This window comes from Oncorhynchus mykiss, chromosome 13 (genome assembly GCF_013265735.2).
Source record: "Oncorhynchus mykiss isolate Arlee chromosome 13, USDA_OmykA_1.1, whole genome shotgun sequence".
In the NCBI taxonomy this organism is placed as follows: Eukaryota; Metazoa; Chordata; class Actinopteri; order Salmoniformes; family Salmonidae; genus Oncorhynchus; species Oncorhynchus mykiss.
In genome coordinates this window covers 1347926-1452473 of record NC_048577.1, presented here as the reverse complement: position 1 = coordinate 1452473, position 104548 = coordinate 1347926, and the positions used below count along the sequence as shown (strand labels likewise).

The window sequence follows — 104548 nt, the reverse complement described above, 5'->3', positions numbered from 1 at the left end:
TCATTAATATGGTCAAATCCGGAAACTATCATTTCGAAAACAAAACATTTATTCTTTCAGTGAAATACGGAACCGTTCCGTATTTTATCGAACAGGTGGCAAACCTAAGTCTAAATATTGAATTGTTACATTGCACAACCTTCAATGTTATGTCATAGTTATTTAATATTCTGGCAAATTAATTACGGTCTTTGTTAGGAACAAATGGTCTTCACGCAGTTGGCAACGAGCCAGGCGGGCCAAACTGCTGCATAAACCCTGACTCTGCGTGCACTGAACGCAAGAGAAGTTACAATTGAGTTAATATTGCCTGCTAACGTGAATTTCTTTTAACTAAATATGCAGGTTTAAAAATATATACTTCTGAGTATTGCATTTAAAAAAGGCATTGATGTTTATGGTTAGGTACATTTGTGCAACGATTGTGCTTTTTTCACGAATGTGCTTTTGTTAAATCATCACCCGTTTGGCGAAATTGAAGTAGGCTGTGATTCGATTGATTATATGCAATGCAGGACAAGCTAGTCAACCTAGTAATATCATCAACCATGTGTAGTTAACTAGTGATTATGAAGATTGCTAGTTTTTTTTTACAAGATAAGTTTAATGCTAGCTAGCAACTTACCTTGGCTCCTTGCAGCCTCAAGTTCCTTTTGATGCTGCACTCGCGTAACAGGTGGTCAGTCTGCCACACAGTCTCCTCGTGGAGTGCAATGTAATCGGCCATAATCTGCTTCCAAGAAGGCCGATTACCGATTGTTATGAAAACTTGAAATCGGCCCTAATTAATCGGCCGACCTGCAAAACTTAACGAAGAACTGCAGTTACATTCAGATTGAGTAAATTGATCCTAAATATTTAAACAACTAAAAGCTTATTTGGGACAAATCATTCCCTAAATCTTGTAATGAATAATGTGGAAATTGAGCAAGTTGAGGTGACTAAACTGCTTGGAGTAACCCTGGATTGTAAACTGTCATGGTCAAAACATGTTGATACAACAGTGATACCTTCTTAACAAAACTATCAACAAGGCATGTCCAACCGGCCTTAGTTTTGTCGCACCTGGACTACTGTTCAGTTGTGTGGTCAGGTGCCACAAAAAATGACTCAGGAAAATGGCAATTGGCTCAGAACTGGGCGGAACGGATGTACACGGAGAGCTAACATTAATAATATGCATGTCAATCTCTCCTGGCTCAAAGTGGAGGAGAGATCGACTTCATCATTACTTGTATTTATGAGAGGTATTGACATGTGTAACAGTATGATTTTAGACCGTCCCCTCGCCCATACCCGGGCGCGAACCAGGGACCTTCTGCACACATCAACAGTCACCCTCGAAGCATCGTTACCCATCGCTCCACAAAAGCCGCGGCCCTTGCAGAGCTTGGGGAACCACTACTTCAAGGTCTCAGAGCAAGTGACGTCACTGATTGAAACGCTATTTAGCGCCCACGCTAACTAAGCTAGCCGTTTCACATCGGTTACACATGTTTAAAGCACCGAGTTGTCTGTTTGAACTACTGGCACACAGCTCAGACACCCATACATACCCCACAAGACATGCCACCAGAGGTCTCTTCACAGTCACCAAGTCCCGAACAGACTATGGGAGGCGCACAGTACTACATAGAGCCATGACTACATGGAACTACAGTATATTTCACATCAGGTAAGTCATGTAAGCAGTAAAATAAGATGTTTTTTTAAACTGATGAAAATACACCTTATGGAACAGTGGGGACTGTGAAAAGAGACACATGCATACACGATAACATACGCACTATATACACAAACACATGGATTTTGTGTTGTAGTGTAGTAGCCAGAGGGCGCACACTTAGTGTGTTGTGAAATCTGTAATGAATATATTGTTTTTTTTTTTATTGTATAACTGCCTTAATTTTTGCTGGACCCCAAGATAAGAGTCGTTTCTACCTTGGCAGAGCTAATGGGGATCCTTAATAAATACTTATGGACGTGGCGGTGGAGTGGCGGCCTGAGGGAACAACACTGAATGTGTTGCGTAAGGTTTTGTGAAATGGAACTGTCTTATGTTGCTGGAACCCAGGAGCTGTTGCCTTGGTAACAACTAATAGGGTTCCGGAATAAATACAAGATGCTGATATAAGAAGGATTTTATCAAATTAATTTTGACATTGACTGTGTGTGTGTGTGTGTGTATATGCTAATTTATCTTAGCTTAAGGACAATACCAGGTGCAAACTGCCAGCCGTCATATACAGTATGGTGTTCATCTCGTGGGCGTAGGAGTGAACCTATATACAGTAAGTAAATACCTTTGGGAAATGTTAAACGCTGTATTGTGAGCTAGCTAGCTATCTGCAGCAGGCCACTGTGTGTCGACTAATGCGCTGCTTGTTAGCTAGCTATCTGCAGCAGGCCACAGTGTGTAGGCTAATGAGCTGCTTGTTAGCTATAGTATGTAAAGTTGACTAGATAGCTAGCTAAGTGAAATATCATCAACTAGTTAACTTCATATTAGCTTCTTATCTTGATATAGGCCTATTTATCATTGTAAATTAAAAACTCATGCTCCAAATAACAGCAATGGAATCAGGGTGAAAGGATGTTCTGCTCCAGCTGTCAGCAAAGGGAGTATTGGTACTAGTTAGACAGGGTAAAGGGAGTATTGGTACTAGTTAAGACAGGGTAAAGGGAGTATTGGTACTAGTTAGACAGGGTAAAGGGAGTATTGGTACTAGTTAAGACAGGGTAAAGGGAGTATTGGTACTAGTTAGACAGGGTAAAGGGAGTATTGGTACTAGTTAAGACAGGGTAAAGGGAGTATTGGTACTAGTTAGACAGGGTAGAGGGAGTATTGGTACTAGTTAAGACAGGGTAAAGGGAGTATTGGTACTAGTTAGACAGGGTAAAGGGAGTATTGGTACTAGTTAGACAGGGTAAAGGGAGTATTGGTACTAGTTAGACAGGGTAAAGGGAGTATTGGTACTAGTTAAGACAGGGTAAAGGGAGTATTGGTACTAGTTAGACAGGGTAAAGGTAGTATTGGTACGAGTTAAGACAGGGTAAAGGGAGTATTGGTACTAGTTAGACAGGGTAAAGGGAGTATTGGTACTAGTTAGACAGGGTAAAGGGAGTATTGGTACTAGTTAGACAGGGTAAAGGGAGTATTGGTACTAGTTAGACAGGTTAAAGGGAGTATTGGTACTAGTTAGACAGGGTAAAGGGAGTATTGGTACTAGTTAGACAGGGTAAAGGGAGTATTGGTACTAGTTAGACAGGGTAAAGGGAGTATTGGTGCTAGTTAGACAGGGTAAAGGGAGTATTGGTACTAGTTAGACAGGGAAAAGGGAGTATTGGTACTAGTTAGACAGGGTAAAGGGAGTATTGGTACTAGTTAGACAGGGTAAAGGGAGTATTGGTACAAGTTAGACAGAGTAAAGGGAGTATTGGTACTAGTTAGACAGGGTAAAGGGAGTATTGGTACTAGTTAGACAGGGTAAATGGAGTATTGGTACTAGTTAGACAGGGTAAAGGGAGTATTGGTACTAGTTAGACAGGGTAAAGGGAGTATTGGTACTAGTTAGACAGGGTAAAGGGAGTATTGGTGCTAGTTAGACAGGGTAAAGGGAGTATTGGTACTAGTTAGACAGGGTAAAGGGAGTATTGGTACTAGTTAGACAGGGTAAAGGGAGTATTGGTACTAGTTAGACAGGGTAAAGGGAGTATTGGTACTAGTTAGACAGGGTAAAGGGAGTATTGGTACTAGTTAGACAGGGTAAAGGGAGTATTGGTACTAGTTAGACAGGGTAAAGGGAGTATTGGTACTAGTTAGACAGGGTAAAGGGAGTATTGGTGCTAGTTAGACAGGGTAAAGGGAGTATTGATACTAGTTAGACAGGGTAAAGGGAGTATTGGTACTAGTTAGACAGGGTAAAGGGAGTATTGATACTAGTTAGACAGGGTAAAGGGAGTATTGGTACTAGTTAGACAGGGTAAAGGGAGTATTGGTACTAGTTAGACAGGGTAAAGGGAGTATTGGTACTAGTTAGACAGGGTAAAGGGAGTATTGGTACTAGTTAGACAGGGTAAAGGGAGTATTGGTACTAGTTAGACAGGGTAAAGGGAGTATTGGTGCTAGTTAGACAGGGTAAAGGGAGTATTGATACTAGTTAGACAGGGTAAAGGGAGTATTGGTACTAGTTAGACAGGGTAAAGGGAGTATTGATACTAGTTAGACAGAGTAAAGGGAGTATTGGTACTAGTTAGACAGGGTAAAGGGAGTATTGGTACTAGTTAGACAGGGTAAAGGGAGTATTGGTACTAGTTAGACAGGGTAAAGGGAGTATTGGTACTAGTTAGACAGGGTAAAGGGAGTATTGGTACTAGTTAGACAGGGTAAAGGGAGTATTGGTACTAGTTAGACAGGGTAAAGGGAGTATTGGTACTAGTTAGACAGGGTAAAGGGAGTATTGGTACTAGTTAGACAGGGTAAAGGGAGTATTGGTACTAGTTAGACAGGGTAAAGGGAGTATTGGTACTAGTTAGACAGGGTAAAGGGAGTATTGGTACTAGTTAGACAGGGTAAAGGGAGTATTGGTACTAGTTAAGACAGGGTAAAGGGAGTATTGGTACTAGTTAGACAGGTTAAAGGGAGTATTGGTACTAGTTAGACAGGGTAAAGGGAGTATTGGTACTAGTTAGACATGGTAAAGGGAGTATTGATACTAGTTAGACAGGGTAAAGGGAGTATTGGTACTAGTTAGACAGGGTAAAGGGAGTATTGGTACTAGTTAGACAGGGTAAAGGGAGTATTGGTACTAGTTAGACAGGGTAAAGGGAGTATTGGTACTAGTTAGACAGGGTAAAGGGAGTATTGGTACTAGTTAGACAGGGTAAAGGGAGTATTGGTACTAGTTAGACAGGGTAAAGGGAGTATTGGTACTAGTTAGACAGGGTAAAGGGAGTATTGGTACTAGTTAGACAGGGTAAAGGGAGTATTGGTACTAGTTAGACAGGGTAAAGGGAGTATTGGTACTAGTTAGACAGGGTAAAGGGAGTATTGGTACTAGTTAGACAGGGTAAAGGGAGTATTGGTACTAGTTAGACAGGGTAAAGGTAGTATTGGTACTAGTTAAGACAGGGTAAAGGTAGTATTGGTACTAGTTAGACAGGGTAAAGGGAGTATTGGTACTAGTTAGACAGGGTAAAGGGAGTATTGGTACTAGTTAGACAGGGTAAAGGGAGTATTGGTACTAGTTAGACAGGGTAAAGGTAGTATTGGTACTAGTTAGACAGGGTAAAGGGAGTATTGGTACCAGTTAGACAGGGTAAAGGGAGTATTGGTACTAGTTAGACAGGGTAAAGGGAGTATTGGTGCTAGTTAAGACAGGGTAAAGGGAGTATTGGTACTAGTTAGACAGGGTAAAGGGAGTATTGGTACTAGTTAAGACAGGGTAAAGGGAGTATTGGTACTAGTTAGACAGGGTAAAGGGAGTATTGGTACTAGTTAGACAGGGTAAAGGGAGTATTGGTACTAGTTAGACAGGGTAAAGGGAGTATTGGTACTAGTTAGACAGGGTAAAGGGAGTATTGGTACTAGCTAGACAGGGTAAAGGGAGTATTGGTACTAGTTAGACAGGGTAAAGGGAGTATTGGTACTAGTTAGACAGGGTAAAGGGAGTATTGGTGCTAGTTAAGACAGGGTAAAGGGAGTATTGGTACTAGTTAGACAGGGTAAAGGGAGTATTGGTACTAGTTAGACAGGGTAAAGGGAGTATTGGTACTAGTTAGACAGGGTAAAGGGAGTATTGGTACTAGTTAGACAGGGTAAAGGGAGTATTGGTACTAGTTAGACAGGGTAAAGGGAGTATTGGTACTAGTTAGACAGGGTAAAGGGAGTATTGGTACTAGTTAGACAGGGTAAAGGGAGTATTGGTACTAGTTAGACAGGGTAAAGGGAGTATTGGTGCTAGTTAGACAGGGTAAAGGTAGTATTGGTACTAGTTAACAGGGTAAAGGGAGTATTGGTACTAGTTAGACAGGGTAAAGGGAGTATTGGTACTAGTTAGACAGGGTAAAGGGAGTATTGGTACTAGTTAGACAGGGTAAAGGGAGTATTGGTACTAGTTAAGACAGGGTAAAGGGAGTATTGGTACTAGTTAGACAGGTTAAAGGGAGTATTGGTACTAGTTAGACAGGGTAAAGGGAGTATTGGTACTAGTTAGACAGGGTAAAGGGAGTATTGGTACTAGTTAGACAGGGTAACAGGGGTATTGGTACTAGTTAGACAGGGTAAAGGGAGTATTGGTACTAGTTAGACAGGGTAAAGGGAGTATTGGTACTAGTTAGACAGGGTAAAGGGAGTATTGGTACTAGTTAGACAGGGTAACAGGGGTATTGGTACTAGTTAGACAGGGTAAAGGGAGTATTGATACTAGTTAGACAGGGTAAAGGGAGTATTGGTACTAGTTAGACAGGGTAACAGGGGTATTGGTACTAGTTAGACAGGGTAAAGGGAGTATTGGTACTAGTTAGACAGGGTAAAGGGAGTATTGGTACTAGTTAGACAGGGTAAAGGGAGTATTGGTACTAGTTAGACAGGGTAAAGGGAGTATTGGTACTAGTTAGACAGGGTAACAGGGGTATTGGTACTAGTTAGACAGGGTAAAGGGAGTATTGATGCTAGTTAGACAGGGTAAAGGGAGTATTGGTACTAGTTAGACAGGGTAAAGGGAGTATTGGTGCTAGTTAGACAGGGTAAAGGGAGTATTGGTACTAGTTAGACAGGGTAACGGGGGTATTGGTACTAGTTAGACAGGGTAAAGGGAGTATTGGTACTAGTTAGACAGGGTAAAGGGAGTATTGGTACTAGTTAGACAGGGTAAAGGGAGTATTGGTACTAGTTAGACAGGGTAAAGGGAGTATTGGTACTAGTTAGACAGGGGAAAGGGAGTATTGGTACTAGTTAGACAGGGTAAAGGGAGTATTGGTACTAGTTAGACAGGGTAAAGGGAGTATTGGTACTAGTTAGACAGGGTAACGGGAGTATTGGTACTAGTTAGACAGGGTAAAGGGAGTATTGGTACTAGTTAGACAGGGTAAAGGGAGTATTGGTACTAGTTAGACAGGGTAAAGGGAGTATTGGTACTAGTTAGACAGGGTAAAGGGAGTATTGGTACTAGTTAGACAGGGTAAAGGGAGTATTGGTACTAGTTAGACAGGGTAAAGGTAGTATTGGTACTAGTTAAGACAGGGTAAAGGGAGTATTGGTACTAGTTAGACAGGGTAACGGGAGTATTGGTACTAGTTAGACAGGGTAAAGGGAGTATTGGTACTAGTTAGACAGGGTAACAGGGGTATTGGTACTAGTTAGACAGGGTAAAGGGAGTATTGGTACTAGTTAGACAGGGTAAAGGTAGTATTGGTACTAGTTAGACAGGGTAAAGGGAGTATTGGTACAAGTTAGACAGGGTAAAGGGAGTATTGGTACTAGTTAGACAGGGTAAAGGGAGTATTGGTACTAGTTAGACAGGGTAACGGGAGTATTGGTACTAGTTAGACAGGGTAAAGGGTGTATTGGTACTAGTTAGACAGGGTAAAGGGAGTATTGGTACTAGTTAGACAGGGTAAAGGGAGTATTGGTACTAGTTAGACAGGGTAAAGGGAGTATTGGTACTAGTTAGACAGGGTAAAGGGAGTATTGGTACTAGTTAGACAGGGTAAAGGGAGTATTGGTACTAGTTAAGACAGGTTAAAGGGAGTATTGGTACTAGTTAGACAGGGTAAAGGGAGTATTGGTACTAGTTAGACAGGGTAAAGGGAGTATTGGTACTAGTTAGACAGGGTAAAGGGAGTATTGATACTAGTTAAGACAGGGTAAAGGGAGTATTGGTACTAGTTAGACAGGGTAAAGGGAGTATTGGTACTAGTTAGACAGGGTAAAGGGAGTATTGGTACTAGTTAAGACAGGGTAAAGGGAGTATTGGTACCAGTTAGACAGGGTAAAGGGAGTATTGGTACTAGTTAGACAGGGTAAAGGTAGTATTGGTACTAGTTAGACAGGGTAACGGGGGTATTGGTACTAGTTAGACAGGGTAAATGGAGTATTGGTACTAGTTAGACAGGGTAAAGGGAGTATTGGTACTAGTTAGACAGGGTAACGGGGGTATTGGTACTAGTTAGACAGGGTAAAGGGAGTATTGGTACTAGTTAGACAGGGTAAAGGGAGTATTGGTACTAGTTAGACAGGGTAACGGGAGTATTGGTACTAGTTAGACAGGGTAAAGGGAGTATTGGTACTAGTTAGACAGGGTAACGGGAGTATTGGTACTAGTTAGACAGGGTAAAGGGTGTATTGGTACTAGTTAGACAGGGTAAAGGGAGTATTGGTACTAGTTAGACAGGGTAAAGGGAGTATTGGTACTAGTTAGACAGGGTAAAGGGAGTATTGGTACTAGTTAGACAGGGTAAAGGGAGTATTGGTACTAGTTAGACAGGGTAAAGGGAGTATTGGTACTAGTTAAGACAGGTTAAAGGGAGTATTGGTACTAGTTAGACAGGGTAAAGGGAGTATTGGTACTAGTTAGACAGGGTAAAGGGAGTATTGGTACTAGTTAGACAGGGTAAAGGGAGTATTGATACTAGTTAAGACAGGGTAAAGGGAGTATTGGTACTAGTTAGACAGGGTAAAGGGAGTATTGGTACTAGTTAGACAGGGTAAAGGGAGTATTGGTACTAGTTAAGACAGGGTAAAGGGAGTATTGGTACCAGTTAGACAGGGTAAAGGGAGTATTGGTACTAGTTAGACAGGGTAAAGGTAGTATTGGTACTAGTTAGACAGGGTAACGGGGGTATTGGTACTAGTTAGACAGGGTAAATGGAGTATTGGTACTAGTTAGACAGGGTAAAGGGAGTATTGGTACTAGTTAGACAGGGTAACGGGGGTATTGGTACTAGTTAGACAGGGTAAAGGGAGTATTGGTACTAGTTAGACAGGGTAAAGGGAGTATTGGTACTAGTTAGACAGGGTAACGGGAGTATTGGTACTAGTTAGACAGGGTAAAGGGAGTATTGGTACTAGTTAGACAGGGTAAAGGGAGTATTGGTACTAGTTAGACAGGGTAAAGGGAGTATTGGTACTAGTTAGACATGGTAAAGGGAGTATTGGTACTAGTTAGACAGGGTAAAGGGAGTATTGGTACTAGTTAGACAGGGTAACGGGAGTATTGGTACTAGTTAGACAGGGTAAAGGGAGTATTGGTACTAGTTAGACAGGGTAAAGGGAGTATTGGTACTAGTTAGACAGGGTAAAGGGAGTATTGGTACTAGTTAAGACAGGGTAAAGGGAGTATTGGTACTAGTTAAGACAGGGTAAAGGGAGTATTGGTACTAGTTAAGACAGGGTAAAGGGAGTATTGGTACTAGTTAGACAGGGTAAAGGGAGTATTGGTACTAGTTAGACAGGGTAAAGGGAGTATTGGTACTAGTTAGACAGGGTAAAGGGAGTATTGGTACTAGTTAGACAGGGTAAAGGGAGTATTGGTACTAGTTAGACAGGGTAAAGGGAGTATTGGTGCTAGTTAAGACAGGGTAAAGGGAGTATTGGTACTAGTTAGACAGGGTAAAGGGAGTATTGGTACTAGTTAGACAGGGTAAAGGGAGTATTGGTACTAGTTAGACAGGGTAAAGGGAGTATTGGTACTAGTTAGACAGGGTAAAGGGAGTATTGGTACTAGTTAGACAGGGTAAAGGGAGTATTGGTACTAGTTAGACAGGGTAAAGGGAGTATTGGTACTAGTTAGACAGGGTAAAGGGAGTATTGGTGCTAGTTAGACAGGGTAAAGGGAGTATTGGTACTAGTTAGACAGGGTAAAGGGAGTATTGGTACTAGTTAGACAGGGTAAAGGGAGTATTGGTACTAGTTAGACAGGGTAAAGGGAGTATTGGTACTAGTTAGACAGGGTAAAGGGAGTATTGGTGCTAGTTAGACAGGGTAACGGGGGTATTGGTACTAGTTAGACAGGGTTAAGGGAGTATTGGTACTAGTTAGACAGGGTAAAGGGAGTATTGGTACTAGTTAGACAGGGTAAAGGGAATATTGGTACTAGTTAGACAGGGTTAAGGGAGTATTGGTACTAGTTAGACAGGGTAAAGGGAGTATTGGTGCTAGTTAGACAGGGTAAAGGGAGTATTGGTACTAGTTAGACAGGGTAAAGGGAGTATTGGTACTAGTTAGACAGGGTAAAGGGAGTATTGGTACTAGTTAGACAGGGTAAAGGGAGTATTGGTACTAGTTAGACAGGGTAAAGGGAGTATTGGTACTAGTTAGACAGGGTAAAGGGAGTATTGGTGCTAGTTAGACAGGGTAAAGGGAGTATTGGTACTAGTTAGACAGGGTAAAGGTAGTATTGATACTAGTTAAGACAGGGTAAAGGGAGTATTGGTACTAGTTAGACAGGGTAAAGGGAGTATTGGTACTAGTTAGACAGGGTAAAGGGAGTATTGGTGCTAGTTAGACAGGTTAAAGGGCGTATTGGTACTAGTTAGACAGGGTAAAGGGAGTATTGGTACTAGTTAGACAGGGTAAAGGGAGTATTGGTACTAGTTAGACAGGGTAAAGGGAGTATTGGTACTAGTTAGACAGGGTAAAGGGAGTATTGGTACTAGTTAGACAGGGTAAAGGGAGTATTGGTACTAGTTAGACAGGGTAAAGGGAGTATTGGTACTAGTTAAGACAGGTTAAAGGGCGTATTGGTACTAGTTAGACAGGGTAAAGGGAGTATTGGTACTAGTTAGACAGGGTAAAGGGAGTATTGGTACTAGTTAGACAGGGTAAAGGGAGTATTGGTACTAGTTAGACAGGGTAAAGGGAGTATTGGTACTAGTTAGACAGGGTAAAGGGAGTATTGGTACTAGTTAGACAGGGTAAAGGGAGTATTGGTACTAGTTAGACAGGGTAAAGGGAGTATTGGTACTAGTTAGACAGGGTAAAGGGAGTATTGGTACTAGTTAGACAGGGTAAAGGGAGTATTGGTACTAGTTAGACAGGGTAAAGGTAGTATTGGTACTAGTTAGACAGGGTAAAGGGGGTATTGGTACTAGTTAGACAGGGTAAAGGGAGTATTGGTACTAGTTAGACAGGGTAAAGGGAGTATTGGTACTAGTTAGACAGGGTAAAGGTAGTATTGGTACTAGTTAGACAGGGTAAAGGTAGTATTGGTACTAGTTAGACAGGGTAAAGGTAGTATTGGTACTAGTTAGACAGGGTAAAGGGGGTATTGGTACTAGTTAGACAGGGTAAAGGTAGTATTGGTACTAGTTAGACAGGGTAAAGGGAGTATTGGTACTAGTTAGACAGGGTAAAGGGAGTATTGGTACTAGTTAGACAGGGTAAAGGGAGTATTGGTACTAGTTAGACAGGGTAAAGGGAGTATTGGTACTAGTTAGACAGGGTAAAGGGAGTATTGGTACTAGTTAGACAGGGTAAAGGGAGTATTGGTACTAGTTAGACAGGGTAAAGGTAGTATTGGTGCTAGTTAGACAGGGTAAAGGGAGTATTGGTACTAGTTAGACAGGGTAAAGGGAGTATTGGTACTAGTTAGACAGGGTAAAGGTAGTATTGGTACTAGTTAAGACAGGTTAAAGGTAGCATTGGTGCTAGTTAGACAGGGTAAAGGGAGTATTGGTACTAAATAAATTAAGACAAAAAAAAATATTATTTTATTACAAAGAAGCGTCCCGTCCACTAGATTATACGTCACGCTAGAAACATCGCCATCTGTTGTCTGGAGTGGGTAACGCAGTCGAGGAAAATATTTGATTTTCAGACAAAGTTTCTTTCAAAAGTTTAATATTATATTGAGACTTACAAAGAGAAGCTTTGGTTCATCAATTAACTTTTGATGAGTGAGAATTTTAACATAAACTTCACATCTACTTTTTACATCTGTATTCTATGCAAATTCTGATTTATTCAGTCAACAGATATATCAAAATAAACAACTATCTCTATACTGCTTCTACATAGTGGAATAACATTGATGGGAACATTCATATTTTTCATGTCAACAACTTATCAATGTTGTTATAAAAACGCCATCACATTTTCATCGTCCTTTATCTTGACGACTAGTAAACATATTATCTAAATGAAACAAAACGACTAAATTCAAGAGGTTTCAAAGTTCAAAATCAAGAAATGCTCATTCTATTAATCTATTCCATAATGTACATGGTGCAATATCTAAATCGTGTATTCAATCAAATTGATTTAGTGAAAAGCCAGATCACATCACATTCAAGAGGTTTAAGGTTAGAATCAAGTAATCCAAAACTCCATTAATCTATATAATAATATCCCCACATTATAATGAACAACAGAGGGTTTATAGTTGTATCCATTAAAGTTCATAATCAAAACAAAATACAAATTGTGTTTAATCTGATTTTAGATCAGGTCTCCAGATAAAAAAAAAAAAATTTTAAAGTTGGGATATTTTTAATGATTTCATATAAACAATATGATTTCATTTGGCATGAACGAAAACACAAATTCTCAGTCAAAAACACAAGTCAGAACACAGCCTCTCTATTCTCTCATGTGATTTCAGGTCCTCTGACTGGGAAAATGTCTTTCCACAATGAGAGCAGTGGTATGTCTTCTCCTCCTGTGTATGTATTCTTTCATGCTTATTCAGATGTCTTAATCGGTTAAATGTCTTTCCACACAGGGAGCAGTAGTACGTCTTATCCCCTCCTGTGTGTGTCCTGTCATGCCTATTCAGGGCCCCTAACTTGGTAAAACTCTTTCCGCACAGGGAGCATTGGTAGGGCTTTTCTTGTGTGTGTTTTGTCTCATGCTCTTTTAGGTTCCCTAAGCGGGTAAAATTCTTTCCGCACAGGGAGCATTGGAAAGGCTTTCCTCCTGTGTGTATCTTCTCATGCTCCTTCAGGGCCCCTAACTTGGTAAAACTCTTTCCGCACAGGGAGCATTGGAAAGGTTTTTCACCTGTGTGTATCTTCTCATGCTCCTTCAGCCTCCCTAACTGGGTAAAACGCTTTCCACACTGGGAACATTGGAAAGGTTTTTCCCCTGTGTGTGAACTCTCATGGGTTTTCAGGCTCCCTAACCAGGCGAAAGTCAATCCACACTGGGAACAGTGGAACGGTTTCTCTCCAGAGTGTATTCTCTTATGCTCCCTTAGGCTCCCTAACCAGGTAAATCTCTTTCCACACTGGGAACATTGGAAAGGCTTTTCTCCTGTGTGTTTTCTCTCGTGCTGTTTTAGGTACCCTGACCAACTAAAACTCTTTCCACAGTGGGAGCAGTGGTGTCGTCTCGCTGGTTTGGGCGTCTCTGGGTCTGGTTCCCCTGAAGGACTCTTCCTGCTGTCAGAGTGGGAGTCTGGTCTCTCTCCTGCCAAAGACAAACATATTATTTTAGTTAAACAGAAACCTGAATGAAATCTCCAAATGATAAAACTGTCTTCCTATGAGGTTTAATCCAGACTAGACACCTCAATAGAATAGTGTCTGTAGTGGTCTGTAGGCCAATAAAAACACTCTTCAACTTGACTATTGTGAAGCAGTATTAGACCTAATGGATAAATAGACTGGTCAGTATAGGATACATGTAATAGACTAGTCAGTATAGGATACATGTATTAGACTAGTCAGTATAGGATACATGTAACAGACTAGTCAGTATAGGATACATGTATTAGACTAGTCAGTATAGGATACATGTAACAGACTAGTCAGTATAGGATACATGTAATAGACCTAATGGATAAATAGACTAGTCAGTATAGGATACATGTATTAGACTAGTCAGTATAGGAAACATGTAATAGACTAGTCAGTATAGGAAACATGTAACAGACTAGTCAGTATAGGATACATGTATTAGACTAGTCAGTATAGGATACATGTATTAGACTAGTCAGTATAGGATACATGTAATAGACTAGTCAGTATAGGATACATGTAATAGACTAGTCAGTATAGGATACATGTAATAGACTAGTCAGTATAGGATACATGTATTAGACTAGTCAGTATAGGATACATGTATTAGACCTAATGGATAAATAGACTAGTCAGTATAGGATACATGTAATAGACCTAATGGATAAATAGACTAGTCAGTATAGGATACATGTAATAGACTAGTCAGTATAGGATACATGTAATAGACTAGTCAGTATAGGATACATGTAACAGACTAGTCAGTATAGGATACATGTAATAGACTAGTCAGTATAGGAAACATGTAATAGACTAGTCAGTATAGGATACATGTAATAGACTAGTCAGTATAGGATACATGTAATAGACTAGTCAGTATAGGATACATGTAATAGACTAGTCAGTATAGGATACATGTAATAGACTAGTCAGTATAGGATACATGTAATAGACTAGTCAGTATAGGATACATGTAATAGACCTAATGGATAAATAGACTAGTCAGTATAGGATACATGTAATAGACCTAATGGATAAATAGACTAGTCAGTATAGGATACATGTAATAGACTAGTCAGTATAGGATACATGTAATAGACTAGTCAGTATAGGATACATGTAATAGACTAGTCAGTATAGGATACATGTAATAGACTAGTCAGTATAGGATACATGTAATAGACTAGTCAGTATAGGATACATGTAATAGACTAGTCAGTATAGGATACATGTATTAGACTAGTCAGTATAGGATACATGTAATGGACTAGTCAGTATAGGATACATGTATTAGACCTAATGGATAAATAGACTAGTCAGTATAGGATACATGTAATAGACTAGTCAGTATAGGATACATGTAATAGACTAGTCAGTATAGGATACATGTAATAGACTAGTCAGTATAGGATACATGTAATAGACTAGTCAGTATAGGATACATGTAATAGACTAGTCAGTATAGGATACATGTAATAGACTAGTCAGTATAGGATACATGTAATAGACCTAATGGATAAATAGACTAGTCAGTATAGGATACATGTAATAGACTAGTCAGTATAGGATACATGTAATAGACTAGTCAGTATAGGATACATGTAATAGACTAGTCAGTATAGGATACATGTAATAGACTAGTCAGTATAGGATACATGTAATAGACTAGTCAGTATAGGATACATGTAATAGACTAGTCAGTATAGGATACATGTAATAGACTAGTCAGTATAGGATACATGTAATAGACTAGTCAGTATAGGATACATGTAATAGACCTAATGGATAAATAGACTAGTCAGTATAGGATACATGTAATAGACTAGTCAGTATAGGATACATGTAATAGACTAGTCAGTATAGGAAACATGTAATAGACTAGTCAGTATAGGATACATGTAATAGACCTAATGGATAAATAGACTAGTCAGTATAGGATACATGTATTAGACTAGTCAGTATAGGATACATGTAATAGACTAGTCAGTATAGGAAACATGTAATAGACTAGTCAGTATAGGATACATGTAATAGACCTAATGGATAAATAGACTAGTCAGTATAGGATACATGTAATAGACCTAATGGATAAATAGACTAGTCAGTATAGGATACATGTAATAGACTAGTCAGTATAGGATACATGTAACAGACTAGTCAGTATAGGATACATGTAATAGACTAGTCAGTATAGGATACATGTATTAGACTAGTCAGTATAGGATACATGTAATAGACCTAATGGATAAATAGACTAGTCAGTATAGGATACATGTAATAGACCTAATGGATAAATAGACTAGTCAGTATAGGATACATGTAATAGACTAGTCAGTATAGGATACATGTATTAGACTAGTCAGTATAGGATACATGTATTAGACTAGTCAGTATAGGATACATGTAATAGACTAGTCAGTATAGGATACATGTATTAGACTAGTCAGTATAGGATACATGTAATAGACTAGTCAGTATAGGATACATGTAATAGACCTAATGGATAAATAGACTAGTCAGTATAGGATACATGTAATAGACCTAATGGATAAATAGACTAGTCAGTATAGGATACATGTATTAGACCTAATGGATAAATAGACTAGTCAGTATAGGATACATGTAATAGACTAGTCAGTATAGGATACATGTAATAGACCTAATGGATAAATAGACTAGTCAGTATAGGATACATGTAATAGACTAGTCAGTATAGGATACATGTAATAGACTAGTCAGTATAGGAAACATGTAATAGACTAGTCAGTATAGGATACATGTAATAGACCTAATGGATAAATAGACTAGTCAGTATAGGATACATGTATTAGACTAGTCAGTATAGGATACATGTAATAGACTAGTCAGTATAGGAAACATGTAATAGACTAGTCAGTATAGGATACATGTAATAGACCTAATGGATAAATAGACTAGTCAGTATAGGATACATGTAATAGACCTAATGGATAAATAGACTAGTCAGTATAGGATACATGTAATAGACTAGTCAGTATAGGATACATGTAACAGACTAGTCAGTATAGGATACATGTAATAGACTAGTCAGTATAGGATACATGTAACAGACTAGTCAGTATAGGATACATGTAATAGACTAGTCAGTATAGGATACATGTAATAGACTAGTCAGTATAGGATACATGTAATAGACCTAATGGATAAATAGACTAGTCAGTATAGGATACATGTAATAGACCTAATGGATAAATAGACTAGTCAGTATAGGATACATGTAATAGACTAGTCAGTATAGGATACATGTATTAGACTAGTCAGTATAGGATACATGTATTAGACTAGTCAGTATAGGATACATGTAATGGACTAGTCAGTATAGGATACATGTAACAGACTAGTCAGTATAGGATACATATAATAGACTAGTCAGTATAGGATACATGTAATAGACTAGTCAGTATAGGATACATATAATAGACTAGTCAGTATAGGATACATGTAATAGACTAGTCAGTATAGGATACATGTAATAGACTAGTCAGTATAGGATACATGTAATGGACTAGTCAGTATAGGACACATGTAATAGACTAGTCAGTATAGGATACATGTAATAGACTAGTCAGTATAGGATACATGTAATGGACTAGTCAGTATAGGACACATGTAATAGACTAGTCAGTATAGGATACATGTAATAGACTAGTCAGTATAGGATACATGTAATAGACTAGTCAGTATAGGATACATGTAATAGACTAGTCAGTATAGGATACATGTAATAGACTAGTCAGTATAGGATACATGTAATAGACTAGTCAGTATAGGATACATGTAATAGACTAGTCAGTATAGGATACATGTAATAGACCTAATGGATAAATAGACTAGTCAGTATAGGATACATGTAATAGACTAGTCAGTATAGGATACATGTAATAGACTAGTCAGTATAGGAAACATGTAATAGACTAGTCAGTATAGGATACATGTAATAGACCTAATGGATAAATAGACTAGTCAGTATAGGATACATGTATTAGACTAGTCAGTATAGGATACATGTAATAGACTAGTCAGTATAGGATACATGTAATAGACTAGTCAGTATAGGATACATGTATTAGACTAGTCAGTATAGGATACATGTAATAGACTAGTCAGTATAGGATACATGTAATAGACTAGTCAGTATAGGATACATGTAATAGACTAGTCAGTATAGGATACATGTAATAGACTAGTCAGTATAGGATACATGTAATAGACTAGTCAGTATAGGATACATGTATTAGACTAGTCAGTATAGGATACATGTAATAGACTAGTCAGTATAGGATACATGTAATAGACTAGTCAGTATAGGATACATGTAATAGACTAGTCAGTATAGGATACATGTAATAGACTAGTCAGTATAGGATACATGTAATAGACTAGTCAGTATAGGAAACATGTAATAGACTAGTCAGTATAGGATACATGTAATAGACCTAATGGATAAATAGACTAGTCAGTATAGGATACATGTAATAGACCTAATGGATAAATAGACTAGTCAGTATAGGATACATGTAATAGACTAGTCAGTATAGGATACATGTAATAGACTAGTCAGTATAGGATACATGTAATAGACTAGTCAGTATAGGATACATGTAATAGACTAGTCAGTATAGGATACATGTATTAGACTAGTCAGTATAGGATACATGTAATAGACTAGTCAGTATAGGATACATGTAATAGACTAGTCAGTATAGGATACATGTAATAGACTAGTCAGTATAGGATACATGTAATAGACTAGTCAGTATAGGATACATGTAATAGACTAGTCAGTATAGGATACATGTAATAGACCTAATGGATAAATAGACTAGTCAGTATAGGATACATGTAATAGACTAGTCAGTATAGGATACATGTAATAGACTAGTCAGTATAGGATACATGTAATAGACTAGTCAGTATAGGATACATGTAACAGACTAGTCAGTATAGGATACATGTAATAGACTAGTCAGTATAGGATACATGTAATAGACTAGTCAGTATAGGATACATGTAATAGACTAGTCAGTATAGGACACATGTAATAGACTAGTCAGTATAGGATACATGTAATAGACTAGTCAGTATAGGATACATGTAATAGACCTAATGGATAAATAGACTAGTCAGTATAGGATACATGTAATAGACCTAATGGATAAATAGACTAGTCAGTATAGGATACATGTAATAGACTAGTCAGTATAGGATACATGTAATAGACTAGTCAGTATAGGATACATGTAACAGACTAGTCAGTATAGGATACATGTAATGGACTAGTCAGTATAGGATACATGTAATAGACTAGTCAGTATAGGACACATGTAATAGACTAGTCAGTATAGGACACATGTAATAGACTAGTCAGTATAGGATACATGTAATAGACTAGTCAGTATAGGATACATGTAACAGACTAGTCAGTATAGGATACATGTAATAGACTAGTCAGTATAGGATACATGTAATAGACTAGTCAGTATAGGATACATGTAACAGACTAGTCAGTATAGGACACATGTAATAGACTAGTCAGTATAGGACACATGTAATAGACTAGTCAGTATAGGACACATGTAATAGACTAGTCAGTATAGGATACATGTAATAGACTAGTCAGTATAGGATACATGTATTAGACTAGTCAGTATAGGATACATGTAATAGACTAGTCAGTATAGGATACATGTAATAGACTAGTCAGTATAGGATACATGTAATAGACTAGTCAGTATAGGATACATGTAATAGACTAGTCAGTATAGGACACATGTATAAATAAGTATCTACTATTAGTTCCTTTCAGATGAGCATACTAGAGCTTTTCCCATCTATCGGAAGTTGATGTTGTTGCTATGCAACCTCTTGCTAGCTAGTTAGCATAACACATAACTAGTCAGACATTTTACGACTTAAATTATGCTTCTTTGCCGACATTTACTGACAGCGGCCACATTCAATGGGTGTTGAGCATACGAGCTGTATCACCACCTGGTACGGCAGCTGCACCGCCCACAACCGCAGGGCACCGCCCACAACCGCAGGTCACCGCCCACAACCGCAGCTGCACCGCCCACAACCGCAGCTGCACCGCCCACAACCGCAGGGCACCGCCCACAACAGCAGGGCACCGCCCACAACCGCAGGGCACCGCCCACAACCGCAGGGCACCGCCCACAACCGCAGGGCACCGCCCACAACCGCAGGGCACCGCCCACAACCGCAGGGCACCGCCCACAACCGCAGGGCACCGCCCACAACCGCAGGGCACAGCCCACAACCGCAGGGCACAGCCCACAACCGCAGGGCACCGCCCACAACAGCAACAGCAGGGCACCTCCAGAGGGTGGTGCGGTCTGCCCAACACATCATCAGGGGCAAACTACCTGCCCTCCAGGACACCTACAGCACCCGATGTCACTGGAAGGCAAAAAGATCATCAACCACCCGAACCACTGCCTGTTCACTCCGCTTCAATCCAGGTGCATCAAAGCTGGGACCGAGAGACTGAAAAACAGCTTCTATCTCCACGCCATCAGACTGTTAAACAGCCATCACCAGCCGGCTACCACCCGGTTACTCAACCCTGCACCTTAGAGACTGCTGCCTTATATACATAGACCTGGTATCACTGGTCACTTTAATAATGGAACACTGGTCACTTTAATAATGGAACACTGGTCACTTTAATAATGGAACACTGGTCACTTTAATAATGGAACACTGGTCACTTTAATAATGGAACACTGGTCACTTTAATAATGGAACACTGGTCACTTTAATAATGGAACACTGGTCACTATAATAATGGAACACTGGTCCCTTTAATAATGGAACACTGGTCCCTTTAATAATGGAACACTGGTCACTTTAATAATGGAATACTGGTCACTTTAATAATGGAACACTGGTCACTTTAATAATGGAACACTGGTCCCTTTAATAATGGAACACTGGTCACTTTAATAATGGAACACTGGTCACTTTAATAATGGAACACTGGTCACTTTAATAATGGAACACTGGTCACTTTAATAATGGAACACTGGTCACTTTAATAATGGAACACTGGTCACTTTAATAATGGAACACTGGTCACTTTAATAATGGAACACTGGTCACTTTAATAATGGAACACTGGTCACTTTAATAATGGAACACTGGTCACTTTAATAATGGAACACTGGTCACTTTAATAATGGAACACTGGTCACTATAATAATGTTTACATACTGCTTTACTCATTTCATATATATATATATACTGTATTCTATTCTACTGTATTTTAGTCAATGCCACTGATGTCGCTCAACCTAATATTTTATATATTTCTTCATTTATTTCTTCATTATTATACTATAGATTTGTGTGTATTGTTGTGAATTGTTAGATACAACTGCACTGTTGGAGCTGGAAACACAAGCATGTCTCCACACCTGCTAAATATGTGACCAATGAAATTGATTTGAAGTTATTCTACCATCTCTACTGATCTGCGTGACAAGTAATGATTTTCATTGGCACATTTTTTCATGGAACAGTTTCATTTAATTTATAATAAAATATTTAATCTCAAAATCATTGTCATGTGATTAATCAAGATGGTATCTAAATGAAAATGATACAAACCTAAAAAGTAACTTATTTGGCCAAATATGTAAAAAAAAAATTTACCTACGTAAAGACAACAAATAAAAACATTGCAGACTGCAGTTAGAAAATATCCTGATAAAAATAAATCTCCTATAAATCACATTGGCTACACATGGCCTGTCTGCTAGGAACTGGAAACATTGGCTACACATGGCCTGTCTGCTAGGAACTGGAAACACTGGCTACACATGGCCTGTCTGCTAGGAGCTGGAAACATTGGCTACACATGGCCTGTCTGCTAGGAGCTGGAAACATTGGCTACACATGGCCTGTCTGCTAGGAACTGGAAACATTGGCTACACATGGCCTGTCTGCTAGGAACTGGAAACATTGGCTACACATGGCCTGTCTGCTAGGAACTGGAAACATTGGCTACACATGGCCTGTCTGCTAGGAACTGGAAACATTGGCTACACATGGCCTGTCTGCTAGGAACTGGAAACATTGGCTACACATGGCCTGTCTGCTAGGAACTGGAAACATTGGCTACACATGGCCTGTCTGCTAGGAGCTGGAAACATTGGCTACATATGGCCTGTCTGCTAGGAACTGGAAACATTGGCTACACATGGCCTGTCTGCTAGGAGCTGGAAACATTGGATTAACTTGGTCTGGCCCAGAAGATGGTGCTAGTGAACTCACAACATTGTATTAAATATTCTGGGCCCTCAGAGTTTCCTGCCCCAGTGAGCTCTGACAGACAGACAGATACAGCTGAAGGCCAAGGGATAATTAGTAATCAGGTAGGCCTTTAAAAAAAAAATACTTTTCCATTGAATCAGAGGATGAAAAATAACAAATAAATCACCCTGAGTGGTTCTCTAAAGGGAGAGAGCAGGAAAGATGTTTCTAATCTGCTCCATTGAGGAACTATTGTCATTCTCCATGGATGTAAAAACACACTTTGTTTACTTCCTGTTTGAGGAGAAGAAAAAAAGACTTTTTGAAGCTCCACAGTTTATTAGTGGTGGTGGTGAGTTAAAACTATCAGATCCCCAAAATGGGCACATTTATATCCCTACATTTGAGGGCCAGGTAGTCTACAGACCTGCTTCTATCAGGTGAGTGTCCTTACTCAAGATTGACAGGAGAGCGCCAAACTAAATTAATAAAATTGACAAAAACTCATAAACGGAATGAAAATAAACCAACGTTTGCTTCTCACAAGTGTAGCATAGGTTATAAGCTCTGCAAACAACGTGTCCACTCTGACAACGACACGGGTAATAAAATATTGAATGCATTAACAGAAATGACTGTAACCAAACAAACATTGCAGATAATAAATGATGATAAATGTAGAACTGGTGATATATGTATTGGGGAATTGATAGGTAAATATCCTATAGGTGATATATGTATTGGGGAATTGATAGGTAAACATCCTATAGGTGATATATGTATTGGGGAATTGATAGGTAAATATCCTATAGGTGATATATGTATTGGGGAATTGATAGGTAAATATCCTATAGGTGATATATGTATTGGGGAATTGATAGGTAAATAATCTATAGGTGATATACAGTGCCTTGCGAAAGTATTCGGCCCCCTTGAACTTTGCGACCTTTTGCCACATTTCAGGCTTGAAACATAAAGATATAAAACTGTATTTTTTGTGAAGAATCAACAACAAGTGGGACACAATCATGAAGTGGAATGACATTTATTGGATATTTCAAACTTTTTTAACAAATCAAAAACTGAAAAATTGGGCGTGCAAAATTATTCAGCCCCCTTAAGTTAATACTTTGTAGCGCCACCTTTTGCTGCGATTACAGCTGTAAGTCGCTTGGGGTATGTCTCTATCAGTTTTGCACATCGAGAGACTGACATTTTTTCCCATTCCTCCTTGCAAAACAGCTCGAGCTCAGTGAGGTTGGATGGAGAGCATTTGTGAACAGCAGTTTTCAGTTCTTTCCACAGATTCTCGATTGGATTCAGGTCTGGACTTTGACTTGGCCATTCTAACACCTGGATATGTTTATTTTTGAACCATTCCATTGTAGATTTTGCTTTATGTTTTGGATCATTGTCTTGTTGGAAGACAAATCTCCGTCCCAGTCTCAGGTCTTTTGCAGACTCCATCAGGTTTTCTTCCAGAATGGTCCTGTATTTGGCTCCATCCATCTTCCCATCAATTTTAACCATCTTCCCTGTCCCTGCTGAAGAAAAGCAGGCCCAAACCATGATTCTGCCACCACCATGTTTGACAGTGGGGATGGTGTGTTCAGCTGTGTTGCTTTTACGCCAAACATAACGTTTTGCATTGTTGCCAAAAAGTTCAATTTTGGTTTCATCTGACCAGAGCACCTTCTTCCACATGTTTGGTGTGTCTCCCAGGTGGCTTGTGGCAAACTTTAAACGACACTTTTTATGGATATCTTTAAGAAATGGCTTTCTTCTTGCCACTCTTCCATAAAGGCCAGATTTGTGCAATATACGACTGATTGTTGTCCTATGGACAGAGTCTCCCACCTCAGCTGTAGATCTCTGCAGTTCATCCAGAGTGATCATGGGCCTCTTGGCTGCATCTCTGATCAGTCTTCTCCTTGTATGAGCTGAAAGTTTAGAGGGACGGCCAGGTCTTGGTAGATTTGCTGAAAGTAAAGGGGCTGAATAATTTTGCACGCCCAATTTTTCAGTTTTTGATTTGTTAAAAAAGTTTGAAATATCCAATAAATGTTGTTCCACTTCATGATTGTGTCCCACTTGTTGTTGATTCTTCACAAAAAAATACAGTTTTATATCTTTATGTTTGAAGCCTGAAATGTGGCAAAAGGTCGCAAAGCTCAAGGGGGCCGAATACTTTCGCAAGGCACTGTATGTATTGGGGAATTGATAGGTAAATATCCTATAGGTGATATATGTATTGGGGAATTGATAGGTAAATATCCTATAGGTGATATATGTATTGGGGAATCGATAGGTAAATATCCTATAGGTGATATATGTATTGGGGAATCGATAGGTAAATATCCTATAGGTGATATATGTATTGGGGAATCGATAGGTAAATATCCTATAGGTGATATATGTATTGGGGAATCGATAGGTAAATGTCTTATAGATGATACTGGTGTAAATGGACACATTTGTTATCATATATTTGCCACTGCTCAACTAACAAACAAATATATTGGTTGACCAACAGCCTATCGACCAAATCAATGGACCAGGGGACTAAATGGGATCAGCCCTAAAAACAACGGACCAGGGGACTAAATGGGATCAGCCCTAAAAACAACGGACCAGGGGACTAAATGGGATGAGCCCTAAAACAACGGATCAGGGGACTAAATGGGATGAGCCCTAAAAACAATGAACCAGGGGACTAAATGGGATCAGCTCTAAAAACAACGGACCATGGGACTAAATGGGATGAGCCCTAAAACAATGGACCAGGGGACTAAATGGGATGAGCCCTAAAACAATGGACCAGGGGACTAAATGGGATGAGCCCTAAAACAACGGACCAGGGGACTAAATGGGATCAGCCCTAAAACAATGGACCAGGGGACTTAATGGGATCAGCCCTAAAAACAATGGACCAGGGGACTAAATGGGATCAGCCCTAAAAACAATGGACCAGGGGACTAAATGGGATCAGCCCTAAAAACAATGGACCAGGGGTCAAAATGGGATCAATCCTAACACAACAGACCAGGGGACTAAATGGGATCAGCCCTAAAAACAAATACACATAATAAATACCAAATGTAAATCAATAAATGCAGATCAAACAGTTTACATAACATACAATATTACAAGCAATTTAAGAACAAACACATTCCTCAACAATGAGGTGGAACACTGACTGAGGAAACTGCCCAGACAGTCAGGACTACAGAGACAGAGAGAGGATGGTAGAACACTGACTGAGGAAACTGTCCAGACTACAGAGACAGGATGGTAGAACACTGACTGAGGAAACTGTCCAGACTACAGACACAGAGAGAGGATGGTAGAACACTGACTATGAGGAAACTGTCCAGACAGTCAGGACTACAGACACAGAGAGAGGATGGTAGAACACTGACTGAGGAAACTGTCCAGAAAGTCAGGACTACAGACACAGAGAGAGGATGGTAGAACACTGACTGAGGAAACTGTCCAGACTACAGAGACAGAGAGAGGATGGTAGAACACTGACTATGAGGAAACTGTCAGGACTACAGACACAGAGAGAGGATGGTAGAACACCGACTGAGGAAACTGTCCAGACAGTCAGGACTACAGACACAGAGAGAGGATGGTAGAACACCGACTAAGAGGAAACTGTCCAGACAGTCAGGACTACAGACACAGAGAGAGGATGGTAGAACACTGACTGAGGAAACTGTCCAGAAAGTCAGGACTACAGACACAGAGAGAGGATGGTAGAACACTGACTGAGGAAACTGTCCAGACAGTCAGGACTACAGACACAGAGAGAGGATGGTAGAACACTGACTGAGGAAACTGTCCAGACAGTCAGGACTACAGACACAGAGAGAGAATGGTAGAACACTGACTGAGGAAACTGTCAGGACTACAGACACAGAGAGAGAATGGTAGAACACTGACTGAGGAAACTGTCAGGACTACAGACACAGAGAGGATGGTAGAACACCGACTATGAGGAAACTGTCCAGACAGTCAGGACTACAGACACAGAGAGAGGATGGTAGAACACTGACTGAGGAAACTGTCCAGACTACAGAGACAGAGAGAGAATGGTAGAACACTGACTGAGGAAACTGTCAGGACTACAGACACAGAGAGGATGGTAGAACACCGACTATGAGGAAACTGTCCAGACAGTCAGGACTACAGAGACAGAGAGAGAATGGTAGAACACTGACTGAGGAAACTGTCCAGACAGTCAGGACTACACACACAGAGAGAGGATGGTAGAACACTGACTGAGGAAACTGTCCAGACAGTCAGGACTACAGACACAGAGAGAGGATGGTAGAACACTGACTGAAGAAACTGTCCAGACAGTCAGGACTACAGAGACAGAGAGAGGATGGTAGAACACTGACTGAGGAAACTGTCCAGACTACAGACACAGAGAGAGGATGGTAGAACACTGACTATGAGGAAACTGTCCAGACAGTCAGGACTACAGACACAGAGAGAGGATGGTAGAACACTGACTGAGGAAACTGTCCAGACAGTCAGGACTACAGACACAGAGAGAGGATGGTAGAACACTGACTGAGGAAACTGCCCAGACTACAGACACAGAGAGAGGATGGTAGAACACTGACTGAGGAAACTGTCCAGACTACAGACACAGAGAGAGGATGGTAGAACACTGACTGAGGAAACTGTCCAGACAGTCAGGACTACAGACACAGAGAGAGGATGGTAGAACACTGACTGAGGAAACTGCCCAGACTACAGACACAGAGAGAGGATGGTAGAACACTGACTGAGGAAACTGTCCAGACTACAGACACAGAGAGAGGATGGTAGAACACTGACTGAGGAAACTGTCCAGACTACAGAGACAGAGAGAGGATGGTAGAACACTGACTGAGGAAACTGTCCAGACTACAGACACAGAGAGAGGATGGTAGAACACTGACTGAGGAAACTGTCCAGACAGTCAGGACTACAGACACAGAGAGAGGATGGTAGAACACTGACTGAGGAAACTGTCCAGACTACAGACACAGAGAGAGGATGGTAGAACACTGACTGAGGAAACTGTCCAGACAGTCAGGACTACAGACACAGAGAGAGGATGGTAGAACACTGACTGAGGAAACTGTCAGGACTACAGACACAGAGAGAGGATGGTAGAACACTGACTATGAGGAAACTGTCAGGACTACAGACACAGAGAGAGGATGGTAGAACACTGACTGAGGAAACTGTCCAGACAGTCAGGACTTATTGTCTAAGTTGTTTGGCAAAGTGGTCAAAGTAGCCGATTTGTGTTTACAACAATGTTGGAAGTGATGACGTCACAACGGGCCCTTTTAGAATAGTGAGGAAGTGATGACGTCACAACGGGCCCTTTTAGAATAGTGAGGAAGTGATGACGTCACAACGGGCCCGTTTAGAATAGTGAGGAAGTGATGACGTCACAACGGGCCCTTTTAGAATAGTGAGGAAGTGATGACGTCACAACGGGCCCTTTTAGAATAGTGAGGAAGTGATGACGTCACAACGGGCCCTTTTAGAATAGTGAGGAAGTGATGACGTCACAACGTGCCCGTTTAGAATAGTGAGGAAGTGATGACGTCACAACGGGCCCGTTTAGAATAGTGAGGAAGTGATGACGTCACAACGGGCCCTTTTAGAATAGTGAGGAAGTGATGACGTCACAACGGGCCCTTTTAGAATAGTGAGGAAGTGATGACGTCACAACGGGCCCTTTTAGAATAGTGAGGAAGTGATGACGTCACAACGGGCCCTTTTAGAATAGTGAGGAAGTGATGACGTCACAACGGGCCCTTTTAGAATAGTGAGGAAGTGATGACGTCACAGCGGGCCCTTTTAGAATAGTGAGGAATTGATGACGTCACAGCGGGCCCTTTTAGAATAGTGAGGAAGTGATGACGTCACAACGGGCCCTTTTAGAATAGTGAGGAAGTGATGACGTCACAACGGGCCCTTTTGGAATAGTGAGGAAGTGATGACGTCACAACGGGCCCTTTTGGAATAGTGAGGAAGTGATGACGTCACAACGGGCCCTTTTGGAATAGTGAGGAAGTGATGACGTCACAACGGGCCCTTTTGGAATAGTGAGGAAGTGATGACGTCACAACGGGCCCTTTTAGAATAGTGAGGAAGTGCCGTGAAAGTGAACGAAGACAAAAACGTTTAATAGTTTAAGAAGTAAAGATACCAAAGAGTTGTAGACCACCAGCCACACTATTCCAGACCGATCTGCACGTTTTTAAAGTTTATATGACGTTTCCAGCTTAAACGTGAAGGAGTGGCGTTCCTAATTATAATAATAACTAAATGGTCATTTTCCATTACGAAAAATTGTGTGACTTGCTTCAGGTCTTTTAAAAGTGTTTATTAAAAAAAGAAAAAAATTCCCTCAGTGGAAAATGTATATAGTTACACTGTAGTTGATTAAAAAAAAATAAGAATTTAAAGTTAGAATAGCCTGAACATGTGAAAGATGGTTTGGTGTCTCTAGCTTGAAAGGTATCAAGAGTTACATGTATTGTTGGTGGGTATTATAAAAAGGAAGGATAATGTGGACTCTGGATAATGTGGATTTTTTTTTTTAAATTCACAATTTACTTTTGTAAAACATTTAGTGTAAATAAAGTTTGATTTTAGTTGAATAATGATGTAATGATTAGAAAAGCTTTAGGTTATTTGGGGAGAGAAATAGTGATGAGTATTTTTTATGGTCGTTGAAGAACCATGTAGAAAAGGTTCCTATGGAGACCTACTGATAAACTATTTAGGCTAACAGTGATCACTGGAAAGACCTACTGATAAACTATTTAGGCTAACAGTGATCACTGGAAAGACCTACTGATAAACTATTTAGGGCTAACAGTGATCACTGGAAAGACCTACTGATAAACTATTTAGGCTAACAGTGATCACTGGAAAGACCTACTGATAAACTATTTAGGGCTAACAGTGATCACTGGAAAGACCTACTGATAAACTATTTAGGGCTAACAGTGATCACTGGAAAGACCTACTGATAAACTATTTAGGGCTAACAGTGATCACTGGAAAGTACTGTACATTTTTTCCTGAAGACAATGTGTTGTTTTCTAGCTTGTTTTAATGTATGTATGGCTGCGATATACATTATAGTAGTGGTAGTGACTGGTTATAGTAATGGTAGTGAATGGTTATAGTAGTGGTAGTGACTTGTTATAGTAGTGGTAGTGACTGGTTATAGTAGTGGTAGTGACTGGTTATAGTAGTGGTAGTGTCTACAGTAGTAGTGGTAGTGACTGGTTATAGTAATGGTAGTGACTGGTTATAGTAGTGGTAGTGTCTACAGTAGTAGTGGTAGTGACTGGTTATAGTAGTGGTAGTGACTGGTTATAGTAGTGGTAGTGACTGGTTATAGTAGTGGTAGTGACTGGTTATAGTAGTGGTAGTGACTGGTTATAGTAGTGGTAGTGACTGGTTATAGTAGTGGTAGTGTCTACAGTAGTAGTGGTAGTGACTGGTTATAGTAGTGGTAGTGACTGGTTATAGTAGTGGTAGTGTCTGCAGTAGTAGTGGTAGTGACTGGTTATAGTAGTGGTAGTGACTGGTTATAGTAGTGGTAGTGACTGGTTATAGTAGTGGTAGTGACTGGTTATAGTAGTGGTAGTGACTGGTTATAGTAGTGGTAGTGACTGGTTATAGTAGTGGTAGTGACTGGTTATAGTAGTGGTAGTGACTGGTTATAGTAGTGGTAGTGACTGGTTATAGTAGTGGTAGTGACTGGTTATAGTAGTGGTAGTGACTGGTTATAGTAGTGGTAGTGTCTGCAGTAGTAGTGGTAGTGACTGGTTATAGTAGTGGTAGTGTCTACAGTAGTAGTGGTAGTGACTGGTTATAGTAGTGGTAGTGACTGGTTATAGTAGTGGTAGTGACTGGTTATAGTAATGGTAGTGACTGGTTATAGTAGTGGTAGTGACTGGTTATAGTAGTGGTAGTGACTGGTTATAGTAGTGGTAGTGACTGGTTATAGTAGTGGTAGTGTCTACAGTAGTAGTGGTAGTGACTGGTTATAGTAGTGGTAGTGACTGGTTATAGTAGTGGTAGTGACTGGTTATAGTAGTGGTAGTGTCTGCAGTAGTAGTGGTAGTGACTTGTTATAGTAGTGGTAGTGACTGGTTATAGTAGTGGTAGTGACTGGTTATAGTAGTGGTAGTGACTGGTTATAGTAGTGGTAGTGACTGGTTATAGTTGGAAAAGTAGGTGGATGAAAAGGACAGCTGGAACATATGAAAATTGGTTTGGTGTATCTAGCTTGAACGGTTCAATAGTTTACTGGTAGTGGGTTATTTTATGTAAATGTATGCACATTTATATAGGTTAGTCGATAATGGATTGAAGTCAGGATAGCCTAAACATGTGAACATTGGTTTGGTGTATGTAGCTGTACTTGTGGTGGTCAGTAGCTTTGTGGTTGTGGTCAGTATCTGTAGTCAGTAGGTGTGGTCTGTGGTAGTCAGTAGTTGGCGTCAGTAGGTGAGGTCTGTGGTAGTCAGTAGTTGTGGTCAGTATCTTTGTGGTTGTGGTCAGTGTCTCAGGTTCAGCCTAATGGAACTCCCTCCATGTTTTGAGAATATACAGTGTTATTTTACAATTACATTGTTCACAAACAAAGGAGTAAAAAACAAGCTTATATTTTGGGTTCGGAGTTCAGTGGACATTTATAAATTGTATTCTCCAAGAATCAATGGCGAGGCCCAGAGCCAGATATTAAAACGATATATTAATTCAATAAGGGCAGTTTGCGGCCCTGCTTTTAGGACGGTACTCACTGGTGTTAATCAAATCTTCAGTCTTCTCTCCTTCCTCTTCATCTCCCAAAACGTCTTCCTCCTCTTTTCTTAAGATAGCCCCCTCTGCCACTACAAAGGGTTCTTTCTCTTCTTCCACTGTGACAGTCTCTATCCCCTCTTCATCTTTCACTCTAAAATGTTCTCTCTCTTCTTTCACTGTAACATCATCCTCTTCTTTCAATGTGACACTGATCGCCTCCTCTTCCTCCTCTTTCATTCTGAAAGCTTCTTCCTCTCCTTTTACTGAAACATCCTCCTCTTCTTTCATGACAATGTTCATCCCCAGAGCCTCTTTCTCCGTCCAGCAGACCTCCTCTTCTTTAACAGGAGAGTAGCTCAGTGAACTCATGGTCTGGGATGTTAGCTAGCTAGCGGGTTAGCATTAACGACTAGCCTGGAGCTAATCTAATTTATCCAGCCAGCTAGCTACCCGATTTACAACGTAAATATGAAATTAAATGGGGCAACTAGCTATACGAAAGAAGTATGTTTTAAAACACAGAAAAATATACACTGAACGCGTCTAAAGAGCTCCAATGTTTCGGCTATGTTGACTAGCAAGCTACCGAGATAGCTAAACAAGCGGTTGTTAATAAAGAAGCGGCCCGTCCATTAGATTACACGTCACACTCGGCAGCGTCGCCTTAAAGACGAATAACAACATCCAACATGGCGCCTGGTGCGGTTGCTAGGTGATTTGTGGCGCAAACGCAAAGCCCTCTATATGTAGATGTATATAATGACTGTCCAATAATGGTGCATTCTTTCCACATTTTATTTCCATTCAGACAGAAATATGTTCCATTAATTAATTCATTTTTTAACATTTATTTTTTATTTTTACAATCAGCACATTTTACAATCTGACATGGTGGAAAAATACTGATGGTAAGATTCATGAGATGGTGAATGTTTTTTTAAGTCAACAATTTATCAATGTTGTTATCAAAACAACAGCACCCTATTTTCATACAACAACGACCTCTGTCATTGCCAACAAAGGGTATATAACAAAGTATTGAGATAAACTTTTGTTATTGACCAAATACTTAATTTCCACCATAATTTGCAAATAAATTCATAAAAAATCCTACAGTGATTTTCTGGATTTTTTTTCTCCTTTTGTCTGTCATAGTTGAAGTGTACCTATGATGAAAATTACAGGCCTCTCTCATCTTTTTAAGTGGGAGAACTTGCACAATTGGTGGCTGACTAAATACTTTTTTGCCCCACTGTATATTTTTTTAAAACAATTAAATATTGCCTTGGTCATGTGACCTAGTGACTTCAAACAAGGTTCAGAATGTCCCTTCATTGGGCCTACACATTGCACACCCTTTAGTTGGTCAATTCTCATCTCACGCGATTTTACATGAATTTTGTAAACTTTCAAATTTCAATAGCTCCTTGACCCTCAAACTGCTGTCAAACTATCTATCTACCAAAAAGTCTGCATGAACCCTTCTAGTCTGAAGAGGTGATAAATAGGTATACTCACTCTCTCTCTGGGTTGAAGAGGTGATAAATAGGTATACTCTCTCTCTCTCTGGGTTGTAGAGGTGATAAATAGGTATACTCTCTCTCTCTCTCTGGGTTGAAGAGGTGATAAATAGGTATACTCTCTCTCTCTGGGCTGAAGAGGTGATAAATAGGTATAATCTCTCTCTCTCTGGGTTGAAGAGGTGATAAATAGGTATACTCTCTCTCTCTGGGTTGAAGAGGTGATAAATAGGTATACTCTCTCTCTCTCTCTGGGTTGTAGAGGTGATAAATAGGTATACTCTCTCTCTGGGTTAAAGAGGTGATAAATAGGTATACTCTCTCTCTCTCTCTGGGTTGTAGAGGTGATAAATAGGTATACTCTCTCTCTCTCTCTGGGTTGAAGAGGTGATAAATAGGTATACTCTCCTTCTCTCTCTGGGTTGAAGAGGTGATAAATAGGTATACTCTCTCTCTCTCTCTGGGTTGTAGAGGTGATAAATAGGTATACTCTCTCTCTCTCTCTCTGGGTTGAAGAGGTGATAAATAGGTATACTCTCCTTCTCTCTCTGGGTTGAAGAGGTGATAAATAGGTATACTCTCTCTCTCTCTGGGCTGAAGAGGTGATAATTAGGTATACTCTCTCTCTCTCTATGGGCTGAAGAGGTGATAAATAGGTATACTCTCTCTCTCTCTGGGTTGAAGAGGTGATAAATAGGTATACTCTCTCTCTCTCTGGGTTGAAGAGGTGATAAATAGGTATACTCTCTCTCTCTCTGGGTTGAAGAGGTGATAAATAGGTATACTCTCTCTCTCTGGGTTGAAGAGGTGATAAATAGGTATACTCTATAAGGGTGTAAGGTAACAAAATGTGGAAAAATGTCTTGTGAATGAGCTACGAATGAGCTTACGTTTTCTACGTATTCCCCAAGGTGTCTACAGCATTGTGACGTCTTTTTACGCATTTATGTTGAAGAATAGCCGTAAGGGACCACATTTAGCAAGTGGTCACCTGATGTCTCCCGCAGAAAATCTTGCGTGAAATACTGATGTAGCCATTTTTCCAATCGCTTCTTATGAGAAACCAACTGCCTCGACGGATATATTATCGAATATATATGTTAAAAACACCTTGAGGATTGATTCTAAACAACGTTTGCCATGTTTCTGTCGATATTATGGAGCTAATTTGGAAAAAAGTTTGCCGTTGTAGTGATAGCATTTTCCGGTCGATTTCTCAGCCAAGCATGATGAACAACCCATTTCGCCTACAAAAATTATATTTTGGGGAAAAAGGAACATTTGCTATCTACCTGGGAGTCTCCTGAGTGAAAGCATCTGAAGTTCTTCGAAGGTAAATGATTTCATTTGGTTGCTTTTCTTATTTTGGTGAAAATGTTACCTGCTGCCAGCAGAGCCTAGCATAGCATTATGCCATGATAAACTTACACAAATGCTTGTCTAGCGTTGGCTGTAACGCATATTTTGAAAATCTGAGATGACAGTGTGATTAACAAAAGGCTAAGCTGTGTCTCAATATATTTCATTTGTGATTTTCATGAATAGGAAAATTTTCTAGGGGTATTAATGTCCGCTGCGTTATGCTAATTCGTTTGAGGCTATGATTACGCTCCCGGATCCGGGATTGCTAGTCACACAATGAGTTACCGTCTCCCGAATTATCTCAAGAATATATAGATATCATAACAGTAACTAATTTAATAATTTCCTCGTATCAGTATCATTGTGAACGTCGTTGACTTCTTGAAATCGGTACAAACCCAAGTATCACTGATCATTTCCGTTCCACACAAATTGATTTGATTATTTATTTACTAACAAACGAAATGATAACATAGGATACACAAACATGGTATAGGTTATTGATTGGAAACTTAATACGACGACAACAAGTCCCTAGCGGACTAACACAATATGACACTTGTTACACAAGATGGAGAGTTAGAGAAAGAAAGAGACGCAACACTTGAATACATTTGGGAACTACGCCCACAGTATAGCCCTTAATATCTTGCCCCAAACTGACGCTCTTCTGGGTAAGAAGTAACGCATGTATTTACGTGCTGAAGGTCTCTGTCGGGTATCACTGTTGGGCCCTTCGTGGGCCGGGTTCCCGCTTGATGAGGAGGGTTCAGTTGGGCCTTCTCTCTGTTGGGCCCTTCGTGGGCCGGGTTCCCGCTTGATGAGGAGGGTTCAGTTGGGCCTTCTCTCTGTTGGGCCCTTCGTGGGCCGGGTTCTCACTTGATGAGGAGGTTCCTTCTTATTTCGGCTGGCCTTCTCCGGTCGTTCTCAGGTGTAAGGCTCTGATTTGTCCACAAAATGTCACAATGTCCTTCTTCTTAGTTGTCTGATTACTTTGCACTCATTCTGGAAGAGTGGTGTCCTGAGGACGGCTAATCAGCCATGACGGTGATCCCAGAGTGGTGTCCTGAGGACACTAAGAACAGCTAGTTAACCGTAGCATTGATTGTTAAGAGGTTCCGTTGTCTTCCGTTTGTTGCGTTTCGCGGGGGGGGGGGGTCGTTCGTGTAAAACGGAGGCGTTTTTCGTCATTCTGACCCGTTCTCCGGGCTCCCTGGGGCGTGGCTAGTTACGAGGCAAGGTTTTAGAATTACTATCTCGTTAGAGTACTAAAATCACAATCCTATTATCACAAAAGCATTCTCTTTATCCTTGATATTTTCTACACAACGTAAAGAATGTAAACCTGATATACACAGTGTGAAAGCTCTTGAAGTTTTTTATTTTTTATTTTACCCCTTTCTCCCCAATTTCGTGGTATCCAATTGTTGTAGTAGCTACTATCTTGTCTCATCGCTACAACTCCCGTACAGGCTCGGGAGAGACGAAGGTTGAAAGTCATGCGTCCTCCGATACACAACCCAACCAAGCCGCACTGCTTCTTAACACAGCACACATCCAACCCGGAAGCCAGCCGCACCAATGCGCCGGAGGAAACACCGTGCACCTGGCCACCTTGGTTAGCGTACACTGCGCCCAGCCCGCCACAGGAGTCGCTGGTGCGCGATGAGACAAGGACACCCCTACCGACCAAGCCCTCCCTAACCCGGGCGACGCTAGGCCAATTGTGCGTCGCCCCACGGACCTCCCGGTCGCGGCCGGTTACGACAGAGCCTGGGCGCGAACCCAGGGACTCTGATGGCACAGCTGGCGCAGTACAGCGCCCTTAACCACTGCGCCACCCGGGAGGCCAGCTCTTGAAGTTAATGCTTTCATTAAAACCTATTTATAACAATTTTAATGACATCACAAAATAGACATTACATTTTCCATATTCCATCTCTCATCGTTCCCAACATTCGGATGTTGGAATATATTGTCCCAGTGTCCATTGTTTGATGTTGAAGTTTTTTGGGTCGTCTAAGAATCTCTCGGTAACAAAGAGACATTCCAGTCGCCCAAATTAGACCCCAAAAGGAATAGTCTGCTGCCTACAATTTACAATCGATGGTGAGGTGTCATAAAACCCCCATATCCCTCCATCCCTCTATTGGACGCTGATCCACTGTAACCTGATCCTCGGATCCTCACAGGAGTCATGGCAACAGTATATCTGGAGAGAGAGAGAGCCATGATTCTGTGTAACAGAGTATGTTAGACATCGTTGGATCCTCACAGGAGAGTCATGTCAGTCTCCAGATGAAAACTAAGACAAAAAAGTAGGTCTATTTCAATAATGATTTCATTTGGCAGAAAAAAAAGAAAAAAAAATTCTCAGGTCAAAAACACAAGTCGGAACACAGCCTCTCTATTCTCTCATGTGTTTTCAGGTCCTCTGACTGGGAAAATGTCTTTCCACAATGAGAGCAGTGGTATGTCTTCTCCTCCTGTGTATGTATTATTTCATGCTTATTCAGATGCCTTAACCGGTTAAATCTCTGTCCACACAGGGAGCAGCGGTAGGGCTTATCCCCTCCTATGTGTGTCCTGTCATGCACATTCAGGGCCTCTAACTTGGTAAAACTCATTTCACACAGGGAGCAGCGGTAGAGCTTTTCGTGTGTGTGTGTCCTCTCATGGAGTTTCAAAGTCGTTAACCACCTAAAACTCTTTTCACACTGGGAACAGTGGTTGGGCTTTTCTCCTGTATGTATTCTCTCATGTGATTTCAGGTGTAGTAATCGGGTAAAACTTTTTCCACAGTAGGAGCAGTGGTGTCGTCTCGCTGGTTTGGGTGTCACTGGGTCTGGTTCCCCTGAAGGACTCTTCCCGCTGTCAGAGTGAGAGTCTGGTCCCTCTCCTGCCAAAGACAAACAGATTATTTAGTTAAATACTTAATAGAGACCCGAATAAAACTTCTACATGATAAAACTGGCTCCATGTTAGAGGAGGAGCCTGGTGAAGAGCTCCGGTCTGAGTAACTGACTGATGCTGCCCCCTCTGTGACATCGCTGCCCCCTCTGTGACATCGCTGCCCCCTCTGTGACATCGCTGCCCCCTCTGTGACATCGCTGCCCCCTCTGTGACATCGCTGCTCCCTCTGTGACATCGCTGCTCCATCTGTGACGTCTCTGCCCCCTCTGTGACGTCTCTGCCCACTCTGTGACATCGCTGCTCCCTTTGTGACATCGCTGCCCCCTCTGTGACATCGCTGCCCCCTCTGTGACATCGCTGCCCCCTCTGTGACATCGCTGCCCCCTCTGTGACATCGTTGCTCCCTCTGTGACATCGCTGCCCCCTCCTTTTAAACTACTGCCCAGCCTTTCTGAACTGTCTGACTGAACAACACCTTATCATCTGAATCTGTGGTAGACCATCACCAAGAGGGCCCTCCACCAATAAAATGGATTGATCATGCTGTTTAATCAGCTTCTTGATATGCCACACCTGTGGATGGATTATCTTGGCAAAGGAGAAATGCTCACTAACAGAATGACTGCCCATTAACTTCAAGGATGGGCCCATGTGGTTCTGGTGTTAAAAAGACTTGGTGGCTTTAATAACACAGGACAGTAGATCTCCAGGAAGAGGGTTGGACTGAACCTACAGGACAGTAGATCTCCAGGAAGAGGATTGGGCTGAATCTACAGGACAGTAGATCTCCAGGAAGAGGATTGGGCTGAACCTACAGGACGAGAGTTGAACCTACAGGACAGCAGATCTCCAGGAAGAGGGTTGGACTGAACCTACAGGACGAGAGTTGAACCTACAGGACAGCAGATCTCCAGGAAGAGGGTTGGACCGAAAACCTACAGGACAGTAGATCTCCAGGAAGAGGGTTGGACTGAACCTACAGGACAGTAGATCTCCAGGAAGAGGGTTGGGCTGAACCTACAGGACGAGAGTTGAACCTACAGGACAGCAGATCTCCAGGAAGAGGGTTGGACTGAAAACCTGCAGGACAGTAGATCTCCAGGAAGAGGGTTGGACTGAACCTACAGGACAGTAGATCTCTAGGAAGAGGGTTGGGCTGAGAACCCACAGGACAGTAGATCTCCAGGAAGAGGGTTGGGCTGAAAACCCTCAGGACAGTAGATCTCCAGGAAGAGGGTTGGGCTGAAAACCTACAGGACAGTAGATCTCCAGGAAGAGGGTTGGGCTGAAAACCCACAGGACAGTAGATCTCCAGGAAGAGGGTTGGGCTGAAAACCTACAGGACAGTAGATCTCCAGGAAGAGGGTTGGGCTGAAAACCCTCAGGGACAGTAGATCTCCAGGAAGAGGGTTGGGCTGAAAACCCCCAGGGACAGTAGATCTCCAGGAAGAGGGTTGGACTGAAAACCCTCAGGGACAGTAGATCTCCAGGAAGAGGGTTGTGCTGAAAACCCTCAGGGACAGTAGATCTACAGGAAGATGGTTGGACTGAAAACCTACAGGACAGTAGATCTCCAGGAAGAGGGTTGGGCTGAAAACCCACAGGACAGTAGATCTCCAGGAAGAGGGTTGGGCTGAAAACCCACAGGACAGTAGATCTCCAGGAAGAGGGTTGGGCTGAAACCCCACAGGACAGTAGATATCCAGGAAGAGGGTTGGGCTGAAACCCCACAGGACAGTAGATCTCCAGGAAGAGGGTTGGGCAGCACAGGCATAGATTACAGACATCATTGTGCTGCTTTATTTCCAGACCTTTCCAAGGCCTTCAACACTGTTGACCATCACATGGGTTTTCTCTTTGTCATTATGGGGTATTGTGATGTCATTATGGGGTATTGTGATGTTTTTTATTTATTTTTTAGATCTTGCCTCTCCCTAAACAGCAGAAATCAGATTGTACAGTCAACTGTTCCTGACAGTTGTTGATTATGGTGACACCGTTTCCCAGAATGCAGCAGTCACTACCCTTAAACATTTGGATGCCATCTACCATACAGCACCACTTCTCTTATCACTGGTGACAGTTCTGATACTCACCACTGCATCCTGTATCAAAAGGTTGGCTGGTCCCTTGGTATTGGAAAGGCTTTTCCCCTGCGTGTATCCTCTGATGCTTCTTCAGGCTCCTTAACCAGGCAAAACTCTTTTCACACTGGGAACATTGGAAAGGCTTTTCTCCTGAGTGTATCTTCTCATGCCGATTTAGATTCCCTAAACAGGTAAAACTCTTTCCACACTGGGAACATTGGAAAGGCTTTTCTCCTGTGTGTTTTTTCTCATGCCGTTTTAGGTCCCCTGAGAGGGAGAATCTCATTCCACATTGGGAGCAGTGATGTTGTCTCGCTGGTTTGGGTGTCACTGGGTCTGGTCCCCCTGAAGGACTCTTTCCGCTGTCAGAGTGGGAGTCTGGTCTCTCTCCTGCCAAAGACAAACAGATTATTTAGTTAAATACTTAGAGAACTGAAGAAAACTTCTACATAATAAAACTTGCTCCCTCTGTGACATCGCTGCCCCCTTTGTGACATCGCTGCTCCCTCTGTGACATCGCTGCCCCCTCTGTGACATCGCTGCTCCCTCTGTGACATCGCTGCCCCCTTTGTGACATCGCTGCTCCCTCTGTGACATCGCTGCCCCCTCTGTGACATCGCTGCCCCCTCTGTGACATCGCTGCCCCCTCTGTGACATCGCTGCTCCCTCTGTGACATCGCTGCCCCCTCTGTGACATCGCTGCCCCCTCTGTGACATCGCTGCCCCCTCTGTGACATCGCTGCCCCCTCTGTGACATCGCTGCCCCCTCTGTGACATCGCTGATCCCTCCTTTTAAACTACTGCCCATCCTTTCTGAACTGTCTGACTGAACAACACATCATCTGAAGCTGTGGAAGACCATCACCAAGACCTGCCAGATCTCTACATGGGTTTTGTTTAGTTTTTACAGTCTGAGATGGTCTTTGTGATGAAAAGTGTTGTATATAAAACAATAATTACTACTATTGTTATACTATCAGGTTTAGTCCCGCAATCACCTCATGAATTTAAATAATGTATTACTCTGTATTACTCTTTTTCAGTCCTTGATTTTCCCTCAATACGTCTAAATAATGATATATATATATATATAATGGAGTGTCATTGTTACAATCTTAAGTTCACCTAGAGGACTGACATTTACCCACTCTGGGTTTTGCCCACTAGATGCCGCTGTTCCTGCTATTTGACACAAGTTTTTTTTATACATTTTGCTGTGTTTATTAAATGGATAACAACAATTTCTTTCCAACTTTGGGTAGAAAACCAATAGCTTTTTTCTCACGATTAAAATATATTGTCCTCCGATTCAGTCCTCCATGAAAGCAATTTAGTCCTTCTCTGGCGTGTGGATTATTCCCTTCAAAGAAGTGATCTGGATTAGTTAAGACCATTCCTGGTTGGTGGGGTCTGGATTAGTTAAGACCATCCCTGGTTGGTGGGGGGTTGTGGACTGATACTGTATACTGGTTGGTGGGGTGGTGGTGTGGACTGATACTGTATACTGGTTGGTGGGGTGGTGGTGTGGACTGATACTGTATACTGGTTGGTGGGGTGGTGGTGTGGACTGATACTGTATACTGGTTGGTGGGGTGGTGGTGTGGACTGATACTGTATACTGGTTGGTGGGGTGGTGGTGTGGACTGATACTGTATACTGGTTGGTGGGTGGTGGTGTGGACTGATACTGTATACTGGTTGGTGGGGTGGTGGTGTGGACTGATACTGTATACTGGTTGGTGGGGTGGTGGTGTGGACTGATACTGTATACTGGTTGGTGGGGTGGTGGTGTGGACTGATACTGTATACTGGTTGGTGGGGTGGTGGTGTGGACTGATACTGTATACTGGTTGGTGGGGTGGTGGTGTGGACTGATACTGTATACTGGTTGGTGGGGTGGTGGTGTGGACTGATACTGTATACTGGTTGGTGGGGTGGTGGTGTGGACTGATACTGTATACTGGTTGGTGGGGTGGTGGTGTGGACTGATACTGTATACTGGTTGGTGGGGTGGTGGTGTGGACTGATACTGTATACTGGTTGGTGGGGTCTGGATTAGTTAAGACCATTCCTGGTTGGTGGGGTGGTGGTGTGGACTGATACTGTATACTGGTTGGTGGGGTCTGGATTAGTTAAGACCATTCCTGGTTGGTGGGGTGGTGGTGTGGACTGATACTGTATACTGGTTGGTGGGGTGGTGTTGTGGACTGATACTGTATACTGGTTGGTGGGGTCTGGATTAGTTAAGACCATTCCTGGTTGGTGGGGTGGTGGTGTGGACTGATACTGTATACTGGTTGGTGGGGTGGTGGTGTGGACTGATACTGTATACTGGTTGGTGGGGTCTGGATTAGTTAAGACCATTCCTGGTTGGTGGGGTGGTGGTGTGGACTGATACTGTATACTGGTTGGTGGGGTCTGGATTAGTGAAGACCATTCCTGGTTGGTGGGGTCTGGATTAGTTAAGACCATTCCTGGTTGGTGGGGTGGTGTGGACTGATACTGTATACTGGTTGGTGGGGTGGTGGTGTGGACTGATACTGTATACTGGTTGGTGGGGTGGTGGTGTGGACTGATACTGTATACTGGTTGGTGGGGTGGTGGTGTGGACTGATACTGTATACTGGTTGGTGGGGTGGTGGTGTGGACTGATACTGTATACTGGTTGGTGGGGTCTGGATTAGTTAAGACCATTCCTGGTTGGTGGGGTGGTGGTGTGGACTGATACTGTATACTGGTTGGTGGGGTCTGGATTAGTTAAGACCATTCCTGGTTGGTGGGGTGGTGGTGTGGACTGATACTGTATACTGGTTGGTGGGGTGGTGGTGTGGACTGATACTGTATACTGGTTGGTGGGGTCTGGATTAGTTAAGACCATTCCTGGTTGGTGGGGTGGTGGTGTGGACTGATACTGTATACTGGTTGGTGGGGTGGTGGTGTGGACTGATACTGTATACTGGTTGGTGGGGTCTGGATTAGTTAAGACCATTCCTGGTTGGTGGGGTGGTGGTGTGGACTGATACTGTATACTGGTTGGTGGGGTCTGGATTAGTTAAGACCATTCCTGGTTGGTGGGGTCTGGATTAGTTAAAACCATTCCTGGTTGGTGGGGTGGTGTGGACTGATACTGTATACTGGTTGGTGGGGTGGTGGTGTGGACTGATACTGTATACTGGTTGGTGGGGTGGTGGTGTGGACTGATACTGTATACTGGAAACTGCATCTAACGGCTATCTAAGCTCCATTCATGTAGATCAGGTTGTCATTCCTGTGGTATTATTGATCAGGTCGTCATTCCTGTGGTATTATTGATCAGGTCGTCATTCCTGTGGTATTATTGATCAGGTTGTCATACCTGTGGTATTATTGATCAGGTTGTCATACCTGTGGTATTATTGATCAGGTTGTCATACCTGTGGTATTATTGATCAGGTTGTCATACCTGTGGTATTATTGATCAGGTTGTCATTCCTGTGGTATTATTGATCAGGTTGTCATACCTGTGGTATTATTGATCAGGTTGTCATACCTGTGGTATTATTGATCAGGTTGTCATTCCTGTGGTATTATTGATCAGGTTGTCATTCCTGTGGTATTATTGATCAGGTTGTCATTCCTGTGGTATTATTGATCAGGTTGTCATTCCTGTGGTATTATTGATCAGGTTGTCATTCCTGTGGTATACAGGCTTTATTGCTTAAACTATTACCCTACGTATTTATCTAGACAGGGAAGATAACAGTTTAATGTGGCTCTATACTCCACTATGTATTTATCTAGACAGGGAAGATAACAGTTTAATGTGGCTCTGTGTTCCCCTACGTATTTATCTAGACAGGGAAGATAACAGTTTAATGTGGCTCTGTGTTCCCCTACGTATTTATCTAGACAGGGAAGATAACAGTTTAATGTGGCTCTGTACTCCACTATGTATTTATCTAGACAGGGAAGATAACAGTTTAATGTGGCTCTATACTCCACTACGTATTTATCTGGACAGGGAAGATAACAGTTTAATGTGGCTCTATACTCCACTACGTATTTATCTAGACAGGGAAGATAACAGTTTAATGTGGCTCTATACTCCACTATGTATTTATCTAGACAGGGAAGATAACAGTTTAATGTGGCTCTGTGTTCCACTACGTATTTATCTAGACAGGGAAGATAACAGTTTAATGTGGCTCTATACTCCCCTACGTATTTATCTAGACAGGGAAGATAACAGTTTAATGTGGCTCTATACTCCCCTACGTATTTATCTAGACAGGGAAGATAACAGTTTAATGTGGCTCTGTGTTCCACTACGTATTTATCTAGACAGGGAAGATAACAGTTTAATGTGGCTCTATACTCCACTACGTATTTATCTAGACAGGGAAGATAACAGTTTAATGTGGCTCTATACTCCACTACGTATTTATCTAGACAGGGAAGATAACAGTTTAATGTGGCTCTATACTCCACTACGTATTTATCTAGACAGGGAAGATAACAGTTTAATGTGGCTCTGTGTTCCACTACGTATTTATCTAGACAGGGAAGATAACAGTTTAATGTGGCTCTATACTCCCCTATGTATTTATCTAGACAGGGAAGATAACAGTTTAATGTGGCTCTGTGTTCCACTACGTATTTATCTAGACAGGGAAGATAACAGTTTAATGTGGCTCTATACTCCCCTATGTATTTATCTAGACAGGGAAGATAACAGTTTAATGTGGCTCTATACTCCCCTACGTATTTATCTAGACAGGGAAGATAACAGTTTAATGTGGCTCTATACTCCACTACGTATTTATCTAGACAGGGAAGATAACAGTTTAATGTGGCTCTATACTCCCCTACGTATTTATCTAGACAGGGAAGATAACAGTTTAATGTGGCTCTGTGTTCCACTACGTATTTATCTAGACAGGGAAGATAACAGTTTAATGTGGCTCTATACTCCCCTATGTATTTATCTAGACAGGGAAGATAACAGTTTAATGTGGCTCTATACTCCCCTACGTATTTATCTAGACAGGGAAGATAACAGTTTAATGTGGCTCTATACTCCCCTATGTATTTATCTAGACAGGGAAGATAACAGTTTAATGTGGCTCTATACTCCCCTATGTATTTATCTAGACAGGGAAGATAACAGTTTAATGTGGCTCTGTGTTCCACTACGTATTTATCTAGACAGGGAAGATAACAGTTTAATGTGGCTCTGTGTTCCCCTACGTATTTATCTAGACAGGGAAGATAACAGTTTAATGTGGCTCTGTACTCCCCTACGTATTTATCTAGACAGGGAAGATAACAGTTTAATGTGGCTCTATACTCCACTATGTATTTATCTGGACAGGGAAGATAACAGTTTAATGTGGCTCTGTGTTCCCCTACGTATTTATCTAGACAGGGAAGATAACAGTTTAATGTGGCTCTGTGTTCCCCTACGTATTTATCTAGACAGGGAAGATAACAGTTTAATGTGGCTCTGTACTCCCCTACGTATTTATCTAGACAGGGAAGATAACAGTTTAATGTGGCTCTGTGTTCCCCTATGTATTTATCTGGACAGGGAAGATAACAGTTTAATGTGGCTCTGTACTCCCCTATGTATTTATCTAGACAGGGAAGATAACAGTTTAATGTGGCTCTGTACTCCCCTATGTATTTATCTGGACAGGGAAGATAACAGTTTAATGTGGCTCTGTACTCCAGCATTTTAGATTTGAGATCAAATGTTTCATATGAGACAAAGGAACAGAACGTCACCTTTTAGTTGAGGGTATATTCATACATATCAGTTTTACCATTTAGAAATAAAATATCTAGTCCCTACATTTGAATGCCTCATAAGTATTTGGACAAATTCACTTATATGTGTATTAAAGTATTTGGTCCCATATTCCTAGAACACGATGACTACATCCAGCTTGTGACTCTACAAACTTGTTGGATACATTTGCAGTTTGTTTTGGTTGTGTTTCAGATGATGTTGTTCCCAACAGAAATTAATGGTGTTGGGCTCTGAGAATATGAAAGATACTTATTCATGAACATGAGGGGAGAGAGGGTGATGTATAACATTTACATTATATCAGGGATCCTATTGGAAGACTGAGTGCAGGGAGGTGATCACATTGATAAGAGGAGAGAGGGTGATGTATAACGTTTACATTATATCAGGGATCCTATTGGACGACTGAGTGCAGGGAAGTGATCACGTGGCAGACATTGATAAGGGGAGAGAGCCATGGATTAGTGATGAAGGGGGGGGGGTTCGAGGTCAGGCCATGTTAAGGGAGGAAGTCAAGTGTGTGGCCCGTATTATTTAGTGTCCTGTAATGTGCAGTAAAGTGCAGTAAAGTGCAGTAAAGATACAATGTTTGTACAGATGTGCAGGAGGAGGATTTTTGTCTAATCCAGCTGGATTGATCCTCTGGTTCAGTTTTTTCCGTTGAGTTTTAACTCTGAGAATTAGAACCTAACAACGGTAAATAATGTACTGTGTCATACGAGTCACACAAGAATAGAATATGTTTCTGAACACTTGTATATTCATGTGGATGCTAACATGATGGGTTCGGTAGGTAGCCTAGTGGTTAGAGAGTTGGGCCAGTAACTGAAATGTTGATGGTTCGGTAGGTAGCCTAGTGGTTAGAGCGTTGGGCCAGTAACTGAAATGTTGCTGGGTTCGGTAGGTAGCCTAGTGGTTAGAGAGTTGGGCCAGTAACTGAAATGTTGATGGGTTCGGTAGGTAGCCTAGTGGTTAGAGAGTTGGGCCAGTAACTGAAATGTTGATGGGTTCGGTAGGTAGCCTAGTGGTTAGAGAGTTGGGCCAGTAACTGAAATGTTGCTGGGTTCCGTAGGTAGCCTAGTGGTTAGAGAGTTGGGCCAGTAACTGATATGTTGATGGGTTCGGTAGGTAGCCTAGTGGTTAGAGAGTTGGGCCAGTAACTGAAATGTTGCTGGGTTCCGTAGGTAGCCTAGTGGTTAGAGAGTTGGGCCAGTAACTGAAATGTTGATGGGTTCGGTAGGTAGCCTAGTGGTTAGAGAGTTGGGCCAGTAACTGAAATGTTGCTGGGTTCCGTAGGTAGCCTAGTGGTTAGAGAGTTGGGCCAGTAACCAAAATGTTGCTGGGTCGAATCCCCGAGCTGACAAGGTAAAAATCTGTTGTTCTGCCCTTTTGCCCTTGAACAACCCACTGTTCCCCGGTAGGCTGCCATTGTAAATAATCTGTTCTTTACTGACTTGCCTGGTTAAATAAAATCATTTTTGGGGGGGGGGGGGGGGGGGGGTGGATCATGAATAATAATGAGTAAGAAAGGTAGAGCCATAAATATCATACTCCTTATTGGTACTTAAACGTTTTATATCTCTGCTGTCCTAATAAACAGATAGGGGAGAGTAGCTGAGGGTTTGAACAAATGGAACATCTCTAATTCATAGACAGAGCTGTGGATGCAAGGACCCACCATGAGATCAAAATTATTGTTTTAAAACCGTTGAGTCAAATACAGTGTTTGTTTACATTTGCATTGTTTACACACAACGGAGCTTTACACGCTTATATTTGGGTTCTGGTGAGGTGCACATTTCAGTGCAATGTCCCTTTGGCTTTAAAACCACACATTAGTTCAACAACTGCAGAGTTTCTGGCTGTGTTTTTAAGACTGTACTCACTGGTGTTAATCAGATCTTCAGTCTCCTCTTCCTTTCCTTCATCTCCCAAAAGATCATCATCTTCTTTGTTCAATGTTACAGCCTCCTCTTCCTCTTTCACTCTAAAATGTTCTTTCTCTTCTTTCAGGACAATGTTCAGCCCCAGAGCTTCTTTCTCCGTCCAGCAGACCGCCTCTTCTTTAACAGGAGGATAGTCGTTCAGTGAGTTCATGGTCGGGCTAGCTAGCATTAACGATAAGCTTAGTGCTAGACTCAGTATAATCAACACATTTAACAAGCAAATTACTTTAAGTTAAATAGTAGATACGTAAAGTATTGTGTTAAAGTATTGTATTGTGAGTATTTTGTGTTAAAAAATACCGAGATCAATATACAGAAAAATGGTCTAAAGACCTTGTTTTCGGTTGTATGTTGGCTACCAGGCTAAAGAGGTGGTTGAATGAGTCAGTATCCGTGTTGAAACAGCTTCCGGTGTCGTGTGGTCGCATATCGCGGTCAGCTGACTGGAATGGGTAACGCAGTTTAGAAAAATATTCACTACATTGTTTATTCATTTAGAGATGAGCAAATATGTTTTGTCTGACTTCTTACAGCTAAAACATTCTTATATGCAGATCTATAGCTACATGTGAATATGTACATTATGAATATATACTGGTAGAATAGTTTAATGCAGACCTGTAGCTACATATGAATACACGAGGATACATGAGGTGAGAATAGTTTGCTGTAGTTCAGTTGGTAGAGCATGGCGCACACAACGCCAGTCTTGACAATGTAATGCCAGTTGCATGCTATCGAGGTGCTGTTATTGAAGAAGTGTCCTGTCTACTAGATTACATGTCACGCTGGTTTTCTGTACATAAGGTATATTTGGATATACTAGATTAGACTACACCTAGTAGAGAATCGAAGAGGCATTTGAAATTTACTGTATTCTATTATATAATATATATTTCAAAGTCGAAATGCAAAGAACAACCTCTCTACCAACAATCTACATGAACCCTTCTAGTCTGGCTAGATACAACTATAGAACTACCTCTCTACCAAACCTCTCTACCAACAATCTACATGAACCCTTCTAGTCTGGCTAGATACAACTACAGAACTACCTCTCTACCAACAATCCACATGAACCCTTCTAGTCTGGCTAGATACAACTACAGAACTACCTCTCTACCAACAATCCACATTAACCCTTCCAGTCTGACTAGATACAACTACAGAACTACCTCTCTACCAACAATCTACATGAACCCTTCTAGTCTGGCTAGATACAACTACAGAACTACAGAACTACCAACAATCCACATGAACCCTTCTAGTCTGACTAGTGTTAGGGTTGCGTCAATTCGAATCTGGTATCAGAACAAGTTATAACACTGAGTCACTGATTGTACTCTATGTACTTTTATTAGCTAAGCAATAAATGTCAAATGCAACTTTCGTATATACGGGCTCACTGTAATACCACGCAGGGCAGAACAGGGAACTGACAGGATGTACGAAAACAGCTGTTCTTATACTGTGATAGACATAGTTCCAACCCGTCTGTTGGCCTATCACAGTAGAGGCTGAGCGTGGTTTAGACTTGCTCAGCCTATCGCAGGCGCTCCTTGGAGTCCACCCTCTGTCGATGTATAGATCCTTACTGTTCTGGTATCGCAGCCTAGTTATAACAGTTGTTCAGTTCCTGCTATTGTGTTGTTCAGTATTTTTCCATCTCAGTTAAACCTCGTGATGACCACCCCTCCCTATACCTGATTAACCACAACTTTGAAAGATACAGCAAGTCACACCATGTGCTCAATATTGTCACATACAAACACAAGGACAAAGCATCGGCTGGGCTGTTATCTACAGTTTTGCAACATGCAGGTCACACCATGTTACTCAGTTCTTGTCACACACACAAACAGGCAAGTAGATGTAGCAAGCAGTTGTTTAATCTCATGATGATGCTCAAGTGCACAAATGCAGACACCTCACACAGCCAACATCAGATAATATTTAATCATATATATGGTAATGGCTATAATGTAAAACACAGAATCCCACACTAGATACAACTACAGAACTACCTCTCTACCAACAATACACATGAACCCTTCTAGTCTGGCTAGATACAAGTACAGAACTACCTCTCCACCAACAATCTACACGAACCCTTCTAGTCTGACTAGATACAACTACAGAACTACCTCTCTACCAACAATACCAAGAGTGTGCAAAGCTGTCATCAAGGCAAAGGGTGGCTACTTTGAAGAATCTGAAATATAAAATATATTTTGATTAGTTTAGTTTTTTGGTTACTACATGATTCCATATGTGTTATTTCATAGTTTTGATGTCTTCACTATTATTCTACAATGTAGAAAATAGTAAAAAATAAACAAAAACCCTGCAACGAGTAGGTGTGTCCAAACTTTTGGCTGGTACTGTAAGCACTCAGACCCCTTTGCTATGAGACTCAAAATTGAGTTTAAATGCATCCTGTTTCCATTGATCATCCTTGAGATGTTTCTACAACTTGATTGTCTATATAAGGTCTTACAGTTGACGGTGCAAAACACAAAACACAAGCCAGGAGGTCAAAGGGATTGTGTCAAAACACAGATCTGGGGAAGGGAACCAAAACGTTTCGGCAGTATTGAAGGTATCCAAGACCACAGTGGCCTCCATCATTCTTCAATGGAAGAAGTTTGGAACCACCAAGACTCTTCCTCGAGCTGGACACCCGGCCAAACTGACCAATCGGAGGAGAAGGGCCTTGGTCAGGGAGGTGACCAAGAACCCGATGGTCACTCTGACAGTGCCCCAAAGTTTCTCTGTGGAGATGGGAGAACCTTTCAGAAAGATAACCATCTCTGCAGGAGTCCACCAGTTGGGCCTTTATGGAAGAATGGCAAGACGGAAGCCACTTCTCAGTAAAAGACACATGACAGCCCGCTTGGAGTTTGCCAAAAGGCACCTAAAGGACTCTCAGACCATGAGAAACAAGATACTCTGTTCTGATGAAACCGAGATTGAACTCTTTGGCCTGATTGCCAAGTGTGATGCCTGGAGGAAACCTGACACCATCACAACGATGAAGCATGGTGGAGGCAGCATCATGCTATGGGGTTGTTTTTCAGCGGCAGGGACTGGGAGACTAGTCAGGATCGAGGGAAAGATAAACGGAGCCAAGTACAGAGAGATCCTTGATGAAAACCTGCTCCAGAGCGCTCAGGACCTCAGACTGGGGTGAAGGTACATTTTTCCAACAGGACAACGACCATAAGCACACAGCCAAGACAACGCAGGAGTGGCTTCGGGACAAGTCTCTGAATGTCCTTGAGTGGCCCGGCCAGAGCCCGGACTTGAACCCTGATCTAAAATCTCTGGAGACCTGAAAATAGCTGTGAAGCAAAAGAGAACAATGGGAGAAACTCCCCAAATACACGTTGGCCAAGCTTGTAGCGCCATTCCCAAGAAGACTCAAGTCTGTAATCGCTGCCAAAGGTGCTTCAACAAAGTACTGAGTAAAGGGTCTGAATACTAATGTAAATGTGATCTTTCAGTTTTTTCGCAAAAATATCTAAAATCTTTGTCATTATGGGGTATTGTGTGTAGATTGATAATTGAATCCATATTGGAATAAGGCTGTAATGTAACAAAATGTTGGAAAAAGTCCAGTGGTCTGAATACATTCAGTACGGCGTATCATTGATTGTACCATGAAATAAATGAAGCTCCCTTCAGGGTGTAAAACAAAATATATAATAATATTAGTTTAAATGGTATGACATCATTATTAACCCTTTCAGTCTGGTATTATGACATCATTATTAACCCTTTCAGTCTGGTATTATGACATCATTATTAACCCTTCCAGTCTGGTATTATGACATCATTATTAACCCTTTCAGTCTGGCATTGACATCATTATTAACCCTTCCATTCTGGCATTGACATCATTATTAACCCTTCCAGTCTGGTATTATGACATCATTATTAACCCTTCCATTCTGGCATTGACATCATTATTAACCCTTCCAGTCTGATATTACGACATCATTATTAACCCTTCCATTCTGGCATTGACATAATTATTAACCCTTCCATTCTGGCATTATGACGTCATTATTAACCCTTCCATTCTGGCATTGACATCATTATTAACCCTTCCAGTCTGGTATTATTACACTATTGTACTTGTGTCTATGAGCGTCGCTGTAAATGTTGCTGAGAATATGACGTAACAAGGAGCCCATTAAACAGACAGTTTGATCAGGCCGCAGCTAGAAAGGATTGGCATTCAGAACATGACACACAACACAAAACCATTGAAGCATTAAGTATGCAGGACAACAGAGAACATAATGAACAACTTATCCAATGTTATCAGAACAACGTCGTCACATTTCATACACCTTTAGCTTGACGACACCAAACAACAAAATGAATAAAAAGAGATTCCATGGTTAGAATCAAGAAATGCACGTTCTATTCATCTATTTAAGGGGACAAGACCGGAACAGGGTCTATTTGGTCTATTTAACCATTTCCATAAAAAAAAAAATTTTAAATAATCAAATTAACATTAAGGGATTATACTTGTATCCAATATATGAACGTGTACAAACAAAACACACATTTTAAACTTTTTATCAGAGATAAAAAATTAAAATTAAATAAAAGGGAGCATCATGGTGTGGGGCTGCTTTGCTGCCTCAGGGCCTGGACAGCTTGCTGTCAGCGACGGAAAAATGAATGTTGTTGTGACCTACATGAAGATCCGATCAGATCAAATGGCCAATTTATGCAGAAAACCAGGAAATTCTCAAGGGTTCACATACTTTTTTCTCGTCACTGTAAGCCTATTTTTAAGTAAGCTTTCATGTGGCATAAACAAAAACAAAAAAATTCTCAGTCAAAAACTTAAGTCGGAACACAGCCTCTCTATTCTCTCGTGTGTTTTCAGGTCCTCTGACTGGGAAAATGTCTTTCCACACTGAGAGCAGTGGTATGTCTTCTTCTCGAGTGTATTTGTATGTATTGTTTCATGCTCATTCAGGTACCTTAACCGGGTAAATGTCTTTCCACACTGGGAGCAGTGGTAGGTCTTATCTCCTCGTGTGTGTGTCCTGTCATGCTTATTCAGGCCAACTAACTTGGTAAAACTCTTTCCGCACAGAGAGCATTGGTAGGGCTTTATTTCTGTGTGTGTCCTCTCATGCTCTTTAAGGTTCCCCAAATGGGTAAAATGCTTTCCACACAGGGTGCATTGGGATGGCTTCTCTCCTGTGTGCACTCTCTCATGCTGTTTCAGGTTCACTAACCCACTAAAGCTCTTTCCACAGTGGGAACAGTGGTAAGACCTTTCTCCTGTATGTATTCTCTCATGTGTTTTCAGGCTCGCCAACCAGGTAAAATTTATTCCACATTGGGAGCAGTAATAAGGCTTCTCTCCTGTGTGTATTCTATTGTGTATTTTCAGGGACCCTAACTCTGTAAATCTCTTTCCACACAGGGAGCATTGGTAGGGCTTTTCTTGTGTGTGTGTCCTTTCATGTGTTTTCAGGCTCCCTGACCACCTAAAACTCTCTCCACAGTGGGAACAGTGGTAAGGCATCTCTCCTGTGTGTATTCTCTCATGCGTTGTCAGGGTGCCTAATGACCTAAAGCGCTTTCCACAATGGGAACAATGGTAAGGCTTCTCCCCTCTGTGTATTCTATCGTGCTGTTTCAGGTTCTCTAAACGGGTAAACCTCTTTCCACACTGAGAGCAGTGGAAAGGCTTTTCTCCTCTGTGTGTCCTCTCATGCACTCTTAGGTTCTGTAGCTTAGTAAAACTCTTGTGGTGTCGTCCTGCTGGTTTCGATGTCTCTGGGTCTGGTTCCCCTGAATAACTCTTCTTTGGGTCTGGTTCCCCTGAAGGACTCTTCTTTGGGTCTGGTTCCCCTGAAGGACCCATCTCTGGGTCTGGTTCCCCTGAAGGACCCGTCTCTGGGTCTGGTTCCCCTGAAAGACTCTTCCCGCTGTCAAAGTGAGAGTCTGGTCTCTCTCCTGCCAAAGAAAAACAGAGTATTTAGTTAAACAGAAAGACCTGAATGAAACTTCAAAATGATAAAACGACAGTGGTGGAAAAAGTACTCAATTGTGATACTCAAGTAAAACTTTAGATACCTTAATAGAAAGTTACTCAAGTAAAAGTGAAAGTCACCCAGTAAAATACTACTTGAGTAAAAGTCAAAAAATATACTTAACTATCAAATGTGAAAGTATATATCACTTCAAATTCCTTATATTACGCAAAGCAGACAGCATAATTTTCTTGTTTTTCAAATGCACAGATATCCAGGGGCTATATAAATTATGCATTTGTGTCTGCCAGATCAGAGGCAGTAGGGATGGCCACGTGTTCTCTTGATAAGTGCGTGAATTGGACCATTTTCCTGTCCTGCAACTTTTGGGTGTCAGGGAAAATGTATGGAGTAAAAAGTACATTATTTTCTTTAGGAATGTAGTGACGTAAAAGTCTTCCGGTACAGCTGGTGCTCTCATGCATTTTTCAGTGTTATTTGCCTCAAAGCATAGAAGTAGTTTCCGGGTTAGAGTCCCGCTCCTTGAAAGCGGCAGCTCTACCCTTTAGCTCAGTGCAAATGTTGCCTGTAATCCATGGCTTCTGGTTGGGGTATGTACGTACGGTCACTGTGGGGACGTCATCAATGCACTTATTGATGAAGCCAATGACAGACGTGGTGTACTCCTCCTCAATGCCATTGGAGGAATCCCGGAACATATTCCAGTCTTTGCTAGCAAAACAGCCCTGTAGCTTAGCATCTGACCACTTTTTTATTGATCTAGTCACTGGTGCTTCCCTCTTAAATGTTTCCTTGTAAGCAGGAATCAGGAGGATGGAATTATGGTCAGATTTTGCCAAATGGAGGGTGAGGGAGAGCTTTGTATGCGTCTCTGTGTGTGGAGTATAGACGGTCCAGAGTTATTTTCCGTCTGGTTGCACATTTAACATGTTGATAGAGATTTTGTAAAACTGATTTAAGTTTCCCTTCATTAAAGTCCCCGGCCACTAGGAGGCGCCGCCTCTGGGTGAGTGTTTTCCTGTTTGCTTATGGGGGAATACAGCTCATTCAATGCTATCTTAGTGCCAGCCTCTAACTGTGGTGGTATGTGAACGGCTACAAAGAATATAGATAAACTCTCTTGGTAGGTAATGTGGTCTGCAGCTTATCATGAGAAACTCTACTTCAGGCAATGCGGTCTTAGTGCCAGCCTCAGTCTGTGGTGGTATGTAAACAGCTACGAAAAATGCAGATAAACTCTCTCGGTAGATAGTGTGGTCTACAGCTTATCATGAGAAACTCTACTTCAGGCAAAAGTATAGTAATAATTCAATAGCTCGAGACTTCCTTAGACAGCTGTTGTTTACAAAAATACATAGACCTCCACCCCTTGTCTTACCAGACGCTGCTGTTCTAACCTTCCGGTACAGCAGCATATAACCAGCCAGATGAATGTTGATATTGTCGTAGTTCAGCCACGACTCCGTGAAGCATAAGATGTTACAGTTTTTAATGTCCCGTTGGTAGTTTAATCTTCCCAATAACTTGTCCATTTTATTGTCCAAAGATTGCACGTTTGCTAGCAGAACTGAGGGGAGTGTTTTTTTTTCTTCGATCGCATCCGACTCTTCAGAAGGCAGCCCGCCCTCAGACATCTCTTTCTCCGTCTCCTCTTCAAGCAGATCACTGGGGTCCCGAGGGAGCCATATATCCTTCGCCTCGGGCTCGTCAGAATGGTGAAAGAAGAAAAAATGATTCTGCCGTGGTGAGTCACCGAGGTCCTGATGTCTAGAAGTTATTTTCGGTCATTAGAGACGTTAGTAATAGTAAAAAAAACAAGTTACATACAACGCAGATAACGCAGATAAACAAACAAAAAAACAATCGGTTGGGGGCCTGTAAAACGTCTGCAACTAGAGAACATTACCCATGTTGGGGGCCTGTAAAACGTCTGCAACTAGAGAACCAACCCCTTCGCTCCATCGGTTGGGGGCCTGTAAAACGTCTGCAACTAGAGAACCAACCCCTTCGCTCCATATTTTCCGCTGCCTGCTCCACCACCACAGAAAGCACTGGGCTGAAACACCTGCACTTTGTAACTGCCTTACTCAAGAAAGCAAAAAAAGTTTGTATGCGGCTTTATTAACGCAATATTTATTAATTCATTTTTTTTAAACATTGTTCGCAAACTGATGTGATGCATATTAATGCCAAAATAACATGCAAAACAGGCACTAAAATAACACATTGTAGATCTGAATGAATGAAATACTTTTTTCTTTACATAGTTGAATGTGCTGACAACAAAATCACACAAAAATTATAAATGGAAATCAAATTTATCAACCCATGGAGGTCTGGATTTGGAGTCACACTCAAAATTAAAGTGGAAAACCACACTACAGGCTGATCCAACTTTGATGTAATGTCCTTAAAACCAGTCAAAATGAGGCTCAGTAGTGTGTGTGGCCTCCATGTGCCTGTATGACCTCCCTACAACTCCTGGACAGTCTGTTGGTGGATGAAGCAAGACATGATGTCCCAGATGTGCTCAATTGGATTCAGGTCTGGGGAATGGGCGGGCCAGTCCATAGCATCAATGCCTTCCTCTTGCAGGAACTGCTGACACACTCCAACCACATGAGGTCTAGCATTGTCTTGCATTAGGAGGAACCCAGGGCCAACCACACCAGCATATGGTCTCACAAGGGATCTGAGGATCTCATCTCGGGTACCTAATGGCAGTCAGGCTACCTCTGGCGAGCACATGGAGGGCTGTGCGGCCCCCCAAAGAAATGCCACCCCACACCAAGACTGACCCACCACCAAACCGGTCATGCTGGAGGATGTTGCAGGCAGCAGAACGTTCTCCACGGCGTCTCCAGACTGTCACGTCTGTCACGTGCTCAGTGTGAACCTGCGTGAAGAGCACAGGGCGTCAGTGGCGAATTTGCCAATCTTGGTGTTCTCTGGCAAATGCCAAACGTCCTGCACGGTGTTGGACTGTAAGCACAACCCCCACCTGTGGACGTCGGGCCCTCATACCACCCTCATGGAGTCTGTTTCTGACCGTTTGAGCAGACATGCACATTTGTGGCCTGCTGGAGGTCATTTTGCAGGGCTCTGGCAGTGCTCCTCCTGCTCCTCCTTGCACAAAGGCGGAGGTAGCAGTCCTGCTGCTGGGTTGTTGCCCTCCTACGGCCTCCTCCACGTCTCCTGATGTACTGGCCTGTCTCCTGGTAGCGCCTCCATGCTCTGGACACTACGCTGACAGACACAGCAAACCTTCTTGCCACAGCTCACATTGATGTGCCATCCTGGATGAGCTGCACTACCTGAGCCACTTGTGTGGGTTGTTGACTCCGTCTCATGCTATCACTAGAGTGAAAGCACCGCCAGCATTCAAAAGTGACCAAAACATCAGCCAGGAAGCATAGGAACTGAGAAGTGGTCTGTGGTCGCCACCTGTAGAACCACTCCTTTATTGGGGGTGTCTTGCTAAATGCCTATAATTTCCACCTGTTGTCTATTCCATTTGCACAACAGCATGTGAAATTTATTGTCAATCAGTGTTGCTTCCTAAGTGGACAGTTTGACAGAAGTGTGATTGACTTGGAGTTACATTGTGTTGTTTAAGTTTTCCCGTTATTTTTTTGAGCAGTGTATATAATACCACATTAAATCATACTCATTGAGCAGTGTATATAATACCACATTAAATCATACTCATTGAGCAGTGTATATAATACCACATTAAATCATACTCATAAAAGGTTTACAGGAATTCCCAGGCCTCTCCTGTAAACCTTTTTAAACCAATTCCTGTAAAACTTTTTTGAATATGATTTAATGTGGTATTAAACAAAACCCCAAATTCTCAGGTCAAAAACACAAGTCAGAACACAGCCTCTCTATTCTCTCATGTGATTTCAGGTCCTCTGACTGGGCAAATGTCTTTCCACAATGAGAGTAGTGGTATGGCTTTTCCCCTGTGTATTTGTATGAATTATTTCAGGTTCTATAACCGGGTAAATCTTATTCCACACTGAGAGCAGTGGTATGTCTTCTCCTCCTGTGTATTTGTATGAATTATTTCAGGTTCTATAACCGGGTAAATCTTATTCCACACTGAGAGCAGTGGTAGATCTTTTCTCCTATGTGTCTCAATGTTTTCAGGATCCCTAACAAGATAAAATGTCTTTCCACATTGGGAGCAGTGGTCAGGTGTGTCCTCTCATGTGATGTAAGGTCCTGTAATCGTGAAAATCTCTTTCCTCACTGGGAGAATTGGTAAGGCTTTTCTCCTGTGTGTATTCCTTTATGCCTTTTCAGGCTCGCTAAATGGGTAAAACTCTTTCCACAGAGGGAACACTTAAAAGGCTTTTCTCCCGTGTGTGTCCTCTCATGCTCTTTTAGATTGCCCAAAGTGGTCAAACTCTTTCCACACAGGGAGCAGTGGTGAGGCTTCTCTCCTGTATGTATTCTCTTATGTATTTTCAGGGTCTCTAAATGAGAAAAATACTTGCCACACTGGGAGCAGTAATAAGGCTTCTCTCCTGTGTGCATTCTCTCATGTGTTTTCAGACTCCCTATCTGGGTAAAACTCTTTCCACACAGGGAACAGTGGTAAGGCTTCTCTCCTGAGTGTATTTTCTCGTGTTTTTTAAGATTGCCTAACATGGTAAAATTCTTTCCACACAGGGAGCAGGGGTAAGGCTTCTCTCCTGTATGAATTCTCTCATGTATTTTCAGGCTTCCTAACTGAGTAAAACTCTTTCCACACTGGGAGCATTGGTAGGTCTTCCTCCCTGCTGTATGTATTTCTTCATGCCTATTCAGGGCCCTTAACCAGGTAAAACTCTTTCCACACTGGGAACATTGGAAAGGCTTTTCTCCTGTGTGCATCGTCTCATGCTGTTTTAGGTTCCAGAACCGGGTAAAACTCTTTCCACAGTGGGAGCAGTGGTGTGGTCTTGCTGGTTTGGACGTCTCTGGGTCTGGTTCCCCTGAAGGACTCTTCCTGCTGTCAGAGTGAGAGTCTGGTCCCTCTCCTGCCAAAGACAGAGTATTGAGTGAAACTGAGACCTGAATGAAACCACCACATGATAAAACTGTCTTCCTATGAGGTTTTATCCAGAATAGATCTCTCAATAACAAATAAAGAGTGGCTGTTGTGATTTATAGGCCAATAAAAACACTATTGAACTTCATGGTTGTTATGCATTCATTAGAGCTAATGGATAAATAGACTAGTCAGTATAGGATACATTCATTAGACCTAATGGATAAATAGACTAGTCAGTATAGGATACATTCATTAGACCTAATGGATAAATAGACTAGTCAGTATAGGATACATTCATTAGACCTAATGGATAAATAGACTAGTCAGTATAGGATACATGTAATAGACTAGTCAGTATAGGATACATGTAATAGACCTAATGGATAAATAGACTAGTCAGTATAGGATACATGTAATAGACTAGTCAGTATAGGATACATGTAATAGACTAGTCAGTATAGGATACATGTAATAGACTAGTCAGTATAGGATACATGTAATAGACTAGTCAGTATAGGATACATGTAATAGACTAGTCAGTATAGGATACATGTAATAGACTAGTCAGTATAGGATACATGTAATAGACTAGTCAGTATAGGATACATGTAATAGACTAGTCAGTATAGGATACATGTAATAGACTAGTCAGTATAGGATACATGTATAAAATAAGGCTGTAACGTAACAAAATGTGAAAAAAGTCAAGGGGTCTGAATACTTTCCGAATTCACTGTACATCACTGTGACGCTTTCCTAGGAACAGGTTTTTGATATTCTATTGATGATATTAATCAAGAACATGTTTTGTTTTTTTATTTTTGGATCTACGATTTCATAACTCGTTTTAATCATATTGTGGATTATTTAAATTATATTGAGGAGCTGTGTCATTGTGTACCACTATGTCTATTTAAATTATATCTAGGAGCTGTGTCATTGTGTACCACTGTCTCTATTTAAATTATATTGAGGAGCTGTGTCATTGTGTACCACTGTCTCTATTTAAATTATATTGAGGGGCTGTGTCATTGTGTACCACTGTCTCTATTTAAATTATATCTAGGGGCTGTGTCATTGTGTACCACTGTCTCTATTTAAATTATATCTAGGGGCTGTGTCATTGTGTACCACTGTCTCTATTTAAATTATATCTAGGAGCTGTGTCATTGTGTACCACTGTCTCTATTTAAATTATATCTAGGGGCTGTGTCATTGTGTACCACTGTCTCTATTTAAATTATATTGAGGGGCTGTGTCATTGTGTACCACTGTCTCTATTTGCAGTAATTCATAGTCCATTATATTGTGAAAGGTTTGTCTCATTGAGTCATTTTATATCATTAATTCATATTATTTTAAATCTACTCATATTTCAACATTGGTGCCTTATTCTATTCTAATGTATTAGCTACCATTGAGCCTTATTCTATTCTAATGTATTAGCTACCATGGAGCCTTATTATAATGTATTAGCTACCATGGAGCCTTATTCTATTCTAATGTATTAGTTACCATGGAGCCTTATTCTATTCTACTGTATTAGTTACCATGGTGCCTTATTCTATTCTACTGTATTAGTTACCATGGTGCCTTATTCTATTCTACTGTATTAGCTACCATGGAGCCTTATTCTATCATAATGTATTAGCTACCATGGAGCCTTATTCTATCATAATGTATTAGCTACCATGGAGCCTTATTCTATTATAATGTATTAGCTACCATGGAGCCTTATTCTATTCTACTGTATTAGTTACCATGGAGCCTTATTCTATTCTACTGTATTAGCTACCATGGAGCCTTATTCTATCATAATGTATTAGCTACCATGGAGCCTTATTATATTATAATGTATTAGCTACCATGGAGCCTTATTCTATTATAATGTATTAGCTACCATGGAGCCTTATTATATTATAATGTATTAGCTACCATGGAGCCTTATTCTATTATAATGTATTAGCTACCATGGAGCCTTATTATATTATAATGTATTAGCTACCATGGAGCCTTATTCTATTATAATGTATTAGCTACCATGGAGCCTTATTATATTATAATGTATTAGCTACCATGGAGCCTTATTCTACTCTACTGTATTAGCTACCATGGAGCTTTATTATATTATAATGTATTAGCTACCATGGAGCCTTATTCTATTCTAATGTATTAGCTACCATGGAGCCTTATTATATTATAATGTATTAGCTACCATGGAGCCTTATTCTATTATAATGTATTAGCTACCATGGAGCCTTATTCTATTATAATGTATTAGCTACCATGGAGCTTTATTATATTATAATGTATTAGCTACCATGGAGCCTTATTCTATTATAATGTATTAGCTACCATGGAGCCTTATTATATTATAATGTATTAGCTACCATGGAGCCTTATTCTACTCTACTGTATTAGCTACCATGGAGCCTTATTCTATTATAATGTATTAGCTACCATGGAGCCTTATTCTATTATAATGTATTAGCTACCATGGAGCCTTATTCTATTATAATGTATTAGCTACCATGGAGCCTTATTCTATTATAATGTATTAGCTACCATGGAGCCTTATTCTATTATAATGTATTAGCTACCATGGAGCCTTATTCTACTCTACTGTATTAGCTACCATGGAGCCTTATTCTATTATAATGTATTAGCTACCATGGTGCCTTATTCTATTATAATGTATTAGCTACCATGGAGCCTTATTCTACTCTACTGTATTAGCTACCATGGAGCCTTATTCTATTATAATGTATTAGCTACCATGGAGCTTTATTATATTATAATGTAACTCACTAATATAATATAACTCACTCGCCCGACCTCCGCCCCCTTTTTCTCTGTCTTTTCTTTACGCAAATGATGGGGATTTGGGCCTGTTCTCGAGAAAGCAGTATATCTTAGGGCTTATCTTTAGGCCTGGTCGGGTATCTGCAGTATATCCTTCGCCTCGGACTTGTTCAGTTCGAGGTGAGTAAATCCCAGTTCTGATGTCCAGAAGTTATTTTCGGTCATAAGAAACGGTAGCAGCAACAACGTGTACAAAATAAGTTAAAATAAGTTAAAAGATAACTTTTTGAAAAATTACAAAATAGCACAGTTGGTTAGGAGCCCGTAAAACGACAGCCAATAACTTATCAATGACCCAAGCCCAGTTCATTAAATCCCTACCATTGTATCGCTGAGTTGTCATAATGCGTCAGCAAATGTACATTATCCCAGGGGTGTTGAAAGACACAATGTAAGCAGCCTAATTTATGTCCCTCTGGTGTAAAGTACTTAAGAAAAAATACTTTAAAGTACTACTTAAGTACTTTTTTGGGGCGTATCTGTACTTTACTATTTATATTTTTGACAACTTTTACTTCACTACATTCCAAAAGATAATAATGTACTTTTTACAACATACATTTTCCCCTCACACCCAAAAGTACTCGTTACATTTTGAACGCTTAGCAGGCCAGGAAAGTGGTCCAATTCACACACTTATCAAGGGAACACGTGGGCATCCCTACTGCCTCTGATCTGGAGGACTCACTGAACACATGCTTCGTTTGTAAATGATGTCTGAGTGTTGGAGTGTGCCCCCTGACTATCTGTACAATTATTGTAAAACAAGAAAATGATGCCATCTGCTTTGCTTAATAATATACTTTTACTGCTGATAGTTATGTATATTTTAGCAATTCAATTTACTTTTGGAACCAAGTAGTATGTTACTGGCCGACAATGCTTGATAATGTATGTAATATCAACAGAGAGATATATTTTATTGGTGATTTCAATACTGACTTCAATATTTCAATATCAACAAGCTGCCCACTCAAGAAAAAAACCCTCAAAACTGCAACCAGTGCCTGCAACCTGGTTCAGGTTATCAGTAACCATGGATTGTAAACGGTCATGGTCATGGTCACAACATGTTGATACAACAGTAGCTAGGATGGGGAGAAGTATAACAAATAAAGGGCTGCTCTGTCTTCTTAAACAACACTATAAACAAGGCAGGTCCTACAGGCTCTAGTTTTGTCACACCTGGACTACTGTTCAGTCGTGTGGTCAGGTACCACTGAGAGGGACTTGGGAAAATGTAAATAGGCTCAGAACAGAGCAGCACGACCGGCCCTTGGATGTACACGGAGAACTAACAATGATATGCATGTCAAACTCTCCTGGCTCAAAGTAGAGGAGAGATGCATCACTGCTTGTATTTGTGAGAGGTGTTGACAAGCTGAATGCACCAAGCTGTCAAGACATGCCACCAGAGGTCTATTCACAATCTCCAAGTACAGAACAGACTATGGGAGGAAGCACAGTACTACATAGAGCCATGACTACATGGAACTATATTCCACATCAGGTAACTGATGCAAGTACAAGTACAGTATAATCAGATTTGAAAAAATAAGACCCAGATAAAATACACCTTATGGAACAGTGTGGACAATGAAGAACCACATAGACACACGCATACATATGAGAAGACGCACACTCTACACACCTACACATGTACTGTAGATATGTGGTGGTAGAGTAGTGGCCTGATGGAACACACTTAATGTGTTGTAGATATGTGGTAATAGAGTAGTGGCCTGATGGAACACACTTAATTTGTTGTGAAAAGCGTTATGAAATGTAATGTCATGTAATATTTTTTTAAATCATATATAACTGCCTTAATGTTGCTGGACCCCAGGAAGAGTAGCTGCTGCCTTGGCAGGAACTAATGGGGATCCATAATAAACCCCAGGAAGAGTAGCTGCTGCCTTGGCAGGAACTAATGGGGATCCATAATAAACCCCAGGAAGAGTAGCTGCTGCCTTGGCAGGAACTAATGGGTATCCATAATAAACCCCAGGAAGAGTAGCTGCTGCCTTGGCAGGAACTAATGGGGATCCATAATAAACCCCAGGAAGAGTAGCTGCTGCCTTGACAGGAACTAATGGGGATCCATAATAAACCCCAGGAAGAGTAGCTGCTGCCTTGGCAGGAACTAATGGGGATCCATAATAAACCCCAGGAAGAGTAGCTGCTGCCTTGACAGGAACTAATGGGGATCCATAATAAACCCCAGGAAGAGTAGCTGCTGCCTTGGCAGGAACTAATGGGGATCCATAATAAACCCCAGGAAGAGTAGCTGCTGCCTTGACAGGAACTAATGGGGATCCATAATAAACCCCAGGAAGAGTAGCTGCTGCCTTGGCAGGAACTAATGGGGATCCATAATAAACCCCAGGAAGAGTAGCTGCTGCCTTGGTAGGAACTAATGGGGATCCATAATAAACCCCAGGAAGAGTAGCTGCTGCCTTGGCAGGAACTAATGGGGATCCATAATAAACCCCAGGAAGAGTAGCTGCTGCCTTGGCTGGAACTAATGGGGATCCATAATAAACCCCAGGAAGAGTAGCTGCTGCCTTGGCAGGAACTAATGGGGATCCATAATAAACACAAATGGAACTACCAACATGTTTTGAGGATATACAGTGTTCATTTACAGTTACATTGTTAAAAAACTATGCGAGTAAAACAAGCTTATATTTTGGGTTCGGATAGAGTACAACAGTTGAACTAAATTCAGTGGACATTTATAAGTTATATTCTCCAAGAATCAATGGCGAGGCTCAGATTCATATATTAAAACGATATATTAATTCAACAAGGGCAGTTTGTGGCCCTGCTTTTAAGACAGTACTCACTGGTGTTAATCAGATCTTCAGCCTCCTCTTCCTCTTTAAAAGGTTCTTTCTCTTCTTTCACTATAACATCCTCCTCCTCTTCCTCCTTTTTAATTCTGAAAGCTTCTACCTGCTCTTCTTCCACTGTGACAGTCTCTATCCCCTCTTCATCTTTCACTCTAATATGTTCTTTCTCTTCTTTCACTATAACATCATCCTCTTCTTTTAATGTGATACTGATAGCCTCCTCTACCTCCTCTTTCATTCTGAAAGCATCTTCCTCTCCTTTTACTGTAATATCCCCCTCCTCCTCTTTCACGACAATGTTCAGTCCCAGAGCTTCTTTCTCCGTCCAGTAGACCTCTTCTTTATCAGGAGGAGAGTAGCTTAGTGAGCTCATGGTCGGAGATGTTAGCTAGTTAGCATTAACGACTAGCCTGGTTCTAAGCTAATTCAGCAATCCAGCTAGCTACTAACTTAACAACGTATATATTTAATTAAATGGGGAAACTAGCTATACGAAATAAGTATGTTTTAAACACAGGGACCAATATACACCGAAACAGTCTTAAGAGCTCATACGTTTCGGCTATATTGGCTAAGCTACGGAGGTGTCTGACAAGCTGCTGTTGTTGAAGAAACTTCCCGTTCCGTCCACTAGATCACACGTCACGCTGGTAGCGACGCCCGAAAGACGCTCATCGCCATCTGCGGCCTGGAGTGGGGAAGTTGATTGATTAGAGCAGATTTGTAATGAGTATACAATCAAAACATATTTTACATCTGCTACACACAGTGGTGTAAAGTACTTAGGTAAAAATGACTTCAAAGATCTACTTAAGTCGTTTTTTTTTTGGGGGGGGGGGGGGGGGGGGTTATCTGTACTTCTGACAACTTTTACTAAAGACAATGATGTACGTTTTATTCCATACATTTTCCCTGACACCCAAAAGTACTCATTACATGTTTAAATGCTTAGCAGGACAGGAAAATGGTCTAATTCACACACTTATCAAGAGAACATCCTTGGTCATCCCTACTGCCTCACCAAGCAGACTCACTAAACATAAATTAATTGTTTGTAAATGATGTCTGAGTGTTTAAGTGTGCCCTGCATGAAATCGTGCCGCCTGGTTTGCTTAATATAAGGATTGTGAAATGCTTTATACTTTTATTCTTGATACTTAAGAATATTTTATCAATTACATTTACTTTTGATAGTTACAAATATTTAAAACCAAACACTTTTAAGACTTTTACTCAAGTAGTATTTTACTCGCTGACTTTCACTTTTTTCTTGAGTAACTTTCTATTAAAGTATCTATACTTTTACTTAAGTATGATAATTGGGTACTTTTTCCACCACTGATTACACATCTGCATTTAAAGGGGAATGTCACATTTTTTTACGTCATATCCGGATGTAACCTAAAACATTACCCCAGTTTGATACGCTGCTTGTGTATTCATTCCCATATCAGCAAAATAAAACGTCATGTTTTGGTCACAGAGAAACAACCACATGGTTAGCTAGTTGGCTTCAGCAGGTTCTACCATTTCACAATAGTCTGTAATGACTAGATAACAAAATACGTTTTTGTTGTGAAAGCAAAATAAGTGTATCTAGCCTTTTAGCTCCCGCTGGTTGATGACTGCTAGCTAGATAGCCTTTTGCTGCCTTGGCAACAGCTAATGGGGATCCATAATAAATATAAATACCCTTGGTTTTGCTGTTTAAATTTAGCAGTTTTTCTTATTCACAATAAAGAGTACCATAATGATAGTCACTCCATACTTGTGTTGTTTCATGTATTTTGGGAGGCTAGACCCTCAAGACATTTACCCTAACCTTTCTGGCTGTAGTAACTAGTGACATCCTTGTTGTTGTGAAGAAGCTGTCATGTCCACCAGATTATTCGTCACACTGGCAGCATTGCCTGAAAGACCGGGTAACACATTTGAAGAAAATATTTAATTTATTTTTCGTTTCTTTCAATAAAGTTAAATATTATATTGAGGCGTACAAAGAGAAACACATGTTAATTTATTCGTTTTTGATTCATTTAAAATAAACTTTACATCTACTACACAATCAGTCAAATATCAGTCAAACAGTTGATTTTAACAATGCTATTCAAATGAGCCACTAGCTATATACATGGTATTAGAATAGATAGATACCCATATATACAGTACCAGTCAAAAGTTTGGACACATCTACTCATTCAAGGGTTTTTCTTTATTTTTACTATTTTCTACATTGTAGAATAATAATGAAGACATAAACTACAAAATAACATATATACTAGGGATGCACCGATATTACATTTTTGGCCAATACCGATAACCGATATTAAAAAATGTTTGCGGCCTTTTAAGCATTCTACCACAGTTAAATAGTTGAAACACACACACACACACACACACACACACACACACACACACACACACACACACACACACACACACACACACACACACACACACACACACACACACTGATCAAAAAGTTATTTTGTTTGTATTTACGTAGGTTCCCATTACCAGTAAAACATCATCACAACCTATTTATTTCTGTTCTGTTCTGTGCTGTGCTGTTCTGTTTCGTGGTTCATTTGTTCAGTCTCAACCAGGATTTCATCATACATGTCAAGCAGTGAAGTTTCAGCTCTGTCTGTCCGTGTCCTCTTCCTCGGTGCGCACTGTCACTGTGTCCGTTTCCATATTGTCCAGCTCTGTCAGTCCGTGTCCTCTTCCTCGGTGCGCACTGTTACTGTGTCCGTTTCCATCTTGTCCAGCTCTGTCAGTCCGTGTCCTCTTCCTCGGTGCGCACTGTCACTGTGTCCGTTTCCATATTGTCCAGCTCTGTCAGTCCGTGTCCTCTTCCTCGGTGCGCACTGTTACTGTGTCCGTTTCCATCTTGTCCAGCTCTGTCAGTCCGTGTCCTCTTCCTCGGTGCGCACTGTCACTGTGTCCGTTTCCATCTTGTCCAGCTCTGTCTGTCCGTGTCCTCTCTTCCTCGGTGCCCACTGTCACTGTGTCCGTTTCCATGTTGTCCAGCTGTGTCTGTAACATTTCATGTAAACCCTGTTTCTTGTCTGTATTGAAGTAGCGGTCCTTGTACCTAGCATCGAGCACGGCGGCGACACAGTAAAGAGGCTCAGAGAGAATGCCTGTTGAAGAAGTAGCGGGTCTTGTACCTAGTGTAACCGATGTGAAACCGCTAGCGGTGTTCGCGCTAAATAGCGTTTCAATCGGTGACGTCACTTGCTCTGAGACCTTGAAGGGGAACCATCCCCTTGCTCTGCAAGGGCCGCGGATTTTGTGGATGCTTCGAGGGTGACTGTTGTTGATGTGTGCAGAGGGTCCCTGGTTCACGCCTGGCGAGGGGACGGTCTAAAATTATACTGTTACACTAGTATCGAGCGGCAACACAGTAAAGAGGCTCAGAGAGAATGCCTGTTAATAAAGAAGTAGTGGGTCTTGTACCTAGCATCGAGCACCTCGGCGACACAGTAAAGAGGCTCATAGAGAATACCACCGAATCGCTTGTTCACAGCTTCTAGTTGAGTACTTTTACAAGTTTTAATCCTCTACCTTTGTGCTGTTGTCTGTGCCCAATAATGTTTGTACCATGCTGCCATGTTGTGTTGCTACCATGCTGTGTTGTCATGTGTTGCTATTTAGCGCGCACCACCACTAACTAGCTAGCCGTTTCACATCCATTACACCTAGTAAAAAAAAAAAGTTACATATATATTTTTTTAAATAAATAAAACCCCAACGGTCGGCAGTTTTGTTGAGTGTTTCAATGCCATGACAGAGCGTATCACGTCTGCTGCAGACGCAGTTGAGGAGCTTATTTCTCTAGTCAGTTGTTCGAATGTGTTCATGTTTCAAAGTTTCAAACATGTTTTCAAATGCCTTTGAAATGGCAGCATTGGTATGAGAACCAGCACATTCTTGAACATGCAATACGGTTTTCCTCAGTACGAAATCCTCGTCGACCAACTGTGCTCTCAGACTCAGCATGCTCATGGGGCTGACATCGCTGGTCCAAATGTCAGTCGTGAAGCTAATAACAGTGACACCCATAGCAAGTAGCTCATGGATGTGAGTTTCAACAACTCTGAGACTGTGTAACTCCGGTAGGGCAACATCTGAAAAATAGCTTCTACTTGGTAGTGTGTACTGGGGTTTCGAAGTGCTCGACCGGTGCAGATCGGTTGATTTTCAAGGGCAATGAATTCCATTATCTTGGCGTTAGTGGATTTCACCTTTGTGTTGTCAGACTGAAATGTTCTTACCCTTTCAAATGACTGCTGGATTTGAACTTGTTTAGTTGTTTGAAGTGTGAACTTTTTTTTCTGCTTTTGTTCTAAGTCGTCGCAGAACACCTGGGGGGTGATGCACTTTCAAATGAGTCATTGTGTTATTGAAAAGATTTCACTTTCTCCCCTCCTCAGGAAATAATAGCAGCACAAACATTGCATATGGCCATTTTGTTATCGTCCTTTGAAACTTTAAAATCGATCCACACAGCAGACATTGTGGGCTCGGTTAGGAATGCTGTGTTGCATGTGTAACGCTGTATATATCGTGGCGTCATTACGTCATCTACCTACTTTATATAGGTATGCGCGTCAGCTTTGACATCGGTTTTGCACATCCGCGTTAAACTAGACACAGTGCATTCAGAAAGTATTCAGAACCCTTGACTTTTTCCACATTTTGTTACAGCCGTATTCTAAAATTAATTAAATTGTTTATTTTCTCATCAATCTACACACAATACCCCCTAATGACAAAGCAAAAACAGGTTTTAAGACATTTTTGCAAATGTATTAAAAAAACATCACATTTACATCAGTATTCAGACCCTTTACTCAGTACTTTGTTGAAGCACCTTTGGCAGCGATCACATCCTTGAGTCTTCTTAGGTATGACGCTACAAGCTTGGCACACCTGTATTTGGGGAGTTTCTCCCATTCTTCTCTGCAGATCCTCTCAAGCTCTGTCAGGTTGGATGGGGAGCGTCGCTGCACAGCTATTTTCAGATCTCTTCAAAGATGTTAGATCGGGTTCAAGTCCGGGCTCTTGCTGGGCCACTCAAGGACATTCAGAGATTTGTCCCACAGCCAGTCCTGCGTTATCTTGGCTGTGTGCTTAGGGTCGTTGTCCTGTTGGAAGGTGAACCTTCGCCCCAGTCTGAGGTCCTGATCGCTCTGGAGCAGGTTTTCATCAAGGATCTCTCTGTACTTTTCTCCGTTCATCTTTGCCTCGATCCTGACTAGTCTCCCTACTAAAACAGGTCTATTTTTTGTTGTTGTTGTAAGAATTCATAAAACAATTTGATTTGTGGTGTTTGGTTCTAAATATCAGAGTAAGAAATCGACGGACACAATAAAAGTGCCAACCAACTTTATTCACCCAAAGGATCGAACGGCTGAACAGACAAAGACAAAGACATACTTCCACCAGTGGTAGGGTATATATACATATGTATATATATATGTATGTATGTATATATGCAGTGCCTTGCGAAAGTATTCGGCCCCCTTGAACTTTGCGACCTTTTGCCACATTTCAGGCTTCAAACATAAAGATATAAAACTGTATTTTTTTGTGAAGAATCAACAACAAGTGGGACACAATCATGAAGTGGAACGACATTTATTGGATATTTCAAACTTTTTTAACAAATCAAAAACTTAAAAATTGGGCGTGCAAAATTATTCAGCCCCCTTAAGTTAATACTTTGTAGCGCCACCTTTTGCTGCGATTACAGCTGTAAGTCGCTTGGAGTATGTCTCTATCAGTTTTGCACATCGAGAGACTGAAATTTTTTCCCATTCCTCCTTGCAAAACAGCTCGAGCTCAGTGAGGTTGGATGGAGAGCATTTGTGAACAGCAGTTTTCAGTTCTTTCCACAGATTCTCGATTGGATTCAGGTCTGGACTTTGACTTGGCCATTCTAACACCTGGGATATGTTTATTTTTGAACCATTCCATTGAAGATTTTGCTTTATGTTTTGGATCATTGTCTTGTTGGAAGACAAATCTCCGTCCCAGTCTCAGGTCTTTTGCAGACTCCATCAGGTTTTCTTCCAGAATGGTCCTGTATTTGGCTCCATCCATCTTCCCATCAATTTTAACCATCTTCCCTGTCCCTGCTGAAGAAAAGCAGGCCCAAACCATGATGCTGCCACCACCATGTTTGACAGTGGGGATGGTGTGTTCAGCTGTGTTGCTTTTACGCCAAACATAACGTTTTGCATTGTTGCCAAAAAGTTCAATCTGACCAGAGCACCTTCTTCCACATGTTTGGTGTGTCTCCCAGGTGGCTTGTGGCAAACTTTAGACAACACTTTTTATGGATATCTTTAAGAAATGGCTTTCTTCTTGCCACTCTTCCATAAAGGCCAGATTTGTGCAATATATGACTGATTGTTGTCCTATGGACAGAGTCTCCCACCTCAGCTGTAGATCTCTGCCGTTCATCCAGAGTGATCATGGGCCTCTTGGCTGCATCTCTGATCAGTCTTCTCCTTGTATGAGCTGAAAGTTTAGAGGGACGGCCAGGTCTTGGTAGATTTGCAGTGGTCTGATACTCCTTCCATTTCAATATTATCGCTTGCACAGTGCTCCTTGGGATGTTTAAAGCTTGGGAAATATTTTTGTATCCAAATCCGGCTTTACACTTCTTCACAACAGTATCTCGGACCTGCCTGGTGTGTTCCTTGTTCTTCATGATGCTCTCTGCGCTTTTAACGGACCTCTGAGACTATCACAGTGCAGGTGCATTTATACGGAGACTTGATTACACACAGGTGGATTGTATTTATCATCATTAATCATTTAGGTCAACATTGGATCATTCAGAGATCCTCACTGAACTTCTGGAGAGAGTTTGCTGCACTGAAAGTAAAGGGGCTGAATAATTTTGCACGCCCAATTTTTCAGTTTTTGATTTGTTAAAAAAGTTTGAAATATCCAATAAATGTCGTTCCACTTCATGATTGTGCCCCACTTGTTGTTGATTCTTCACAAAAAAATACAGTTTTATATCTTTATGTTTGAAGCCTGAAATGTGGCAAAAGGTTGCAAAGTTCAAGGGGGCCGAATACTTTCGCAAGGCACTGTATGTATGTATGTATATATATGTGTAAATATGTATATATATACCCCAATCTGGGTGGAGTCTCGTCCTTTTCTCTAGACATTACATCTTTGTTGCTAGGCAGGAAGTTAAGTGACGTGGGTGATAAACTGTTCCTTCTCCCTTCATTGTGACCTGACCTCGGCTCCCTTCCTCACTAATCCACATCTCTCCACCAGCATGTGATTGTCCTCCCTTCATTCAACACATTCCAAGCTTAACTGAACCCACCATATATACATTCCTCATAACCATTAACTTCGGTTGTAGAAACCAGACTATGGCACCCCTTATGTCTCTCGTAAAACGGATGATTAACAATATTTAAAGTTTAAAAATCTAAACCCAACAGTGGGTTATAAAAAACAAAAAACACAAATTCTCAGTCAAAAGCCAATGAGAACAATGGAAGGTTTTCTCTCCTGTGTGTGTTATAGTACAGTTATGTATTATAAAGACAGGTTAAATCATAAACAATATGATTTAATGTGGCATGAAACAAAAAACACTAATTCTCAGTTAAAAGCACAAGTCAGAACACAGCCTCTCTATTCTCTCATGTGATTTCAGGTCCTCTGACTGGGAAAATGTCTTTCCACACAGTGAGCAGTGGTATGTCTTCTCCTCCTGTGTGTGTATTATTTCATGCTTATTCAGATGTCTTAACCGGTTAAAACTCTTTTCACACAGGGAGCAGTGGTACGTTTTATCCCCTCCAGTGTGTGTCCTCTCATGCCGATTCAGGGCCCCTAACTTGATAAAACTCTTTCCACACAGGGAGCATTGGTAGGGTTTTTCTTGTCTGTGTCTCCTCTCGTGGTCTTTAAGGCTCCCTGAATGGCTAAAACTCTTTCCACACTGGGAGCATTGGTAGGGCTTTTCTCCTGAGTGTGTTCTTTTATGCTGTTTTAGGTTCCCTAGCTTGCTAAAACTATTTCCACACTGGGAGCATTGGTAGGGCTTTTCTCCTGTGTGTGTCCTCTCATGCGCCTTCAGGTCACCTAACTTCCTAAAACTCTTTCCACAGTGGGAGCAGTGGTAAGGCTTCTCTCCGGAGTGTATTCTCTTATGCCCCCATAGGCTTCCTGCCCAGGTAAAAGTCATTCCACATTGAGAACAGCGATAAGGCTTCTCTCCAGAGTGTTTTTTCTTATGCTGCTTCAGGGCCTTTAACCAGGGAAAACTCTTTCCACAGTGGGAGCACTGATGTCGTCTCGTTGGTTTGGGTGTCGCCGGGTCTGGTTTCCCTGAAGGACTCTTCCCGCTGTCATCATGAGAGTTTGGTCTCTCTCCTGCCAAAGACAAACAGATTTAGTTTAACCTGTTAGAGCTCTAGGGGCGCTATTTCATTTTTGGATAAAAAACGTTCCCGTTTTAAGCGCAATATTTTGTCACGAAAAGATGCTCGACTATGCATATTGACAGTTTTGGAAAGAAAACACTCTGAAGTTTCAGAATCTGCAAAGATTTTGTCTGTAAGTGCCCCAGAACTCATTCTACAGGCGAAACCAAGATGATGCATCAACCAGGAATTAGCAGAATTTCTGAAGCTCTGTTTTCCATTGTCTCCTTATATGGCTGTGATTGCGCAACGAATGAGCCTACACTTTCTGTCGTTCGCCCAAGGTCTTAGCAGCATTGTGACGTATTTGTAGGCATATCATTGGAAGATTGACCATAAGAGACTACATTTTCCAAGTGTCCGCCTGGTGTCCTGCGTCGAATTCGGTGCGCAATTGCCAGCTGCTTCTACTTTACCATTTGATTCAGGGGAGAAAGCATGTGTCCAAGAACGATGTATCAATGAAGAGATATGTGAAAAACACCTTGATGATTGATTCTAAACAACGTTTGCCATGTTTTCAGTCGATATTATGGAGTTAATTTGGAAAAAAGTTCGCGTTTTGAGGACTGAATTTTCGGATTTTTTTTGGTAGCCAAATGTGATGTATAAAACGGAGCTATTTCTAATACACAAGGAATCTTTTTGGAAAAACTGAGCATCTGCTATCTAACTGAGAGTATCCTCATTGAAAACATCAGAAGTTCTTCAAAGGTAAATGATTTTATTTGAAGGCTTTTATGTTTTTGTTAATGTTGCGTGCTGGATGCTAACGCTAATGCTAACGCTAAATGCTAACGCTAAATGCTAACGCTAGCTAGCTACTTTTACACAAATGATTGTTTTCCTATGGTTGAGAAGCATATTTTGAAAATCTGAGATGACAGTGTTGTTTACAAAAGGCTAAGCTTGAGAGATGGCATATTTATTTCATTTCATTTGCGATTTTCATAAATAGTTAACGTTGTGTTATGCTAATGAGCTTGCTGATAGATTTACACAATCCTGGATACAGGGGTTTTTTCATAGCTAAACGTGACGCAGAAAACGGAGCGATTTGTCCTAAACAAATAATCTTTCAGGAAAAACTGAACATTTGCTATCTGAGAGTCTCCTCATTGAAAACATCTGAAGTTCTTCAAAGGTAAATGATTTTATTTGAATGCTTTTCTGTTTTTTTGTGTAAATGTTGCCAGCTGAATGCTAATGCTAAATGCTACGTTAGCCATAGTTAACGTTGCGTTATGGTAATGAGCTTGAGTCTGTATTCACGATCCCGGATCCGGGATGGGCAGATCAGAAAGGTTAACAGAGACCTGAATGAAACCTCCACATAATACAACTGTCTTCCTATGAGGGTAAATCTGGACTAGATTACTCAATAAAGGAGCATGTTAACCAGCAGCATACCACTGCTGATTTGCCTCTGAAGCTAAGCAGGGTTGGTCCTGCTCGGTACCTGGATGGGAGATCAGGTGCTGCTGGAAGTGGTGTTGGAGGGCCAGTAGGAGGCAGTCTTTCCTCTGGTCTAAAAAAAATATCCCAATTCCCCAGGGCATGGTTGTAATGTATTTTACCCTCTTCAGTCCTTTCTGAAACCATAGCTGGAAGCCTGTGTCTATGAGGAAGGGCGTGAAGAGTCCTTCTGAAACCATAGCTGGAAGCCTGTGTCTATGAGGAAGGGCGTGAAGAGTCCTTTCTGAAACCATAGCTGGAAGCCTGTGTCTATGAGGAAGGGCGTGAAGAGTCCTTTCTGAAACCATAGCTGGAAGCCTGTGTCTATGAGGAAGGGCGTGAAGAGTCCTCTCTGAAACCATAGCTGGAAGCCTGTGTCTATGAGGAAGGGCGTGAAGAGTCCTTTCTGAAACCATAGCTGGAAGCCTGTGTCTATGAGGAAGGGCGTGAAGAGTCCTCTCTGAAACCATAGCTGGAAGCTTGTGTCTATGAGGAAGGGCGTGAAGAGTCCTCTCTGAAACCATAGCTGGAAGCCTGTGTCTATGAGGAAGGGCGTGAAGAGTCCTTTCTGAAACCATAGCTGGAAGCCTGTGTCTATGAGGAAGGGCGTGAAGAGTCCTTTCTGAAACCATAGCTGGAAGCCTGTGTCTATGAGGAAGGGCGTGAAGAGTCCTTTCTGAAACCATAGCTGGAAGCCTGTGTCTATGAGGAAGGGTGTTTCGAGTGGGTTGGAAATAAAAGGCATGGATGAGATAGCTTGTCTATGTCCGACGTGGATCCTAAACTGAGACCTGAGTGAACTTTTCACAAAAGGGTTGATTGAGTGGTATTGTTTACTCAATGGTAGGGGCACAGACTAAGGAGACCAGGGATGGTAGGGGCACAGACTAAGGAGACCAGGGATGGTAGGGGCACAGACTAAGGAGACCAGGGATGGTAGGGGCACAGACTAAGGAGACCAGGGATGGTAGGGACACAGACTAAGGAGACCAGGGATGGTAGTGGCAGACTAAGGATACCAGGGATGGTAGTGGCACAGACTAAGGAGACCAGGGATGGTAGTGGCACAGACTAAGGAGACCAGGGATTGTAGTGGAGCACAGACTAAGGAGACCAGGAATGGTAGGGGCACAGACTAAGGAGACCAGGGATGGTAGGGGCACAGACTAAGGAGACCAGGGATGGTAGTGGCAGACTAAGGAGGCCAGGGATGGTAGTGGCAGACTAAGGAGACCAGGGATGGTAGGGGCACAGACTAAGGAGAGCAGGGATGGTAGTGGCAGACTAAGGAGACCAGGGGTGATGTTTGACATGAGTTATTTTCCATAAAGGAACACACCGATCCTTCCTCCTCTATGAACGTTCCTAGGCCGTCATTGTCTGAAATATATATATATTTTTTTAAATGTAAAAACCCAAATTCTTGTGAATATTAGTAGTACAGTAGTAATGGAGGACGGGGGTCTCTCCTTTCTGTCTATCCTTTCTGTAGTACAGTAGTAATGGAGGACGAGGGTCTCTCCTTTCTGTCTCTCTGTTTATTCTTGTGAATATTAGTAGTACAGTAGTAATGGAGGACGAGGGTCTCTCCTTTCGGTCTCTCTGTTTATTCTTGTGAATATTAGTAGTACAGTAGTAATGGAGGACGAGGGTTTCCTCTTTCTGTCTATCCTTTCTGTAGTACAGTAGTAATGGAGGACGAGGGTCTATCCTTTCTGTCTCTCTGTTTATTCTTGTGAATATTAGTAGTACAGTAGTAATGGAGGACGAGGGTCTCTCCTTTCTGTCTCTCTGTTTATTCTTGTGAATATTAGTAGTACAGTAGTAATGGAGGACGAGGGTCTCTCCTTTCTGTAGTACAGTAGTAATGGAGGACGAGGGTCTCTCCTTTCTGTAGTACAGTAGTAATGGAGGACGAGGGTCTCTCCTTTCTGTAGTACAGTAGTAATGGAGGACGAGGGTCTCTCCTTTCTGTAGTACAGTAGTAATGGAGGACGAGGGTCTCTCCTTTCTGTAGTACAGTAGTAATGGAGGACGAGGGTCTCTCCTTTCTGTAGTACAGTAGTAATGGAGGACGAGGGTCTCTCCTTTCTGTAGTACAGTAGTAATGGAGGACGAGGGTCTCTCCTTTCTGTAGTACAGTAGTAATGGAGGACGAGGGTCTCTCCTTTCTGTAGTACAGTAGTAATGGAGGACGAGGGTCTCTCCTTTCTGTAGTACAGTAGTAATGGAGGACGAGGGTCTCTCCTTTCTGTAGTTCAGTAGTAATGGAGGACGAGGGTCTCTCCTTTCTGTAGTACAGTAGTAATGGAGGACGAGGGTCTCCTCTTTCTGTAGTACAGTAGTAATGGAGGACGAGGGTCTCTCCTTTCTGTAGTTCAGTAGTAATGGAGGACGAGGGTCTCTCCTTTCTGTAGTACAGTAGTAATGGAGGACGAGGGTCTCTCCTTTCTGTAGTACAGTAGTAATGGAGGACGAGGGTCTCTCCTTTCTGTAGTACAGTAGTAATGGAGGACGAGGGTCTATCCTTCAGTAGTAATGGAGGACGAGGGTCTCTCCTTCAGTAGTAATGGAGGACGAGGGTCTCTCCTTCAGTAGTAATGGAGGACGAGGGTCTCTCCTTTCTGTAGTACAGTAGTAATGGAGGACGAGGGTCTCTCCTTTCTGTAGTACAGTAGTAATGGAGGACGAGGGTCTATCCTTCAGTAGTAATGGAGGACGAGGGTCTCTCCTTCAGTAGTAATGGAGGACGAGGGTCTCTCCTTTCTGTAGTACAGTAGTAATGGAGGACGAGGGTCTCTCCTTTCTGTAGTACAGTAGTAATGGAGGACGAGGGTCTCTCCTTTCTGTAGTACAGTAGTAATGGAGGATGAGGGTCTCTCCTTTCTGTAGTACAGTAGTAATGGAGGACGAGGGTCTCTCCTTTCTGTAGTACAGTAGTAATGGAGGACGAGGGTCTCTCCTTTCTGTAGTACAGTAGTAATGGAGGACGAGGGTCTCTCCTTTCTGTAGTACAGTAGTAATGGAGGACGAGGGTCTCTCCTTCAGTAGTACAGTAGTAATGGAGGACGAGGGTCTATCCTTCAGTAGTAATGGAGGACGAGGGTCTATCCTTCAGTAGTAATGGAGGACGAGGGTCTCTCCTTCAGTAGTAATGGAGGACGAGGGTCTCTCCTTTCTGTAGTACAGTAGTAATGGAGGACGAGGGTCTCTCCTTTCTGTAGTACAGTAGTAATGGAGGACGAGGGTCTATCCTTCAGTAGTAATGGAGGACGAGGGTCTCTCCTTCAGTAGTAATGGAGGACGAGGGTCTCTCCTTTCTGTAGTACAGTAGTAATGGAGGACGAGGGTCTCTCCTTTCTGTAGTACAGTAGTAATGGAGGACGAGGGTCTCTCCTTTCTGTAGTACAGTAGTAATGGAGGATGAGGGTCTCTCCTTTCTGTAGTACAGTAGTAATGGAGGACGAGGGTCTCTCCTTTCTGTAGTACAGTAGTAATGGAGGACGAGGGTCTCTCCTTTCTGTAGTACAGTAGTAATGGAGGACGAGGGTCTCTCCTTTCTGTAGTACAGTAGTAATGGAGGACGAGGGTCTCTCCTTTCTGTAGTTCAGTAGTAATGGAGGACGAGGGTCTCTCCTTTCTGTAGTTCAGTAGTAATGGAGGACGAGGGTCTCTCCTTTCTGTAGTACAGTAGTAATGGAGGACGAGGGTCTCTCCTTTCTGTAGTACAGTAGTAATGGAGGACGAGGGTCTCTCCTTTCTGTAGTTCAGTAGTAATGGAGGACGAGGGTCTCTCCTTTCTGTAGTACAGTAGTAATGGAGGACGAGGGTCTCCTCTTTCTGTAGTACAGTAGTAATGGAGGACGAGGGTCTCTCCTTTCTGTAGTTCAGTAGTAATGGAGGACGAGGGTCTCTCCTTTCTGTAGTACAGTAGTAATGGAGGACGAGGGTCTCTCCTTTCTGTAGTACAGTAGTAATGGAGGACGAGGGTCTCTCCTTTCTGTAGTACAGTAGTAATGGAGGACGAGGGTCTATCCTTCAGTAGTAATGGAGGACGAGGGTCTCTCCTTCAGTAGTAATGGAGGACGAGGGTCTCTCCTTCAGTAGTAATGGAGGACGAGGGTCTCTCCTTTCTGTAGTACAGTAGTAATGGAGGACGAGGGTCTCTCCTTTCTGTAGTACAGTAGTAATGGAGGACGAGGGTCTATCCTTCAGTAGTAATGGAGGACGAGGGTCTCTCCTTCAGTAGTAATGGAGGACGAGGGTCTCTCCTTTCTGTAGTACAGTAGTAATGGAGGACGAGGGTCTCTCCTTTCTGTAGTACAGTAGTAATGGAGGACGAGGGTCTCTCCTTTCTGTAGTACAGTAGTAATGGAGGACGAGGGTCTCTCCTTTCTGTAGTACAGTAGTAATGGAGGACGAGGGTCTCTCCTTTCTGTAGTACAGTAGTAATGGAGGACGAGGGTCTCTCCTTTCTGTAGTACAGTAGTAATGGAGGACGAGGGTCTCTCCTTTCTGTAGTACAGTAGTAATGGAGGACGAGGGTCTCTCCTTTCTGTAGTACAGTAGTAATGGAGGACGAGGGTCTCTCCTTTCTGTAGTACAGTAGTAATGGAGGACGAGGGTCTCTCCTTTCTGTAGTACAGTAGTAATGGAGGACGAGGGTCTCTCCTTTCTGTAGTTCAGTAGTAATGGAGGACGAGGGTCTCTCCTTTCTGTAGTACAGTAGTAATGGAGGACGAGGGTCTCTCCTTCAGTAGTACAGTAGTAATGGAGGACGAGGGTCTCTCCTTTCTGTAGTACAGTAGTAATGGAGGACGAGGGTCTCTCCTTTCTGTAGTACAGTAGTAATGGAGGACGAGGGTCTCTCCTTTCTGTAGTACAGTAGTAATGGAGGACGAGGGTCTCTCCTTTCTGTAGTACAGTAGTAATGGAGGACGAGGGTCTCTCCTTTCTGTAGTACAGTAGTAATGGAGGACGAGGGTCTATCCTTCAGTAGTAATGGAGGACGAGGGTCTATCCTTCAGTAGTAATGGAGGACGAGGGTCTATCCTTCAGTAGTAATGGAGGACGAGGGTCTATCCTTCAGTAGTACAGTAGTAATGGAGGACGAGGGTCTATCCTTCAGTAGTACAGTAGTAATGGAGGACGAGGGTCTATCCTTCAGTAGTACAGTAGTAATGGAGGACGAGGGTCTCTCCTTTCTGTAGTAATGGAGGACGAGGGTCTCTCCTTCAGTAGTAATGGAGGACGAGGGTCTCTCCTTCAGTAGTAATGGAGGACGAGGGTCTCTCCTACAGTAGTAATGGAGGATGAGGGTCTCTCCTTCAGTAGTAATGGAGGACGAGGGTCTCTCCTTCAGTAGTAATGGAGGACCAGGGTCTCTCCTTCAGTAGTAATGGAGGACGAGGGTCTCTCCTTCAGTAGTAATGGAGGACGAGGGTCTCTCCTTTCTGTAGTACAGTAGTAATGGAGGACGAGGGTCTCTCCTTCAGTAGTAATGGAGGACGAGGGTCTCTCCTTTCTGTAGTACAGTAGTAATGGAGGACGAGGGTCTCTCCTTTCTGTAGTACAGTAGTAATGGAGGACGAGGGTCTCTCCTTTCTGTAGTACAGTAGTAATGGAGGACGAGGGTCTCTCCTTTCTGTAGTACAGTAGTAATGGAGGACGAGGGTCTCTCCTTTCTGTAGTACAGTAGTAATGGAGGACGAGGGTCTCTCCTTTCTGTAGTACAGTAGTAATGGAGGACGAGGGTCTCTCCTTTCTGTAGTACAGTAGTAATGGAGGACGAGGGTCTCTCCTTCAGTAGTACAGTAGTAATGGAGGACGAGGGTCTCTCCTTTCTGTAGTACAGTAGTAATGGAGGACGAGGGTCTCTCCTTTCTGTAGTACAGTAGTAATGGAGGACGAGGGTCTCTCCTTTCTGTAGTACAGTAGTAATGGAGGACGAGGGTCTCTCCTTTCTGTAGTACAGTAGTAATGGAGGACGAGGGTCTCTCCTTTCTGTAGTACAGTAGTAATGGAGGATGAGGGTCTATCCTTCAGTAGTAATGGAGGACGAGGGTCTATCCTTTCTGTAGTACAGTAGTAATGGAGGACGAGGGTCTATCCTTCAGTAGTAATGGAGGACGAGGGTCTATCCTTCAGTAGTAATGGAGGACGAGGGTCTCTCCTTCAGTAGTAATGGAGGACGAGGGTCTCTCAGTAGTAATGGAGGACGAGGGTCTCTCCTTCAGTAGTAATGGAGGACGAGGGTCTATCCTTCAGTAGTAATGGAGGACGAGGGTCTATCCTTTCTGTAGTACAGTAGTAATGGAGGATGAGGGTCTATCCTTCAGTAGTAATGGAGGACGAGGGTCTATCCTTTCTGTAGTACAGTAGTAATGGAGGATGAGGGTCTATCCTTCAGTAGTAATGGAGGACGAGGGTCTATCCTTTCTGTAGTACAGTAGTAATGGAGGACGAGGGTCTCTCCTTCAGTAGTAATGGAGGACGAGGGTCTATCCTTCAGTAGTAATGGAGGACGAGGGTCTCTCCTTTCTGTAGTACAGTAGTAATGGAGGACGAGGGTCTCTCCTTTCTGTAGTACAGTAGTAATGGAGGACGAGGGTCTCTCCTTCAGTAGTAATGGAGGACGAGGGTCTATCCTACAGTAGTAATGGAGGACGAGGGTCTCTCCTTCAGTAGTAATGGAGGACGAGGGTCTCCTCTTTCTGTCTCTCCAAAAACGCTTTACGCAACCGTGGGACCTTTTTGATTCCAAATGTAAGTAGATAAGATAGTAGCTGTCTATTAAAAATATATATACTGGTTGTTGGATTCCTCATGTCCACTCAAAAGGTAGGAAGAAGAAGTGCTTGGTCCTGATTGGATGTTGGACACTATATTTATTGACTATTATGTGAATCCTATAAATCAAAAAGGGCCAATCAACTAGCTTCATTTCCTCAGAGATCAAATTACATTTCAAGTTTGCTGAAATGACATGGAATGCCTCAGCTGTTTTTCCTAAATCTGTAGCAGCAGCTGGAATTTCCAGAGTTTTCCATCCCTGTGATTGGGTAACTCCTACTCCTATAGGTTAGTAAAGAGGTCAGGTAATATGGGAGTTGGATTGTGCCTAAGAACAGCCCTTAGCCGTGGTATATTGGTCATATACCACAACCCCCCGAGGTGCCTTATTGCTGTTATAAACTGGTTATCAACGTAATTAAAGCAGTAAAAATAAAGGTTTTGTCATACCTGTGGTATACAGTTTAATGTGAATCTGTACTCCCCTACGTATTTATCTAGACAGGGAAGATAACAGTTTAATGTGAATCTGTACTCCCCTATGTATTTATCTGGACAGGGAAGATAACAGTTTAATGTGGCTCTGTGTTCCCCTACGTATTTATCTAGACAGGGAAGATAACAGTTTAATGTGGCTCTGTACTCCCCTACGTATTTATCTAGACAGGGAAGATAACAGTTTAATGTGGCTCTGTACTCCCCTACGTATTTATCTAGACAGGGAAGATAACAGTTTAATGTGGCTCTATACTCCACTACGTTTTTATCTAGACAGGGAAGATAACAGTTTAATGTGGCTCTGTACTCCCCTACGTATTTATCTAGACAGGGAAGATAACAGTTTAATGTGGCTCTATACTCCCCTACGTATTTATCTAGACAGGGAAGATAACAGTTTAATGTGGCTCTGTACTCCCCTACGTATTTATCTAGACAGGGAAGATAACAGTTTAATGTGGCTCTGTACTCCCCTACGTATTTATCTAGACAGGGAAGATAACAGTTTAATGTGGCTCTGTACTCCCCTACGTATTTATCTAGACAGGGAAGATAACAGTTTAATGTGGCTCTGTACTCCCCTACGTATTTATCTAGACAGGGAAGATAACAGTTTAATGTGGCTCTATACTCCCCTACGTATTTATCTAGACAGGGAAGATAACAGTTTAATGTGGCTCTGTGTTCCCCTACGTATTTAGCTAGACAGGGAAGATAACAGTTTAATGTGGCTCTGTACTCCCCTATGTATTTATCTGGACAGGGAAGATAACAGTTTAATGTGGCTCTGTGTTCCCCTACGTATTTAGCTAGACAGGGAAGATAACAGTTTAATGTGGCTCTGTACTCCCCTATGTATTTATCTGGACAGGGAAGATAACAGTTTAATGTGGCTCTGTACTCCCCTACGTATTTATCTAGACAGGGAAGATAACAGTTTAATGTGGCTCTATACTCCCCTACGTATTTATCTAGACAGGGAAGATAACAGTTTAATGTGGCTCTGTACTCCAGCATGTTAGATTGGAGATCAAATGTTTCATATGAGACAAAGGAACAGAACGTCACCTTTTAGTTGAGGGTATATATTTTTTACCATTTAGAAATAACATCACTTCATGTATCTTGTCCCCCCCATTTGAATGCGTCATAAGTATTTGGCCAAAATTAACTTATATGTGTATTAAAATATTTGGTCCCATATTCCTAGAACACGATGACTACATCCAGCTTGTGACTCTACAAACTTGTTGGATACATTTGCAGTTTGTTTTGGTTGTGTTTCAGATGATGTTGTTCCCAACAGAAATGAACAGTAAATAATTTATCGTATCATACGAGTCACACAAGAATAGAATATGTTTCTGAACACTTGTATATTAATATGGATGCTAACATGATTAGGGATAATCATCAAAGAATCATGAATAATAAAGTGTGAGAAAGGTAGAGCCATGAATACCATACTCCTTATTGGTACTTAAACGTTTTATATCTCTGCTGTCCTAATAAACAGATAGGGGAGAGTAGCTGAGGGTTTGAACAAATGGAACATCTCTAATTCATAGACAGAGCTGTGGATGCAAGGACCCACCATGAGATCAAAATGATGGTTTTAAAACCGTTGAGTCAAATACAGTGTTTGTTTACAAGCTTATATTTGGGGTTCTGGTGAGGTGCACATTTCAGTGCAATGACCCTTTGGCTTTAAAATCACACATTAGTTCAACAACTGCAGAGTTTCTGGCCGTGTTTTTAAGACAGTACTCACTGGTGTTAATCAGATCTTCAGTCTCCTCTTCATCTCTCCAAGCGTCTTCCTCCTCTTTTATTGAGATAGCCTCCTCTTCCACTCCAAAAGGTTCTTCCTCTTCTTTCAATGTGATACTGATAGCCTCCTCTTCCTCCTCTTTCATTCTGAAAGCTTCTTCCTCTCCTTTTACTGAAACATCCTCCCCCTCTTCTTTCACGACAATGTTCAGCCACAGACCCTCTTTCTCCGTCCAGCAGACCTCTTCTTTAGCAAGAGGAGAGTAGCTTGGAGAGCTCATGGTGGGCTAGCTAGCTAGCATTGACGATTAGCTTAGGTTAAGTATAATCAACACATTTGTAAATTGAACAAGTAAGTTACGTTTAAGTTAAATAGTAGATCGGTGTGTTAAAAACACCGAGATCAATTTACACAAAAAATGGTCTAAAGAGCTTTAATGCTTTCGGTTGTATGTTGGCTACAGGGCTAAAGAGGTGGTTGAATGAGTCAGTATTCGTGTTGGTGAAACAGCTTCCGGTGTCGTGTTGGTCCATTAGATATGACGTCACCATATGAAGGTCGCATATCGCAGTCAGTTGAATGAAATGGGTAACGCAGTTTAGAAAAATATTCACTACATTGTTTATTTATTTAAAGATGAGCAAATATGTTTTGTCTGACTTCTTACAGCCAAAACATTCGTATATGCAGATCTATAGCTACATGTGAATATGTACATTATGAATATATACTGTTAGAATAGTTTAATGCAGACCTGTAGCTACATATGAATATGTACGTTATTAATAGATACTGGTAGAATAGTTCCGTGTAGCTCAGTTGGTAAAGCATGGCGCACGCAACGCCCAGGGTTGTTTGATATGAGTCTGCTTAATGAATAAAATGTTAATAAATGAATACCTAGTTAGGGATTTAACTCCAATCTCGACAATATAACGTCAATTGTCAGTGTTATGGCTGCTTTGCTTGATGTATTGTTGTCTCGACCTTCTTCCTCTTTGTGCTGTTGTCTGTGCCCAATAATGTTTGTACAATGCCTTGTGCTGCTGTCATGTTGTTGTCATGTGTTGCTGCCATGCCATGTGTGTCGTCTTAGGTCTCTCTTTATGTAGTGTACGTGTTGTAGGATTGTGTTGTCTCTCTTGTCGTGATGTGTTTGGTCCTATATATTTGTTCTATCTCCCGTCCTGCATTTTGCCTTTTGGTACGCCGTCATTGTAAATAAGAATTTGTTCTTAACTGACTTGCCGAGTTAAATAAAATTATACTACTTAACATCAGCAATATTTTGTCATTCAGTCAAACACACAGGTAATTGTTTATTAATTTATTAAGAAAATCTGCGAAATGGAGAGTTGAAAATAAAGAGACCGGGAGGGTCACAAAAGTGAAGTTTGGGAAAGATTTGCTGAAGTGCTGAAGGAGCAAGATGATAACTATGTGAGGCACGATATGTGATGAATGTGAGGCACGATTACAACTTTGTTCCCATTAGAAACAACGCCAATGACACATCTGGGGTTAGTTATCAGTTCGCTGCATTCATAACCAAGTGGGAACTTACCACATACGACTGGGAAAAAAAATCCACATGAACGGCCATTCAACTGGTATTTACTACTTCACAATTGGAAAATCCCGACCTCCCACTTGGTTACGAACACAGCATTATTGGTTGCCACACCTCAGTCCACCTCATTCACCTGAAAAGGGTTGGGGCTAGCTCTTTAAATGCCCCCACCTGCAGTCTTTGGGCGCGTTTCTCTGCTCAGACGTTGCTGACACCTGACTGAGTTTACAATGCTTGGACAGGTATTTGCACATGTTATGGCAATGGGCTCGTTCGAGCGGAAAAGTCACCGCCTTTTCAAATTGTGATGCATTATGGGGATAAAAAGTGTCCATCTTGCGCCTACATGAACTTTAAAAAACAACCATTTGATCAAAGATCATAAAGTCAATTGCAGACAGTCGACTGCACACAGTTCCTCCATCCCCAGCTGTAACTTACAGCCATTGGCTGAAATTGTGGAAGGTTCTATTGGGTCAACCAATCATCAGAGTGTTTCTGTTTGACCAAATACGAACAGGACCAAACACTTCAACAGGAACCAACTTTGCAAAACAATGGTTAGTTACTAATGAAGGTGATATTTGAGGATCTCTTTTTACTAATTGATTGTAAAATGTAGACATCTATTTATAGTTTCTGACTGTGTGAAAATGAAGACATGTTTATTTCAACATTGTTTCAACATACTATTTGAAATATACAGTGAATTCGGGAAGTATTCAGACCCCTTCCCCTTTTCCAACATTTTGTTACGTTACAGCCTTATTCTGACATGGATTAAATACATTTTTCTCCTCATCAATCTACAAACAATACCCCATAACGACACAATACCCCATAATGACATCACAATACCCCATAATGACATCACAATACCCCATAATGACATCACAATACCCCATAACGACATCACAATACCCCATAATGACATCACAATACCCCATAATGACATCACAATACCCCGTAATGACACAATACCCCGTAATGACACAATACCCCATAACGACACAATACCCCATAACGACACAATACCCCGTAATGACACAATACCCCGTAACGACACAATACCCCGTAATGACACAATACCCCATAACGACACAATACCCCGTAACGACACAATACCCCGTAACGACACAATACCCCATAACGACACAATACCCCGTAATGACACAATACCCCATAACGACACAATACCCCGTAACGACACAATACCCCATAACGACACAATACCCCATAACGACACAATACCCCGTAATGACACAATACCCCATAACGACACAATACCCCGTAACGACACAATACCCCGTAACGTCACAATACCCCGTAACGACACAATACCCCATAACGACACAATACCCCGTAATGACACAATACCCCGTAATGACACAATACCCCGTAACGGCACAATACCCTGTAATGACGACACAATACCCCATAATGACATAACAACCCATAATGACACAATACCCCATAACGAAACAATACCCCGTAACGACACAATACCCCGTAACGACACAATACCCCGTAACGACACAATACCCCGTAACGACACAATACCCCGTAATGACACAATACCCCATGACGACACAATACCCCATGATGACACAATACCCCATGACGACACAATACCCCATGACGACACAATACTCCATGATGACACAATACCCCATGACGACACAATACCCCATGATGACACAATACCCCATAACGACACAATACCCCATGACGACACAATACCCCATGATGACACAATACCCCATGACGACACAATACCCCATGACGACACAATACCCCATGATGACACAATACCCCATGACGACACAATACCCCATGATGACACAATACCCCATAACGACACAATACTCCATGACGACACAATACCCCATGATGACACAATACCCCGTAACGACACAATACCCCGTAACGACACAATACCCCGTAACGACACAATACCCCGTAACGACACAATACCCCGTAATGACACAATACCCCGTAACGGCACAATACCCCGTAATGACGACACAATACCCCATGACGACACAATACCCCATGATGACACAATACCCCATAACGACACAATACCCCATGATGACACAATACCCCATGACGACACAATACCCCATGACGACACAATACCCCATGATGACACAATACCCCATGATGACACAATACCCCATGACGACACAATACCCCATGATGACACAATACCCCATAATGACACAATACCCGACCACCCCAACCCCTCTTTTACGCTGCTGCTACTCTCTATTTATCATATATGCATAGTCCCTTTAACTATACATTGATGTACATACTACCTCAATTAGCCCGACTAACCAGTGCCTGTATGTAGCCTCTCTACTGTATGTAGCCTCTCTACTGTATGTAGCCTCTCTACTGTATATAGCCTCTCTACTGTATATAGCCTCTCTACTGTATGTAGCCTCTCTACTGTATAGAGGCTCTCTACTGTATGTAGCCTCTCTACTGTATAGAGCCTCTCTACTGTATATAACCTCTCTACTGTATGTAGCCTCTCTACTGTATGTAGCCTCTCTACTGTATGTAGCTGTATGTAGCCTCTCTACTGTATATAACATCTCTACTGTATGTAGCCTCTCTACTGTATGTAGCCTCTCTACTGTATGTAGCCTCTCTACTGTATATAGCCTCTCTACTGTATGTAGCCTCTCTACTGTATGTAGCCTCTACTGTATGTAGCCTCTCTACTGTATATAACCTCTCTACTGTATATAGCCTCTCTACTGTATATAGCCTCTCTACTGTATGTAGCCTCTCTACTGTATGTAGCCTCGCTACTGTATATAGCCTCTCTACTGTATGTAGCATCTCTACTGTATATAGCCTCTCTACTGTATGTAGCCTCTCTACTGTATGTAGCCTCTCTACTGTATGTAGCCTCTCTACTGTATATAGCCTCTCTACTGTATGTAGCCTCTCTACTGTATATAGCCTCTCTACTGTATGTAGCCTCTCTACTGTATGTAGCCTCTCTACTGTATATAGCCTCTCTACTGTATATAGCCTCTCTACTGTATGTAGCCTCTCTACTGTATGTAGCCTCTCTACTGTATGTAGCCTCTCTACTGTATGTAGCCTCTCTACTGTATGTAGCCTCTACTGTATGTAGCCTCTCTACTGTATGTAGCCTCTTTACTGTATGTAGCCTCTCTACTGTATGTAGCCTCTCTACTGTATGTAGCCTCTCTACTGTATGTAGCCTCTCTACTGTATGTAGCCTCTACTGTATGTAGCCTCTCTACTGTATGTAGCCTCTTTACTGTATGTAGCCTCTCTACTGTATGTAGCCTCTCTACTGTATGTAGCCCCTCTACTGTATGTAGCCCCTCTACTGTATGTAGCCTCTCTACTGTATATAGCCTCTACTGTATATAGCCTCTCTACTGTATATAGCCTCTCTAGTGTATATAGCCTCTCTAGTGTATGTAGCCTCTCTACTGTATATAGCCTCTCTACTGTATATAGCCTCTCTACTGTATGTAGCCTCTCTACTGTATATAGCCTCTACTGTATGTAGCCTCTACTGTATATAGCCTCTCTACTGTATGTAGCCTCTCTACTGTATGTAGCCTCTCTACTGTATGTAGCCCCTCTCTACTTATCTATTGTTCACCTAATACCTATTTTTTACTTACAAATCACACTGTTGGTTAGGGCCTGTAAGTAATCATTTCACTGTAAGGTCTACTACACCTGTTGTATTAACTCCCGTGACAAATAAACTTTGATTTGTTCTGGATCATACAAGACAAGGCTCCTGTTTCTATGAGCTGTTCTGGAAGGCTACTTACTTATATAATAATTTACATTTTGCAAATAATATAATAAACAACATCATAGGGTTGACATTTTGCATCCAATCAATCGAAGCTAATAAGATTTTTTATTTTTTTTATTTTTTACATATTTAAAAATATTTGATTTGATTTTAGACATGATCAGGTCTCCAGATGAAAAAACTCAAACAAAAGTAAAGCTCTTTTTTTCTTAAATGATTTCATATAAACAATACGATTTAATGTCGCATGAACAAAAACCTAAATTCTCAGTCAAAAACACAAGTCAGAACACAGCCTCTCTATTCTCTCATGTGATTTCAGGTCCTCTGCCCGGGAAAATGTCTTTCCGCAATTAGAGCAGTGGTATGTCTTCTCCTCCTGTGTATGTATCCTCTGATGTGATTTCAGGTTCCCCAACTGAGTAAAACTCTTTCCACAGTGGGAACATTGGTAGGGCTTTTCTCCTGTGTGTGTCCTCTCATGCTTTGTCAGGCCTTCTAACCACCTAAAACTCTTTCCACAGTGGGAACAGTGGTAGGGCTTTTCTCCTGTGTGTATTCTCTCATGTGACTTCAGGCTCCCTAACCAGGTAAAAGTCAATCCACAATGGGAGCAGTGGTAAGGCTTCTCTCCAGAGTGTATTCTCTTGTGTATTTTCAGGCTACCTAACTGACTAAAACTATTTCCACACTGGGAGCATTGGAAAGGCTTTTCTCCTGTGTGTGTCCTCACATGCTCTTTTAGGTTTCGTAACTTAGTAAAACTCTTTCCGCAGTGCGAGCAGTGATGTCGTTTGGCTGGTTTGGGCGTCTCTGGGTCTGGTTCCCCTGAAGGACTCTTCCCGCTGTCAGAGGGAGAGTCTGGTCTCTCTCCTGCCAAAGATAAACAGATTATTTAGTTAAACAGAGGCCTGAATGAAACCTCCACATGATAAAACTGTCTTCTTATGAGGTTTAATCTAGACAACAACCCTCAATAACCTGAGGTCAGTTTTCACAACATTACATCATTAAAAGTAAACTTGGTGAGATTTTAAAAACAAATTATGTAGAGCTCCAAATCCAATCTTGTTCTCATGGGTGTCATGTTTTGGTCGAAAAATGTTCTAAAATGGTCATAAAATGTACATTTCGACTTCCAAATCTAACCACAAAGACGTTTGGAGGTCCACACATCAGAGAATGTTGGACTTGAATGGGAATGTCTGTGGTTTTAAATTATACTGTCAATCCTCCATAAGAAACCTGTTGAAATCATAAAAATAAACAGAATAGAGAGGACCATTTAAGTTGACATTCAACGGTTGGATGGACCGGCGGCCATCTTGTATTACCTAAGTACTTTTCCTTGACATCCAAAAGTTCTCGTTACATTTTGAATGCTTAGCAGGACAGAAAAATGGTCAAATTCACATACTTATCAAGAGAACATCCCAGGTCATCCTTACTGCATCTGATCTGACAAATACATTGTTTGTAAATTACGTCTGAGTGTTGGTGTTTGCCCCTGGCTATCTGTAAAATAATTTAAAAAAAGAAAATGGTGCCGTCTGGTCTGCTTAATATAAGGAATGTGAAATTATTTATACTTTTACTTTTTATACTTAAAAGTATATTTTAGGAATTACATTTATAATTTGACATTTAAGTATATTTAAAACCAAATACTTTTACTCAAGTAGTATTTTACTCTGTGACTTTTACTTGAGTCATTTTCTATGAAGGAACCTTTACTTTTACTCCAGTTTGACAGTTGGGTACTTTTTTCACCACTGGGCTGAAAGGTCCATTCTATGAATTCTATGGTCTGAAAGGTCCATTCTATGACTTATATGGGCTGAAAGGTCCATTCTATGGTCTGAAAGGTCCATTCTATGAATTATATGGTCTGAAAGGTCCATTCTATGAATTCTATGGTCTGAAAGGTCCATTCTATGAATTCTATGGTCTGAAAGGTCCATTCTATGACTTCTATGGGCTGAAAGGTCCATTCTATGAATTCTATGGTCTGAAAGGTCCATTCTATGAATTCTATGGTCTGAAAGGTCCATTCTATGAATTCTATGGTCTGAAAGGTCCATTCTATGAATTCTATGAACTGAAAGGTCCATTCTATGAATTCTATGAACTGAAAGGTCCATTCTATGAACTGAAAGGTCCATTCTATGAATTCTATGGTCTGAAAGGTCCATTCTATGAATTCTATGGTCTGAAAGGTCGATTCTATGAACTGAAAGGTCCATTCTATGAATTCTATGTGTATAATTGAAATGACTCCCTGTATTCAACTGACCTCTCAGAGGGTCTAAACTACACGTTTTAGATAATTGACATTAAAAAGGTTAAAAATGTAGATTTTTTTTTTTTTTTTTGGGGGGGGGGGGGGTTATAAATCAGCTTAACAACCCTTTTTGTAAGCTTTTAAATGATATCAAACTCAACCGTTTGTCTATTCCAGTGATTCAAACATGGGATGTCTCATGGTGTGGTGGGGAATACAAAACAGGTCAACTTTGAATTTTTTTTATTATTTATTTTACTAGACAAGTCAGTTAAGAACAAATTCTTATTTTTAATGAAGGCCTAGGAACAGTGGGTTAACTGCCTTGTTCAGGGGCTGAACGACAGATTTTCACCTTGTCAGCTCGGGGATTCGATCTTGCAATCTTTTGGTTACTAGTCCAAGGCTCTAACCACTAGGCTACCTGCCGCCTCTACACTCTAACCACTAGGCTACCTGCCGCCTCTACACTCTAACCACTAGGCTACCTGCCGCCTCTACACTCTAACCACTAGGCTACCTGCCGCCTCTACACTCTAACCACTAGGCTACCTGCCGCCTCTACACTCTAACCACTAGGCTACCTGCCGCCCCTACACTCTAACCACTAGGCTACCTGCCGCCCCTACACTCTAACCACTAGGCTACCTGCCGCCTCTACACTCTAACCACTAGGCTACCTGCCGCCTCTACACTCTAACCACTGGGCTACCTGCCTCCTCTACACTCTAACCACTAGGCTACCTGCCGCCTCTACACTCTAACCACTAGGCTACCTGCCTCCTCTACACTCTAACCACTAGACTACCTGCCTCCTCTACACTCTAACCACTAGGCTACCTGCCTCCTCTACACTCTAACCACTAGGCTACCTGCCTCCTCTACACTCTAACCACTAGGCTACCTGCCTCCTCTACACTCTAACCACTGGGCTACCTGCCGCCCCCACATCTCCTGAATGTTTTGCCATTCAGGTCCAAAAAGTCACATTCTGACCACTTCACTATGGACACTATATGGACACTATGGATACTATATGGACACTATGGATACTATGGACACTATGGATACTATGGACACTATGGACACTATGGATACTATGGACACTATGGACACTATGGATACTATGGACACTATGGATACTCTATGGACACCCTATGGACACTATGGATACTATGGACACTCTATGGACACTATGGATACTATGGACACTATGGATACTATGGATACTATGGACACTATGGATACTATGGATACTACGGATACTATGGACACTATGGACACTATGGACACTATGGATACTCTATGGACACTATGGATACTATGGATACTACGGACACTACGGACACTCTATGGACACTATGGACACTATGGATACTCTATGGACACTATGGATACTACGGACACTACGGACACTATGGATACTACGGACACTACGGACACTCTATGGACACTATGGATACTACGGACTCTATGGACTCTATGGACACTATGGACTCTATGGACACTATGGATACTACGGACTCTATGGACTATATGGACTCTATGGACACTATGGATACTATGGATACTATGGACTCTATGGACTCTATGGACACTATGGATACTACGGACACTATGGATACTATGGATACTACGGACTCTATGGACACTATGGACACTATATGGACACTATGGATACTATGGACACTATGGATACTATGGACACTATGGATACTCTATGGACACTATGGATACTACGGACACTATGGATACTATGGATACTACGGACACTATGGACACTATGGATACTCTATGGACACTATGGATACTACGGACACTACGGACACTATGGATACTATGGATACTACGGACACTACAGACACTCTATGGACACTATGGATACTACGGACACCTTGGACACTACGGACACTCTATGGACACTATGGATACTATGGACACTACGGATACTACGGACACTACGGACACTCTATGGACACTACGGACACTCTATGGATACTATGGACTCTATGGACACTATGGACACTATGGATACTATGGACACTATGGACACTATATGGACACTACGGACACTATGGACACTATGGACAGTCTATGGACACTATGGATACTATGGACTCTATGGACACTATGGATACTATGGACACTATGGACACTATATGGACACTACGGACACTACGGACACTCTATGGACAATCTATGGACACTATGGATACTATGGATACTATGGACACTATGGATACTTTGGATACTATGGACACTATGGATACTATGGACACTATGGATACTATGGACACTATGGATACTATGGACACTATATGGACACTATGGATACTATGGACACTATATGGATACTACGGACACTCTATGGACACTCTATGGACACTATGGATACTATGGACTCTATGGACACTATGGACACTATGGATACTATGGACACTATGGATACTACGGACACTATGGACACTATGGATACTATGGATACTATGGACACTATGGATACTATGGACACTATATGGACACTACGGACACTCTATGGACACTCTATGGACACTATGGATACTATGGACACTATATGGACACTATGGACACTCTATGGACACTATGTATACTATGGACTCTATGGACACTATGGATACTATGGACACTATGGATACTTTGGATACTATGGACACTATGGACACTACGGACACTCTATGGATACTCAAAAGGGATGCTGTCAAAAACATGATTGAATTGAAATGGATTTATCCTCTATATCTACAACAGGGCTACACTACATCCTCTATATCTACAACAGGGCTACGCTACATCCTCTATATCTACAACAGGGCTACACTACATCCTCTATATCTACAACAGGGCTACGCTACATCCTCTATATCTACAACAGGGCTACGCTACATCCTCTATATCTACAACAGGGCTACGCTACATCCTCCATATCTACAACAGGGCTACGCTACATCCTCTATATCTACAACAGGGCTACACTACATCCTCTATATCTACAACAGGGCTACGCTACATCCTCTATATCTACAACAGGGCTACGCTACATCCTCTATATCTACAACAGGGCTACGCTACATCCTCCATATCTACAACAGGGCTACGCTACATCCTCTATATCTACAACAGGGCTACGCTACATCCTCTATATCTACAACAGGGCTACGCTACATCCTCCATATTTACAACAGGGCTACGCTACATCCTCCATATCTACAACAGGGCTACGCTATAACCATCCTCTATATCTACAACAGGGCTACGCTACATCCTCTATATCTACAACAGGGCTACGCTACATCCTCCATATTTACAACAGGGCTACGCTACATCCTCCATATCTACAACAGGGCTACGCTACATCCATCCTCCATATCTACAACAGGGCTACGCTACATCCTCTATATCTACAACAGGGCTACGCTACATCCTCTATATCTACAACAGGGCTACACTACATCCTCTATATCTACAACAGGGCTACGCTACATCCTCCATATCTACAACAGGGCTACACTACATCCTCCATATCTACAACAGGGCTACGCTACATCCTCTATATCTACAACAGGGCTACGCTACATCCTCTATATCTACAACAGGGCTACGCTACATCCATCCTCCATATCTACAACAGGGCTACGCTACATCCTCTATATCTACAACAGGGCTACGCTACATCCTCTATATCTACAACAGGGCTACGCTACATCCATCCTCTATATCTACAACAGGGCTACGCTACATCCTCTATATCTACAACAGGGCTACACTACATCCTCCATATCTACAACAGGGCTACGCTACATCCTCTATATCTACAACAGGGCTACGCTACATCCTCCATATCTACAACAGGGCTACGCTACATCCTCCATATCTACAACAGGGCTACGCTATAACCATCCTCTATATCTACAACAGGGCTACGCTATAACCATCCTCTATATCTACAACAGGGCTACACTACATCCTCTATATCTACAACAGGGCTACGCTATAACCAACCTCTATATCTACAACAGGGCTACACTACATCCTCTATATCTACAACAGGGCTACGCTACATCCTCCATATCTACAACAGGGCTACGCTACATCCATCCTCTATATCTACAACAGGGCTACGCTACATCCTCCATATCTACAACAGGGCTACGCTACATCCTCTATATCTACAACAGGGCTACGCTACATCCTCCATATCTACAACAGGGCTACGCTACATCCTCCATATCTACAACAGGGCTACGCTACATCCTCCATATCTACAACAGGGCTACGCTATAACCATCCTCTATATCTACAACAGGGCTACGCTATAACCATCCTCTATATCTACAACAGGGCTACACTACATCCTCTATATCTACAACAGGGCTACGCTATAACCAACCTCTATATCTACAACAGGGCTACACTACATCCTCTATATCTACAACAGGGCTACGCTACATCCTCCATATCTACAACAGGGCTACGCTACATCCATCCTCTATATCTACAACAGGGCTACGCTACATCCTCCATATCTACAACAGGGCTACGCTACATCCTCCATATCTACAACAGGACTACGCTACATCCTCCATATCTACAACAGGGCTACGCTACATCCTCCATATCTACAACAGGGCTACGCTACAACCATCCTCTATATCTACAACAGGGCTACACTACATCCTCTATATCTACAACAGGGCTACGCTATAACCAACCTCTATATCTACAACAGGGCTACACTACATCCTCTATATCTACAACAGGGCTACGCTACATCCTCCATATCTACAACAGGGCTACGCTACATCCATCCTCTATATCTACAACAGGGCTACGCTACATCCTCCATATCTACAACAGGGCTACGCTACATCCTCCATATCTACAACAGGACTACGCTACATCCTCCATATCTACAACAGGACTACGCTACATCCTCCATATCTACAACAGGGCTACGCTACATCCTCTATATCTACAACAGGGCTACGCTACATCCTCCATATCTACAACAGGGCTACGCTACATCCTCTATTTCTACACACATCGTACAGTGTAGTTTTTTCAATTCCTACATTAAACAACATATTCAAGCATAAACAGTCAGTCGAACGTCGCTTTAAAACCACGCATCAGTTCAACAATAGTTTGTGCTGCCGTTTTTAAGACAGTACTTACGGGTCTTAATCAGATCTCCTGTCTCCTCCTCTTTCAATGTGACAGTCATCTCCTCCTCCTCCTCTTTCACTCCAAAAACTGAATCCTCCTCTCTCTCTTCCTCCTCTTCTTTTACTGTAACATCCTCCTCCTCTTTCACTCTGAACGCGTCTTCCTCTTCTTTCACTGAAACGCATTTCTCTTCTTCTTTCACAGTACCAGACTCACCCTCTACTTGTTTTTGTATTGTAACATCCTCCTCTTCCTCCTCCTCTTTCACCAGCGCTTCTTTCTCCGTCCAGCAGACATCCTCTTCTTTATCAGGAGGAGAGCAGCTTAGTGAAGTCATGGTCGGGAATGTTAGCTAACTAGCTAGCGTTCGTTAGCCTATTGATAAGCTCATTAATCAAGCCAGCTACCTAACAACGTATACATGAAATTAAATGGGGAAACTAGCTAGCAACAAGACATATGTATTTTTAAAACACAGGTGCAACTAAACAACGACTATTTTGTCTTGAAAGCTACCGAGGTGACTGACCAGCTGTTGTTGTTGAAGAAACATCCTGTCCACTAGATTATACGTCACACTGGCAGCGTCGCCTGAAAGACGCTCATCTCCATCTGCTGATTGGAGTGGGTAACGCAGTTGAGATCGATGTTTATTTTATTCCCAGACAAAAAAAAGCTCCTATTTTTCATTTCTTTCATCACATAATAGCACAATAATGGGCGGCAAGTAGCCTAACGGTTAGAGTGGTTTGAATACCAGAGTGGAACAGGAAAACATCTGAAAGATTTGTTGATGTGTCTTTAAGCAAGGAACTAATTTGCTCCAGGGATGCCGTACTACTGTGGCCGACCCTGTAAAACAACACATTTCACTGCACCTATGTGGTGTTTTTTGTTGTGGTATCTTACTAGCAGATGTCCAAAGGAAAGCGTGTGGTGATTCATTAGTGCAGATTTGTAATGAGTATGAATGTAGAAGCATATCACCAGACTGCATTCAAAGAGGAGCTGCACACAAGTTACACTAATCTAATTGCAAATGGTGAGGGGGACCCCAGAATTATCATGGTGAGGGGGGACCCCAGAAAAATAATGGTGAGGGGGGACCCCAGAATAATAATGGTGAGGGGGGACCCCAGAATAATAATGGTGAGGGGGACCCCAAAATAATAATGGTGAGGAGGGACCCCAGAATAATAATGGTGAGGAGGGACCCCAGAATAATAATGGTGAGGGGGGACCCCAGAATAATAATGGTGAGGGGGACCCCAGAATAATAATGGTGAGGGGGACCCCAGAATAATAATGGTGAGGGGGACCCCAGAATAATAATGGTGAGGGGAACCCCAGAATAATAATGGTGAGGGGGGACCCCAGAATAATAATGGTGAGGAGGGACCCCAGAATAATAATGATGAGGGGGGACCCCAGAATAATAATGGTGAGGAGGGACCCCAGAATAATAATGGTGAGGAGGGACCCCAGAATAATAATGGTGAGGAGGGACCCCAGAATAATAATGGTGAGGGGGGACCCCAGAATAATAATGGTGAGGGGGACCCCAGAATAATAATGGTGAGGGGGGACCCCAGAATTATCATGGTGAGGGGGACCCCAGAATAATAATGGTGAGGGGGACCCCAGAATAATAATGGTGAGGGGGACCCCAGAATAATAATGGTGAGGGGGGACCCCAGAATAATAATGGTGAGGAGGGACCCCAGAATAATAATGGTGAGGGGGACCCCAGAATAATAATGGTGAGGGGGACGCCAGAATAATAATGGTGAGGGGGACCCCAGAATAATAATGGTGAGGGGACCCCAGAATAATAATGGTGAGGGGGACCCCAGAATAATAATGGTGAGGGGGACGCCAGAATAATAATGGTGAGGGGGACCCCAGAATAATAATGGTGAGGGGGACCCCAGAATAATAATGGTGAGGAGGGACCCCAGAATAATAATGGTGAGGAGGGACCCCAGAATAATAATGGTGAGGGGGACCCCAAAATAATAATGGTGAGGAGGGACCCCAGAATAATAATGGTGAGGAGGGACCCCAGAATAATAATGGTGAGGGGGGACCCCAGAATAATAATGGTGAGGGTGACCCCAGAATAATAATGGTGAGGGGGACCCCAGAATAATAATGGTGAGGGGGACCCCAGAATAATAATGGTGAGGGGGACCCCAGAATAATAATGGTGAGGGGGACCCCAGAATAATAATGGTGAGGGGGAACCCCAGAATAATAATGGTGAGGGGGACCCCAGAATAATAATGGTGAGGGGGACCCCAGAATAATAATGGTGAGGGGGACCCCAGAATAATAATGGTGAGGGGGACCCCAGAATAATAATGGTGAGGGGGGACCCCAGAATAATAATGGTGAGGGGGGACCCCAGAATAAGCATGGTGAGGGGGGACCCCAGAATAATAATGGTGAGGGGGGACCCCAGAATAATAATGGTGAGGGGGGACCCCAGAATAAGCATGGTGAGGGGGGACCCCAGAATAATAATGGTGAGGGGGGACCCCAGAATAATAATGGTGAGGGGGGACCCCAGAATAATAATGGTGAGGGGGGACCCCAGAATAATAATGGTGAGGGGGGACCCCAGAATAAGCATGGTGAGGGGGGACCCCAGAATAATAATGGTGAGGGGGGACCCCAGAATAATAATGGTGAGGGGGGACCCCAGAATAATAATGGTGAGGGGGGACCCCAGAATAATAATGGTGAGGAGGGACCCCAGAATAATAATGGTGAGGAGGGACCCCAGAATAATAATGGTGAGGGGGGACCCCAGAATAATAATGGTGAGGGGGACCCCAGAATAATAATGGTGAGGGGGGACCCCAGAATAATAATGGTGAGGGGGACCCCAGAATAATAATGGTGAGGGGGACCCCAGAATAATAATGGTGAGGGGGGACCCCAGAATAATAATGGTGAGGGGGACCCCAGAATAATAATGGTGAGGGGGGACCCCAGAATAATAATGGTGAGGGGGGACCCCAGAATAATAATGGTGAGGGGGGACCCCAGAATAATAATGGTGAGGGGGGACCCCAGAATAATAATGGTGAGGGGGGACCCCAGAATAATAATGGTGAGGGGGACCCCAGAATAATAATGGTGAGGGGGGACCCCAGAATAATAATGGTGAGGGGGGACCCCAGAATAATAATGGTGAGGGGGGACCCCAGAATAATAATGGTGAGGGGGGACCCCAGAATAATAATGGTGAGGGGGGACCCCAGAATAATAATGGTGAGGGGGGACCCCAGAATAATAATGGTGAGGAGGGACCCCAGAATAATAATGGTGAGGAGGGACCCCAGAATAATAATGGTGAGGGGGGACCCCAGAATAATAATGGTGAGGGGGACCCCAGAATAATAATTTCTGTTGTAAAGAAATTAGTTCAACCACCAGAAAAACTCCTCCTTTACCCACTCCATTGAATAAAGTACAATATTTCATGCATTTTTCAAATCCCCAAATCCGAAATAAAGAGCATTTATTTCAGTGTCCAATCTACCCCCTGATTCGGGCCTGTCTCTCTGCTTCACACTGAGCCTCCCAGCTGCAGTTTCACTGTCCAATCTACCCCTAGACTCAGACCTGTCTCTCTGCTTCACACTGAGCCTCCCAGCTGCAGTTTCACTGTCCAATCTACCCCTAGACTCAGACCTGTCTCTCTGCTTCTCACTGAGCCTCCCAGCTGCAGTTTCACTGTACAATCTACCCCTAGACTCAGACCTGTCTCTCTGCTTCTCACTGAGCCTCCCAGCTGCAGTTTCACTGTACAATCTACCCCTAGACTCAGACCTGTCTCTCTGCTTCACACTGAGTCTCCCAGCTGCAGTTTCACTGTACAATCTACCCCTTGATTCAGACCTGTCTCTCTGCTTCACACTGAGCCTCCCAGCTGCAGTTTCACTGTACAATCTACCCCTAGACTCAGACCTGTCTCTCTGCTTCACACCGAGCCTCCCAGCTCCAGTTTCACTGTACAATCTACCCCTAGACTCAGACCTGTCTCTCTGCTTCACACTGAGCCTCCCAGCTGCAGTTTCACCACATTCTCATTGACAACCCCAACATCTGTCTCTGAAATGGTCCATAATATGAGGTCAACTACCTGCCCGTTGGAACCTATTTCCACAGGACTCATAAAATCCAGCCTCACTCTTATCAGTCCAACTATAACCACAACTGGAGTTGTGCATAAATTATGTAACCATTGAACAAGTTGAAGAAGCTGAGCAGCCTGTAGGCTGTGGTCTGTAGCCTGTAGTCTGTAGCCTGTAGCCTGTAGCCTGTAGTCTGTAGCCTGTAGCCTGTAGTCTGTAGCCTGTAGCCTGTAGCCGTTAGCCTGCGGGCACCTTTCATGAATAGTGATTCTAGAGGATGTGACGCAGCAGTAATCTGGTCATGACCCTTAGAGACGGCTGTCATATACACTTTCAATGTAGATAAGGACTTCCCTGCTGCCATCAGCTCCTGGAGGACTTCCCTGCTGCCATCAGCTCCTGGAGGACTTCCCTGCTGCCATCAGCTCCTGGAGGACTTCCCTGCTGCCATCAGCTCCTGGAGGACTTCCCTGCTGCCATCAGCTCCTGGAGGACTTCCCTGCTGCCATCAGTTCCTGGAGGACTTCCCTGCTGCCATCAGCTCCTGGAGGACTTCCCTGCTGCCATCAGTTCCTGGAGGACTTCCCTGCTGCCATCAGCTCCTGGAGGACTTCCCTGCTGCCATCAGCTCCTGGAGGACTTCCCTGCTACCATGGGAGGTTGTTCGCTGTACAAGGTCTGAAAACAAGTGATGCTGTGGCAAACGTGGAGCAACAAGTAGAACTGACTCTCTCTCTCTCTCTTCCTCAAGTGGATCAACGGAATTGGTGCAAACGCCTACAGCGGCCATCTGTGTGATAGAGCATCGACCCCCATCTGTGTGATAGGGCATCGACCCCCATCTGTGTGATAGAGCATCGACCCCCATCTGTGTGATAGGGCATCGACCCCCATCTGTGTGATAGAGCATCGACCCCCATCTGTGTGATAGGGCATCGACCCCCATCTGTGTGATAGAGCATCGACCCCCATCTGTGTGATAGGGCATCGACCCCCATCTGTGTGATAGAGCATCGACCCCCATCTGTGTGATAGAGCATCGACCCCCATCTGTGTGATAGGGCTTCGACCCCCATCTGTGTGATAGAGCATCGACCCCCATCTGGGCCTGCTGGACCCTTTATGGAGAACCACATGGGACAATGGGTTGAGTCTGTGTGATAGGGCATCGACCCCCATCTGGGCCTGCTGGACCGTTTATGGAGAACCACATGGGACAATGGGTTGAGTCTGTGTGATAGGGCATCGACCCCCATCTGGGCCTGCTGGACCCTTTATAGAGAACCACATGGGACAATGGGTTGAGTCTCGCGATGCGAACAGATTTGACGACGGCCGATCCGAATCACGCCCAGATCATCTCCACTATCGTGGGCTGTATCCTCCAGTCTGAAGGAAGACGGCCTCCTCTGGAGAGAACATCTGCTGCCTGATTCATCTCCACTATCGTGGGCTGTATCCTCCAGTCTGAAGGAAGACGGCCTCCTCTGGAGAGAAGATCTGCTGCCTGATTCCTCTCCACTATCGTGGGCTGTATACTCCAGTCTGAAGGAAGACGGCCTCCTCTGGAGAGAACATCTGCTGCCTGATTCATCTCCACTATCGTGGGCTGTATCCTCCAGTCTGAAGGAAGACGGCGTCCTCTGGAGAGAACATCTCCACTATCGTGGGCTGTATCCTCCAGTCTGAAGGAAGACGGCCTCCTCTGGAGAGAACATCTGCTGCCTGATTCCTCTCCACTATCGTGGGCTGTATCCTCCAGTCTGAAGGAAGACGGCCTCCTCTGGAGAGAACATCTGCTGCCTGATTCCTCTCCACTATCGTGGGCTGTATCCTCCAGTCTGAAGGAAGACGGCCTCCTCTGGAGAGAACATCTGCTTCCTGATTCCTTACCCCACCGGCAGGTGTATTGCTCTGAGGGATGCAGTAAAGTGTCTGTTTTCCCAAAGCAGTAGCTCCCATTCTACCTGATGCAGTGGCCATTGGACAGAGCCGTGTCATCAGTCCGCCCTGGCTGTTGTTGTGTTCAACCACGTTTGTGTCGTCTGTCCGTATCATGTTGTCCTCGCAGCACTGGGAGGAAGCAACGCATATAAGGCCCTGCCCCGCCCCCCTTTCGGAAAAGCTGACCACGACTCCATTTTGTTGATCCCTGCCTACAGACAGAAACTAAAACAAGAGGCTCCCACGCTGAGGTCTGTCCAACGCTGTTCCGACCTAGCTGACTCCACACTCCAAGACTGCTTCCATCACGTGGACTGGGACATGTTTCGTATTGCGTCAGACAACAACATTGACGAATACACTGATTCGGTGTGCGAGTTCATTAGAACGTGCGTTGAAGATGTCGTTCCCATAGCAACGATTAAAACATTCCCTAACCAGAAACCGTGGATTGATGGCAGCATTCTCGTGAAACCGAAAGTGCGAACCACTGCTTTTAATCAGGGCAAGGTGTCTGGTAACATGACCGAATACAAACAGTGCAGCTATTCCCTCCGCAAGGCTATCAAACAAGCTAAGCGTCAGTACAGAGACAAAGTAGAATCTCAATTCAACGGCTCAGACACAAGAGGCATGTGGCAGGGTCTACAGTCAATTACGGATTACAGGAAGAAATCCAGCCCAGTCACGGACCAGGATGTCCTGCTCCCAGGCAGACTAAATAACTTTTTTGCCCGCTTTGAGGACAATACAGTGCCACTGACACGGCCTGCAACGAAAACATGCGGTCTCTCCTTCACTGCAGCCGAGGTGAGTAAGACATTTAAATGTGTTAACCCTCGCAGGGCTGCAGGCCCAGACGGCATCCCCAGCCGCGCCCTCAGAGCATGCGCAGACCAGCTGGCCGGTGTGTTTACGGACATATTCAATCAATCCCTATACCAGTCTGCTGTTCCCACATGTTTCAAGAGGGCCACCATTGTTCCTGTTCCCAAGAAAGCTAAGGTAACTGAGCTAAACGACTACCGCCCCGTAGCACTCACTTCCGTCATCATGAAGTGCTTTGAGAGACTAGTCAAGGACCATATCACCTCCACCCTACCTGACACCCTAGACCCACTCCAATTTGCTTACCGCCCAAATAGGTCCACAGACGATGCAATCTCAACCACACTGCCCTAACCCATCTGGACAAGAGGAATACCTATGTGAGAATGCTGTTCATCGACTACAGCTCAGCATTTAACACCATAGTACCCTCCAAACTCGTCATCAAGCTCGAGACCCTGGGTCTCGAACCGGCCCTGTGCAACTGGGTACTGGACTTCCTGACGGGCCGCCCCCAGGTGGTGAGGGTAGGTAACAACATCTCCACCCCGCTGATCCTCAACACTGGGGCCCCACAAGGGTGCGTTCTGAGCCCTCTCCTGTACTCCCTGTTCACCCACGACTGCGTGGCCACGCAAGCCTCCATCCAACTCAATCATCAAGTTTGCGGATGACACAACAGTGGTAGGCTTGATTACCAACAACGACGAGACGGCCTACAGGGAGGAGGTGATAACCTCACACTCAACGTCAACAAAACTAAGGAGATGATTGTGGACTTCAGGAAACAGCAGAGGGAACACTCCCCTATCCACATCGATGGAACAGTAGTGGAGAGGGTAGTAAGTTTTAAGTTCCTCGGCGTACACATCACAGACAAAACTGAATTGGTCCACCCACACAGACAGCATCGTGAAGAAGACGCAGCAGCGCCTCTTCAACCTCAGGAGGCTGAAGAAATTTGGCTTGTCACCAAAAGCACTCAAACTTCTACAGATGCACAAGCGAGAGCATCCTGGCGGGCTGTATCACCGCCTGGTACGGCAACTGCTCCGCCCACAACCGTAAGGCTCTCCAGAGGGTCTGTGAGGTCTGCACAACGCATCACCGGGGGCAAACTGCCTGCCCTCCAGGACACCTACACCACCCGATGTCACAGGAAGGCCATAAAGATCAAGGACAACAACCACCCGAGCCACTGCCTGTTCACCCCGCTATCATCCAGAAGGCGAGGTCAGTACAGGTACATCAAAGCTGGGACCGAGAGACTGAAAAACAGCTTCTATCTCAAGGACATCAGACTGTTAAACAGCCACCACTAACATTGAGTGGCTGCTGCCAACATACTGACTCAACTCCAGTCACTTTAATAATGGGAATAGATGGGAATTGATGTATAATATCACTAGCCACTTTAAACAATGCTACCTAATATAATGTTTACATACCCTACATTATTTATCTCATATGTATACGTATATACTGTACTCTATTTCATCTACTGCATCTTTATGTAATACATGTATCACTAGCCACTTTAACTATGCCACTTTGTTTACATACTCATCTCATATGTATATACTGTACTCGATACCATCTACTGTATCTTGCCTATGCTGCTCTGTACCATCACTCATTCATATATGTTTATGTACATATTCTTTATACCCTTACACTTGTGTGTATAAGACAGTAGTTTTGGAATTGTTAGTTAGATTACTTGTTGGTTATTACTGCATTGTCGGAACTAGAAGCACAAGCATTTCGCTACACTCGCATTAACATCTGCTAACCATGTGTATGTGACAAATAAAATTTGATTTGATTTTGATTGATGGATTGTGTTGTGCAGTAAGCAGGTTCAGGTTTATAACTGTGTCTCCTTCCACCTTCAAAGAATAGGCAAGGGGGCCAACCATGGAGAATAGTAAGACACTTAATTATTTCTTTAACTATAATGTATTGTTTGTCCTTGTGGGTCCGTTCATGTTTTTCAGCATAAAGTACTCTGCAGCCACTTAGTGTCGTGTGGACACCAGGTGAGGCCTCACACAGATTCCTGTTGAACATATGGGAGAATGATGTACATATATGGAGGAACATAATACTGTAACACAAGAGAGAGATGTGTGGATAGGACCAAGATTGGTAAACACTGTTGAAGTGTATAAATGTAATACATACATGCAGTCAAAAGACAGGAATTTGATCACCTCAAAGACATTCATACCTAAACTGCACATTAATTTGCCAAGGTAGAGTACATGATCAGTGAATATATTAAATGTACAGGCTACAATGTGGGGATCTCATGCATAGTAATAACTATATGTATATACGACTTGCATCCTTGGTACAACATGATCATATATTCTTCTCAATCCATAGGCTTCATTAATGTCATTCAGGCTGTTTTGAAGTTGATGCAACTGGCTATGATAGCTGAGGTTCATAGCTAGGTTCTGAATTAATATGTATACCAAACATTTGGGTCCATACACAGATTGGCTAGATAGCTAGCTACACATCCATGGGCATTCAGGGATTTTAATCATCCACTGTATAATAAGCAAGAACAAGAATAACAAGAACATAGCAATCTACGCGATTTCATCTATCTGCATGGCAAATATCAGCAAGTTAAGCTTACAAAATTGCACATTAAATTTGCAGTACATTTTTCAGCTAGCTAGATTCTATACATCCACTGTTTTACAAAATGACAGCCTGGTGTGCTGGCCATCTTTGATCCATTTCTTGTCTGTGTAGGGGTAC

At 42.3% G+C, this 104548-nt stretch overlaps 5 protein-coding genes across 6 annotated transcripts; all 5 read right to left on the bottom strand.

Annotated features, from left to right (window-relative positions):
• Positions 1-12113: 12113 nt before the first annotated feature.
• On the bottom strand, positions 12114-31294 carry LOC110500805 (zinc finger protein OZF). Its single transcript, XM_036939841.1, has 2 exons — positions 30609-31294; positions 12114-13405 (listed from the first exon to the last, which is right to left on the bottom strand). Exons 1-2 carry the CDS (start codon positions 30976-30978, stop codon positions 12549-12551), a joined length of 1227 nt encoding a protein of 408 aa, XP_036795736.1. The 5' UTR covers positions 30979-31294; the 3' UTR covers positions 12114-12548.
• A 3924-nt stretch (positions 31295-35218) lies between these two features.
• LOC110511565 (zinc finger protein 135) lies at positions 35219-46607 on the bottom strand. Its single transcript, XM_036939846.1, has 3 exons — positions 46165-46607; positions 38501-38881; positions 35219-36390 (listed from the first exon to the last, which is right to left on the bottom strand). Exons 1-3 carry the CDS (start codon positions 46391-46393, stop codon positions 35870-35872), a joined length of 1131 nt encoding a protein of 376 aa, XP_036795741.1. The 5' UTR covers positions 46394-46607; the 3' UTR covers positions 35219-35869.
• A 3115-nt stretch (positions 46608-49722) lies between these two features.
• LOC110511566 (zinc finger protein 239-like) lies at positions 49723-63620 on the bottom strand. 2 transcript variants are annotated; one of them, XM_036939830.1, is made up of 2 exons: positions 63006-63620; positions 49723-52215 (listed from the first exon to the last, which is right to left on the bottom strand). In XM_036939830.1, the coding sequence occupies exons 1-2, from the start codon at positions 63382-63384 to the stop codon at positions 51080-51082; spliced, it is 1515 nt and encodes a 504-aa protein (XP_036795725.1). In that variant the 5' UTR covers positions 63385-63620; the 3' UTR covers positions 49723-51079. The 2 variants fall into 2 exon arrangements, with proteins under 2 accessions (XP_036795725.1, XP_036795726.1); XM_036939831.1 differs by lacking the exon at positions 49723-52215 and adding an exon at positions 55924-57283.
• A 6452-nt stretch (positions 63621-70072) lies between these two features.
• On the bottom strand, positions 70073-84385 carry LOC118938132 (zinc finger protein 239-like). The gene is made up of 2 exons (XM_036939848.1): positions 82002-84385; positions 70073-71435 (listed from the first exon to the last, which is right to left on the bottom strand). Exons 1-2 carry the CDS (start codon positions 82279-82281, stop codon positions 70663-70665), a joined length of 1053 nt encoding a protein of 350 aa, XP_036795743.1. The 5' UTR covers positions 82282-84385; the 3' UTR covers positions 70073-70662.
• A 2846-nt stretch (positions 84386-87231) lies between these two features.
• LOC110513328 (zinc finger protein 239) lies at positions 87232-95465 on the bottom strand. The gene is made up of 2 exons (XM_036939854.1): positions 94869-95465; positions 87232-88267 (listed from the first exon to the last, which is right to left on the bottom strand). The coding sequence occupies exons 1-2, from the start codon at positions 95194-95196 to the stop codon at positions 87666-87668; spliced, it is 930 nt and encodes a 309-aa protein (XP_036795749.1). The 5' UTR covers positions 95197-95465; the 3' UTR covers positions 87232-87665.
• Positions 95466-104548: the final 9083 nt, after the last annotated feature.

Coding starts and splice junctions, on each gene's coding strand:
- LOC110500805 (XM_036939841.1), bottom strand. CDS start 30,978: ATGAGTTCACTGAGCTACTCTCCTGTTAAAGAAGAGGAGGTCTGCTGG. Junction 13,406..30,608: donor TGAAGATTTGATTAACACCA/GTGAGTACCGTC, acceptor TGTCTTTGGCAG/GAGAGAGACCAGACTCCCAC.
- LOC110511565 (XM_036939846.1), bottom strand. CDS start 46,393: ATGCTAGCTAGCCCGACCATGAACTCACTGAACGACTATCCTCCTGTT. Junction 38,882..46,164: donor TGAAGATCTGATTAACACCA/GTGAGTACAGTC, acceptor TGTCTTTGGCAG/GAGAGAGACCAGACTCCCAC. Junction 36,391..38,500: donor TTTTGATACAGGATGCAGTG/GTGAGTATCAGA, acceptor TGTCTTTGGCAG/GAGAGGGACCAGACTCTCAC.
- LOC110511566 (XM_036939830.1), bottom strand. CDS start 63,384: ATGAGCTCACTAAGCTACTCTCCTCCTGATAAAGAAGAGGTCTACTGG. Junction 52,216..63,005: donor TGAAGATCTGATTAACACCA/GTGAGTACTGTC, acceptor TTTCTTTGGCAG/GAGAGAGACCAGACTCTCAC.
- LOC118938132 (XM_036939848.1), bottom strand. CDS start 82,281: ATGAGCTCTCCAAGCTACTCTCCTCTTGCTAAAGAAGAGGTCTGCTGG. Junction 71,436..82,001: donor TGAAGATCTGATTAACACCA/GTGAGTACTGTC, acceptor TGTCTTTGGCAG/GAGAGAGACCAAACTCTCAT.
- LOC110513328 (XM_036939854.1), bottom strand. CDS start 95,196: ATGACTTCACTAAGCTGCTCTCCTCCTGATAAAGAAGAGGATGTCTGC. Junction 88,268..94,868: donor AGGAGATCTGATTAAGACCC/GTAAGTACTGTC, acceptor TATCTTTGGCAG/GAGAGAGACCAGACTCTCCC.